The 110801-nt window shown below is 36.1% G+C and overlaps 3 protein-coding genes across 5 annotated transcripts; 1 reads left to right on the top strand and 2 right to left on the bottom strand.

Annotated features, from left to right (window-relative positions):
• Nucleotides 1-8480: 8480 nt before the first annotated feature.
• MS3_00008998 (uncharacterized protein) lies at nucleotides 8481-25194 on the top strand (the record flags this gene model as incomplete). The annotated part of the gene is made up of 10 exons (XM_035729584.2): nucleotides 8481-8548; nucleotides 12924-13129; nucleotides 14487-14717; nucleotides 16169-16554; nucleotides 18939-19032; nucleotides 19770-19905; nucleotides 22733-22860; nucleotides 23953-24161; nucleotides 24847-25059; nucleotides 25183-25194. Exons 1-10 carry the CDS (start codon nucleotides 8511-8513, stop codon nucleotides 25192-25194), a joined length of 1653 nt encoding a protein of 550 aa, XP_035586393.1. The 5' UTR covers nucleotides 8481-8510.
• A 1061-nt stretch (nucleotides 25195-26255) lies between these two features.
• Nucleotides 26256-51736, bottom strand: CLIP4_4 (CAP-Gly domain-containing linker protein 4). The gene is made up of 10 exons (XM_051217341.1): nucleotides 51297-51736; nucleotides 46089-46367; nucleotides 44596-44705; nucleotides 41802-42112; nucleotides 39009-39103; nucleotides 37175-37340; nucleotides 34147-34520; nucleotides 31453-31924; nucleotides 28296-28844; nucleotides 26256-27408 (listed from the first exon to the last, which is right to left on the bottom strand). Exons 2-10 carry the CDS (start codon nucleotides 46353-46355, stop codon nucleotides 27074-27076), a joined length of 2679 nt encoding a protein of 892 aa, XP_051064727.1. The 5' UTR covers nucleotides 46356-46367; nucleotides 51297-51736; the 3' UTR covers nucleotides 26256-27073.
• Nucleotides 51737-52782: 1046 nt separating this feature from the next.
• CLIP4_1 (CAP-Gly domain-containing linker protein 4) lies at nucleotides 52783-80128 on the bottom strand. 3 transcript variants are annotated; one of them, XM_051217339.1, is made up of 11 exons: nucleotides 79923-80128; nucleotides 79825-79889; nucleotides 79718-79789; nucleotides 79518-79684; nucleotides 77722-77822; nucleotides 70683-70780; nucleotides 65112-65266; nucleotides 62471-62614; nucleotides 61065-61189; nucleotides 58694-58836; nucleotides 52783-55160 (listed from the first exon to the last, which is right to left on the bottom strand). In XM_051217339.1, exons 1-11 carry the CDS (start codon nucleotides 80044-80046, stop codon nucleotides 55047-55049), a joined length of 1308 nt encoding a protein of 435 aa, XP_051064725.1. In that variant the 5' UTR covers nucleotides 80047-80128; the 3' UTR covers nucleotides 52783-55046. The 3 variants fall into 3 exon arrangements, with proteins under 3 accessions (XP_051064725.1, XP_051064724.1, XP_051064726.1); XM_051217338.1 differs by having other exon boundaries at nucleotides 65112-65263; XM_051217340.1 differs by lacking the exons at nucleotides 77722-77822; nucleotides 79518-79684; nucleotides 79718-79789; nucleotides 79825-79889; nucleotides 79923-80128 and having other exon boundaries at nucleotides 61065-65263; nucleotides 70683-73868.
• Nucleotides 80129-110801: the final 30673 nt, after the last annotated feature.

Genomic DNA, 110801 nt, shown 5'->3' with positions numbered 1-110801 from the left:
TGCATTGTATTTGAAATTTCAAAACAAGTAGTCATCAACTCATGAAGGAATCATTACTTCATACAAACACACTATATCTAACACAGCTTAAATTGGAGTCTAAGTTCCAGTAATCGATTGTATATATTTTCCACAATTTCATCCTATATCTGTCCGACAGTATATTGGATATAAAACTCTGCACTATCTAGAATGTACTCATTCGTATTACAATTAGCAACTGAAATTGGAACGGACTAATTGCGGTATTTTCATTATATACAATCACCATGTCAGTTGTGTGGTAAAACCACGGATATCTAGAATTCGAATCATAGATTTTACAACAGTATCCTCCCTCATGAAAGAATGTAGGGTACTTACGTCTCAATGTCATGACCAATTTGATGTTCTCAATTCTCATTATCATCTCATATCTCACGCTTTGATTGATTTATGTGAGTGTTTGGCGACACACACTAACATATAATTTGAAGCTTTCCATCATGTGAATTTGACTTGCATAAAAAATACGACAAATATTCCTTCTCCTTTTCACATTATGATATACATGAAAATATTTATTGATATGTGTGATTAACACATTTAATTCTTCTGAGCTTAATTCACCTGCAAAGCAATCAAAATGAAAAACATGTATCTGTCTCACACTTATTATATCTGTCTCTATTTTTCAGCGTAATGTGTTCTTCGGTCTTCCTCCTCTCCATTGGCCTTGAAAATTCCAAGTGAAGGCTTGCTTTGTGATACATTTGGGTGCTTTTCTTAATATATGACCTATACACCTCCAGCGTTTCTTCTTGATTTCTTCCTTCGCTGAAACCTTGTTTGTTCTCTCACACAGTAGGCTGTTGCTGATAATGTAATGCAAACGTGTCTGAAGTATTTTGCGTAGACAACTGTTAATCAACACTTGTATCTTCTGGATGATGGCTTACGTAGTTCTCCAGGTTTCCGCCCCATACAGTAGAACTGTTTTGACATTTGTATTGAAAACTTTGACCTTGGTGATGGTTGGCAGTTGTTTTGACTTCCAGATATTCTTCATTTGTAAATATGCTTCTCTTGCTTTGCCGATCCACGCCTTCACATCTGCATCAAATCCACCGTGTCCATCGATGATGCTGACCAGATTTGTGAAGGTATTTACACCTTTCAAAGCTTCTCCGTCAAGTGTGATGTGATTATTGCATGCTGAACATTTGATTTGACATCAGGATTTGATTCTTCTGAAATATTTTCTTCAAATCTAATAGGAATTTCATTGGTGGGTAATGGATCATTAGAAAAATCAGCGTTTGTCAAAACTGCGTAAGGATTTTGCTCATGATTAGATTCACTTGACATATATTCCTCAGATTTCTAGGAAATTTTAGCAGAAATATGTGGATCATTAGGACAAACTAAATCTGGTGCAATAACATGAGAAATTCGATAAGAAGTTGATTGATTGGGAACTTTTGTCTCACAATCATTCAGTGTCATTTAAGTCTGGATTGCTATATGACTATATATTGCTTCACGATATCATGTATAAAGATAATGCAGTGTCGGTTATTATGTTAGACCCTTATACCTTTTTCTAGCTTTCAGACAGACAATTCTATTCGTTCTACTTGAGTCACATTCTGACCTTGTTATTTATTCGCTTATCAATCTTGACTGTTTTTCCATGAGCGCGTAGTTGTGTGTACATTTCTTATCGCATTACTCATCACATGTCTGTAACTTACATTTTTGCATGTATAAATATTGATAAACGCTTGGTTAAATGTGAGTTGGCTTACCAGCCATTTCCAATCTGAGTCGTTAATCTTCTTCCTATTCCATTCGCTCTGTATACAAAATATATGCATTCACAAGTCTATTCTCTTTATTCGACATATTTAATTCTGTTACTGACGAACACGATTTAAGTCGATGATCATACACGAGGATAGGCGATAACAAACATTCACACGATAGGATTGAAGTAAGAAGACGGGCCAATAAAATAAACCATCATTAGAAATCATCAACTTAGTGGGATCAGAATTACTCAATTTAGTATTAGTTGCAGAATAATGAACAGTAGTACTACAAACTAACTTCATGTGTCCAATCTCACCATATTCAAGACATTTTAAATTACGAAATACACATGAATGATACGCGTGAAACTTCCCACAGAAAAAGCATTTACCAAACTTGTGCCTATCATTGTGAACTGTCTCACAAATCAATAAATTGTTATCTGAATAAGCTTGATTACGCACTGGACCAAAATGGCGTAATGTAGTGGGACTCCTAGTGTTCTGACGAATCATTTCAGGAAAACATCCGCTTTTAACGCATTGGAAATTTGTATACTTTATATGGTCTATTAACAGTTGCTTCAGAGTTGCATAACGAAGAGAAATCGACTTGTCAGGAGATGCCAATGTCTTTATTTAGCTGTATGCTTCTTTTCCGATGAATGAAAGGAAATGAGCCACAATATTACCATCCTCAACAACGTCCTTGGTTATGGCCCAGATTTCAAACCTTTCCATGTAATTCGCGAAAGCATCAAAGTCTGAGTGTATGTTCAACCGTTCCATCACAGGCTCCATCAGGACGTAAATGTGATAATTAGGAGTATTCAAATCATGGTACAAACTAGGAATCCCAGGAATAACGCAGTAAAACCAAGAACAGGTAGATGAGCACGAACGAAAGTATTGTATTCGGAATTCGAAATCAAGCAGTCAACAAGTACAAGGGAATCATTAGTTCATAATAACTAGTTACTCATAACTAGTAAAGGTAGGATACCTGATTGATGGAACTCCATCAGTATTTAATTACAGGACATCAGCAATTGTGCTTTGATCAATAAATATAGACATCTCTGTCCTACAATATGTCAGTTTTGTTGACAGTGACGTAGCAGTAAATTTTCATACTGCGAAATTGAAAGACATGAGTTTGAATTACACGAGGAGTATTGGTTTCTTCAAGATTGAGAGTATAACATACTGACTTGTACCAACTACTATGAAACCGGACTACACGATTTTCTGCCGACAGCCTACAAACATCGAACATTGTCAAGCTCAATTAAATTATCTCCTTAATAAAATCATTAAAGACGATGAGTCTGAAATTGGCAAGACAGTGCAAACCTGACATGCTATTTAAATATTCAACTGCGAATGCTTCATTCCAAAAGAGCGCATTTCAAATCTGTTGAAAAGTGGGGGCAAACTTCAGCACCAAATGACATGTCAAAATGTATTCAACCTCACGTAAAATTTGATCGCTCACATTGAACCATGATATGCAACCATAATCAATATTCAGTGAAAACATTCATTTGGTCAATAGTAAAATGTGTTTATTCAGAATATCGGATGAGGATGAGTTTATCCGTCACAGTGATTGATATAAATGGAACACAGAAGGTGATGTGGATTTTATCACCAATATACACAGGAAGTAATAACTAGACGAGTTTCAAAGAATCAGGATCATTAATGCACGATCCATAGATTGGTAAACTGAGCAAGTGAGAGCTTGATGATTCTGTGAGGAAACAACCACTAAACTCATCTGACATTAGACGGTGAATGGCTACAGTGTTCATTCATAGCTGGAGCAAGACCTTCTATGAATCGACAACCGAGAGATTTGTTTTCACTTCATTTTGTTTATAGGAAGTAGTAATCTATTGAAAAATGAGAATTTCACTCATCTTTTTTCTGTACGTGTGGCTAATTACCAGTCATTTAAACAAGTTATTATTAGAAATCGTTGTTTTTTGCTCTAAATAAGATTCATATTACGCCCACTATACATAATAGATGATATAGAATAATACCATATTATTTGATTAATGAGATGGCGTGAGGAAACTGACGACAACAAAGTATAATCACTGATATATCTGTCAACAACTGAGGTCAACAGAAATATGTTTTTGTTAATTAAATGGTCAGATATTTTACACTGAGATTAAATAAGTAATAATATATTTTACTTTAAATTTTTCACAGAATGTAACAGAAATGATAGAATTTGGTGAAATCTTCTAGTCGATCAAAGGAATCGGACAGAATTCCCAATTTTTGAAATCTTATTCCTAAATGCCCAGCATTCAAAAGCTATTGCATCACCAAGCGAATTAGAGGAAGTTGATCAAACGAGATACATCTCTAAGTTGGAAAATTTCATTTCCGAGTATGTGCAACCGTATGCGTAGTTCTACTTCGCAGTATATTTTTGCGTAATGTCGAGTTTTGTGGGATAAACACCACGCATCGTTTTCACTTTATTTGTTATCTCCGATCAATCCGTCACTGAACATCATTCTCCACTGTTGAATTATCTTACATTTCTCAATATTTATATGTAAAGAATGATATTGTCGGGCAGTGTAGTCCAGTACACGCGCATCATTTCTTTTGGGACTCGTCAGCTGGATGTACCTGCATCTCAAAGTTGATGTTCACTCTTGAACGGGACCCCAGTACTGTTCGCTTCAAACGCCATCGCGTTATTCACTTTGCTTCTGAGTCCACTTGCTTGTAAAATATAAAAAAATTAAATTTATTTTCTATTGCCTGTTTTAGACTTCTTAATAAGTGACTGATCAATAACAGTATCAAACATTAATGAAAAGAATCAAACGAACAATACAAAACGAATATTTATAATGGTAATTAAACAATTAAACAAATAGTTGAATTAACTACTTATTATTAAAGAAGACACTAAATGAAGTAACACAGAAAGCGCAAAAATTCGAATGTAGAATATTGAAATGAACAATCTATAATCCAGGAAATGATAACTGTGAGTTGGAAAGTGATAAAATATAGAATGAATAAATAAGCAAAATATTTAAATTAGAAAGTCGTTATTTCACTTCGTTGAAGTAGAGAGGAAACAATTTCAATATTTGACAGTGAGGAAATTGTACTACAAGTCATTAACCGGTGTATATTTTGATTTTCATTGTCATATGTGATCAGATAGTTATTCATGATAGAGGTGTATCATCAAGTATTATTTCTACTGCAGTCAAACAAGTGATGAGCATCCCACAGGACGTAGTCTGCTCACCAGATAGTAAACTCAAAGTTCTAAGTTCATTACTTATCAATATTTCCCACATTCCTCCAGGATGACTTGCGTGGGGAGCATTATAGTGCGTTCTATGTTCCGTCTGGTCATTTCTTTGGCCACTCTTATATTTTAAGTCCGACACCATAGAAGCACCCTTCCCATCAGCTCATACAGATCGCCACACACATACACTGGATAGCGTGACCATTAAAGAACTCGATGTCTTTGGGCTACTGAAGGAATTATCTAACTTCGTTGCGAACCCCTTAAGTATACGCTCTAACCTATCCGTAACTCAGGGTCGTTTACCCAAAGACTGGAAGAACGCCATAGTATGTCCTGTCATAAAAACAGCTACGAAACATAAACCTGAGGATTACCGGCCCGTTAGCCTAACTAGTGTGGTTGTTAAAATCTTAGAAAAGATTATTCGGAAAGAGCTGTTTAAGTACCTCGATGAAAACCGAATCCTTTTGGATAAGCAGCACGGTTTCAGAATAAATTATTCTTGTCTCACTAACTTATTAGTCGCTCGTGAATGTTGGTGCGCTCTTAAGGACCAAAAGTTACCCGTAGACGTAGCCTTCATTGATTTCAGCAAAGCTTTTGACAAAGTTCCGCACAACCGGCTGTTATATAAGCCAAGAAATGTCGGAAATGGAGACAATCTATTGATGTGGACAAAAGACTTCCTAGTTGAGCGCCAACAAAGGGTACGGGTGAACTCGAAGATATATAGCTGGGTTAATGATGACGCATACGTTTGCTATGGTTAAATCGAGAATTTTTAACTCTTTAGAACATAATACAATTGTGTAACGGCACAGTTAAATTTGCTTGGAATTGGAGGAATGCATGAACTACTGACTAGAAGCTCGTCGTTTGTAAATGTCTCCAACGTGTTATGTTAACCGAAAATTCATGTACTGTCTTACAAACTCACATTTATAAAATAACCGTACATCTTCCTCCGCACCAACAAGCTGAAGTGGTCAGTTATATGTGTCCAGTTAGTCTATTGTGAATTGGAGTCTGAGGGAATTAAGCTTTAGCTATGGCTTGACCTGAGAGAACGAACCACCGCCACTAAAACCTAGTTGTTATACCAGATGTCATAATGCAGCTGTTCTTAAACAACTGTTAGCGATTTCAATTTGATGTTGAATTTCAAACGGTTTAATTAGAGGAAGCATCTGCATCTTTCAAGAGAGCTTTTATGCTCAAGAAATTAAAAGTTCACCTGAGAATCCTAGCTCTATAGGGATAAGTTGAATAAATATCTTTACCTAAATCGTTTCTATAAAATAAGCTATGTCATAGTACTCACTATTCGTAAATCTTCAGCCAAATTAAGTAAATCTGATGCAGTTTTGCATAGTTATAAGAAGTTAATGACCTTCTGATCATATAGGTTTCGTTGTAGGTTAGCAACATACCTGTGTTATATTATTACGAGTAAGTCTGCTATAATAAACATATCTTTGGAAGACTTCTGGTTAACGGCCATAATTCTGCCTCCAGCAAAGAGTGCTTTTGAAATATCTATTCGGATAGTTTTGACTGTCTAAAGAAATATTCAGTGAACTCTACGAAAGGAATCCATATCGGGTACTGGTCCGTGATCTCATGAATTCCAATAGCTCCGTTCAAATGCGCTGCATTTAGGTAGTACTGAGGCGTATTAGGTAGGCACAAAAACTGTAAAATAGGTACTTCTTCGTTCAGTAAGAAGTGGTTCGTGTGATTTTCGGTGCACAACAATTTTCACAATCGGTTTACTTCACCGAAAGGAAACTAGGAATTTACCTGGAAACCAATTAGACAGTGGCATTAAAAATGAAAGTACATTCAGAAGAAAGCGTCTTCACTTTCACGACGAATAAACACTACAGGTAACATGATATCCAGTTTAAGAACCACCTGCTGACTGCGGTGGACAGATGGACAAGCATCCTCGATTGCAAGGGAAAGGTTGATGTCATTTACCTTGATTTCTCAAAAGCTTTTGATAAGGTTAACCACTTGTGTCTTATCAATAAGCTCAAACGACTAGGTATCAAACCACCTCTAATCGATTGACTTACTTCATACCTAAAACATCGACACTTTAAGGTTAGGGTTAATTTCACTTTATCTCAAGCTATGGAATATCCTAGTGGGGTCCCCCAGGGCTCAGTACTAGGGCCTCTTCTCTTCTTGATATACATAAATGATCTTCCTCAATAGGTAACGTCAGACTTATTACTTTTTGCCGACGACGTGAAACTTTGGAGAGAGATACGCAACCAAGACGATATACAGGCACTTCAGGAGGATGTGACTCGACTTCAAAGTTGGGCAGACGATAACGGACTTACCTCTAACACTTCAAAGTGTAAAGTAGTCCATCTGCGACATGTTGCAAACTGCAGTTACAACTTAGGAAACTCCTCTCTAGTAGTATCACAAGTCGAAAAAGATTTAGGAGTCCTGGTGCCCCATGATTTGAAGTCTTACGCTAACTGTGACAAAAACGCCTTCCGAGCAAACCTTGCACTGGTAACGTTGAGGCGCATTTTTGGCCAGTTTGACGGAAGAAATTTCCACACAATCTTCAATAGTTTCATCCGTCCCTATTTAGAGTACGGAAACATAGTACTCCCTCCCTCACTCCAAAAGGACAAGGTCACTCTGGAGCGTATCCAACGTCGAGCCACGAAATCAGTTCGAGGACTCAAATCTAAGCCTTACGAAGAACGCCTCCGTTCACTAGACCTTTACCCACTAGAATATAGGCGTCTTAGAGGTGATTTATTAATGGCTTATAGTATTCTTAACACTTCTGGACATCCTCTTAAACACCTACTTAAGCTTAGTTCGAATAATAACCTAAGGGGTAACACCCAGAAACTGGAAACACAACATAGCAAGACGGAATGTAGACACAACTTCTACTCCTTAAGAGTTGTCAAAAGCTGGGACTCGCTGCCGGCCGAGCTAGTCCAAGCGACTTCTCAGGAGTCCTTCAAGAGGCAACTTGACCTATTCTTAAGGACCAAGGACAGCATCACACTATGATTTACCAATTTCTTTTCCTCTTTTATTGTTAACATACCTAGGTTCCTGCCTGGAGGATTTGGTGATCCCCTGCTACTAGACACGGAAGCTTGTTAAGCGCAAGCTTCTTCTATTCCGTCCACAACCATTTGAACCATTTGAACCATTTCAAGTATACTAACGTAGTCCGGTTCAAAAGATTATATGATATTTATACGTTATTCAGTGAATATTTTTCACTTCATCTTAACTATACATAGAAATGCTAAAAATATACATTGTCACCATGTTGTAGGCTCACTATATCATATTCTCGAAAATTATTCAGTTTGTTTTAATGCGCCATAATCCTTGTTCTTACTAAATAGTATTTCAAATCGGTTTGTAGAATGCGTGATACAGTAGAAGACAGCAAACAAAATTTATGGTAAGCCTAACATATTTTATTAGTTTACTGATCCACAAAACCAGTGAGACTATAATTTATGGACGACCTTTGAGCGACGCTAGACTAACCTACTTACTAAGGCTAATTCAGGGTTATGAAGCAGTTTGAAGAATAGGCATTATGATTTGCAGTTGATGGCCAAAATTAGGAGCAAGGTTTAGGGTTTACATCACGAAATGTCATCAGCTATAATGCCAAAACTCCATTTAGCTAAATGAGTGAATCAATTTTACGCCGAAATCTAAGATCTAGCTGTTATCGTAAATTTGATAGGTTCGTCTCTAAATTATTGTCTCGCCGCGTCTCTCATTATATTGGAGATCTACGTTTTGATAAATTCTAATATAAATTCAAACATTTGTGGATGGCTACTACAAGAATGTTTGAAAATAAGATGGGAATGGCTCGCTTGAAAGGTGAACGTGAAATTATGTTCAGTGAGATTGTTGGACTTTTGAATAGTCAACAGCAGCCATATGTTTTTACATTGTACTCGAGTTACTGTGGCTTAACTTAGATTTGTTTTAGATTACCTCCGTCAATATTGTTATTACAATGGGAAACGTTTCTCTGATTGACGCATCCATAGTGCTGGACATTAAGCACAAATGCAAGAAGGGCTCTAAAACTGTTTTTAAATTCAAATGCACTGAAATAGATATTGACAAAGACATTTCAGTAGATTGTTCTGGGGGTTATTTTTAATGAATTACTGGACTGTGAAGTGAATAATAAGTTTTAATTAATAACTAGTTGGAACGAACGTTTCCCGGTAAATAAGATGCAGTTGTACTTGAAATCAAATTGTTTACGAATATTTGTAAACTTACATCATGATTTTACCCGTTTTTATCTATAAAATCCATGTTCACTTGTCGAAAGTTTTAGACACTTTGAAATTGTAGTGGAAAAGTACATTGAAATGTTAGAGCTAAGACAACACCCGAAGCTAGTCAAGTCATATTTCTTATTTACTTTAAACTGGGTAGTGAATAAGTTGTCAACAAAATGGATATATCTCTACTTTATATTTGACTTACAAAAAGTGTTGTGGTTTTATCAACCAATAATATGAGGGACTACTTAGACACGTATTAAACACTTTGACAAGCTAATGGCTTTTGGACCAAAACGTAAGCCATATGTATCCCAAAAGCAGCTGCAGAAGATGAATAAATTCAAAAGGCTACAATAGAGTCAGATAACACGGAAGCTCATGCAGTAGATGATTCCATCAATACATTATTTAGTTCTCGTAGACAAATAAAACACGTTTTGTTTGGTGTTGGAGCCAAGTTGTATGAATAGAAAGTGATCTTGTTTGCAACTATATTGTGGCTATTTACCTTTAATATTTGCATCCATAACATAACGTGAATAACCGAACAACACAGTTTCAATAGGTGTAAAGTATAGACGTTCATGACGAAAGATAGATAACTATCATCTAGTAGCCATTATTACTAATTCATCAGATTAGTATCCAATGATGTTTGTGCTACACATGTTAAGCTACGGTTTGTTAGTAAAACCGATAAGGTATATACTTCCCATACATAAACTGATAATATTCTTTTCACTTAAGCAACCATATTATTAAAGTAAAAGGTATTAAGATAAGAATAATATATCGCCTTCCTCCGGTTTCTGCATGTTTATTGAGAAATATCGTGGGTAAATTTTGACAGATTATTATTATTATTATTATTATTATTATTATTAATGGCTTTATTCAACATTATATTTTGGTACAATATAGAATTCTCAGCACAGGGTAATTCAACAAGTTACTTACTGAACAACAAAAAAAGACAGTAACAAATACACAAACAAGTAAAAAAAGGTTTAGAAAAAAAAAACCGAAAAACTGTACAAACTTTTAAAATTAAAGACATGTTAAGAATGCAGGCTATTGACTAAGTTAACTCTAACAACCTGTTCGTCACAGACTATATTTGCTAGGTAAGGTATTATAGAACTTTTATACTTTTCCTTGCGTGCATGAATTTTAATGTAATTACGTCTCGTTCTACCAGAAGATATACAAGGAGAAAGATAAGAGTGAAGGAGATGGCTAGTATCTGATAAAATAACACCTGCCAGGCGTTTGCATGATTTTAAATGTCTATCCACAACAATATTAATTATGACCTCGAAAGATTCACCACACATTTTGCTTGTCTAAAGTTTGTGATATTGTGGCTTATCATGCTATTTCTACAGAAGTTAAAAATACTTGCTAACACGAAAGTATTGAGTGCATGACTATTCTTCATAGCTTTCACATGTTCTCTAAAAAGCAGGATATTTGGTGTATACAAATAAATATACAGCAAATTTATCAGCGAAATTGAGTTTGTTGTGAAAAATTGCAACTTGATGTTTGATTTTCGTTAACAGTCTATTAGGAAACTCCTGGTATTGTTTATTTATCCAGTTCTAAGTTATCACAAATTATAATCTTGAGAAACAGTCGCTTATATTTATAATGCCAATATATAACTAACAAGTCGGTCACAATCTATCTTAGTCTAAACATTGTATTAAAGCTTCTGCTCTGGTTAACATTTGTGGATAATTCTCAGGTCTCTAGTTTACGGCTTATTGTCGATCGTCTTCAGCTATCTATGACCACAATAAATGACGATGATTTTGAGTTATGTACCCCACCATGTATTTGATCATTGTATACAAGCTTATTGGAATTATCAGTTCAGTCCCAGAAGAGATATTTCGATGTTAGGATAACCGATCGGAAACAAAAAGGGTTTCTGCTAGCACAGAGGAAAAGTGTAACTTAATTAATCAATTCTATGTGTTAGCTGTGGGAGTCTGCTGTGATTTTACACACAAATTATGGTCATATGGTGATTTATTGAAAAATTGGTGTCAAGTGATATATGGTGTGATTTATTTTGAAATTGAATGACATTCAGCGTAGACAAACCCAAAAAATTAATTGAATTCTGACAGATTTCTGATTTACCCCTGGTGTATAATAAACCTCTTGTCTTTGATTTTTTTCTTGTGCTGAGATTTTTCACTTCTGTTCAAGTCGAACGAGATCTGTCAAAAACCTTAAAAATTAAACTCTTCCGTTTAAGATCGAAAATTGTGCTCCTTCTCATAGTTTTAACCTATGCATTCAACAAAATATGACGCCATCAGTCTTCTAGATAACTCTATTTTGCAAAGATTTCAGCAGATTAATAGTGAGAAGTTTAAAAGTACAGAAATGAAAAATTTCTGGCTATCGATTAATTCATAACTATACATGGTTCCTCCTTTTATATAGGTAGAGTATGACCTGATTTTCATTCACAAACTATAAGCCGACCGATCGATAAACATAACAACATTATAAGCGTAAATTGAATAGTTAAAACGGTAATTTACAGAGACACTAGACTTGTTGACCGAATAAATCCAACCAAGAAGAAACTGATACAATTCTTCATCGATAATATTTTATGAGGTCGGTGCTTCCCTTAAATTTGGTCCACTGAGTTCTAAACCAATAACTGAACAGTATCCTTCTCATGGCAATAGTCGACAGTTACGAACTTGATCTCATTTGAGTCCGAGGGTGGGCTCGAAACGGAGTCCGGAAAGAAATTCACTTACTAATCATTTTTTGTTTAAACCGAGTTATTTTCAGCGGTAACTGTTATTTTTATTAAGAAACTTACTGCTTATCAAGATTATCATCTTAAGCGATGAAGCGAAGTATGAAGTTGATGAAATGGAACATCTTGCTGACTGATAATTTGTAGTTTTACTTTGAGAACCAACTTACTTAGTAGCCATAAGAAATTCAGGAATACTTACGTAGCACTTTTCTCTTAGTATATGATTTCTCGGTATATACCGATAATTGACTCCTATCGGTACTTTTTGCAGTCAAAGTAAACAACGGTGACCATTGCAGTTTGACAATTTCGGATGTGAGCGAATGGTCAGTATTAGCAAGGGGTGAGGTTGGTTTCATCACACAAATTAACTGGAGTTAATGATATAAGCCAGCGAATACCAGATAAACAGTTTAAAAGTTAAACGAACACTCCAAGACTTGAAGATCCTGCACACTGCTGACGACCGCGATACAAGAATCAAACAGTCATCCACTCCTCTCTGACTTTATAAAGTTCCCTTAAGAGACTAATCCTGTTATGTCAGTCTTGAAATCCAATGACCTTTACAACTTTCTGCTTTCTAATAACTTAAAAAGTTCAAAAAAGAATTTTGAACGAAAAGCACTAACAGTGGTACTAAATTTTCATTTCATAGTCTGAATTCAAACAATGTAATACGTATAAATATGTATGAATATTTATCTTTTTACCATACCCTTTAGGGTATCTTTACTTGATGAAGTTCAGTCGAATAGAAGAAACGCTTATGGAACACTTGAATCACCTGATAAACCCCAATTAATCATTTTCGGCAATGAATCGACCGACAAAACACGAATCATCGAATGTATAAATTCGAATACAGATATTCAATGTGGGATTGGCTTAGATTATCAATTTCTAAATCTTCATGAAGATGGAAGTGAAGGTTAGTAGTTTTTAAGGGTAAGGAGTCTTTCTTCATCAGTGATGGCGTTATCTATTCCTTCTACAAATCTCAGTTCTCTAAAATAGATGATTAATGTCTGGAGAAGTTAAGGCATCAAAAAACAATTAGTATATCGTCTTACTGAGTTGTATTCTTAAGAGATTTTCACTAGCGGAATCCATCTGTTAGATTATTTCATTCTCTTTAGTGAAAGCTGTAAGATATTCGTTACCACTGATCTCCAAGTTAATCAAGATGCCTACCAGTGACTCGATATTTATCTCTGTAAAAACAACTGATATATTTGTATGTCAGTTTAGTGATATAAAATTATTTTAAAGTAATACGTACATTAGTCGTTTTTAATGAAATCCAACCTGATTTCAAACTATGTTTTGAAAAATCACTATGAATGAGAACTAGAACTCATTCTTTTATTTGAGACTTGTCGATTGGATGAATCTGCACTGTAAAGTTCCTGATATCCGCTTTGCTCCTAGATCACGTTCTCGCTGTTATTGAGGAAGAATATTTAACAATCTCCTAAATATCGTTACTAGAATATGTTTAGGATATGAAGAAATAGTAAATTTAAGTAATACAAAGCAGTTCACTCTGAGGAATTCATATTACAAACAAACACTAACCAACTACAATCCTGAATATTGACAACGTAGGCATACACACCCATCAAATACACATCAATCTAATGGATTATTCATTAACTTCAAGTCTAAATGAAGAAGTTACAAAACAGAATTTAAATTAATCTCACTTAAAAGTTTCATAAAACATCAGAAGTGTTTATTAGATTTCTTTACTATCCATTATTCAAGATATAACCGTCTTAATAAATGCAATAATACTTATTATTATTATTAGCTTTATTCAATATTATATTTTTGGTACAATATAGAATTCTCAGCACACAAAGTATTTCAACAAGTTTCCGTTTCTTACTTCTTGGTCGGTCCTGGCGATAAATATTGAGTGATCGCCAGTTAGATGTTAACAGTCCAGTAAATGAACATCTGAATAATGTACATTTTTTTCGTTGTATATTACCAACAGCTACATTCTCTCTTATTGAGCTTTTTGTAACTTTGACAATGAAAGGTTGTACACTTTTTAGAAACGCAGCAGAATAGCTTATGCGATTAATAGACATAATGATATATTAAAACAAACAAAAATAGATAACTTGTTGAAATATTTAGATGGCAAGAACAGATAGACCAGATGCTCAAGAAGGCCGCCTTAGATGAGTATCCATTTTCACTGATTCACATTACTATCAATAATCTTAAATATTAATAATAGAAGAATATAAAAATATAAAATTATTCAATTATTTTAGACTCTTTACATATGGGTATATGGAGTTTAGATGGTGATCCACAACAAAGTAATTTATTAAAATTTGCTTTAAATAAATCAACTATATGGCATACAATGGGAATAATTTGTATTGATTACACTGAACCATGGTCATTAATTAATGATTTAGAATTATGGTTACAAATTATTGAACAACATATTCATTATTTAAAAATTGATTCAGAAGAAATTGAAAATTTAAAATCAAGTAGTAAGTGAAAAAAAGAAACATAATGAAATTGTTTTAATAGATAACAAATTTTAATCATATTTTTTCCCCGCCAAATTTAATTCCCATGAAAATATTCAAATAAAAAAAGTGAACAGTGATTGAAAGTGTTTAAATAACACCTAATAAATGAATAACGATTAAATTGAACAAAAGGTTATATCGCGAGGGACGGGATCGTGGATGCGCATTGCTGAGCAGTTCCATACTAGGACGAAACGGCCGTCTAGTGCTTTCAGGTTTTCCATGATGGTCTAGCTTCAATTGACTCAACCAGTGAAATTTCTAAAATCTTCACAAAACCCATTTTGATAAAACAAAAATAGTGTGACCATGACAAATGAATTACATCCATTACTTTGATTATGTATTCAATTATTAACTTATTACTTATAGTTGTATTAAGTGATGTTTATATTTAAACTTTCACTGTTTGAGTTTACTTATCAAGAAGTCCTCTACATGATTGTTTTAATGAAAAAAATTGTTTTTAGCCTTCAATAAATATCTATCTACAATGTTTTCTATGAGAATTAATGCTTTTCCGGAGAAGGAAAAATAGATCATTGATTGGTATATTGACCAACTACAATGTTTTATTAATCAAATCATAGTGTCTGACAATATTTTTCCATGAAACTCTTCTCTATACATTTAACTTTGTTTAATAAAATTACCAAAAATTAAGTTATTACTAGATCAAGTGAGTTAGCTTGAATGAATGAGATGAATTGGCATAAATACTAGAAAAAGTGAAAAAAATGGTCAATTTCGTTTTCAGGGATATACATTGTCATATTGTAATGTGATCATGATAGTTTCAAATAAATTAGGCATTGAGTAGAAACTTAAGTCAAGTTGTTGTATTCCAATGAGTACAAAAATTGTAATTCTGATGTTTCGTGACTTGATGTAAGACACTTCTTCAGAGTAAATAAATAAGGGAATTAAATTAAATGAAGTCACAAAACATCATTAGTAAAATTTTTTCTATTCATTGGAATATAAAATAATTATATTTATTATTACTATATGGTGTTGTTATAATTTTGCTTTATTATGACCAAGCTACTTCTATTGCTTAGTAATCTTAGACACTACTTCACTCGACAAGTCACCGAATCAGAACACAGTTAAACAGGAAGCTAATTAGGAATCACAATAAAAGAAACCTTAGTATATTCATAGTTTTTTACATGAGAAGATTCTGGACTGATCTTTATGTATCCATTAGCGCTGATTGGGATACGATATAACCAGTCAGCGTATCCCAACACAATCGTTCACAGAACATGTTTTAACCCAATATATATAACCCGTTAACAGATATTTATTACACTATTCACCTTATTGATCAGTAAAAGTATCTTTCGGTATTTTTATTCTGCAAAAAACATTCGAATTATTTTTAATTCCTTTACATTTTTGTCCAGTTGTCTACAATTTTAAAATGTTCACTGATTCATCAATAGTTAAAGATGACGGAACAAAATCTTCTATGAATTTACGACATCAATTAAGTCTTCAATCACAAAATATTGTTAAAGATCAATTTGAAAATACTAAATGGTCATATAGTCCATTACATCCGAAACCGATAGATACTTCTACTGTAATATCATACTCTCTAAAACCGAATCAATCAGTGCAAAATGATGAACAACAACAGAATGATCAAGATGATCAGTCAAATGAAAATTCAGTTGAACAGCAACAACGACAACAACAACAACAATCGAATAAATGGCTGAAAAAATTTATTACTGAAGGTGTAATGAATAAATTACTTCCTATCCCGATTATGATTGTTGTTACCAAAGTGAGCAGTTTCAGTCTGTAAAGTATTTTTCCTATCCATATCCATATCTATATCCACATCCATATCCGTTTCTATATCTATATCTGTCTATCTATCTATCTCTTAATTTTCATAGTTATTATTAGTTTATGACATGTAGTTAGCAACCCCATCTCGTAGAAAATAACCTAGGTATCGAGAATAAACTGTTTAAACCCTGACATGGGATTTAAAACATCTTTATTCAGGAGAATTATAACGCCTCAATGTGAGAGAAGAGATTCTTCCGTGGTCACAAGGCTAATGTACATGAAGTGTCCGCACAATGTGGGATACAAGAAGGACCAATCAATTAGCTACAGATATGAGAAGATACTAATTGGCGGTGCTCGGAATCAGAAAAACACATTGAGATTCGCAAGGGATGCTGGTGTACTGTGTTTACGAAGAAGAAAGCGCTCCGCATACCCAGGGTGGGAATCTCATGGATCCACAATCATGAAACCATCCTTCAAAACAAAGAAGGTGATCGCAGTGAATATTATCCAATGCTATGCACCCAACAATGATGGCAATGACGACGATAAAGATCAATTCTATGGGACGCCGCAGTTGACTGTAGAGAAAAGCCCAGGACAGGAACTAACCATCCTTATGGGAGTCTTATACGTCAAACTCGGAATGGACAACACTAGGTATGATTATATAACTGGACAAAATGGACCAATAGAAATGAACGTATTCGGCGGGAGTCTTACAAATTTATATGCATTCAGCAAAATTGTTATAGGTGGAACACTATTCCCCACAAACTCATATACTAGGCTACATGATCAAACGAAATAAAATGAATTTATGTTATTCTGTTAAACATTTTGTTCTTGTTCTCTTTAAGATGATAAATGGAAGTTTATATATGATAATTCAAAACAAGGAGTACAGACTATCGATTTTTATAATAATCTTTGAATAAACAAAAAAAACTATTTATGGTTGATGTAACTGAACAGTTATTCATATACATTTGTGCCCTTCAACATCACCTCCGACTTAAACTATGATTGTGACTTGAAATTTAAAGTTTCCTAGTGTATGTTACTATGCATAGATATACGTGTATATATCTATACAGGCAAGTACTGATTATGTTCATTTATTGATTAATTCACTAAAGTGACTTTTTCTTTTGTAATGAGATATTTTGTTTAAGTAGTTCGATTAATTTTTTTTTGGGCGGTTTTTCTTTCTTGTACAATAAAACACGAAGTGGTGAATTGAAATTTTGTCCTATTTATCGTCACAAGAATAAACACATGTCAATTAATTCAATTAAAATGAAATATTAACACAATATTATGCGTTAGTTAGTGTAGTTCAGTATATTAGAGTAGTTGAAAGAATGTATGGGATTATTCAATATGATTTGCTTTTACAATTTCTATAGCCCATATTATTTGCTAGAGCACTGTAATTAAATATTCTGAATTGCCATTTAGTCACATGTGCTCACTAGTGACTATGTTTGTGAGAAAATTCTCGGAGTTCTTGTGCGAAGCCATGATCAATCGAGTTAATCCGTGTCTGGTAGATGGTCGCACAATTTTGTGGATTGGTGGAAGTTAGACATTAACACTTTCGGATGCTGACTCAGTGGTCTGGAGGTTAAGCATTCGCGCGCAAGACTGAGGGCCTCGGGTTCGAACCCTTTGAAAGAGGTCGTGGATGCGCGCTGTTGAGGCGACCTGTACCAGGACGAAACGGCCGTCCAGTGTATCCAGATTTCCAATGGTGGTCTAACATCAATCAGTTCATGATCTCAATCAAATAATGTTTTTAACGTTGAGCAATGATATGTAATGGAATGTATGTTATGGATTCTGTTCTATTTAGGACTCGTTAGCAGGATGAACAATCATCTCGGTATTGACGTTCATACTGAGAACCAAATGAATCATATAATCACTTCAAACATCAATGCGTTATCCACTGAAATGGTGAATCTAGATAATCACTAGTTTATTCAACAGAAAATCTATTGACTTGTAAAGGTTTGTGTTTTCCAGTTTGGTTACATACAAGATTGCAAGTGATCAAAAATATTCACTCAAAATCCTAAGAAAACATAAATTTCTTAGAAACGATCATTTTAATAAATTTCATTAGTGTAACGAAGAAACGGACAGCCGTTTCATCCTGGTGTGGGACTCTTCAGCAGTTCACACCCACGATTCCGTACGAAAAGCACTTGAACTCAGGACCTATCGATCTCGTGCGTGAATGCTCATGAATTCAACTATTAGAATAATCAAAATTATCAGAAAGAATTTCATTCAAAAAGATTTTGGAATGACTAATTTGTTCCTTTTTTTTCGACTTTTCTTTATCTTTTTTGTGAACATTTGTAGACAGATATGACTGATATTCTTGAAAAGGAATTCGGTTTCACAGATGAAAAATTCGATTATATTCTATATCATCTACGTAAATTATGCCTTGAATGTATCCTTTTCAAAATGTTAAAATAATATTGATAAAAATAAATAAAATACGACTGATGAAATTAATGAAAAACATTGATTTTCGTGTGTTGATTTGAAATAGTCGACTGAGAAAAACGCCTTAGAAACAAGTTGTCTCGTAAGTATCATTCATCCGCAAAGTATTCCATCAATATTGAAGGGAATGTAGTTCTTCATTGGAATAACGACCTTGTCATTATGTTGGTTAGGTCTATACTGATCTATTCGATACTCATCCCATGATATTACGCGACATTGTGTCTAGGGCTTTCATATTTCATAGCATATATAATATTATTTATAAGTACAGTTCAAATTTAACGTTTCTCAATCAAAACTTCAGTTGATTTATATTATATGGATATTAACATGAAGAGTTTGTCTGAAGTTAGTTCAACTCACTGACATACTTGTCCGGGACAATAATAAAAACACAATGAGCACTGAACAAATGTCCTATTTTGTCATGAGATTGATAATCAATAAATAGCTATGATTCAGGTAAAGAATGGAATTTAGGTCTTGTGGGTCATGTGTAACCAAAAGACCTTCTAACCTCCCTACAGTAGGTTCATGATTGTAGATTGTAGAGAGAATTTAATATTAGGATAAAACAACTGATCATTACTTCTTGGTTCTCAGTATTTATTAGCATCAATGCTCTGCTGTATTACCTTAAATATTTATGCACGTAAACAAATCAAAACATTCGACAAGATGGAGCTGCTTTAATCTATTTGTCAATCAAAGAGGATATCAATACAAATACTTTGGTTAATTATATTAAACATCGTCTATTTGATCTACCATTGAAAAGTTCAGCTATGCTCGTTGATCCAAAAGCTATTTTTATGTAAGTTCTAATTATGTTGTTGATATTTCCTTTACAATGCAGTTTAGTTGGGTAGTAGTTCATATGGGCTGTTGAAGTTCCTAATCAGTCTCTACAATGTTTCAATGTCTACTTATAAGTCATATTCATTAAGATCATTACTAACTGGATATTATTTATGATCGACTTTTTAGGAAGACTAAAATCGCCCTGAAAATAATCAGTATTCTGATAAGTAATATATACATATATACTTTATTTGAATAGAAGAAAAGAGCTAAGGGAAATAATTATTTAACACTGTCAAACAGTTTTTAATGTTTATTTCATCCACTGAATTATGGGGAACTGACATTTCCACTGGGAACTATATTCTTCACGATTCTTCCGATTCTATTACAACTACTATCTGTTTACATTCATGTTTTCTTCAATTCGATCTTCTCAATCTACAGTTGCCAGGTTTTTAACTTCTTATTTGTGTCACACACTACTTATAATTGTCAACATAACTAGCATACACCACAGTATTACCTAAAGGCAAACAATTATTTATATCCCTCTCATTCTTAACACATACCTTTCTCAGTAAGACATTTTTTCGATGTCTAATGTGAATTCATAGATATAGGTGTGTATCATTCAATAAGATTCTGTAGTTTTGCGTTGTGGATGAAAAGGTTTACAACTGATCAGTCCCTGTTACTACACACCATGAGTGGTTTGTGTCAATAAAGCATTTAGTATATAGCTTGTAACAGAATACAGGAATCATGTTTCACTTTATTCCAGACTGGTTAGCTGTATTTACCTGCATTTCAGTACTGAAGTTACTGAACTTAAGTTTCGATACAAGCATTTGTTGAAGTACTTGATAAACAAGTTGGTAGTTAACGGAACTCATAATCTTAGTAGATAACGTATTAGATTTTGAAATGAATGATAATGGGTTCAAGTCTCTGTGTATTTGTTTGGTCAATTAAGTTGATTTGAATTAAGTATGTGAATAGCAGATAAAGTAATTGTTATATGGTTATTTTATACAAACATGCTTCTGAAAATAATTCTTGGACTAATGGAAACTTATTTTTAAAGAAATAAGTAAAGTTATACAAGCATCTAGAGAGTTAATCGGAACCACTTACTGTTATGTAATGTTAAAATCGATACCAGTTTTTGTTATTATATATTATTGAGCAAATTATTCACATCAAATATTTTGGTGGAGTTTTGTTCTCTGAGCTGGATGGTTTGGTCGTGGAGCTTTCATCGTCCTTCTGAACGACATCATCAGCACAAACTTTAAATCGAAGTCATTCATTCACTTCTACTGATTTATCTGGATCCTAGTCTTAATGTTCATATTTAAACTAAAAGCCAGTAGATTTCGTTTAAAACACTCAACTCATTATCAACTGAGATCAGATAGTTATTAGTATATTGAAGTGGTATGATGGTTATATCATTATTAGAAAAGGTTTTAAGCGAAATGTACTAGATTCAAGTCCCAATGTATACACCATCAAAGTTATTTATTTATTTGAACACATAAATATTGGTACAAGAGGGTACCAAATATATATGCGTCACACAAACCAATGAGAATTTGAAGAGAAGAAGGTAAAAAAAGAAAACGTAAGGAGCGTTAAAAAAAAAGAACAATAACGAACAGATTAGTGTAAGGTAGTGTAATAGTAATAATAATAATGGAGGAAAACAGAAACGTATAATCAGAAGAGATCTTTCAGTTAAGGAAGATACAACCACTTTTTATGAAGAAAGTAAAAGAAGGTTACAGCAGGATCACCACTGGCTCCTATTCTGAGCCATATCTGATAACGTCTCTAGCCACTGTGTCGCAACATCTCTCGGACCCCAGCCAGAGAGTCGTAAAGGACCAACAGAAGCCAGTCCTTTGCAGCTTTCTTTCATACCACGACACCATGTTATACATTGATCAACACTCCGTTTCTTCCAACCAGTCCCAGAGTCGGCAAATAATGCACAACGTGGAATTCTCTGGGACGACATTCGTAGAACTTGTCCAAGCCACCGAAGTAGGTGTTTCAAGATGGTGACACTAATTACATTATCGTCTCTGTGCCCAAACACACGATGCCGAACATGGTGTTGCCACTGGATGTGAGCAATCCTTCGGAGACAGCGATGATCGAACACAGAGAGTCGTCTAACATCCCCAACTCGGAGGCCAGGTTTTCTTAGGGGGCCACACCCCGAGCCTTTGACCTAAAGGTCTGACCCACAAGGCAGTGGAGCATCGTGAGGAGATGCAGTCCCATGGTAGCCGGTGACCAACAATTAGTTCATACGCCATGTGTTCCCGCAGGATACTGAGGCTCATGTGCACCATTGATTTGGGATCCGGTTAAAGCGCCGGACATTCGCTTTTCGTCCTCTCATTTTCATAAACAACACTCCCGCCACGAGAAGTCAGTGAGCAGAACTTCCCTGGCAGAGGCTGTATACGCGCGGCCGTGTGAGAGCATTTCGAGAGCGAGGGTGGGTCCACCCCACTCTCGGCCATACCAGGGCATTTAGGGAACACCATGAATGTGTGTATATACATTTAATAGGTATGCATTACATAGGATGAATTGGACATGTTGCATTACAAAATAGTTATAATGAATTAGTTCATATGGAGTTTGCATATTACCGGAAAAAAGATTGATCAAAATTCAATCCTGAATATTTACAATAGGACAATTCATTTTGATTATTAATGATATAATACGTCTTATTAGTTCCGTACTTTTCCCTCTTATAAAACATTACTGATTCATTTACGTTTTGTTATTCTATTTTACAATTTCTTTGATAAATAAAGACCTGCTGGTTGGGATAGTTTACATCGATTAGAATTATTTAAAAAAAATTTATCATCAAATTTAATTGATTGTAATTATAATCAGATTATTACGAAACCATCGAAATTAAGAAGAAAAACATCATGTGGTATGTTTTCTATTCATACTGTATTCATTAATCATGTAATTGATACTTGAGCACAGAAGTTATCCAGATTCATTTCCTCTACAATCCTCATTATTGTTAAACCACTTCAAAGTGATCACATTTTTTTCTTTAGTTTTCAATAGTACTATAACTAGTAATCGATCCACAGATGAAATTGGTCTAGTGGTTAAGTGCTCGCGCGCGAAACCAGTAGGTCCTGGGTTCGAGCCTCGCAGGGGGCGTGGTCGTGGATGCGCACTGCTGAGGAGTCCCACAATAGGACGAAACGGCCGTCCAGCGATTCCAGGTTTTCCATGGTGGTCTAGATTGAACTGACTCGTGATCTTAACCATTGAAATTACTATAATATCCACAAAACCCATCTGGTAAAAAAATATGTCGGAAAGCTGTTGAACTATGAAAAACCTCTAGACACTTATATCGTTTTTGAAGTTTAAATGGGTTATTTAGTCACAAATTTGAAGGTATAATGTTAAATGGATACACTAACATCTTAGGAAACAACAAATTTAGCCGATTTAGTCTTTTTCGTCTTAAAATCCTGTGAAGTAATTCGTAGACATTACAATACTTGTAAAAATGTTTCATGTTTATTAAGAGTCATTAGGTAATTCTGTTTCAAATCGGAAGGACATCTAATGATCGACATTAAGAAGTCTGGATCACGAAGTTATTTAGCCATTCGAAAAATATAAAATCCCTTGGACAGGTAGACATAACATTGGTCACTACTTCAAGATCATTCGATGTAAAATATACCAGTCGTACAGGAAATCACTTGTCAGTACCACATGTTCGAACCCTAATGGGAATTTTAGTTCGCTCGAGATTATAGACATATCTTGCCGATAAGCACCAATCAATACTAAATCTCAATCCAGAGACTCATACTGACTACCTTAAACTACATAACATCAGGATATATATAGACGCTTAATAACTGGAGACATCTTCAAGCTCATAAATGTATGCCAAACAGTTAGAAGGTAATTTAGAGATGTCCTATTACATAAAAAGTTATTTAAATAAAACAAATTTTAATGAAGTGACATCTTTATTCTTTTGATACAGTTACAAAAACAGGTGGAATAGATATCAATCCTTCAGAAGAAGTGAATATTTTACAAACTGTTGAAGATGATCAACACTTTTTAAAACGAATGCAAACAATATTAGCTAATATGCCTATGTCGACAGTTACAAGTTCATTACCAGGTAGTTTAAGTGGTACAACGACATCGATTAGTTCAACAATAAGTAATCAAACAAGAGAAACTCCAGTAAGTTACAATAACATTTTAACTATTCGATTCTATTGTATAAAAATATTCGGTTATTAGAATGATTTAACAAAAAATCCTGAGAATTGATTTAATGCCATAAGAGGGTGTTTATTAAGCTAATTAAACAGATCTTATTGTTATTTTATTCTTATAACCTTCATAAATTATCACTCTATTCTTATTTCCACTGAAATAATGAGCCTACCAATGTTAGACCACCATTCAAAACCTAGAAGCATTAGATGGCCGTTTCGTTCCAGCATGGGACTTCTGAGTAGTGCGAATCCACGATCACACAAGAAGGAATAAAACCCAAAACATTAGGTATTGACAGCGAACGCTTGAAATCCAGACCAATCAACTGACACACAACGATGAAACTCCAATACTGTACTGACAATTATCATGTGTTCACTAATGACTAGATTCCAGAGGGAATACTCAGAGTTCTAGTGAGAAGCCGTGACCAGTGTAATTGACCTGTGTCAGTGGTGAGGCAGTTACTCACTGAAGACAATGGAAGATGGTTGCGCAATATCGGTATCGTCGACGCTCACTGTCGGGGAGTACGATATTTGAATGAAATGGCAGTCTGGTGCTTCTAAGTTTTAAATGGTGGTCATGAATTCAGTATTACACAAAGATTTCAACAAGCATAAACTCATAATTATTCCCTTTTTAGTTATTAACTGAAAGTCTCTCATCCAATTTGCCTAATCAACCTAAACCTGGATCAACATCAGACAAAGAAGCCGTACTAAGTAGTTTTTTCAATTCTTTGCTTTCACGAAAAAGTTTAACTGAATCAAACCCAACTAAACCAATCCAATCGACAATGGGAATGACGTCGAATAAAATCAATACACTGAACACTTCATCACCACAAGATAGCGATGTAAGTTATTTTCCCACTTTTTTTCAAAACAACTAAATGTTCTACTGAATCATTCTCATAAATAGCTTCGACATTTTGATTAAACTTTCCCTTGGGTGTTTTATTTTGCTTTTTTTTTACCAGACGAAGTCATAGGACAGTGTTGAATAATTTTCGGAGAAAATGGGATAACTATGCGAATTTCATGTTAGGTCAACGGGGTTAAAAGGGTTATGGTTTCTTATTTTGGTTTCTATTATCAACTAAAAGTTACAATTGGCAATTGGATTTTAAAATACCATCGGCACATTTCAAGAAACTGTGATTTTTTTTGCGCACATAACCGTTTATTACATTGACCTTAATCTCGAAATCGTAATTAATTCATTTAATTCATAGTAATCTCATTATTGTTTTACCCATAAAATCTGTGCTTTTAGCATAAACCAAAGAATTGTCATGTTTTGGATACTGTAATTCAAAATTACAATAGAGACAAGGCATGTAAACATATTTCATAAGGAACAATAAAATTTATGCTACCATTTATGATTAAACCTCAACAGTTTTACTATTAATGGATGAGATTGTTTGATTCAATGGAATACTTTGAGTAGGGGTTGATCATCATGCTTACTTCTACACAATTCACATTTTACGTAGAGATAATTTAATCAAATTAAAGTGAATGCAATAAACCGTCTTATTCTGTGAAGGGGTAGACAAAGTCACCTTCTTAACAAGATTCATTCTGAACATACCAATACCATTTTAGGACCTACAGATATATGTTAAGGAATATTTGGAAACATCAGTGAAACATATATAAATAATGTTTATTGTATGAAGTTTCTCAATGTCAAGTAGAGTATGCTTGAAAAGAAATCCTGGAACGGCTTACAATCCAAAACGTTGAATAATTAACTGAAATGTTAAAAACATGGTGATTCAGATAACTTGGTTGAAATAGTTTGATTAAGTGACTTTGGATAAACAATACTTGAGCATTGATATTCAAACGTCGGCTGAATAAAATTACGTTTACAAAAATAACACCCCAATGATGATGATGATGATCGAAGCCATGTTTTTACTGATCATGATTGAGTATGTCACAAATCTAGTTTTAATGCACACACCAAACAATAAGCCGTTAGAACCGCAACAGTGTAAATATGTTTTCTTAAAATAAAATAAAAACAAGATCTATTTTATAACTGATGACTAGTGATTCAAAAAAGATTTAGATTAGGTCATGTTATTCTTCATGATGAAAATTCAATTTCAGTAACGTGTAGGCGCACATTTAAAAATCACATACAAGCAAATTATAAAGAATGAAAATGAACTTCAAAGTTTTTTTTAAACAAGAAAAATGAAAAGAAAATCAAATTATATTGAAACAAAATCAATATTATTTCGACGAATAAACGTTTACTACTTATATTATGATTAAGTAGTCTATTTTTATATTCAAAAAAGGAAGAAATTAAGTATTCTCAAGCGCTGAAAAAGAATGTAGGAATGTGTTAAATTTGCCTGTTAAAAATTAATAAATAAAACAACTAATGCTACCCACAACAACAACAGTGTCATGTAAAACACTGAAAGATATTAGATGAAAACGGAAGAAACAAGGCAAAAATAACCAAAGAAATCAAGTTAAAATAAAGCGTAAAAGCTTCAATAAAAAGTAATTTTTCTAGTCTCAATATTTAATGAAACATAATCAATGAATGTAACCAGTTCAAAGAAATGCTCCATCGTGAATAAATAAGAAAGTCGGCAAATTTATTTCTTTTCTCCTTCAGAAGAGTTCTATACTATTCGAATACAAAAACCGAAGATCGAAAAACAAAGAATATAAGCAGAGTAAATGCGTTTAACAAAGAAAAATGGGATAATTATGATCTATTTCATAATTGGGTGGTTTATAGTAAGGATGGAAAGAATCATTTTTGCAAAATGCCAACAAGAAAATGACACTTCAGGAAAATTCATTATGAAACATTTTTTTTCTCCTCTGTAATTTATTTTATACCGAAATCTTTGAAGATTGTTCATTATCAGAGTTAATTGAATTTGCTGAAGATACTCTACTACTACCACTATTACAACTGTTTGCTGACTCTTGACGCTTAATAGCTAGTTGACGTTCTAATTCGGCTAAAGCAGGTGGAAGAAGATTAACAGCATTTATACCATGACAAAACACACGAGCTGGTCGAACTAATAGACCATGACCAGGACGACATGTGAAATAACGTCGCCCAGCAACACATCCATCATGACGTCCACGTGGTTTACGCAATTCAATACCAAGCCAAATACCTTCAGCAAATGTAATTGGTCCAATGTATCGAACAATACCTATAAATTAAAGAGAATAAAAAGTTAGATGTTGTCCCTAAATAACCGGTAATCAACAATGAATTCATACGTCATTTGTTCCCGAGGCCCATATGAATGATTGGTTTGGAATTAGGGTTTTCCAACTCCCCCAGGTAGACCTTTCACACACACGAATGTGATTTAGGCGCAGGACATTCGATATTTCTCCTCTCGATTTCGTAAACAACACTCCCGACATGAGAAAGCAGTGGTTAGGACTTACCTGGCAATGACGATATAATCGTGGCCATATGAAAGGATTTCGAGAGGGAGAGTAAACACTCTCTATCCTGGTATTTAACATCCAATTTTCATATTATCACCAATGGACACAATAATATCATCTATATTAGTGAAATATGTTGAGGGATTTTCAAACAGCAAAATTAAGATTGAGAAGTTAATACTAGACATAGATATAGAATGTTGAGTGTAATTAACAATAAGCATAATATTCATGATTCTTACTGATTATTCTCTTGTCACAAACAACATCGAACTCGACTTATTTAAGTACTAGTTCACATTTTCGCACGATATTAGCACAGAAAGATTATACTATGAAAATGCATGGGAGAGTAGTAGTAGATGTAATGACAATATTAATGATAGTAGAAAACATTAAGCATAGACAATATGATTCAAGAAAAACAAGTGTGAATGTCTGGAATAAAAAACGTGAAAAAATTCTCAAAGTCAAGATTTAAGCTGAAGAATGAATGTATCTCATCACCGTCATGATCGATTCTAGACATACCATTATCTGTGTGAGTTTAAGACAGTATGTGATTATATCGCTCTTATTGCTTGGTACATCACTTCATTCAAAGAAGTTTTAAAAACAAATAAACAATAAATCAACTTACCAATTTCTCCAGCACATAAAACTTGCATTCCTTCTGTTAAATAAAACACTGGTTCTTCGACTGACTCAACTGGTACACGTCCAACAGCTTTCAATGCATTGACTAATTCTGTTGGTAGCGGTGGTCGACCAATTACAGCACGTCCAATCATTGGTGATGTGGTACTAGACCATGGTGTGCGACGACAACACCATGATTTACTTGCTACTCCATCAACTTGTTCTGAATGATATGATGTAGTCATCATTGTTGGATTATCCGATAGTTTATTTAAGTTTGGTGTATTTGGTCTTGTAGGCAATTTCTGTATACGACTAATCGGTGCAAATATTCCATGACCGACAGCACAATCAAAATAACGTATCCCATTGATAGAACCATTATTTTTACCAACAGCTTGTTCTAATTCAATACCATACCAGATACCTGGAGCAAATTGCGTTTGTCCGATAAAACGTAAAACACCTCTACGTTGACCAGCTACTAGTACACGATCTCCAATTTGAAAATGATGACTTCGACTGATATCCGGTGAACGAACTCGTAATCCTAAGATAATTATGAGATGTGATGGAAGAATTTAAGCAAATTATTACGATATTTACAATTTGAGAAACTGGAAAGAACAAACTAAAATGTTGTATTGTTTCGACTTGTACAGTTGAAGTGCGTGACAAGTTAAAAACTGCTATATTGATGTCTATATAATTGATAATCCAATCGGAGAACTACCACAACTATCATCAAAAAGGTAGAAGTATTTATAAACACTTTTCTACGTAAGATACTGAATGTCCATTGGCCGGATACCATCAACAACAGCCTACTGTGAGACAGAACAAGCCAACTTCTGGCAGAAGAGGAAATTAGGAAGTGGATAGGACACATTGAGGAAATAATCAAACTACATCATGAGACAAGTCCTAACTTGCAATCCTGAAGATAAACGAAGCTGTACAATCGCAAATATATAGACTTATTTTAACAGGATGGTAATAATACCGATAATAAACTTCTGTTAGACATGGTGACAGTGAGGTTAAATAAACAAAGGTATGAAAATATTTAAAACAAGGAAAGTTTAATAATCGTTTATTGTTATTGGCTTAAGTATTCATCAAAAAATAGATCGGGAAATTATCATTGGGAAAGGATGGCTCAGCATGATAAAATAAAATGTTGAAACAGAGATGAAATGTAATCGGAATGATCGGGGAAATAAAAAAAACCCAGTTGGGGGTAGGAGATTTAAAGGGAAGACGGAAGGTGAGGTAGATGGCTGTAAAGGAACAAGAGTATGAAAAATAGAAAAAAATTTTAATACATTAAGACCATGGTAGAAAAAGAGATTGTACCAGTCTCTTTTGCACACACAATTCTGGTTTTTCCAGATGTATGGCTATTGCTTCAGCAATGCAGTGAAGATACAGTCTAATCGTCTTAGGAAGACTTCCAATTACATTGTAGATGACTTTGAACGCAGAGTCTGTCTTGATTGAATGACCTGTGTTCACAAGGTGTTTGATTATAGAACTTCTTATTGAGCCGTTGCCTCCTCTTTTTAACCTTATTTTATCCAAAAGAATTCAAGAACATTGTTCGGTGTGGCTTCCTTGTTTTAAATATTTTAATACCTTTATTTATATAACCCCACTGTCACCATGTATAACAGAAGTTTATTATCAGTATTATTATTATCTTGTAAAAATTGGTATATATATATATATATATATATATATATATATATATATATATATATATATATATATATACGATTGTACAGCTTTGAAAATGAATTCGGCGAAAAAAGAGAGAACTCTTCACTGAACTAATCTTTCTTATTTAATGTCTTAATGGGTGTATTCGGTTGAAGCCTTTATTATCAGCAAAACAAGATAGTACAAAGCCTTATTGAAATGGGAAGATACAAGCAAAACAATACCAAGTGAATATTATAATTAGTTGTATAAATGAATCATCTTTATAAGAACAACAAGTACAAAAAAAGTATTTGGGCGTATCAAAGCGATTCACCGTTAAATTCTTTATGTAATGACAATGATGTTGATGGTTCCAAGAAACACACAAACAAACATACAAATATGCATAAATTGTAAACTGTACTAAATGAGGTGGTTATTACCAAACCTGATATGAAATATTTGACTATTTAATGTGTATTACATATATGGTACGAAGTAGAATAAATAGGTGAGTACCTATGCCATTCAATTTGTTAAATGAAAGAAAACTTTTTCATTCATTGTTTTGAATCCCGTCATATCAAAGCATGGGCTGTCGACCGGGAATCAACAAAACTACTCTGTCCCAAGCACTTCATTCCAATTATTGTCAAGTGTTATTCATTCTTTTGATGTCTATCTCCAATTCTTAGCGTAATATGTACTTTGATCTTTCTTTTCTCTCATTACCTTCTGGATTCTAAGTTAGGGTTTGCTATTTACTCATAAGTGGTAGTACAATTCGATCATGTAGGATTTAACACTCTTTAGTGGTGTCATAGTTATCTATCAATTAATAAATATATACTGAATTTAAACAGCTATGAAATACCTTCTAGTTGGTAATGGTTATTATGAGACTAAAACTAGTATATGTTGTGAATTATCATCAGGATGAGTTCTGTTATTGGAACTTTAATATTCAACCAGCTTCCAGCTGAAGAGGAAACTAGGAAAAGACGTTGGAAGTGGATAGAAAATACACTGCCATTTTGAACGGTCACATCGTAAAATGCCATTAATAGTACAATACATTAGAGACTAGGATTGAGATGAAAATTTCAGAGTTCTAGTTAGGAGTCGTGTTTAGTGGAGTCCAACCATGTTTAGTATGAGGAAGTCATCCACAAAAGACAATGGAAGAGAGTCATGTATTATTATGGATTGATAGATGTAAAACTTGTACACCATTGAATATCGGTTTGTTGGTCTATAGCCTAAGCATACGTACGTCAGATCGAAGATCCTCGGGCCCAACTTCCAGCTATGGTTATGAAGGCGTATTACTGAGTAGTATCATATGAGGAAAAATCGGATCACCAGCTCTTCATGGTTGTCAATGGTTGTTGTGATTTAAAATAAATATAATTAAGTAATGATACATAAAATTCATTTCTTATTAACTTTTCACTTACCAGTATCAATTTTTGCTGTAACATGTGAAAAATTACCAGGTGATTGTAAAGTTGACGGTGGTGTTGGTGTACGACTTAATTGTGATGGTACAGTTGTCGGATGTTTACGATGATCTATTAGTGAAGTATCTGTTGACACCGGTATTGATGTTATTGTTGTTGAACTAATCGTATAACTGGATCTTGATGAAGGTAAACGTTTTTTAGGTGTATTATTACCACTTGTACTACCACTACTATTACTACTACTACTATTACTACGATTGTCTTCTTTTAAATTATTCAACTTCTTAGAAGTAATTGATGTATTCAATGAATTATTAGAACGTCTATTAACAATAGTAGAATTAGTAGTATTGGTAGATGAAGTAACTGGATGCCAATTTTGTTTACCATCAATATTTACAGTTTTATAAACTCGTCCAATTGGAGCAAATATACCATGTTGATTAGGGCAAGAGAAATATTGAATCTATGTATAGTGAATTCAAGAAGGAAAAAGGAGAAAATTGATACAATTTTAGAACAAAACAAAATACGGAACTATGTGATTTGATTGAAATCATGAACCAATTCTAAGTTAGACCACCACCATTGAAAAACTGGAAGCACTGGTGGTTTAACTTAGATCGGTTTATTATTTCAATAAAATTAAATAATTTCCATAGACCTATATTGAATATGTAATTTGATTGGTTGACATCCGTTGGATGATAGGAATATCATTTACATTGAGTCTGTTGAAAGATCCCAATTACTGATAGTTTAGTTATTTTGTAAATATGTAACAGTAAATTAGTGATTAAAGAAAACATATACTATATTTATATGTGAAAACTGAGCTCAGGAACCAAGCTAATTATTATTATTATTAATATTTGAACACATAAATATTGGTACAAGAGGGCACCAAATATATATGCGCCACACAAAACAATGAGAATTTAAGGGGAAGGAAAAAAAAAGAGATTGATGTAAGGTGGTGTAATAATAATAATGGTAAAAGTGGAGGAACAGAAAGGTACAATCAGAAGAAATCTTTCAGTTAAGGAAGGCACAACCACTTTTTATGAAGAAAGTAAAAGAACGTTACAGCAGGATCGCCACTGGCTACTATTCTGAACCATATCTGATAAAATTAGATAGAGTCGAATTTCCACCAAAGAGGAGCTGCTGTATAAGTCGAAAAAATAAGTATAGACAGAGTAGGAATAAAAGAGGGTGAATAATGTCGTAGTAAATAATAATAATAATAATAATAATAATAATAATAATAATAATAATAATAATAATAATGATAATAATAATAACAAAAGTAATGATAATAATTTGAATCATTTGATTGTTATTCGAAGCGAGAAAAGTAGTTTCCATAGATATAGAGAGTTTATCGTTTGAGTGTGTGCTGTGATACTGCCCGGGTGCCCAGACCGAAGCAGGTGGTTATCTTAGGGGCCACACCCCGAGCCTTTGACCTAAAGGTCTGACACACAAGGCGAGAAGGCAGTGAGTAGGACTTCCCTGGCAGAGGCTGTATACGCGTGGCCGTGTGAGAGCATTTCGAGAGGGAGGGCGGACCCATCCCACTCTCGGCCGTACCAGGGCTCTTGGGGGCCAAGCTAAATTAGATAACCATTGAAGATCTGAAAGCACTTAATGATCATTGAGCATTCGTACAGAAATATGTGTAATTTTAAACAAAACAAGAATTGAGCTACACAGTTTATTAAATAGGAAAAAAATCAAATGAAAAATCAGCCAATTATATAGTACCTGCCCCCCCCCCCAAATGCCCTGGTACGGCTGAGAGTGGAAAGAGTCAACTCTCCCTATCGAAATGCTCTCATATGGACACGTGCATACAACTACTGCTTGTGAATTCCTACACACTGGCTTCTCGTGGAGGAGGTGTTGTTTCAAAATTGAAAGAACGAAAAGCGAATGCCCGGCGCTTTAACCGGGTTGGTGGACACGAAGAGTACACTTATGGGAGTTGGAAAACCCTCATTCCGAACCAATTGTGCACATGTGATCTAAGATTCTAAAGGAACAAATGACATATGAACCAATTATTAGTCACCGGCCACTATGGGAATGCATCTCATTACGTTTGCTCCACTGCCTTGTGGATCAGACCTTTAGGTCAAAGGCTCGAGGTGTGGCCCACTAAAGAAACCACCTGCTTCGAGTTGAGCACCCGGACAGTATTCTAGCCCTCACTTAAATCGAATGATTTATGTGGCGCATATCTATTTGGTGCCTTCTTCTACCTATGTTTGTGTTTAAGTAAGTAAATAAGTAATAATAACTGAATACACACTAGGTTTAGCTAAGTTAAACAAATTTTGATAGGTAGGATATTTGGCTCTTTTTGATCGAATTTACATTTCTAATTATAAACTGATCGCCAGGGAAGTAGCATTGATGCTTGGACCAGTTGGGAAAAGCGTAGACGTGGTCATTGTATGACATGGTGTCATAGTATGAAATAAATTTGTACAGGATTCACTTCTGTTGATCCTTCACGACTCCCTAGTTGTGATCTTAGAGATAGTGCAACACAGAGGCTTCAAAAACATTTTGATGTATATTTTTAAAAACAGAAACCAAGTGAACATTAGGAAAAAAAACCTAAATAAAAAATAGAAACATTTTTTGTTATTTAGAACAGGGAAAAAAGAAGAAAACACTCACTCCTGCTACACTACCATTATTTCTACCAACTGGTTCATCTAACTCCACACCAACCCATATACCGGAACCAAATGAAACTGATCCACAATAACGTAGTTTACCAATTCTACCAGAAACACCTGTCGTTGTTAACGGTGACTGATTCTTACCACTGATCGGTATAGCTGATGATGATGATGGTGTGGAATTACCTGGTGCAATACAAACACGATCGCCTAAAGCTAAACCCATAGATTGTAGAGTGACTTTTGCAGAGACGGTAAATTTCTTTGATTGACTTGTTGTAGGACTTTTCGTATCATTATTAATATTTGGTTGTTGTTGAATATTGGTTGGTGAACGTTTAGTACGAGGTGATAAAAAACCAGATTCAGCTGTGTGCATGGATTATAACCAATAAACAGGAAATATGATATCTCATTTCAAATAAATATTGTCAATCGTTTTATCATGAGAAACAAGATTTACATAAGCGGATTTTAACAAAATACCTTTGATTACTGCAATACGACTATTCATTAGAGACTGACTGGGATAGACTGGAATATTATAGGAAAACAATCCAGTGCAACATGGTTGTTGTTTCATTCTATTTTCCGACTCTTGAAAACAAAGTGGAGTCATAACGATTCCTCAAGTCTTAAAATAAAGACGGGACATTTATATCAGGTGCAGAAAAATAATTCTTAGACTGTTGTCTACTTCTTAAGATAGTAGAAATTATAGTTAGTTAAGTCGTAGTGTCAACTCAATTTTTTCGCAGACCATTCACTCTTGATAACAGAATACAACCTCGCTGAAATACGAGCAGGAGTGTATCTATGTACCTTTTTCAGTCAGTCAGAATCAGGAAAAAATCGAGTAACGTTTTGATCAAGTCGACTGTTCTCATTGTTCTTCTCTAAGCTTTCCAAACTATCAGGTCAATGATACAATAGTTTTTTCTCTGCCCCCAAGGTTGTTCAGTAATAATCGAACTCGCGTATTTGTCCGTCTCAAATCTAGATCAAATAGCCTACCGTACCAAAACCCCAAACTAAATTGAGACAATTTTTAGATGAAACTTGACAAATTTTCGTGTTAGTAAATCCAGTCATATCCTCAAAACCTTCTGAAGAAACACATCACCAAACAAACAAATTGCTAAGAAGGCATCATAACAACATTGGTTTCGTGAAGCACGCGAATTCTTGAAAATATACCCGTTTAAAAATGACAAGTGCCACCACCATCATGCGATTAGCCAAAATGGTCATTAACTATCAAAGACATACCAGCCAGATTTTAGCAGCGTTCACAAAACAAATCAAAAGTAACTCGTAAGGATTATTTTCAGAGTACTAGGAAGTATGTTGACATAAAAGTGAATGGAAAACTTGTTTGTCTTTAGTTAGATACACCATACGACATTAAAATGATTTCCAACCAACAAGTAGTGCTTGTTATGATGCCCAGACACTCAAATCATCCATGATGATATAAAACAGAAGGAAGAAAGTATTAATTGTTAGTATGAATTAGCAAGGTACCTTTTTAGCAAAAATACCTTTTTCCAACCAGATCGACAAGTAAATCTTCCTGTATTGGTAGTAGAAAAGCATGGTCTCTTAGAGAATTATTCAGACTAGTGAAGAAGTAAACACAGATGTGAACAGATAGTAGGACAAGCATTTACAGTTATCCCTATGTTATGTCTCTCAAATCGCGTTGATCTGATTAGAGGTTTTCTGATGTTACGTGAGAAATTTTGTTACAAAGGGATGTTTTTTCTTTGTAAACTAATTTGCAGTTTTCACGAACGACGAAGTACTTCATATTTTTTGGCTTTTTCTGTGAATGGGAAACTATTTACTTTTATCAAGAATGAACCTCTTTTCTAATATTACGACATCGGGGACGTATATTGCGTTTGAAGTGCTGTTGTTACATAGTATATGTAAGTAACTAATAGATACTTCGTTCACCGTCTAACCGACTATAGATAAGATACACTTAACGTATAAATAAGTAGAAATTTTTAGTCAGTGACTAGAAACTTTGACTCACTTAGTACAGGATAGTTCATAATGATCCACAACACTCTCACTTTTCATCTTACTCCCTCGATCTTCAGGTTCAGAATTCTTTCATAAACACTTTCCCGATACGTGTTTGGTTTTTCTAACAGTATTTTCTAAATTTAGTCTCACTTTTTATCATCGTTAATACATTTCTAATGTACATCTGTCCTAAGCTTTATTTTAAAGATCCCCGTTTGTCTGCAATTTCAGTAGAATTCACTGAATAGACGATAATTTACTATAATATAATATCATTAAATCTCCGAGACTGCAGCTTAGAGATTAACACACTGACGTTTGAAACAAAAGAAGTTGGATTCCAGACTGTGTCAACATCAATTCTGAGAAGTACATACTTTCAGATGGTAAGTTCCAAGTAAGACAAAACCAACATCCTGGATCCTTACTGAAAGCCATAATCCATCTATACTAAGAGAATATCTATAACAAAATGACTGTATAGAGGTGATCTGCATAAGATACATATATATGTCAGTGAAGTGAGATCGGAATTCAGTCTTGAATATCAACAACAGCATAATTTCAGCCATTACCAATTACGGTATGTATACAGGTTCTGTAGAGATTTACTATAATTTAACAATAATATCAACAAGAAAAATGTCAAAGATTTATCATAACGAAACAGGTATTGAATTGTAGTTTCATACTTAACAGTACAATGTGTATTCTTACAATCCACACATGAAATCAAACACAGGATATTCAACTTACAAAAACAGAATTCAAAACTAGGTGGCGTTTAAGAGAAACCATTTCTAACATTTTTCTCTTTTCCTATCATGATTATATTCGTTAGATTTCTTTCCATTAAAACCATAATAATATTTTCTTAAAACAATCAAATGTTATTCATGTCAGTACCATCTCTTCTTTCGGTGGGGGGGGGAAAGGGAAGAAAGATGATATGGGAATTGTTTCTTATTATATTAAAGCAAAATACTTACCAACTAACCAATCAACTCCACTACATGTAGATTGTTGTGAATGAGAATTCTCAGTTGGTAAAGTTTGATTATTCACATAATTGTTAGTAATATGTTCATTTCGATAATTTGTTGAATAATCATTTGAAGTGGCTTGAATAATTCTTTTTTCAATGTCAATATCTTCCTAAAACAATAATAATAACAACAAGAACGAGGTCAATAATCTTAGATACTGTGTAGACATTAATTGAAATGTTTCATTATTGAACGTTATCTTATGAATTATACTTTGATGATTATTGTTCGCTGGTTTAAAATTAGGTGGTAAGAAAGTCAAATATGGTCAAATCAAGATAAGTATCAGAAGGGGTTTCTTGGAGATTGTAGTGATTTCAATAGTTGAGATCGTGAGTCAATTGAAACTAGACCAACATGGAAAACCTGGAAGCACTGGACGGCCGTTTCTTTCCATCATGGGACTCCTCAGAAGTGCGCATCCACGAGGAATCCCACAATAGGACGAAACGGCTGTCCAGTGCTTCCAGGTTTTCCATGGTTGTCTAGCTTCAATTGACTCATGATCTCAACTGTTGAAATCAAGATAAAGCATCAATTCATAACGTTATCGGATGATTAATCTGAAATAGATTGATGAATCCAGACTAACTATTTGAGATCTGAACACGATATAAAATCATTTACAACGGTATAAATGTATCCAATTTTTACCTTGCTATTCATCATAAATTTTTAATGACCTCTTTTGGAGATAGCAGATCCCCAGAAATCACTTGGTAAATATCTTATTTTTGTAATTTTATTTTAAAGTTTTAAATTCCCTATTTTTGCTAGAAAAAAAGCGCCCATTTTTACCTTCAGATTGTATTTTCCACTTGGAAGGACCTTCCTCTTTTAATACGCTATTTTGTGACGTTTCCCAAGGACATTTTCATACTATATGTATACGCATGAGTTGTGTGCTTGTTTATTCATGCGTCCGGGGTGATTTTGGAATATACATTTCCCTCCGCTAAATCTGGTCATCTCCCTCTAGTTAGCAAAGTTAAGAAGTAGTGGAATAATTTAGCTTGTTCTGTTTTTGAGTTGCTGACCTTGGTTCCATTCGCCGGTTTTAGGTGATATCGTAATTTCTTCAAACGTAGCATCATTACATACATGCCTTCTCATTTAATCATTTTGATTAATGTGCGCAATGTTTAATCATTATCATTGATAATAAGTCATTTTGATGATGCTTCGGTTTGGGCACCCGAGCAGTATTACAGCCGTCACACATATCGAATGATATGTGTGGCGCATATGTATTTGGTGCCTCCTTGTACCAATATCTATGTGTTAAAATAATAATAATATAATAATAGTCATTTTGATCTGTCTTGGAATTCAGCTTCTTTTATTTATTTTATTGTTCCAATTTACTACAATAAAGTTAAGCTGATAACTATACACCTTATTTCAGGTTCTAAGTTATTGATTACGGAATGATTGATTATAAATTATACGTATTAAGTCTATAATCAAATGGTTACATCACAAGAGAACGTTTCATATCTTATTTACTTACAATGAGTTAAGTGTATTTTACACCACATTTTTTAATTACCTCATATAAATAAATAATAAACATGATAATGACTAGTCGGTATAAGTAAACATTATGTTTTTATTATGTACGTAAAAGATCATGAGAATAATGTTCTGACTTGAGAACAATCCAGTCTTAATTGATTAGAAGAGAAGTAACGTGAACATGTAGTATATATATATATATATATATATATATATATATATATATATATATATATATATATATAAATGTATACTAACGTACAGTTTGTTGTGGAGATGTTGGACGAAGTAATTCAGCCAATAAATCTCGTAGTGTACACAAAGGTTCTGGAAGTTGACCTGAAGGCGGTAGACATTCTGAAATAATAATGATAATAATAATCGACATGGTGTGTGTTTTCCATAATGTGAATTAGAACAAACATATATTAGCGAACAATATTAAATTAGATCGTCATCAGGCTTTATTCTAATGCACAATGGCTCTTTCAGCCAGATGAAGCCGATAGGCTCTTCTGGATAAAAGGCTTACATAGATAAACGACACAAATACAAGGGTTCAATAGTTGTTTTTGCACATTTTTCTTGTCTTTGGTTTTATTACCTGTTTAGTGATTGCTGACCACCGGTGTACCACCTAGCAGTGAATGATTATTCGTTTCCTCGTAGGTAGGATTATTTATTTATTTATATTAACATATACAAGGAGGCACCAAATACATATGCGCCACACAAATCTCATTCGATATGAGTGAGGGCTGCGATACTCGACGTAAGGAGATGCAGTTCCATGGTAGCCGGTGATCAATGATTGGTTCATACGCCATTTGTTGCTTTAGGATACTGGAGCCCATGTGCACAATTGGTTTGGAATGACGGTTTTCCATCTCCCCTAGGTGAACTCTCCATGTCTACCAACTCTGTTGAAGCGCCGGACATTCGCTTTCATCTTCTCAATTTCGTAAAAAGCACCCCTACCACGAGAATGCAGTGTGTAGTGTTATATCCGAGTGGAGATTAAATTACAGGTAACTTTCGAGGACTATTCATGGACTAATATTCTATAAATATTCTTATTGTATAACTATTCAACAATTACATTATGTATATTTATACCCCTCTTATGACAAGCTTTATTTTGGCCTATAATTTATTATTGTACGATTTACGGTTCTTAAGTTATGTTCAGTTTATTAACTACTGCCTCCCACATTCACAGCCACTTCTTGGGCTTATTTGTGTACAAATATTATTTCCTATTTTATGGTACGTTGCGGTCTGTGTGATTGATATATAAACCAAGTATGCCTGAAATAAACGATCTGCTCTGATTCGGAAGCTGGTATTGTGTTCTGGACTCAAGTGGAAGGGCTCGTAGGACATAGGACCAATAAGGACGCTAAACTGCCCACACCGGTTGAACGTCATTAGTTGGCCTAGTGTGAAGATTCGTATAAGTCGTATTCGGATTGGTAGATAAATCGTGTGATAGAAAAACCATACATTCAAGGTCATAACATGTAGGACTTCCCTGGCAGAGGCTATTTACGCGTGGCCACATGAGAGCATTTCGAGAGGGAGAGAGAACTCTCCCCACTCTCGACCGTACCAGGGCATTTGGGGGCAGGTAGGATCTTTTAGCACAGTAATATTTATATTCATACAAGAAATTACTAAACCAATTAAGGCAGTTGATAAGTCAGTGACAACAGTGGAATAGATTACATAAATAAACATAATTAGTAAAGAGTACAAATCGGTAGTGTGAGATGACAGGTGTACCAGTTGTGATAAGAATAATAAAAGCTTGAATTCATGCTTCGTAATAGGAAATAGGTCAATGACTTGAAAAATATAGATCTTGAAAGAACATTCATAAAATCCATGATTGGACAATAAAGCATGTACTTATGAAAAAAAGTATGGGAAGGGGTAAAGAAAAATAAATGAACAAAGAGTATGGAAAATAAAATCGATTTGGCCAAGTAAAAGATAAAGGTGTAACGAATTGCTTATGAATACAAAAATTTGGATAATTAGCTCGAATTTCCATAGCTTCTGCTATATGTAAGAGACGATATTGGACTCCATAAGGAGAACCAGTAGGAATACGACAAATCACTTTAAATGACCTATTTATGTCTACTACATGATCGCTATCGATCAAATATGATATAATAGAGCTATGTATTATTTTGACGATACCCTTTCCCAACTACGAAGGAAGGCGTTCACTAATTCGTTGGCTCAGTTATCTGGTTGAGTGCTGAATATTAGCTTTCTTCACATGAGCAGCTGAATTCGTAGATATGCATAAGCGACTGAAGGATGTCAGTTGGATAAGTTAATCACTATCCAATCAATAAAGTTTCGACTGTTAGATTTAATGTCTTGGTGATTATATCAAGATCTGATTTAGAATATTACCTCTGACAGAACAGAAAGAAACATGAGTAATAACTAAAGTTGAACAGTAACGAGTTCGTATAAGAAGGCAAATTCATCAATGAAGTTGTGTAATTTCACTGATATAAGTAGCTGGATTACGTAGTCTCCGAAACAATTCAAGCTAAAATCATTATTCTCCTTTCGTTGAGATTACTAATCGTTAGTTGGAACAGTTACAAGAGTTTCAAATTAATATGCAAAACCTGTGTCAAAAATTCCGTTTTTCCTTCTCAGCTAAGATTAATTCATTGAAAAAAACACTATTTAAAAGTGAATTATCCTAAAATGTTAGGTAACTGGGAAGCAGCTAGTCACACGCATGGATTCCTCTGAAGATTGTAGTTACCACACACTAACAGTGGTAAATAGCAAGAAACCTGGATCCAGTGCTTCCCACCAATTAATTTTACTGAGTTATCCTTTAAAAATAATAACATTACTTGACTGATTATTACAAGCAAAGATGGATGGTGACCAGCAGTGGGATTCAGGATACGCTTTTCGTCCTATCTAGGACTCGTCAGTTGGATGTACCTGCACCCAACAGTTGTTCACTCAAATAATTATAAAAAAATTGTATAAATAAAGAAAGCCACAATTATCTCACCATATGGTGTACGTCCATAACCATCTTTTGCATCTTTAGCATCATATCGTTGTCCAGTTTTTGTAACAGAAAAATCAGCTGCTTGTATTAATATACGTGCAGTACCTAATGATAATTGACTAGCAGCTAAATGTAACGGTGTAGAATGATCAATCAAACATGTTCTAGCTGATATACATGCACCACGATTTATTAATAAATCAGCTAATAATGGACAATCAAAATAAGCTGCATAATGTAACGGTGTCATATCAGTCCATTTACAACGAGCTTCGAGATTAGCACCTTCGTCTAATAAATAATTAGCAATACTTCAAAAGGAAACAAATAAATAGATAAAATTACAAGTAAACAAAAAAGAGAAAAAACTATAGAGATAATGAAGATAATATCATACTATCTGAATTAGACCAATACGTAGCTTTATCGACCGAACACAGATAACATCACAAAACCTGGAGGTCTTGGTTTCAATTCTTAGTAAAGTCATGGATTTACACAGCTGAATCAATCTGTAACGAATAAAATCTTCAATCTTAATTGCTTGAAATGAGAACCAACCAGGCTCGATGAACAAAGTGATTCGAGAAGATTAAATAGTTTTGGATAACGTAAGCTTTGACAGAAACAAGCATTTATTGAAGTTACCCAATTTTACATTAGTGCATCTCAATTGTAGCTACTAACTTGACGCGGTAATCGGTCTTGCATATCGCAGTGATTCAATAAGGTAGTATGGGCTAGGACGTTTGCTTTTTAGGACCTATCATCCAAGGCAGATCATCTGAAGAATAGTGAGGCCAGAAGGAGTAGCTTAAGGTCCAAAGAAGTCATACTGCCGAATTGACTAGAGTGTGACAGTAGATAACCAGTAACTGCAGCGACACTGCCTTCCCGCAACCAGAAGGGAAAGTTAAAAGTTCGAACCTGAAAATGCCGCACTCCACCATGCCTCACGGATTCTCATAGCATAAAATAAGATCCTAAATGTATGGAGATAACACATCAAAAACTGCTCTGAGTACCCAACTTTGGGCAGTTGTTACTTCGACAGTGTAGTCATGCTTACGGTTTGGCGAGACCATTACTACTAATCCAGTTTGTTTTTCATGACGCACAAAAGTAAATATCCTTCCCAATTTTGTGTAAAATGAATGAATAAAGGAATTACAACTAAGATAGAAAAGACATCAACAATACATGATAATAGTATTAATATAGTTCATATCGATTAACATAAAGAAAATAGGTCGCTTATCGATTTTTCAACAAATCAGCTTACATTCATTAGTTTGTTTGGATTTAAGGAGTTTTAAGGGTATGTAGTTTATTCTTGGCCTTCGTTTATCTATTACAATGTGTACATACAAACTGATACTTTGGTAATTGAATTAAATTATTTATCTCTATGAGTATTCAATATCATAATCATTGAAAAAGTAGTTTTATTGATAAACGGTTAAGTCTTATGATGACTTAACAGTTGCTCTAAAATTCAATCGCAGTCAGAGAAGAATATGATGAAAAGTTTGAAGTGGAATAGCAGATCGTAGATGATGGACTGTGAGACAAACTTAGGGATGTGGAAACCAGTCATTTTTTTGTCAAATAATAAAGATCGAGGTCCCATTATAAATCGTTTTAATTACTCGAGAATAAACCACACTCTCTTCACATAAGATATAATACTAATGTTAACGTATCGAAGCCAAAATAATTTGTAGGATTTGGATTTGTGATCGTGTTGTTGAAAATTGAAAGACTTCAGCAAGAACCGATTGCTTTGATCAAATTAAATAACAGTAATGTATTATATGGTTAATGGAAATTATCAAGAAGCTCTGGATATATCATTTGCATTAGTTGGTACTCATCAATAAGAAAGATTTACAATCTAAAAGGAATAGATGTTCCCGTAGGATAGGAACCTATGTGAGTACTAAGGAATACGCAAACATGATATTAGTTGTTACACAGATGTTAGTCAACATAAACATATGAAACCTAAAGGAAATTAGCAACGGTTGAAATAACTGCGTGGTCAAATCTCTGACTGTGCACGAGTTCGAACACATCAGTCCTCCGAAGATACGTCTTATGGACAAGCGCCAAGTCCAGTTGTCTCCAATGTTCACCTAACATGGAGACAAACGGTACACATGATGTTGAATCACTTCGATTGGAGAACAACTTGTTCTGTCTAATCTGATTGAACATAAAGACGAGACTAATATATTTTTAGGTTGCATTCGTCACAGATCGATCTCAGTTGAGATACCAACGAAAACCCGGGAGCATTGAATAAATGTTTGATCCAAATAGTGGACTACTTTGCAGTACGCGTCCACGACGTTACCAAGCATTGGACTTAGAACCTGCATGTTTCATGTCGAAAGCTTAAACATTAAAACCACTGTATTAGTGTCTAATAGCAGACTTACAGCTTTAATTACGTTGCAATATATTGCGACAATCATCTAATACCATTGATGATAATTGTCTCGCCCCTGACGTCTGAACATCAGTAGTGACGATATTTAAAGAGGTTCCGAGGGTACCCATTCTCAAGCAGTCACATACTAAAACGAAACAGACACTCAGTCTTCCCTTCATTTTAATGACAAGTCCACTGAGACTGATATGTAACGAATAATACTTATAAATTGAACTAATTCCCACAACAACCATTCAATTAAAATATAATGTTTGAGGATATTGGATGACATAATCAGTCCATTAATAACATAATATAAACAGGATTTACGTATCTTTTCAATGACACATAAAAACTTACCGACACGAAGCCTGTTCATCGCCTAATGCACCGGATTTTGCAGTAAAATGTAATAAAGTCATGTCACTTAAACCGTCACGATCATCAACATGAGCACCACGTCTAAATATCTGTTGATCGAATTAAATAAAATTGAGTAAAGAAAAGAGACAAATATAGATGTGTGTGTGTGAAAGATACAAATAATCAAGACTGATTTATTTTATATTCATGACAAAATTATTTGATTACACAATACCATAACGGCTGACAGTGTGGATGAACAACAAAAAAGAAATGAGATAGTGATTCTGCAAAAAGATGATAGATCATATGCGTAAAATTGACTGCATTAGTACTTTGCAAATTTATATTTACGCAATGGTTTTCGCCACTATTTGATTGACTGTTCTCACATTCAGTTTGCAATTTGCCCAAAGAACATGATTTGCTGCTAATACATACAAGAGTTATTCCTACTTGAAATTTAATATATTGACTATCAAGCTTTTTGGATTCCCGGATTGCTATGTCTTTTATCGTATTCGTTATTATTATTACAGTGTTATGTGGCAAACCCTTAACCAGGTACACATAATTACAATTGACTTTCAGTCAGGGAGTCAGTCATAAGTGATGGGAAATGTGGACTTAAAGCCAAACTGTTAGTGTGAGAGCCAATGATATTACGCAATCCCCTGTATCAAAACAAATGGACCTACAGTTCGAAAAAATAGGAAACTCTGAACATGAGAAGAACTATTTGTCAGAGAAACTTATCCAAGAAAAATATTTATTGAACTCAAATACAAGATGTAAATAGCGTATATTTGGGACCGCCAAATAAGTGATTCCTGCGTTAACGATAAGATGCTAGGTAGGGATGAAGAACCAACTGATGAAGAGAAAAATCTTCATCAACTACGGTGGTTGAGACATGCGTTACGTATGGCAAACTATCGCCTACCTGAACGGGCCATGTTGTCTGATATAGGAGTAGACTAAAGGAAAACTAAGAACGGTCAAACCAACACATCCACGAAAACATTGACTATCGAAATGAGCTGTTTAGGAAGATGAAGACAGCCGAGTTGTGGTCCGCAAGATTATTGTAACCACTGGTAAGAGGCTCTGAATGACATGGCTAAAAATCGTTTGTAATGGCGCAGGTGCATTCACTCTATATCTTTCCCCGCACTCTGGGCTTCTGAATTCCTCAATTTTTTTAATTCCACTAGTATTCTTGAACCGCATCCTTGATACACACTATTTTCTGTTACTACCGATACTCATTACATCCGTTACTTTGGAATTTGCCCTGATAATTTCATTTTTCCGTGTTAATGGGGTATAGTGACTTGAAATGATGTTTCCAAGTATAGGTTCTACGTTGAAACTGACTGAAAAACAAATTTTATAGTCACTTATATATAATGAACGAAATTTATATATCAAGAAAACAGTAATCAATTTATCAACTTCACGTCCCTTCCCAACCAATCAATAAAACATACCTCTTCAACTATTGTAATTAATTGTAACTGTGCATAAGGTGTCCATTGTCGTAAAATAGCAAACAATTGTGATATAGTTAAATTACTTGATGTCACTGACTCTTGACAATCTTCACACCACCATGGACCAACAGGCATTCGCATAACCCATGATCTTGATTCTTCTTCATCATCATGAATCATTTCTTCAGGTAGATGATTATTATTATCATTATTTACAGGTGATCCAGTCACTGAATCATATTCTTTTGACATTTCTTCATCCATAGCACGACAATTCTTTAACAATTAAAATGAACAAAGATAGGGATAGGAAAATTGACTGCAATTCAATGACAAGCATAAGGAGTTTGTGAAGATTGCTGAATATTACAGAAAACCAGAAGCACTGAAAAGCTTTCTTATTCTAGTATGGGACCCTGTAGTGTCGGTTATTATGTTAAGCCCATATACCTTATTCTAGCTTTCGGACAGACCATTCTACTTGAAGTACATTTTGACCTTGTTAATTATTCGCTTATCAACCTTGACTGTTTTTATATGAACCACATATGTGTGTAACCTTATCCCATTCATCACGTATCTGAAGCTAAATTTCGTGTTGATTAAGGCTTGGTTAAATGGAGTTGGCTCACATATCCTCTCCGCTTCGCTCTTTCCTCTTCGGTTCTCTGATATTTTGTCTGGATCAAAGATTGTATTAAATATAGGTATTCGTAATTCATTCTCGTATTTGACTTATTAAATTGCGTTGTTGACTAACGCCATTTAAGTAGTTTATTATATACGAGAATATGCGACATATATATTTCGACATTCATACGATCTACTTGGAGTCAGATCCCAGGCCACTAAACTCTACATCTGTGCAAATTTACAACTACATCAAAAATTGAAACCAGCACCTCTAGGTTTCGTAACGAGAGATTACATTTTAGGCCATTCAACAAAGCATTTTGTTCCCGTTAATGACTCAGAAATAGGATGTTTACGTATGCTATTGTGTTTGTATGTATGACTTTGTTCTCATAGAAATTACAAATAGGATATAACTAAGAGATAATTACAAACTTTTTAGTTCTGAAAATAGAACTATCTAATAGCATGTTGTGATATGAATAATAGATCAATGATAACAAACTCTGACACTAAGAGATTCGAATACGAAGGAGGAGATTAGCTATTCACCTAAGCTTGTAAATATGCCGTGTTCATGAGTGAGAACTAGTGTGAAACCTATGACTAAGATTTCCTGTCGACTGGTATTATTAGCAGGGTAGAATCGGAAATGTTTCATGCGCAGATCAGGCACAAATCACAATAGACTGATTAGTTAGCTTTAAAACAATTAATGTTAGTGTACGAACTGAAAAGATGATAAATTATCTAGTAAAAGCATACTTTAGGGATGAATCAATCAGAATCAAGAACGCTACCTTTGGGATTTTGTGAAAAACGTTCAGAATCAGAGCAAAAAATCATTTTTTGCAACCATAGAGTAAAGATGATAGTGTTAGATGTATCAAATGCTTTATTTTGTCCTTTTCGATTGTACATAACAAATGAATTGAAAGTATCCTTAAATCCAAACCTTTGATCCTGAAACAAACGTAAACCTAGTGGCACTAGATACAATGAACGAACCAATGATATGGTCATTTAAGTTTTCCATCTATACTAGATTACTACATTGTGGCTGATGTTAGTTAGTGATGAAAATTTTAACCCTAAATTCGTAATCCCAACCATAACAAAAAAACAATGTGGAGATGCTGAAATATTTGTTTGAGCATTTTTGAGGATTCCAGAACATATGGGCAATCTACATCTATCTGTTACATTTAGAACATCAACAACGTACAAATTGAATCCTCCAAGCTGCAAGTTAGAAGACAGAAACGTGTCAATCTATTCTCAACTAATCTATCAGTCAATTGTAACACACAGATTCTTACATTATTCAAAGTGATGATTTAAATACAGTTACCGTACGAAGAGTTTAAACACATCCTACGTCTACTAAATCTGAACATGGAAAGACAATATTATCGGTCAAATATGAACGTGTAAGTTCATGAATTGAACTGTTGTATTCCAAATAGTAAATCATCATAATAACTTAATGTTTAATTTTGTTTTATCTCTTTTCTCATCTAAATAGGAAACTTCAATATATATTATTTATCAAATATTAATTTCTATGTTTTGATGTAAGAAGATTTTTGTGTTATCACGTAGCTGCCATAATAAATAATATGGGATTCGAACCAGAAATCTACCAGTTAAACATCACCTGCTTCAAAACGGGTACAAAGTAAGGATATCAAATTAATTGAAGTAGTGATACTTCGTCAGTTGAGATGGCTGGGACACGTGTTACACATGCCCAAACACCGACTGCTCCCACGTGAGATGTTTCATGGTGTAGGATTAAGTTGGAAGAAAGCTAGAGGCGACAAGACAAAAACATGGCACAAATAAATGAAGTCACTGACAAGTCGACTGAGCCATGTTGGTAGGTGTACACTACCTGGTTGGGATCCACAAGACGACAGCAAACGATGGTTAGAGACCTTGGATGACATGGCTCAAAATCGTTTGTACTGGAGCAGGTGCATACACGTTGCGTTCTCCCAAATTCTAATTTTCTGAATTCTTTATGTCCCATTCTCTTTTTCTCTTCCCAAATTCATTTCACTGGATTATATTTCTGAATAACATCTTCAAACCCTAATCTTTACGATTACTGCTTATACCCTTACTAGCCCTACCACTACGGTATTTGAATTGACAATTTTATCTCTGTTCTAATGCGGTATGGTGACTCGAACTGATGCACGTACGTACAAAGTTCTACATTGTTGACTGACTGATTGCTTCAAAACCGTATAGGCACAGAACAATATGAATGTTATGTAACTTTCGGTTTTTTTCCTCTTGTCTTTTTTCTCTACTGCTTTGCAAAACAATCATATCGTTTATATTATCAAGAAAATAAAAAATCATTATTACATATTACAGTTTTAAATTTCATTGATTCAGTGCTGAACAGACATAAAATCTAATAATAAGCGGAGATGATGGTGGCTAGCAGTGGAATCTAAAACACGCGTTCTGTCCTATCTGGGACTCGTCAGCTGGATGTACCTTCACCCCAGAGTTGTTCACTCTGAAACTCTAGCCCAGTACCGTCCGCTTCAAAAGCCATCGGGTTATTTACTTAGCTACTGAGTCCACAGAGCCACTAGCTTGTATAATGGGGGGGGTGAGGTTTAAATCATGGAATGCAGGTACAACTAGCTGACCAGTCCCAAATAAAATGAAACGCACATCCTAGATTCCACTGGTAGCCACCATCCATTTCTGTTTAGAATACCTGAGACTTAAGGCAATATCGAGACAATCCACACAGAATACACATATGCCAATAAGAAACTGATCAATTTCACTTTTAAACATCAATGGGAAGACTCAAACAACCAATACATAAATGAATAAAGTGAAATTTTCAAGGAGAAAAAAATACATCACCATCTATATAGAAGGATTCATAACTAATCGTGAATTAACTTATTCATTCATTTACACTTAAATAAATACACAATTAACACTGTAAACGTTGCATATACATGACAACTTGATCAATCTGTTTTATTCATCAGTCAGTCAGTTACAACGTAGAACTTCGTACGTACGTACATCAGTTCGAGTTGCCACACCACCTTATTCATACAAGTTTTAAATATAGATTAGTAGAGTATTTGACTAAAACGGACTGAATTATTGAATGGGTAATGTATGCATACGGATATGGTCAATTATTAATGTAGAATTTAAATGTTTAGACACATATAATATATAAACTAGTAAAAACTGTAGACAATGTTTATATTGACAGTGATATAGTAAAGGTGAGGAGAAGAAAAAAAAGAAGGTCGATAACAGCAAGCAATTTAATGTTAAAGTCAAATTGGTTAACTAGTCGATGAAAACACCAAAGCAAAAAATAAAGTAATTTAAATTATGGATTGGGAAATAGTTGAAAATAAGAGAGAGATAAAGTACCTGGAAACTATTTCGTGGCAACATACCATATTAGTAATACTAAGATTCAGCAATGTGTATTTGAAGGTGGTGACGATTATTCAAATGGTGTTATCGTCTTTAAACATCGGCTTTGGCAGCTTGTATATATCTAAAAAATGTCAGATTAGACGCTTCCATTTTGTGCATGAATCGTTGATGCTAAGACTTGGTGGGAAAAGTGGAGAGATGAAAGATAGCTGTATAGGACTAGAACCTATCAGTCCACCATGATTTCCTATTTAAGGTTCTAGAAATTATGCAAATTAGTGGCTTCAGACTTTACCAGACATAGGACAGAATGGAGTCTTTCATATTCTACATAGAAGGTGACAGAAACTTAACTAATAGACATTCTTTTTGGTCATATCTTTATACTGTACAGTAAACCAGTCCACACTTTTTAAATGTACTCCCTATCCTAGCTTTATTTGTTTGGCGCAAACTTTCTTGGTAGCCAACTGTGTGCAGTAAGATAAAAATTAAAACACAGTCGTACCATTCAGGATCTAATTACTCGTGTGTAATCACCCATGATGGAGTCGAATGCAAAACTGACCTAAAAGCAGTGGACAGCTATTTCTTTCTAATATGGACCTCCTCAAAAGTGTTTATTCACGACCCTACTATACGACGTCGAACCAAAGACCTCAGGTTTGGAGTGCGAATGTCAACTAAAGGAACAGTACCTGTTAGTACTTGATTAATTAGAGTAAAATATGTGCGTCGTATTCTTTATCATTGTCTCCGCATTATTTCAGTGCTAGAAACTTATGTACAGACTGTTTCTCCATATTTAAATCTTTCGCAACCAGCCATAGAGTCACTGAGAAAGAATAAGAAAATACATGCATTTGAGTTCTCAATATTACAAATAGAATGTTGTTTCGCATTTATCTTATCCTTGTAGCCCATATGATCTTAACTGAAACATCGAGTTAAACTGATAAGAGATCATTTTTCTAATTGGTGATATCTATAAAGGGCCTGTAACAATGAAGTAGTTTCTTTGGATGCTTTTTTTCAGGTTTCATTACAAATTTGGTGTAACTCAATCAGTGTATCTATTAAACACAGTAATATATATATATATATATATATATATATATGTAAACTATCACTCACTTCACAAAATGGTATTTCACTTGCTGGATGTACAACTGGTTGACTACGACGAGGTTTGTAAAATAATCTATCGAATCCCTCATCTGACGAATTGATTCCAGCACTATTATTGGAACCATTTGCATGATATCGATTATATGTATTCCTACCGCCTTTTCTTAATAACGACGATGATGATGAACGAGCAACTGTACGTGGTGAAGGGGCACAACTGGTGGATAAGCCAGTAAGACGATTTTGATACTCAAGCTAAAATGAGAATTACAAACAAAATATGTTGTGAGTAATAATAATAATAATAACTGAAGTTCGACAATGAAGTAAGCAATCAGATTGCATTATGGCATGTTGTACTGTGATGGGTGATTGTTAGAAGATAATTACCAGAAATTAACGGGTTTACATTTAGAGTTTGGTGAAATTCATTTCACTAAATAAACATTCTACAAATTGGAATATTTAATATTAATCGCCAACCTAATGCACGATGTTACGAATGAGATGGTGAAGTATGGAGTAATCTTATGTAAAGATGACAAGATAATTTTATTAACAACGTTTGTGGTGTAGCCAATAAGTTATGAGACTCAACAAAGTGATGTACCATAAAACATAGGAGAGTTCGTAAAAGGATAACAGCCAGTCAGTCAGTTACAACGTAGGACCAGACACATGCATCGGTCCAATTTACCACACCTCATTAGCACAGAAAGATGAACACCGGATTCGTAGAGGACGTTAACTCAATGGTGTATTATATAAAGAAAAGATTTTATGTAAGGATATAGTACAGAAAGAAAGAATTAGTTCGTTGAAAGAAAGATATGAAGTGATTTTAATCTCATAGTTTAAGGGAAGACAAAGAGTGTATACACCGACGCCATTGAGATCGATTCTCAGCCATGTCACCAAGAATCTCCAACTATTGATTACGATAGTTGCATGGACTCCAACCAAGTGTTTGTATCTACCAACATGGCTCAGACCAGTAGTTAGTGACTTCAAGCACTAATGCCACGTTTTGGTTTGGCCGTCCCTAACTTTCTTCCAACCATCTCCAACATTGGCCGGTATTGCGCATCGTCGTAATTAGTGTTCGGGCATACGTAACACGTGGCCTAACCATCTCAATCGATGAAGATTTACAACCATATCGACTGATTTACGATCATTTCCTAATACCCTGCCTCTAACCTCACTATTACTTACCCGATGATCCCAGCAGATACGAGCAATATTTTTAAGACACCTGTGGTCAAATATTAGTAGCTTATGAGTATCTTCTACTACAAATGGCCACGTTTCGCAGCCGTAAAGTAAAACAGAACGAACTGCCGCGCAGTATACTCATCCTTTAATTGACAGACAATCTATGGCTTGAAGTTGATAATATTTAAATGAATAAGGAGTTAACACTATAACTTCTTATATATCCTTTATTTGTTTAATAAATTTTTTTATGCAGTCAAGTATTGTATTCATGTCGAACCAATTAAATTTAATTGGAATATGAAGGTATTTGTAGAGAATGTTGAAACCTGGAAATTCTTTATATGGTCATCCGAATGAACTATTTAGGAAGAGACGGCTGTATAATTATCTTTGGTTAAAATAATTCAGTAGATTGTTATTAATAACTAAAAATATATTATATCTGACCATTCAATTAAACGTACTAACTGATTAGTGAAGAGATAGATCAACATGAACAATTAATTTTAAAACACTTATGAAAACAAAGACAGAACTTTCAATGATGTAGATGATCATCATTTCCTTCTATACTTGGAAAAAGAAATACTGAAAATAAACCTAACGTGTAATACCAGTTAGTTAATATACATGATCGTTTGAACTGATGAACAAATCAAACGAATTTAGTTAATATAATTTCAGTAATCACCTCAAAATGGACTTTTGGTGTATGCTACTTATGTCGATAGATATAAGTAGTATGTAACACTTATCAGAAGTGAAATGCATGGCAGTAAAAGATTGAGTAGATTGAAATAAAGAGAAGAGAGGAGAAAACTGAAAGCAATCAAGATAACAACAAGAATGAAGCAACAATGAAGCTTTTAAGAGACAATTCAAAGAAGATATGCAAATGATGTATGATTTTCACATTATAATAAACCATTGCGTGATTATGCATTGAACAATAAATTGGTCTTCCCAACCTGTGTTCGTTCATTACACACTAAGCTCATAATTTCTAATGTGATCACAAAATACTATGATATTTTCAGTCATATTGTAATAATAAGTACTATCCTCAACTAAGGCCATCAGTAAATTACTATGACACATAGGTTAAATACATGAAGCAGTAACTCAGTGATTAAGAGTCTAAACTTTTAGTCACTAAGTGATATAAACAAACTCCACTTCTCTTAACATCCGGTTTGAGCAACCGAATAGTATCAATATCACACATGTAAAATGTACCTCAAAGATAAGTACACCAACCTGTATCTAGTAGGATCATTAATACAACTTCACGAATCAAGACATTTTGTTACAATTTCAAGAAGACTTACTTTAAAACTGGTGAAATAATTCGAACAATTTTCAACATATGCCTTTTAATTAATAAATAGATTGTAGTTTAAAACACTGTTACACTTATTCTGCAGATTAGACAAACCGAGTAATATATGCGATAACTTTATTATGTAATAAAAGCCGATAAGTGGGTTGCATACATCCAAAAATTGATCTTAGTTGTAGTAACACTGAAAACTAGTGGACACTGAACAGCTGTTGTTTCATTATAGTACAGAACATATCAACAGTGTACATATATGACCTTAGTAATCGAACCTTGTCGAAGAAAGTCTTGCGTTGAACACATTAAAACATACGTGCTAAAGTAAAATGACCACGTGTATGCAATTACTGTCAGGGAAGTCTTACTCATTACCTTCTCGAGGATGGAGTGTTTTACAATATTCACCGGGTTGGTGGATATAGAAAATCTATCTAAGGGACTTGGAATACTCGGATTCCAAACCAATGGTGGCACATGGGATCCAGGATCTTGAGGGAACCAATCATTGGTCACCGGATACCATGGGACTGTATCTTCTAACGCCTTATGGATTAAACCTCTAGATCAAAGCTTCGGGGAGTAGTAGCCCTCTAAGAAAATCATCTTCGATTTAGGCGCCCTAGCAGTATCTCACCCCTCACACAAATAGAATGACGTAGTGTGACCCAAATATATTTGGTGCCCCCCCTTGTACCACTCTATTTATGTGTTTAAATAAAAATAAATAAACAAAATTGACAAAATATTAAACGAAATAATAAATCTCACACATACACACACACACAAACACACATTCATACACTACTATTATTACTGTTGACAAGAATACAAAACATTGAGATGATTTTTTTCCAAATACATATATTGTTAAAATGATTATCACATAAATTTGTATTACAGGCACATTTACATAGTTTAATGATGTAACCTACTACACAAGCAACATCATATATATAACAACAATAAAAACAAAAAAACGATTATTTTCAATAAAATTGCCAAAAAAATAAATGAGAATTAAATGAAAATTGTGAGGGAAATATTAGTTTATAGGGGGGAGGGGAAACTCTCCTTTCCCACCCCCACCTCCCTCCTTTATATTCATGAATTATTTTCTTCTTGTGGTACTTTTAGTTTTGACACTTTGATTTTTTGTTACTTTTTTCTCAAAAAGAAGAAAAAAAATTTTTTTTTCCTTTTTATTCTTGAACTAATTTTAACTTTTCACCAGTACTCAATCGAAGGTTGGAACCATAACGTAAAAAAAATTCATATTTTCCATAGGCATTTAATAAATCTGTAATAAGGACAACCTGAAGTGTTTGAACAAAAAAAAACAAAAAAAATGGCGGGAAAAATCTAAAAGTCATTTATAATAGTAAAAAAAATAAGTTATGGTTAGCAGTAGAATATAAAATGTGCATTTTATCTTATTTGAGAAATGTTTATACATTGCAGTGTTTATAACTACATTGGGACTTGAACCCAATTATCTTTCAATTATCTTTCAGCGTATTTGCTTGCGTCTTACTGGACGTAGGAAAGATCCTGCAAGGAAACCTCTTGGGGCTATATTAATGATAGTCAAGCTAAGAGTATATTTCAGGAACAACAAGGAAAACAGCTAGGCAGCCATGTATGTGATGCCCACCCCGATGCAGCATGGAATGATATCCGAAAAGCTGTGGAAACAGCAGTGATATCTGCTAGTAAGGTGAACCAGAAGGTTAGGGAGCAACACTGGATCTCACAAGCATCTATCTCACTGATAGATGCTCGGAAACTCATTAAACCTGGCTCTGAACATAATGAAGAGCGGAGTCAGCTTAAGCGCAAGCTGACAAGAAGTCTACGCAATGATCGCGAACAGTGGTGAGTAGCGAAAGCAAGAGAGATGGAAAAGGCAGCGGCAATAGGTAATAGCAGACAACTGTTTAGACTCGTTAAGGAAACCGGAATTAGGAACCCGACTGTTAGCGAAACAATCTCAGAGAAAGATGGACATATCATACATTCTCAATCCAGGAGATTGGATCGATGGGCAGAACACTTTAAGTATCAGTTCAACTGGCCTTCAGCCACACTTCGGTTTCCCACGATCTCCAGTCAACCTGAATGGCAAGTTAATGTAAGTCCTCCGTCCCTTTACGAAGTTGAAAAAGCCATAGGAAATCTGAAGCGAGGGAGAGCAGCAGGCCCTGACAGGTTTACTCCTGAGATTTTTAAGGATGGTGGTTCAGTATTAGCAGTGAGATTAACTGAGGTCTTAGGTAGAATTTGGGAACTGGACGTAATCCCATCTGACTGGTCTCAATCACTGATTGTGCTAGTCTATAAGAAAGGGCAAAAGTCCTCTTGTGACAATCACAGAGGAATCAGTTTGACTAATATAGTGTCTAAAATATTAGCTTCAATAATACTTCGACGTCTAACCCAAGCTGGTGAAGAGCAAACTAGAGAAAACCAGGCTGGTTTTCGACCTGGACGTGGTTGTATAGATCAGATATTCACACTACGTCAGGTTCTAGAACACAGACACACATTCAGACGCCCCACAATGGTAGTATTTCTCGACCTTAAGGCGGCATTCGACTCTATTGATCGTGAGGTTCTATGGCAGTGTTTGTCACTGAAAGGAGTACCAAAGAAGTACATTAACCTTATAAAGGCTCTCTACTCGAACACAACTGGTAGAGTGAGTGCTTATGGCGAACTGTCATCAGAATTGATCACCTCAAGTGGTGCTCGTCAGGGCTGTCCACTCTCCCCATTCTTGTTCAACTTTGTCATTGACGTACTTTTAGAGATGACACTCTCCTCATCTAAATATACAGGGGTTGAACTTCTACCAGGAGGTTAATGACTTAGAATATGCTGATGACATAGTTTTATTTGGTGAAGACGCTGAAAAAATGCAGAGTCTTCTGACCACTCTAAGCAACAATGCAAGCATGTTCGGGATGCGATTCTCTCCCTCGAAATGCAAAATGTTGCTTCAGGATTGGGTTACATCGACACCCGAACTAGTGATAGGGAGTGAAGTAGTTGAGTGTGTCGACCGCTTCACTTATCTTGGAAGTCTCATCAACCCTTGTGGTCTGGTGTGTGACGGAATCTCAGCACGGATACAGAAGGCTCGACTAGCTTTTGCCAACTTGCGTCATTTATGGCGTAGGTGAGATATCCGTCTATCAACCAAAGGACGGGTTTACTGTGCAGCAGTTCGTTCCGTCCTACTTTATGGCAGTGAAACATGGCCGGTAAGAGTAGAGGATATCCGTAGGTTACTAGTATTTGATCATAGGTGTCTTCGAAACATTGCTCGTATATCATGGGACCATGGAGTAAGTAACGCAGTTGTTAGGAAACGGGTACTAGATAAGGATGGCAAATCAATTGATGAAGTAGTGAAACTTCATCAGTTGAGATGGCTGGGACACGTGTTACGTATGGCCAACGACCGACTGCCTCGACGTGCTATGTTCAGTGGTATAGGAGTAGGTTGGAAGAAATCTAGGGGCGGCCAAACCAAAACATGGCACAAGTCCATGAAGTCACTGACAAGTGAACTGAGTCATGTTGGTAGGTGTAGACTACCTGGTTGGGGACCGCGAGATGACAGCAACCGATGGTTAGAGACCCTGAATGACATGGCTCAAAATCGTTTGCAATGGCGCAGGTACATACACACTTTGTGTTCTCCCAAATTCTAATCTTCTGAATTCTTCATGTCCCTTTCTTTTTTCCTCTTTCCAAATTTCTTTCACTGGATTATACTCTTTAAATAACATCTCCAAACCCTAATCTTCCTGATTACTGCTTATACTCTTATTACCTCTACCACTACGGGATTTGAATCGACAAGTGCATCTCTGTGCTAATGTGGTGTGGCAACTCGAACTGATGTACGTACGTACGAAGTTCTACGTTGTTACTGACTGACTGACTGTCAAATGTCCAACGTATATATCCATTAAGCTACTGGATCCATTGAGTTAATAACATATTTAATGAATATGATATTTATATCATAAATACTAAGAGTTTCATTTATCCAGTTATAAGTATTCTCCATTGAATTTTAATCAGTCATTGTGTTTGAATCCCAATGTTAACATTAATATTACAATCCAGTAAAGTTCATGAAATTGACGAATTCGAAACAGGACAATAAGCGTGTCTTGGTTTCTACAACTAGCCTTAATCTATTGATTTCACATACCGGTTGAGTAGGTCAATTTCTGATAAGTTCAGATTTGACTATAACATCTAACCTAGCCAAGTTCTTCAACTTAATATATGTGCATTTGACATGTCAGATTATGCGTTAAAATTTCTTTGTAGATTTTCGTGCCATCTTTCTGTGAATTCTTCATCGCTATAAAGTATAAACCGATTGTGTTAATGTTGGATTCATATCATTTTCACTTTTCTGTTTTGTACAGAATTAATGTATGGACATTAGGTCTTAGGGAGTCAGGATGAAAGCCTGAAAGTAGGTAACACGCTAGTTGATCCTCATCAGAAGAGCTCATTAGTAGTCTTGGGAAAACTGATGGTCCTTGCGAGATTCGAACTGGCACCGAACAGCTTTACAGTACTGAGCCATTAGGGACCCAATTAACTTCCACTAGCATTGAGATATTTACAACTGATCGATTACTCAATAGTGCTCAACGTCAAATTTGTGTGGTTCATTAGTGCCAACTGGATTTTGCCGATACAGTTGCAATACAGCTACTCGTCAAACTGACGCAACTAGCACTAAACGGCTAGAGAAACATGATATTGTTTAATATTAGCTGATCAGTTAAGTTTGAAATGATCTGATTGGTTTTTCACTTACCTGTCCAAATGCATGCACCAACGATGCAGCGAAATAGAAATTCGCATTTCCAGTACCCGGTTGCAACCAAATATAATGAAATAATGGACTAAGAAACAATGCAGTCAACAAGCAACACGCCGAAATAAACATCATTCGAGTTTCTGTATAAGAAAAATATAGTAAGCAAAGAAGGAGAAAGTGGTGAAAACAGAGAATGACAAACGTGTCTGAAGATAATACAAGTTGAAATGTTAGTTGGTCCTTAAAGGGAAACTGTATTTTAACTAGGCTTCGTATCAGTTGGAGCTCATCAATAAGATGTATCTGCGGGATTCAAATCCGCGTTTCGTACATCTTGAACATTGTCTTTAATCACATAGCTCTGACGCCTCGATCGTGGGAAACAGTTTATCAATTCAACTGTAACTTTTGACAACAGACTTCTAGGTGCACCGATATAGCGGACGATGATGAGTCAGCTGGATGTAGTGTTTTGCATATATTCAGCTTTTGATTATATAGTAAACAATCGCTAGATCGTTAAGGAATACTGTTTTATTCGTTTCTTCCGGAATAATTTAGTTGGATTCGGAAAACGTTTGGAATATCATTTTTATTGTATCGAGTCGCAAAAGCCTTGCTTTCTATACTGGCCATTTTGCTACATTTAAATAACAGTTGAAACACATAACACTCAGCCCACTATTTATTTTATTATTTTTTCCTGAGTGCAATCATTCAGGGTTTTAAATACTTCCACTAACTTCACATGAAACATTTAGTCCACTTAAGCAAAGTTACTAAAGAATGAAAATTATTAGGTACTATCATTACTCTTTTTTTCCGCCTAATGCATCTCAGGTATGTGGCATTCTATCAACAATCTAACACTTTCAGGTTCAACTTTTGCGAAGGCCACAACCTGTAAGAGGCATCATGACGCCATAGGAAGTGTTGTTGAACCTATTCTACGTGGTGTACCGAATCCTTCGACCCTTCGTCCTAATTGAGGACGTAGAGTCTACAGAATGAAATTTCATGTTAACCACTTTACAAGTGAGTGACCATTGACCAACTAATGTCGTCCCTGATAGCCCTATTGTCAGACTACAGGATTATGATAATCCGCATTAAATTACTTTTTCATAATACAAGAATCCATATTATCACAGCTGGTCAGATTTATATTGACACGTAGTTTGTATCTGGTGTCAGCTAAACTAGACCGTCTTTTTACAAACCTCGTCAAGTCACTGAACAAAGCGTTTTAACCATCATAAATAATTTCACAAGCTACATTTTCCCACTCCCATTGCATTTTCACAGAATATTTAATTAGGTCTTCAATGGTCCTCAAACATTAGGAAAATTTAACAACAGGCTAGAAGGTTATATATTTGTTCAACATCTCTGGCTAAAAATTCTGGTCATTTTACTATAGTCTGTTTTCGGCTTTAACAAGGTGGTGAGATAGGTGATGTCAAGGATTGTTTCGCTGTTACATTACTCCATTTAATATTTTAACCTAACTTTGATTCGAACGAATTCATTATACATACATACTTTGAAATTCCTTATAAAATTCCTAGTGAGGCATAGGATTATCAGCAACACTTTTTGAATATTCTTTATTGAAAATGGAAAATTTTCGATATCATATTCTCCTTTTATCAAATATGGTTGAGTAAAACCTTCTCTCTTATGGTGACGCAATTTTTCAATCTCAACTTTCTTTAATTAAGTTACATGTAGCTTGGCTAACTTTAAATATATTACTGAATTATTTTTACATTATATCCCTTTCGAATTACTATTCACTGTATGACTTTGAAGGATAAGGTGACAGCTCTGGAATTTCATCAACATTATAATATTTCTTAGAAGTAATCTTAGTTACAGATATGTTGTCTACTCAATAAGAATAAATTAATATTCGAACCTATGTAGAACAGTATTTGCTGACAGATACAGTTTTCTTGCTGATATAGTCTACTTATTATGACTATGGGCACGCCAAGGCTGTGTTTGGCAGTTGAGGGAATTGCTTAGAAAATCTATATTTAGGTGAGTTTAATGCACACATCAGAGATAAAAGAGATAAATATGGTAAAATTTGGGGTTATAAATGAGATTGTTTACACGGAAACCTCTAACACTCATCTACTACGTAATCTAAAACATAACTGCGTACTATTTAAACTTGGATTAATTTTAATTTGGTTATTTATTCTCTGAAGAAGTGACTTACATTAAGTCACGAAACGTCAGAAAATCTAATTTTCTACTCATTGGGATATTACAAATATATTATTTATTTATAACTGGGTACGCTACACTTAGTGAACATTGAATATGTTTGTGTAAATTTCAGCTTGTATGGAAAACTCACGATTTAACAGATGACTCCACATTGGTAGGATAGATATTAAGAGGCCAAGTTCTCCAATATTGTGATATGGTTGTAATACATTGATAACAAATGATATAACAAGGCATGTATATAATGGATTTCGACTAATTAGCATAAATAGAGATATAAAGAATGGGAGCATATGAACAATAATTACGAAAATTGATTTCAGATAAAATCAAATAGTCTTAATAAACATTAATTAAATTTGACAGTAGTATGTCTTGACCGTAAACTGAAAAATTCATGAGTATATATTGTCAAAAACAGGAAAACTACAGCTTTCCACTATCCCTATTTAATATTTTAGTGCTTTTTATAACAACTGAAGCTGGTACTTGAAAAGTGTTTTTCTTCGAGATATTGAAAAACCATTTTATTTAGGTCCAGTTATATGATATTTGACAGTTGAATTGCGACAAACATAGATTCTTGTTAATGAAAATCCGACGTTGGTCCTCATAGATGGCTTTTAATGGATCTGCAACTGATCTTAATCAATGTCCCATTGTGACAAATATTTTTTTTAAAAATTTGAGTCGTTTTCAAATTCCTTTATCAAGCACAAGTTAATACATTCCACTTAAAGCCAGTCATACTTTTCTTGTGTGAACGCCTAGTAATACTACTTGATTGTTCATATAGTATTCTGATTGATAATTGAATACAACCAGGTGATGCTTGGAATAAGTAAAACACATCGGAGCAAAGCTGGACAGAAAAGATTAACTTCGGGAGACGTCCTATTGCATTTTAGTAATGGAAATATCTATAAATGCGAGTGGTTGTCCTGATCCTCTGCAAAGACGCACGAAAAGCGCCAATGGTATATGAATCTCATGCACCGAAGACCATCAAACAATCCTTCACAAAAAAGGATAGGACCACAATGAATGTTATGCACTGCTGTGAGTCGACCAATAAAAGAAGTGGAGATCATGAACATCAGTTTTATGAGAGGCTGTAGTCGATCATAGAAAAATGTTCAACTACTTAGCGTTCACCGAACCACTCACTGTATGACTAATTAACAATCAATGTCGTTGAATGACACCGGCGAGAATTTTTCATGCTGATTGCTCGAAATAATTACACTGAATTTTGTCCAATTACAGGCTGACCTTGATTCGTTAATTTGAAGATTGAAGGTTCAGAATTTTTTTCACCCCGTCGCCACACATAACAAGTAATGAATCAAACATTTAACGAAACCACGTTTATCATAACTTGGTTGTCAATACAATTAGATTTTATTTACTAGTAAGAAAGCAACGATTGGATTATGGGCCGAAATAGGAAAACTCTTTTATAAAATTATAACAACAAGATATTACAGATTCATTACGATTATTATTGTTATTTCAAAACGAAATATATTCACCTACTTGAATTTAATTGTCAAGCCAACTACTATGCTGAAAATAAGTAGTTGGAAAACCCATGTGAAAAACTCACTGAAATGATCAAACATTTCAACAAACATGTACCAAAAGATACCCATTTGAGGTGTACAATCAGCTACAATGATACTAAAAAGAAAGTGGAATATCAGCTAACAATGAATTTACATCATTAATAACATGATTTAACAAGTCAACGATAATTCGTTATGATGCGCGGTGTCCAACGATTTATACTGATATAGGAACGTTCAAAATGCTAGCCCCTCAAGATTATCTTGACTGTTGATTAGAGGTAATAGCCCGATTGTCACTTCTTAGTTTTCCACACCGTAGAAGGAAATTTCTTCTTAAGGAACCTTCTGAGGATACTGAGGTAGTGGTGGTCTTGGTGACTTGGAAGTTTGACTGCAGAGCCCTAGGGACAACTGCTTAAGACTATACACAACTTCATGATCTTGAATCCCCAATCAGAATAAAAATAATGATCGTTGAAAGATCTGACCGTCCAGGACGGATATCAGCGGGGTAAGGTGAGATGTGACATGCTTTCATTCGATCTTTTCTAACCCCTTTGTGATATGAGAGCATAGCTGTAAATGCTAGTTGCTCAAGTAGAACGCCTTTCTACTATCACACCACAGTTCAGTCAGTAGTACGACTTCTCCGTCGGACATTAGGTTGGTGCTTTTAGCCTTACTGTTCTCCAAACGACCTATCTAGAATGGTTCAACCTAAAGGTACACGTATTCTACCTAATATAGTTCGTTTGAGTCATCATGACAGGCAAGTACGACGACCACATCAAGTTAGTAGCTACAGTCCAGATACCTACAGTTCCTTGATCTTCAATCAACAATCAGAACACAAGTAATGATCGTTGTAAGATATTTTTATCTGTTCTTGTGTATATGAGAGAGCGGGAGTATCATATAGTTTTAATGAGCGTTAGCTTGATGGTCAAGGTACGTAACTATCAGCCACTAGACTACAGCTTTGAAGCTTGGGTCATCTAATTCGGCTTGGGTAATTTGGTAGTACTGTGGTGAGTGCTAGTTGTGACTGGTGGTCGACTGTTGACTGCATCGCCAATTGTTATTTCGGAATCGCTTATTATTCTACTTGCAAAACGAGGAACCATTGCAATTCTCACGACGCAAAGTAAGAACTCTAAGACTGGTACAAGTTAGGATTTATTACCACCAAAACACGACGACGATCCTAGTCGAAAGTATACTCAATAGATATATATCCATTGTAAACTCATTTGGTTATTAATTAGGATGAAATTACTTACATGAAAAGTACTTAGCGTTATAACAAATAATATGTTGCATGTCATGCTGAGCCTAGTTCATGTTAATTTAATAAAACAATATCGTATATTATACAGAATAAAATATCATACGGGAAAAAAAACACTACACTAGGTTATCACATTTAATGCAAACGGAAGTACTGTTGAACAAAAATCATGATGAGTAGAACAATCTAATTTTGACTTTTTATTGGATCATATCAGTGCTAAATATGTCGACAGAAATAAGTAGTATGTAACACCAATCGGACGTGGAATGCCTGTCAAAACAAGGTTAAGAAGATTGAACCGGAGAAAATAGGGAGGGAAATATAAAGGAATCGACAATTGGAAAAATCATGAAGGATGTAAACAACAACTGATGGGAGATTCGCAAATGAAGTATTTTATGTACGGTTTTCACATTTTACGAAAGAACTCTGTAATTTTGCCCCAAGCAATCAATTGGTTGTCTCCATTTGAGTTCTTTTTCACCATAGAATTACTAACATTCAATGTAGGATAAAAGTTATCCAAAGGTCTGCACTTGGTTACTGAATTACATATAAAGAAGTTAAAAACGGAACATTTAGCTGGTGTATGAAACATCTGGTACTAAGACGCTTACCAATAATTTCCTAACTGCTTATCAACCCCATAAAACTCCTAAACCTGAGCCCTGAATAAAATATAGAGACCTGAAGTATAAAAAGAAGCTTAACTTCCAATGTTAGTTTGGGCCACAGAAAACAAGGATATTGACAAGCTTATGTGTGACCTTGATATCCTAGGAGCTTCTGAACACATATTAAAATTAACAATAAAATAGGTAATTGCTCAACTAGGGTATACAAATCGTTTTCTAAAACTTTCTACAAAGTTTCCATAGAATATTGACTGGTTGGAATATTTCTACTCTTTTCCTAGTTTATGAGAGAATTCTCGAGGGCTCCGAACAGTATATATAACAAATACGGTAAGAAAAAAAATATCTTGAAACAGTCTTTGATATAATTTCTAGTCGTTGATTGCATTGAAATTAGTATATGCACTTGTCCTACTTAGAACTCATCAACCAAATGTACCTACATTTAAGTATTAACGGTCACAGTCCAATTCACCTCAAATACCAACACATTATCCCTCAAAAATATATATATGTAAATCTTGTGCAGTAGAAATATATCCTCATAGGATAGATATAAATTAACAAAAATTGACTATCATAACCATTTACCGAAAGGTTGACAACAGAACAATATAAAATCTATTCAAACCCCAATATGTTTGTGAATAATCAAAAGAAATTATACAGAATTTAATACTTACGTATTCCAATAAACTGATGTTAAAAAACTCCAATCATGATTTTCTACAATATAACTAATCCATAATAAAATTGAATAACTTCCAATGAAAGTAACCAATAATGGGAGGAGATTAGATAGACGAGAAATTATTCCTTTCGATTTACTTGGAAACTGCTTTTAACAATAAAAGATATGTATATAAAGAAAAAGTGAAATGTATAGAAGAGGTTTTTCATTGCATAAGGGATTTGATCAACAATAGGGACAAGCCAATCAGAAGCGTTTCAATTATTAGCCAATCAGAAGACAGTTAGCATAAAGTAAAAATATATGATAAGAAACTAATGAATTATAGTGGATATTCTTCTTTTACATGATCTAAAAACTTGTTAATGCTTGATAAAGGTTAAGAGGATCTGAATTCATAATGCATACGATATAGAAACTCGTCCATAGGGTTAGGGCTATGGTTTAGGTTAGGGCGGCGAGACCCTAATTTAGGGATGAGTCAATCAGAAGCGTTTGAGCAATTTCAAGGTCACGGGGCCAAGTCCAACACGTGATGCTAACATACGATCGGTTCACAGCGGATTTTAGAGAAGAGGTGATTACTGAGAGACTAGAACCCTAAACCTAAACCTAACCCTATGGACGAGTTTCTATACCGTATGCATTATGAATTCAGAACCTCTGAAACTTTATCAAACACTAACAAGTTTTTAGATCATGTAAAAGAAGAATATACACTGTAATTCATTAGTTTCTTATAATATATTTTTACTTTATGCTAACTGTCTTCTGATTGGCTCGTCCCTAAGTTATAGTCTCTCCGATCAATCCGATTCACTTAAACGGGAATAATCAAAACTATAAGATAACTGTTATATCCTAATAAGGAATAAAATGAATGAGTACTGCTACGAATTATTTATGGACTATTATTACATATATTCCTACGGGATAACCACTACGTAACTACTGGATTATACATATATATCCATACTTCTTTTATCATAAGCTTTCATTCAACCTATTAGCTAGTGCAATGCGATTTACCATTCTCAACTTATTTTCACATTGTTAGTTACAGCATACCACACTCATAGCCACTTTTGACTTGATCTTGTATAATTTATTTTCCATTTTATGGTGTGATGAGGCCTGATCTGTATGTATGTAAACTACATATGTCTGAAGTATACAATACATAAAGTGGCGGCCGGTATTGGTGTTCTAGACTCAAAGGGGAAGCCTTCGCGAAAAGCTACTGTACTGAGGACCAAAAAGGATTCAGAGTCGACGCAACGCTACTAGTACCGTAACGTTATTCCTGGTCTGCTGAAACCACGCTCCAAACTGCACATAGAAGCTTTTAACGCCTGAACACTGTGCCAAATAGGACAACAGGCTTCCTTAGGTAGGACTTTCGGATCTCGCACATCGATGTGTGCTGCGTCTCCGAAACGTGCATACAGGATCCGAGTAGTGTCATTCACTTGACCCCATCATGTCAAAATAAAGAATCAACTCGATTCACACTTCGTGTATCTGCAAGCCCTGATGTTGCTTCCCGTGGCCTCGCTGGCGTAGGTATAGCATTGAGTCCTAGGGCAGAACTAGCTCTCTTAGACCGGATCCCAGTAGACAGTCGTTTGTGCGCTAGCCGACTAAACGGAACAACAAGGACACTCGTCATTGCCTTTTCGTCGTCTCTGCCTACTCTCCCACTGACTGCAGCTCAGATGATGTGAAAGATGAGTTTTACAGAAAGCTTTCCGACTTTCCCCAAAAAGCTGGGCGCTATGATGTAGTAATAGTGGCCGGTGACTTAAATGCTCAATTAGGTAAAATAAGCGGAAAGGAAAGACACCTGGGTGGATCTTATGGTGGCTCAAAGAACAGATAATGGCGACCAACTGTTGCAGCTATGCTCAGATAGCCACCTGTTTCTTTCAAACACCAACTTTCAGCATAAGGAAAAACATTTTTTTGACATGGTAACCCCAGGATTCGTAAAGATGTTGGACCCAAATAAATCACATCGCTATCAGCCACAGATGGGAGGGCTCGATAGAAGACTGTCGCTCATTCTGGAGCACAGGCGCTCTAGTGCCAGTGCGTATTTGTCTGAGTCTTACTGGACGTAGGAAGGATGCTGCAAGGAAACCCCTTAGGGTTCTATTTATTGATAGTCAAGCTAAGAATATATTTCGGGAACAACTAGGAAAACAGTCAGGCAGCCATGTAAATGATGCCCACCCCGAGGCAGCATGAAATGACATCCGAAAAGCTGTGGAAAGAGCAGTAATATCTACTAGTAAGGTAAACCATAAGATTAGGGAGAAATACTGGATCACAGCAGCATCTATCTCACTGATAGATGCTCTAAAACTCATCCCATCTGGCTCTGAACATAACAAAGAGCGGAGTCAGTCTAAGCACAGGCTGATAAGAAGCCTACGCAATGATCGTGAACAGTGGTGGGTAGCGAAAACAAGAGAGATGGAAAAGGCAGCGGCAATAAGTAACAGTAGACAGCTGTTCAGAATCGCTAAGGAAACCGGTATTACGAACCCAATTTTCAGCGAAACTATCTTAGAAAAAGATGGATATATTATTCATTCTTAATCCAGGAGACTGGATCGATGGGCAGAACACTTTAAGTATCAGTTCAACTGGCCTCCAGCCACACTTCGGTTTCCTACGATCTTCAGTCGGCCTGAATGGCAAGTTAATGTAGGTCCTCCGTCTCTTTACGAAGTTGAAAAAGCCATAGGAAATCTGAAGCGAGGGAGAGCAGCAGGCCCTGACAGGCTTACTCCTGAGATTTTTAAGGATGGTGGTTCAGTATTAGCAGTGAGATTAACTGAGGTCTTAGGTAGAATTTGGGAACTGGACGTAATCCCATCTGACTGGTCTCAATCACTGATTGTGCCAGTCTATAAGAAAGGGCAAAAGTCCTCTTGTGACAATCACAGAGGAATCAGTTTGACTAATATAGTGTCTAAAATATTAGCTTCAATAATACTTCGACGTCTAACCCAAGCTGGTGAAGAGCAGACTAGAGAAAACCAGGCTGGTTTTCGACCTGGACGTGGTTGTATAGACCACATATTCAAACTACGTCAGGTCCTAGAACAAAGACACACATTCAGACGCCCCACAATCGTAGTATTTCTCGACCTTAATACATTTAATGCATTTTACTCTGTTGATTATGAGGTTCTGTGGCAGTGTTTATCACTGATAGGAGTGCCAAAGAAGTACATTACCCAATATAAAAGCTCTTTAACCGGACACAACTGGTCGAGTGAGAGCTTATGGCGAACTGTCATCAGAATTGATTGCCTCAAGTGGTGTTCGTCAGGGCTGTCCACTCACGAGGTCGTTGGATTGGTGTCGTTGTGGTGGGTTTGCTGCCCGACTGATGCTGAGATGACCTAATTTGACTATTTAGAGGAAGTAAAATCCGTAACAAGGTTTCCGTGGGTGAACCTGTGGATCATTATCATAACCCAAAAATATATAGTGATGCATGCACCTGTTTTCGTGCTGGACTGCATGTACCCTGGCTTAGTGGTATTTACCCTAGGCTTCAGCGGTAATGATCGTAGACGTGCTTTTAGAAATAACACTTTCCTCATCTAAATTTCCATGAGTTGAACATTTACCGGGAGATTCACTTGTTGACTTAGAATATGCCGATGACATAGTTCTATTTGGTAAAGACGAGGACAAAATGCAGAATCTTCTGCCTAATCTAAGCAACAATGCAAGCGTGTTCGGCAATCGATTCTCCCCCTCCAAATGGAAAATGTTGCTTCAGGATTGGGTTACATCGACACCCGAACTAATGATAGGGAGTCAAGTAGTTGAGCATTTCGACCTCTTCATTTATTTTGGAGTCTCATCAGCCCATGTGGTCTGGTGTGTGACGAAATCTCAGCACGGATACAGAAGGCTCGACTAGCTTTTGCCAACTTGCGTCATTTATGGCATAGGCGAAATATCCGTCTACCAACCAAAGAACGGGTTTACTGTGCAGCAGTTCGTTCCGTCCTACTTTATGGCAGTGAAACATGGCCGGTAAGAGTAGATGATATTCGTAGGTTGCTAGTATTTGATCATAGGTGTCTCCGAAACACTGCTCGAATATCCTGGGAACACCGAGTAAGTAATGCAGGTGTTAGGAAACGGGTACTAGGTAAGGATGGCAAATCAATTGATGAAGTAGTGATACTTCATCAGTTGAGATGGCTGGGACACTTGTTACACATGCCCAAACACCGACTGCTCCCACGTGAGATGTTTCATGGTGTAGGATTAGGTTGGAAGAAAGCTAGAGGCGACAAGACAAAAACATGGCACAAATAAATGAAGTCACTGACAAGTCGACTGAGCCATGTTGGTAGGTGTACACTACCTGGTTGGGGACCACGAGATGATAGCCACCGATGGTTAGAGACCTTGGATGGCATGGCTCAAAATCGTTTGTACTGGAGCAGGTGCATACACGTTGCGTTCTCCCAAATTCTAATCTTCTGAATTCTTCATGTTCCATTCTTTTTTTCTCTTTTCAAATTTATTACACTGGATTATACTCCCTGAATAACATCTGCGAACCCTAATCTTTCCGACTACTGCTTATACTTTTACCACCTCTACCACTACGAGATTCAAATCGACAATCGCTAATGTGGTATGGCAATTCGAACTGACGTACGTACGTACGAAGTTCCACGTTGTTACTGACTGATTGCGGTCATAGTTACACTAAATAAAAAATGAAATTTAAAATGAATAGTGTTCGTTTAATCGTTAATGCTAATCGAGGTGCAATGTGACCACCTGTATAAGTGATTCGACTTTGTGTGAGATGGTTATAGGTAATTGACAGGAAGCCCAGTAAAGCCAAAGTTTTGTGCTAATTCAGCACTTGACATATCTGTGATCTTGAGGGAACTGGTGCCTTCTAGCGGATTCGAAACCCTGGTTGACAGCTTTTAGAACCAGATATAATCTTTTAGCATTTCGGTTCACAACTAACCTGTTCTCTGTTCAGTACCTCTGACCAATTAAAAATTCAATATACCACGGGGCCGTAGCATTTTATCTCTAAAGCTCAAATCTTTACAATTGTAAGCCCCGATCTCTCAAAAAGTAGATTCGTGGCTATCTAACAGCAATCGGTTAGTGGATAACCTATTAGCGTTTGGAAAGAAAGATACTGGCTTCGTGCCCCTATGTGAACATTAACACGATTCAGGTACATCAAGCTGAAGAGTTCAAAACAGGACGAAAGGCCCGTGTTGAATGACACTGATAGCCATGATTTATCTATTTTACTTTTAAAACATGGTGAAAGATTATTTCAAGTGAAATTGAAATACACAAGACAAAACTAGGCAATGAGATGAAAACATCGACTAAACTACACAGAAATGTGCATAGTTTCTTTCTTATTAGTAATAATAGAAATTTAGTTGTTTTGATGAAAGATTCAATCTGAAGCCTTACATAACTATTATCACAGATCAAAGTATTTGGAAATCATCGTTTTCTAAACAAAACAGTGAGATAAATATCTTACATTGTAAGCAGCAGCTAAAACTGGAAACATTAAATATCCTGGATATATACGAATGTAACATCCAACAGCGCAAAAAGCAGCAGCCGATAACAAGTGACCTAAACAAAAATTTAGGAAAAAATATTCGCTAATTGTTAATTATTAACTGATAACGACCAAATAAAAATATGGCATCGATCCATGAACTTACCAGTTGCTCATTTAAGCCATATCATTAAGTGTAAAATTGTGTGGTTGATGTTCACGGTTGTAATAATGTCTTATGATTGCGAATATTGGGTGACAACCTAGAGTCAGTTGAACAAGCCACAGTTGCAATCACGAAGAGGTAGTTTACTGGTTAGAGTTTGATTTTCAGTCGCTCAGTCTCAGATTTAAATACAGCTTTTATTACTTCAATTTGGGCAATCAGGTATTACCACTTGCCTTCACACTTAGAACGTGTCGCTCAAAGACCAAGTACACGAATGTGTGTCTGGCAAGTGCCAATGACCTTGTTTTTATTGCTCTGTTTAAATTTTTCAAGGGATCTGGTTGTATGATAATGAGAGTTGCAATCATTATTTATAGCTTTGAATGTTGAGATAAGGATAATTCAAGTCATCCCATTTATTGCTCCTATTTTTTTCTGGAAAGAAGGACACCTCATCAAAGTAACAATGAACGATCCCAGCAACAGTGAGAACTACAGAGGCAACACACTACTATCAGTTTAAAGGAAAGTGAACGCCCAAATTCGAAATAAATATGTTGGTTTTCGAAAGGATCGGTCGTATACCGACAAAACCGCGACACTATAGATAATTGTTGGCATCAATACCAAGGTTCAACTTGATAGTTTCAAATAAATTGAGCAGTGAGTATAGAGTTAATAATAAATATATTTTTGCTATATCTCAATGAGTAGAAAAATTGTATTTCTGACGTTTCGTGAGCTAATATAAACCACTTCTTCAGAGTAAACAAATAAACGACATTAAATCAACACAAGACAATTAAATGAATCCAACTCATCACTAAATCAACTCTCTCGACTATGTGAAATCATTTGATAGAGTTGAAAGTAGAACTTTATGAAACCTTCTACGATATCATTGTGTTTCTGAGATAATCGTCATCATCATACAGAGCTTCTATGAGACTAAACTCATTACAGAGCTCACAGATGCATTTCAAGCAAAGACTAGTGTCAGACAAGGTTGCGCACTCTCGTCTTTTCTGTTTCTTCTGATAGTTGACTGGATTATGAACACCTCCACGTCTCAGGGAAAGCACGCAATACAGTGGACAGTTTGGATCCAGTTACACAATTTGGACTTTGCGGATGACCTAACTATTCTATACCACACAGAGCCAAAACGTAGGTGAAGACAGTGAGTGGGCGGAAATCATCAAACTACATCACAAGGAATCCCTAACTTGGAGCTCTCAAGCAAAAAGAAAAAATGGGGAGACCGAAGAATAGAGTCAGTCAGCTACAACGTGGGACCGTTGTTTCTACTTTTACGTGGTGGTCGGGCTTGCCTATCGTGATGAACCAACCGAGCTATACTGGCTGGAACAACCGTTCCTCAAGGTCTTACCATGGCAGACAGGTCGATTGAAGAGCGGTAAGACTAAAAGCAACAAACCCAAGGTCCGAAGGCGAAGTCGTACTGCTGACTGTACAGAGGTGTGACAGCAGTAAGGTGTTTCCTTCAGACAACCAGCATGACAGCGGTGCTGTCTCCTCACGAGGGTGGTGGGGTTGGAAAAGGCCGACTCTAAAAATGCACACCTCGCCTTATCCCACAGATATCCGTCTCCGGTGGTAAGGTCTCAACAAGTACGGAGCTAACACAAAAATTACGCATAAAAAGTCGTGTAACCGACCTCAAGCAGTTGTCCCTTGGGCACTGCGGTCGCGCTCTCAGGTCACTTAGACCACCTCTAATCCGATTTCCTCTTCAGGTACCTCCAGAAGAACCCTTCTACGGTGTGGGCAACCGGGAAGTGATAACCGTCCTCATACCTCTAACACGACTCAAGACCACTGTATTCATATTCAACCGAAGAATACAATGCACTGGAAATCGGGAGCAGAAATAGTGAGTAGCACGTGACAACAACAGGAAAAAAGAACTCAGGACAAAGTTGGTAACAGGCATCAGTAAGTCCTTTTTTATTTTGTACTGTTTTTTTATGTTTGTATTTCCACTACAGTTTACATTATCTCCTTTCCTTTGGTTGCCATATATAACTGATTTCGCCTCTATGTACTGATGTAATATTTATTTATTTATTTCAACACATAAGCATTGGTACAAAAAGGCAATGAACAGATATACGCCACGGAAATCATTTCATTTGTGTGAGGGCTGGGATACAGCCCGGGTGCCCGAACCGAACCAGATGGTTTTCTTAAATGGCCACACCCGGAACTTTTGACCTGAAGGTCTGATCCACAAGGCAGTGGAGCAAAGTCAGGAGATGCAGTCCCATAGTAGTTGGTGACCAATAATAAGTTCATACTCCATTTGTTTCCTTAGGATTCTGGAGCCCATGTGCACCAATGGTTTAGAATCAGGGTTTTCCAACTCCCATAGATGGATTCGCCATATACACCAACCAGGTTAAAGCGCCAGACATTCATTTATCGTCCTCTCAATTTCGTAAACGACACCCCGCCGTGGCAAAGTAGTGACTAGGGCTTCCTTGGAAGTGGTTGTAAACACGTGGCCACGTGATAGCATTTCGAGAGGGAAAGCGGACTCTCCTCACTCTATGCCGTATCCGAGCATTTAGGAGCTGAGGTAATAACAACTTATACCGCGACACCGTTGCCACAATCTACATTGACAATAGATATTACTATGTAAAGAATGAATACGACTGCACTTGCTCAAATGAAGAGTAACTCGAATAATAATTGAGATTTCAGTGATTAAACCAACCAGCCATAATTCCTCAATTATCATATAAATGTGACGAAATCGTTCGTTACACCAAATCGTTTCAACCAAAGCAGATCTTAGTGAACTAACGAAAACATCACAGGGAACTTATTAAACAGATTATATATAATTTGTAAAAACCACTGGTTAAATTGATCACTGGTTCGGATATGAAGTCGCATCTATCAATGTCATATATCCTTGAACTGTATGATCTCAATAACTCCGCCTGTAGCTCTTCTAGAGTTACTGCCGGTCCCAAGCCCGGGTAAAGGAGGAGGGTTGGGCATGGGGTTAGCGTCCCCATCCCGTAGAAAACTAACTCGCTAAAAAAAACGCTTGCCAGAAAAAATAATTCAAACCATTTTAACTCTGCCCTGAGAGTTAGAAGGTCTTCATTTAGAAGAATTATGACGCTTCATGGTGAAAGCCGAGTTCCTTCGGAAGCCACGAGGCCGATGCCCCTTCTAACAACCAGAGCAAAAATTTTTATAGGTACATGGAACGTTCGAACAATGTGGGAAACCGGGAAGACCAGCCAAATAGCAACGGAAATGAGGAGATACAACTTGGCAGTACTGGGAATCAGCGAAACCCACTGGACCCAAGCTGGACAGAAAAGGCTAGCTACGGGAGAGATGCTGCTATACTCCGGTCACGAAGAGGAAAATGCTCCACACACTCAGGGAGTTGCTCTAATGCTGTCCAAAGTAGCACGAAATGCACTTGTAGGATGGGAATCCCACGGATCCAGAATCATCAAAGCATCATTCAAAACAAAGAAGGAGGGGATCTTAATGAATATTATCCAATGTTATGCACCCACCAATGATAGCAACGACGACATTAAAGATCAATTCTACGAGCGGCTGCAGTCAGTGATAGAGAAATGCCCAAGAAAGGACCTCACCATTCTAATGGGAGATCTAAATGCCAAGGTCGGAATAGACAACACTGGATATGAAGATATTATGGGACGACATGGACTGGGAGAAAGAAACGAAAATGGAGAAAGATTTGCAAATTTGTGTGCATTCAACAAATTAGTCATAGGAGGCACAATATTTCCACACAAGCGTATACACAAGGCTACATGGATCTCACCGGACCACACTACAGAGAACCAGATAGATCATATTTGCATCAACAAAAATTCCGAAGGACAATGGAAGATGTGAGAACCAGGAGAGGTGCTGACGTAGCTTCAGATCACCACCTAGTTGTAGCCAATTTAAAATTGAAGCTAAAAAAGAACTGGACAAGTGGACAAACAGCACTACAAAGGTTCAATACAGCCCTCCTTCGAGATACTGTCAAACTCAATGAATTCAAGATAGCTCTCAACAACAGGTTCCAAGCCTTTCAAGATCTACTGAAGGAAGAAGAAACTACCATGGAGGACAACTGGAAAGGCATCAAAGAAACATTGACTTCAACGTGTCAAGAGGTTCTGGGCCTAAAGAAACACCATCATAAGGAATGGATCTCTATAGAAACACTGGATAAGATCAAAGAAAGGAAGAACAAGAAGACAGCAATTAACAACAGCCGAACACGAGCAGAGAAAGTCCAAGCACAAGCTGAATACATAGAAGCAAACAAGCAAGTGAAGAGGAGCATTAGAGCCGACAGGAAGAAATACGTGGAAGAATTAGCAACGACGGCAGAAAAAGCTGCTAGAGAAGGAAATATGAAACAGCTCTACGATACAACGAAGAAACTATCAGGGAAATACAGTAAACCAGAGAGGCCGGTCAAAGACAAAGAAGGCAAGCCAATCACTGAAATTCAACAACAGCGAAACAGATGGGTAGAATACTTCGAGGAACTCCTGAATAGGCCGGCTCCAATGAATCCACCGAACATCGAAGCAGCACACACAGATCTTCCTATAGATGTCAACCCACCAACGACGGAAGAAATTAGAATGGCCGTCAGACAAATCAAGAACGGGAAAGCAGCAGGACCCGACAACATACCAGCTGAAGCACTGAAATCAGACGTCGAAGTAACCACAAGCATGCTTTACCCTCTATTCAAAAAGATTTGGGAGGAGGAACAAGTGCCGATGGACTGGAAAGAAGGACACCTCATCAAGATTCCAAAGAAAGGAGATCTGAGCAAATGTGAAAACTACAGAGGCATTACACTACTGTCAATACCAGGGAAAGTCTTCAACAGAGTGTTGCTGAACCGGATGAAGGATGCAGTAGATGCCCAACTTCGAGATCAACAAGCTGGATTCCGAAAGGATCGGTCGTGCACAGACCAAATCGCAACACTACGGATCATCGTCGAACAATCAGTTGAGTGGAACTCGTCACTATACATCAACTTCATTGATTATGAAAAGGCATTCGACAGTGTAGATAGGAGGACATTATGGAAACTTCTTCGACACTACGGAGTTCCTGAGAAGATTGTCAATATTATCCGGAACTCATACGACGGACTACAGTGCAAAGTAGTGCATGGAGGACAGCTGACGGATGCATTCCAAGTAAGGACCGGAGTCAGACAAGGCTGTTTACTCTCTCCCTTCCTCTTTCTTCTGGTGGTCGACTGGATTATGAAGACCTCAACATCTGAAGGAAAACACGGAATACAATGGACAGCTCAGAATCAATTAGACGATCTGGACTTCGCAGATGACATAGCCCTCCTATCACGTACACACGAACAGATGCAGATGAAAACAGCCAGTGTAGCAGCAGTCTCTGCATCAGTAGGCCTCAGTATACACAAAGGGAAAACCAAGGTCCTCAAATTCAAAGCGGAGAACAGCAATCCAATCACCCTTGATGGCGAAACTCTGGAAGATGTAGAATCCTTCACATACCTGGGAAGCATCATCGATGAACAAGGAGGTTCGGATGCAGACGTAAAGGCGAGGATTGGCAAAGCAAGGGCCGCATTCCTACAATTGAAGAACATATGGAACCCAAAACAACTTTCAACCAATATCAAAGTGAGAATCTTCAATACGAATGTCAAGGCAATTCTACTGTATGGAGCTGAAACTTGGAGAACTACAACAACCACAATCAAGAAAGTACAAGTATTTATAAACAGCTGTCTACGCAAGATACTCAACACTCATTGGCCGGATACCATCAGCAATAGCTTTCTGTGGGAGAGAACAAACCAACTTCCAGCTGAAGAGGAAATTAGGAAAAGACGATGGAAATGGATAGGACATACATTACGCAAATCGTCAAACTGCATCACGAGGCAAGCTCTAACTTGGAATCCTGAAGGGAAGCGGAAAAGAGGAAGGCCAAAGAACACATTACGTCGGATAATAGAAGCAGATATGAAAAGGATGAATTACAACTGGAAGGAGCTGGAAAGGATTGCCCAGGACAGGGTTGGATGGAGAATGCTGGTGAGCGACCTATGCTCCTTCACGAGGAGTAACAGGTGTAAGTAAGTAAGTAAGTATGATCTCAATGAAAGTTACAAATGTAAGAAACGGATACTATGCTGAAAAGGTTGTTTATTCTACAACATTTCCTAGTAGTACTAGGGTAAACAAATAATATTAAGAATCGATATTAATGAAGTATCACATATGAAACATGTTCAAGTGAATGAGAGCAATTCTGTCATTAAAACCTTCCTTATCGAATAACGATGCTCACATTACTCAAACAGGTGTCCTTAGGTACTGACTACTTAGTGTTTACTTACAAAATTGGTTAGTTGATTTTCCCAACAAACGACAAGTGCATACGAATAGGTAACTTATTCGACCTCAGAAGTGAAATTCAACGTTGTCAATCGAAAGGTCTTGTGGCAGTAATTTTGCATGAGAATTTCTCACCATATTATCCACAGAAATAACAATTGATTCGCACAACTGTGTAAATGTCTAACTAAAACTGTAACGTGAATTAATGGTAAGGATTGGTTTCTTTGAAGGATGTTCACTGGATGTATATTAGTAAAGTTTGTAACTGACGTCACTTTCCATTCCTGATAACACGTGGAAAAAAGAAATAGGCATTTTGAGTCCTCGTATGTACACGAAAACTAGGGCATACAATACAAGAAACCACAATAAACCTGTCACTACGTAAAAGCACTTTCAACGGAATGAAACTAACCTCTACAGACAGATATATTGATCCATAAAAAGACAACATTGTACACAACAGCTGTCGACTGAGCAGCTGAAATCAGTATTGAGTAAGGATTAAGAGCGTACCTGTGAGGAAAAATAAGTTCAACAAAAGTCAAATTTAAGAACTTAAATATGGTATTCCCTCTGAGTGAAGTATAAAACAGGACACAGATGTGTTTCCTTTTCACCTAATCAAGGGAACTTTTGGTGGTATATAACGTCTATCTACTAACCAATCTTCCTAGCATAGTAGGATTTAAAAGAACGTGCGTTTTAACCAACACAACTTGATTGGGACATTACAACACACAAACTGAAGTCGTTTTAAGCTAAACCACCATTGAAAACCTGGAAGCACAGGACGACTGCCTCGCCCCAGAATGAGACTTGAGCAGTGAGCACCCACGATCTCGCACCAAAGGGGCTCAAACCCATGGCCTTCACTCTCGCGCGCGAGCGCTTAACCTCTAGACTACTGAGCTGGCATCCAACAGTGTTACTGTCTAACTTCAATATATCCATGAAATGAAGTACAACAAGGAAGCAGCAAACATCACGTACTGACTCTATTTGCAAAACGCCTTGAGAATGATGACTGATACTTTCATAGCTTTAGACAAGGTCTTGCTTATAAATATCAAGTCCCCAAAGTCTACTTACAGCCTTTTGGTATAGTGCAGTTTATCATGACATCGTTGACAACAATGCGCTCATGTTTCCCAGTCTACGTAAAGACCTACCAATCCAGTTTTCACAACATACTATGGAGATCGAAGAAGCAGCATTATTTAATATTTACTGATGACATACTAGATTACCAAAACTGCTGCTGGTGACTACAGATGCCTTAGAAATATTGCTCGTATTTGCTGAGATCATCGGGTGAGTAATAGTGAAGTAAGACACAGGGCATTACAGAATGGTGGAAAATCAGTCGATAAGGTTGTAAATCCTCATCGACTGAGATGGTTGGGTCACGTGTTACGTATGTTTAACCACAGATTACTATGAAGCCAATACTGACTAGTGTTGAGGATGCATGGAAGAACGTTAGGGGCGGCCAAACCAAAATATGGCACCAGTCTGTAAAGTCGCTAACTCCCGGTCTGAGCCACGTTGGTATATGCGGACTACTTGGTTGGGGTCCGCGTGACTATCGTAATCAATGGTTGGATACTGTGTGATTGGAGTGGGTGGAGACTCTGGGTGACATGGCTCAGAATCGATCACAATGGCGTAAGTGTAAACACTATCTATCTTCCCTTAAGCTATGAAACTAAAATTATTTCATATCTTTCTTTCTACGAATTAATTCTTTCTTTCTGTACTATATCCTTACATAAAATCTTTCCTTCATATATAACACCATTGAATTAACTGCTTATATGAATCCGGTGTTCGTCTTGCTAGGCTAATAAGGTGTGGCAAATTGGACCGATGCACGTGCCTGGTCCTACGTTGTAACTGACTGACTGACTGCTAGTGAAACTATAAATAAAAACCTCAAACTAAATTGATTTGAATTAAAATACAGTGGGCAGTTTAATGTGGTTCATACTAGATTTGCTTTACGAACGACGAAACGTTAAGCCAGTTTTAAAAGTCAAGCCAGTATAAATGAAAAATATCGTTTTACTGATAATTGGTCACAGTGGAAGAAAAGAGTAACTCACAATGACAATGATACGAAATAACATGAAAGAAACCCTTAACATTAAAACTCATAATACACCAATTTTTCTATAGGTTTTGATATGTATTAAGGCCAAGCACGCTTACCATATCACTGAAAGTGCTTGAAGCTTTCTGAAATCTATTTCTTTCAATAAGAGGTGCTTCGATGAATCATGTACAAAAGACTTGTAGCGATGTTGAATCGAGAGAAAATAATTAAACCCTGTTCCGCAAAATATGAACAAGGAAGTCAGCAAGATGAATTCAAGAGCCTAGAACAGTAAATAATCAACTTAACTACAAACCAAATGATAAAAAGTCCCATCTCCATCAGTCAACTTTAATAAGTAAGACCACATTAAAAGCAACAAAGGAGGCTATCAATCCAAATGTGATTTTAATCTATTCTAACCTGATGTACTACATCACCATCATACGCAGAAATCCCATGCTTTTGTAAATAAATCCCTTCACTAACTGTGCCAATTAAATACTTTATTCCGAACATACCAGAGTCCCACTGATCTAATGATGAATATGTAAGACTATCCAAAAAGTTTTTGGATGCATATGTCTTGACCAAATTCCTAAGGATTAGTCCAAAAACTACAGACAATAAACAATCCCAGGTCATTTGCGAAACCAGCTGTTAGGTCGCAAGTGAACTCAGGTGAAGAAGATAAACAACTCTAAAACTAACAGACTGTCGATATTTTGTAGTACACACATGAATATACAAAAACAAATAGAAAACAGAGGAGACGTCTTTGATAAACGATCAGATGATATGCTGATTCATCAATAAAATTTGGCATGCGACTTGTTTTGCTTGTGATGTGCTAGATTTCGGCTACATTTACTGTACCAGAAGTTCGATTTAAGCTCAAACTTAACTCTTTTTGCTCTATTTTGGTTTCTGAATTGCTATTCATACATTTTTCTTCCTCAGTTTCTACTAGTTGAAGTTTTTCTGTTGGTGCGTATCTGAAATGTTCAAGTGGTTGTATGCTTTTGGACGAAATAGAAGAATTTGTCGCGTGACGCGCCTCCGTACCTAGTGGCAGTAGTTTACCGATGCCTCCAGCTGGGAACCTAGATATTTAATAAGTGTAAAAAAGACGGTGTCGGTAAATTGTAACGATATACTGTCCTTAGTCCTTAAGAATATGTCACGTGTTACCTTAAAGGACTCTCGACAAGTCTCTCGGACAAGCTCAGCCGGCAGCGAATTCCAGCATTTGACTACTCCCAAGTGGTAGAAGATGTGTCTACAGTCCGTTCACCTGTGTTGTCTCCAGTTTCTGGGTGTTACCGCTATGTTTTGTGTTATGACTAAGCCTCAGAAGGTGACTAAGGGGATGCTCAGAGGTGCTATGGGTGTTGCAAGTCAGTAGAATGTCAGCTCTAAGACGCCCGTATCCCACTGAGTGAAGATTCACTGATTGGAGGCGCTCTTCATAAGACTTGAATTTCAGTCCCCGAACTGATTTCGTGGCTTGCCATTGGATATGCTGCAGAGTGTCTTTAATCTTTTTAAATGAGGGAATAACTACTATGTTTACGTACTCTAAATGGGGACGAATAAAACTGTTAAAGATTAAGTGGAAAGTTCTTCCTTTGAACTGGTAGAAAATGCGTGTAGTGGTAAATAAATCCCCAAAATCAATAGCTCCGTAAGTCTTCGATATTTGATGCTGACCACATTAGTTTTAATGGAATCACCTAGCTGAAGGCACTCGGTCATGCATCCACAGCAGATCACGAGTGGGAACGCCCTGCTCAACTTCCGTTGCAGTGGTTAGCCAGTTTGGATCAGTCGAGTCTCGATATATTGATAGCTTATCAAATAAATCTTTGAACCTCTTCGCTTCTGACCTTCGATTCCACTAGGTGGACACGATTTATAGCAGAAAGTGATGCTGGTCAAAGCGTTATCAAACTCCAAATACTTTTAACATTTTCATGCAGGGTTATTTTGGAGGGCACTTTGCAGCTATTAATATAAGACTTCAGATCATAGGGTACCAACATTTCTACATCTTTTTCAGCTTGGGATGCCTTTACAATAGAGTTACTTAAGTTCAAATGGTTCAGATGGTTCAAATGGTTGTGGACGGAATAGAAGAAGCTTTCGCTTAACAGGCTTCCGTGTCTAGTAGCAGGGGATCACGAAATCCTCCAGGCAGGAACCTAGGTATGTTAACAAAAAAAGAGGAAAAGAAATTGGTAAATCATAGTGTGATGCTGTCCTTGGTCCTTAAGAATAGGTCAAGTTGCCTCTTGAAAGACTCCTGAGAAGTCGCTTGGACTAGCTCGGCCGGCAGCGAATTCCAGCTTTTGACAACTCTTAAGGAGTAGAAGTTGTGTCTACATTCCGTCTTGCTATGTTGTGTTTCCAGTTTCTGGGTGTTACCCCTTAGGTTATTATTCGAACTAAGCTTAAGTAGGTGTTTAAGAGGATGTCCAGAAGTGTTAAGAATACTATAAGCCATTAATAAATCACCTCTAAGACGCCTATACTCTAATGGGTAAAGGTCTAGTGAATGGAGGCGTTCTTCGTAAGGTTTAGATTTGAGTCCTCGAACTGATTTCGTGGCTCGACGTTGGATACGCTCCAAAGTAACCTTGTCCTTTTGGAGTGAGGGGGCGAGTACAATGTTTCCGTACTCTAAATGGGGACGAATGAAACTATTGTAGATTGTATGGAAAGTTCGTCCGTCAAACTGTCCAAAAATGCGCTTCAACGTTACCAGTGCAAGGTTTGCTCGGAAGGCATTTTTGTCACAGTTAGCGTAAGACTTTAGGTCATGGGGCACCAGGACTCCTAAATCTTTTTCGACTTGGGATACTACTAGAGAGGAGTTTCCTAAGTTGTAACTGTAGTTTGCGACATGTCGCAGATGGACTACTTTACACTTTGAAGTGTTAAAGGTAAGTCCGTTATCGTCTGCCCAACTTTGAAGTCGAGTCACATCCTCCTGAAGTGCCTGTATATCGTCTTGGTTGCGTATCTCTCTCCAAAGTTTCACGTCGTCGGCAAAAAGTAATACGTCTGACGTTACCTGTTGAGGGAGATCATTTATGTAGATCAAGAAGAGAAGAGGCCCTAGTACTGAGCCCTGGGGGGACCCCACTAGGACATTCCATAGCCTGAGATAAAGTGAAATTAACCATAACCCTAAAGTGTCGATTTTTTAGGTATGAAGTAAGCCAATCGATTACGGTGGTTTGATACCTAGTCGTTTGAGCTTATTGATAAGACACAAGTGGTTAACCTTATCAAAAGCTTTTGAGAAATCAAGGTAAATGATATCAACCTTTCCCTTGTGATCGAGGATGCTTGTCCATCTGTCCACCGCAGTCAGCAGGTTGGTTATACAAGAGTAACCCTTCCTGAAACCATGCTGTTGGGGTGAGAAGAAATTTATGGACAGTAGATAGTCGTTTAAGCCGTCGCATATCAGGGACTCCATGAGTTTTGAAGGTAATAACAGAAGAGCCACCGGCCGATAACTTGAAGGTTCATTGCGTCGACCTCCTTTGAAAATTGGTGTGATGTGAGCCAACTTCCAATTTTCCGGTAATTTGCCTCAGCTTAGCGAGTGTGAAAACATCACGCTATGCAGCGTAGCCAGGATTGAGGCTGCCTCCCTCAGTATGGCAGGATGAACCATATCCGGGACAGGAGAAGTATCTAATCTTAAGTCCTGCAATTTCCGGAACACCAAGTCAGCGCTTGGGTCTACTTCGGAAAGTCCTGTGGAATTGCAAATGAAACTGTCATCAGTAAAGTTGATGTCAGCCGGTTGAAATGTTTGAGAGTAATGTGCCGCCAGAAGGTCAGCGGCGTCGCCATCGTTGTTGGTCGGGCCGTTGAGACCTAGCAGTTGGGAAACTTCAGTTTTGGCTTGACGAAGAGAGGCTGCATAGCGCAATAGGCTTCTAGGGTTAGTGGCAAATTTGTCCATAAGCTTTGTCTGGTATTGAAACCTGTCTTCTCTTATAGCCTTCGTGCATATGTTCCTTATATGTTTATATTGCCTATACGCTCGGTCGTTATCGGTTCGTTTATATTCTGTGGTTTTAATCTGTAACATGTCTCTGATGGACTACTTAACTCTTTGAAGTGTTAAATCTAAGTCTGTTGTCATCTGCTCAACTTTGAGGTCGAGTCAGATTTACCTGTGTCACTTCTGTAAGTCCTGTATAGTTGCAAGTGAATCTTTCATCAGTGAAGTTGGTGTGGGTCGGTTGATGAGGTCGAGAGTACTGTTTTGCTAGAAGTTGAGCGGCATCACCTTTGCTGTTAGACGAACCATTAGGACCTAGAAGTTGCAAAACTCTGGTTTCGGCTTGTTGAAAAGAATCTGAACGACCTATTAAGCTTTTCAGATTGCAGGCGAATTTATCGATAAGCTTTATCTTGTATCGACCCCTGCGTTCTTCTATTCCCTTTGTAAGTTTGTTGAGTACTTGTCTGAATTGCCCAAATTCTCTGTTGTTTCTAGTTCCTTTGTACTCCGACCAGTATTTCTTTATGCGGCTAAGAAAATGTGGTGTGCGGTTTTCGATCACTGTGGGTTTCTTGTAGATTTCGGAGACCCTTAGCGGAATAGACTGTTTTGTAGCACATAAGAAATTCCGATGAGTATTCACATCAAGCTGAGGGTGAACTTCATAGTCCACCTGCTGGAAATTATCCTGTAAAGCTGACGCATCCAACCGTTTGAAATTCCAGCACCTGTTGTCGATAGGATGAGCTAGCCCAATTTTGCTGATAAAACTGAGGGCCAAGACAGACTGATCGCTTTTCTTCAGGAGAGCCAGAATTAAGAGGTCGCCAATGAAGAATCCCTCGTTTGTTAATACACACCATACAGATTCATCAAGATTGATAAACACTTGGTTGTGCAGTTGATGCAACTACAGGTAATATCGCAAACACAAGGCTATTCCGCCCCACATTCCTGTTTGTCTGTCAATGCGAAACAAAGTCATCTCGAGTATTGCTAGCTTCTGCTCCGTAAATTGAGAAGAAATCTGTATTTCAAATATTCCTATCAGATGAGTATTACCAGCTCATGAATTTCGTTCTATAAACTCGAGGCGTTCATGTCCAAGAAGTTTACGCTTTCAGTTTAGAACGCATGAGCTTCCCCATCCTGTTTGTCTGTGTTAACCACATGTGAACGGGCAAGTGACCTTTATACACAGGGTTTTCCAACTATTTTACGTTTATTCCATGGTCTTGGTAGTCCACAAGTGGAATAGTTAGCTCCAATTTGCTTTTATGCTTGATCTTGGCTACATGTAGCTTATCCGGTTGCATGTGGATTTGTAGGATTATGGTCTACTATGATATTAGTACTGCTCTAATAATAGACCTAATCCTAAATTTGTAGATTTGTCATGATATAACTGCCTAATCTATACGATCTTACGTGGAAGTCACACCATCGACTACACCAACTCACTGTATCGTATCAATTACCAATACATGATGTAGAACAAGGTTAGGCTAGAGAAAGAACAATATATTTAATATGAATAGAAGATATAAAGTAACATTGAGATGGACCACGCCTGCATGGTCGAGCCATGCCACTCGATCAACTCCAGTCCATTCAATTCATTCTCCGCGCCTTCTCCATTGTTAGGTATTTCCCCGAGTTAAATATTGAATATCTATTTTCTGAGTAATCTCGTGTTCACAGCTTTGTGGATTGTGTGGCTATTGTCCAATGCCACTACACTACTCTCCCACCAGAATCAACGTGATGTTGGTTCGATACCGAATTGGATGGGATCGTCGCGCGCCGGAGGTTACCAAGGATAATAAGGATCCTCCGGGTATTGATAAGCTGAAAGATAAATCAAAAAGACGGCAGCATCTGGTCGGGAAATACATGTAATAATCTTAAAATATCTGCTTTCATGAAAATTTGGTTGAAGATTATTTGAACTATAAAAAATGGGATTACAATAATAATAATAATAAAACGATGCGTGTTAATAACTTAAATTATAGGCAGTAATTATTTTGTGTTTAGAAATATTAAAATAATGAATATTGTAGAAATGTTAATATTGGTATTAGTTTTGGTTTAAATTATGAAATCAGATAACGATTATGCCGGTAAGTTGTCCATAAGAGTTGAATTCTAATTGCATCTGTATTAGTAGGCTAACTGAAGGAACAAAAGTATACCGTGAAGAAGAATTCCAACTAGTGTTCCAGTTAGTTTGATACGGTTTACTTAGTTACGGGGAGATTTTCTCAACCTCATTTTTACTTGACCGTGATAGAATTTAGTAATACTACTAATACACATGAATGGTTATCAAAATAAAATTTAAATACATGAGTAATAATTATATGGATTTTGGACAGATAGCTAGGAACAAATCGTTAAACATGAGCGTATTCGTAAGAGACATGCTCTAGACTCAATGTTCTGATCTGTGGCAGACTATTTATACATATCTATACTTGCCGGCTGATGGGCATACAAGTTAGTTGCACGTATGCGGGCAGAATACGATTTAAATGAGATATGGTGATTATAAGTTACTGAAATCAGTTAAGCCTGTGTCACATTACTAAGTGATGTGGTGCTGTAAGATGTACTCGGCCAAATACGTTTTTACAAGATGATTAACCGTGAGTGATGCTCATGTGATTATCAGGGAGTACATAAGTTGTAACCAAGGGGAGTACACTCCCAACTCATGTCTATGATAATGGCTTGAACCTTAGTCAGTGTTGGGGTAAATTCGACATTATTGTTTTCAGTTTGCAGGAGATTTGCTCGACTGCTTATACTGATTATTTGCATGCATGATTGTGTCGCTAAACCATCAATTAGACTGACAAGGTTTTGAGATATTTACTGAATGAGCAACTGATAGAGAAACATACTGTAATCATCTGTGATGGATGAAGATACCAAGAAAACAACACCATTTAATGGTAATTATAGGTCAATTTGTTGACCGATTTCGTTATTAGTTTCATTAATTTTATAAGTCATATTACGTGATTGTCAAGTTATGACAATGCTTTATGACGATATCCTGAAACTATTAAATTTAACTAGTTATAGTGTTGACTGAGGATTAGTCAGTGGAAAAATAGGTATTGTTGCTTTAGGTGATTCGAACTCATGAAAAACTTATAACGTTAAACAATCCGAGACGTCGGATTTAATTATAAATTTCAATTCAGAAAGATTCGTTTAGTGTTAATTCTAGTAGGCTACGCAGTTTTGATTTTAAACGTTTGTTTAGCCAACAGCTACCTAAATTTTTAATCTTATTATCTAAACTATGTTCGCATTTTAGGCTGCTAATATGATAAACCAATCCATAAACCCAAATACGATTAGCAACAACGACTATGATGGGTTTATTGATAAATGTTAAAGGCGATTCAGATGATTTCTAAATTTAGAAGACATGGAGATATAGTGTAACGTATGTATGGGCCAGGTTAACATGCAGGTTGTTGACGTATATGACGATTTAAAAATAATGAACATGACCAGAAAATAATTTTAAAGTTTAGACTGCTTGTGAAACTTCAGGCAGGAATATGATGCGTTATAAACATTCCATAATGAGTTACTGCATTTAGCCTAGGAACAATTACAAATATATAGCAAAAGGAACCGGAAAACATATACATGTTAAGTAAAAAATCATTAAGTAAAATAGTTGAACTCGCTTGGGTTATTTTTGAAAATTAGATTATTCAGTGGACGACATATATAACGCCATTCGTGAGGAGTAGTAATGATCCAAAAGTATCCAGAATAAAACATGCAGTATGGCAATTAATCCCAGGGTGCTTGATGCTGTTGACGTTTTTGCCACTCGCTCGGATTAGAACAACCGAATGAATTCAGATAATTGTGCGGTCACCATTAAACGATTCTATCTAAAATGACCTTATGATTGCAGAAAACTTATGGCTGAAACTCACCGTATGTTTTTAGAGAAGTGTCATCCTTGTTGTTTGGCAATGGAACTCGAGAATATGAAATTAGGCAGGCAGTGGTCGGAAGAAAAGATATTACAAGATAGTGCATCGTTTAAAAAAGGATGAGGTGTTAAGTGTAGGAACACTGAGAATTAGATCCAGATAACTATTTAGTCCTTGGTCGCATTGTTAGTCAATGTATATTTACGCTATTTACAGGTTATATTTGCTAGAGCTTGATGTTTAAACAAGACTATGTCGCTGAAGCATGTAAATGCTATTACAGCTTGTTAACAAACCATCAAAGCTAATTAGTTAATATAGACGACCAGTTTTTATTATCGATTAAGCTAGTTTGTTATGAGGACTAATCAATATAACATTACGATAATACATGTGAGCATTAATTAGAGGACTATTAGAATATAGGGTTAACATAAATATGAAATCGATCGAGAAAGTTGAAGTGGAAATAAGGATTAATAATAATAGGTTGCGTTTCTTTAGTTGGGCTCATCAATGTAGAATTATGGTCTACTATGATATTAGTACTGCTCTAATAATAGACCTAATCCTAAATTTGTAGATTTGTCATGATATAACTGCCTAATCTATACGATCTTACGTGGAAGTCACACCATCGACTACACCAACTCACTGTATCGTATCAATTACCAATACATGATGTAGAACAAGGTTAGGCTAGAGAAAGAACAATATATTTAATATGAATAGAAGATATAAAGTAACATTGAGATGGACCACGCCTGCATGGTCGAGCCATGCCACTCGATCAACTCCAGTCCATTCAATTCATTCTCCGCGCCTTCTCCATTGTTAGGTATTTCCCCGAGTTAAATATTGAATATCTATTTTCTGAGTAATCTCGTGTTCACAGCTTTGTGGATTGTGTGGCTATTGTCCAATGCCACTACAGATTCCAGTTGTCGATCGTTGTCTTTCGGCACGAAATGCTTCGAGAATTGCATATGGTACGCTGAGATATGGTACGATGGGATGGGAACGTAATATTCACCTTTTTACTCATTAAGATTGTCCCCTCGTATTTGTCCCAGATTTGAGTATTCTAATCTTTCCGTCGCTTGTTGATCCGACTACTACGGATAAAGGTATGTTATTGGCACATTTTCATGGTTACCGTAGTAACTTTACGATTTTCGACATTTTGTGATTTTATGTCAGAAAGTTTTCTACCAACATCATACTGGTTATTAACGTCATTCAAAGTCCTCGACGTGGTCGATAATTTCACCACTTCCCTGTCGGAGATGGTTTACGGTGTGACAGGTGCAAGAGATGATTTCACAAATTGTGTCCCAATCTGTCACCGATCGCGTACAAGCGTTGCTGTAGGTGGGCACCACCACAGTTATGTGAAGAATGTTGCCTTACTATAGCTATTCTTCTAGACGAAAACCTAGAGCTTCTAAATCCGTTGAAGAAGATTCCGAGTGACATTGCCCGCCCAGCATCAATTGTCGACACACTCAAAGATGGTACAAGCTATATTCAAATCGCCGTCATGCACAATATCAATAAACTGCACAATTTCAGGACACAGCATACCATACGTCGGGAGTGCATTTATTCCTGACATTACCGACGAGCGAAATGTGAATATGAGATGTGATGAGAGCGAAACCGTCTCACAAGAAAAATTGAGTAGTATAATAGTGTGGATTAGTCAGAAAGGTGAACCCAAAGGAACCTCTAGGGAAATGCTTCGGGTAGTAAGTGAAGCCGAAACACAATCGTGAGCAATGAACACGATTTTCAGAAAAATGGAAATTTGTTCCCGGCTTGGTTATTTGGAATTAGGATAAGTCAAAATAAAATGACACACGGCATGCATGCAGTCTAGAGTTGGTGGAATCTTTTTCCATAAAATTACTCCAAGAAGAGAGTTCAGGCAAACACAACACTAAGCTAAGAAGACTCGATAAGAAGGCTATGGATGATGCTTAGTTGAAAAAGATCTTTAAGTAAATACTCGGTAGTTAAGAGGAAACGTTTTTGTGCTGAATAATGCATTCTAAAGTCATAGTTCGAATATTTGTATTCGACCAGATTTGTCACCTGAGGGTCATTTCGGTTATTCTTTAACTTACGTTTACTTACTTACCCCTGTTACTCTCAATAGAGCATAGGCCGACGACCAGCATCCTCCAAACCACTCTACCCTGAGCCTTACTTTCTATATCTATCCAGTTCTTGTTTATTCTTCTCACATGTGTCCCTATTTCTCAGCATCATGTGTTATTCGGTCTCCCTCTTTTTGCGAATACAACTGTTGGTAAACGCTTGCATGTCTTGGATGAAAGTTGTGATAGTTCTGCAAGTTTTCGCCCTATACAATAGAACTTTCTTGACATTTGTATTGAAAATTCTGACATTGGTGTTAGTTGACAGTTGTTTTGAGTTTCAGATGGTCTTCAATTGAAGATATACTGCTCTTGCTTTGCAGATCCGTGCCTTTACATGTGCATCAGATCCATCGTGCTCATCAATGATGCTGCCCAGATATGTAAAGTTTTTTACACCCTCCAAGTCTTCTCTATCAATTGTGATTGGATTGTTGCATGTCGTGTTTTATCGGATAATCTTTCCAATCAGAACGCCGGCTTATACGACCACTGCACTATGCCAAATAGATGAAGCGCCAAGCAGTAAAAGCAGCTTAAGATTGACTTCTATTCCATATTCATTCTCGGCCTGTAACTCACTAAAAAAACCCTAACCAGAAACAAATAATTCAAACCATTTAAACTCTATCCTGGGATTTGTAAGGTCTTCATTTAGAAGAGTTATAACTCCTCTTAGTGAACGCCGAGTTCTTTCAGAATTCACGAGTTCAGTGCCGCTTCTAACAACCATGGATACAATTTTTATATGTACATGCGAACTCCGGACAATGTGTGAAACTGGGAAGACCAGTGAGATAGGAACGGGAATGAGGAGATACAACATGTTGGTGTTCGGAATCGGTGAAACTCATTGGACTTAAGCTAAACAGCAAAGACTAGATACCGAAGAGATGCTTCTGTACTACGGTCACGAAGAGGAAAATGCTTCACACACTCAAGGAGTTGTTCTAATGCTGTCTAAAGAAGCCAGAAGTGCATTTGCATGATGGGAATCTCATGAACCGAGAATCATCAAAGCATCTTTCAAAACAAAGAAAGAGTGATGACAATGAATGTTATGCAATATTATGCAGCTTTAGATCTTCATCTGGAGATGGTCAAGATGAAACTGAAGCTTAGAAAACACTGGACGACTGGGGGAACAGCATTAAAAACGTTCAGAACAGCCTTCCTTCAAGATACCAACAAACTCAAAGAATTCAAGATAGCTCTCAACAATAGGTTCTAAGCCTTAAAGGATCTACCAAAGGAAGAAGAAACTTTTATGGTGGACAGTTGGAAAGGTATCAAAGGAACATTAACTTAAATTTATCAGGAGGTCCTGGGCCGCATGAATCATCATCACAAGGAATGAAGCTCTATAGAAACACTGGACAAAATCAGAGGAAGAAAGAACAAGAAAATAGCAATTAACGACTGCCAAACACGAGCAAAGAAGATCAAAGCACTATCTGAGTGCACAGAAACAAACAAGCAAGTGAAGAAAAGCATTAAAGCTGACAGGCAGAACTAGTGACGACGGCTGAATAAGCTGCAAGAGAAGGAAATTTGAATCAGCTATCTGACAAAACAAAGAAACTAGCAGGGAGATATGGTAAACCAGAGAGACCGGTCAAGATAAACCAGACGGGCCAATCACCTCAATTCAAGAACAAAGGAACAGATGGGTAGAGTACTTTGAGGAACTCTTGAATACGCCGGCTTCATTGAATCCCCTCGACATCGAAGCAACACACTCGGACCTTCCTATGGATGTAACCTCACCAACGATCGAAGAAATCAGGGTGGCCGTCAGATAAATCATGTTCGGGAAAGCAGCAGGACCTGACAATATATCAACTGAAACACTGAAGTCAGACATCGAAGTAACTACAAACATGCTTCAATTTCTATCCAAGAAGATTTGGGAGGAGAAACAAGTGGCGATGGACTGGAAAGAAGGACACCTCATCAAGATACCTAAGAAAGGAGATTCGAGAATATGTGAATACTACGGTAGCACCACACTAATAGCAGTATCAGTGAAGATTTTCAAGAGTGTTGTTGAACCAGATGAAAGACGCAGTAGACTCTCAACTTTGGGGCTAACAAGCTAGATTCCGTAAGGATCAGTCGTGCACAGACCAAAGTGTGAGACTACGGATCATTGTCAAGCAATCGATTGAGTGGAACTCGTCACCAATCACCAACTTCATGGGCTATGAGGTGTTTGACAGTGTAGATAGAAGAACAATATAGAAACTTCTTCGACACTATGGAGTTCTTGAGAAGACTGAATGCACTGGAATCAGTCAAGGTGGTCTACTCCCCCTTCTTCTTTCTTCTAGTGATTGACTGCATTATAAAGACCTCGACATTTAGAGGAAAACATGGAAAACAATGAACAGCTTAGAACCAAGTAGACAATTTGGAATAAGCAGATGACCTGGCTCACTTATCCCATACACACCAACAAATGCAAATGAAGAAAACTAGTGTAGCAACAGCCTGTGAACCAGAAAGCCTCAAAATACACGAATCAAAAACAAGATCTTTAAATACAGCATGGAGAACACCAACACAATCACACTTAATGGCAAAACTCTGGAAGATGTGGAATCTTTCAAGTACATGGGAAGCATCATCGATGAACTGTAGCGGAAAAGAAAGCCAAAGAACACGTTAAATCGAGAAATGGAAGTAGATATGAAAAGGACGTATAACAACTGGAAAGATCTGGAGAGGATTACTCAGGACAGAGTTGGAAGAAGTGTACTGGTGGGCAGCCTAAGCTCCTCCATGAAGAGTAACATGCGTATTCAAGTAAATTGGTGAGTTTTGAAGATTTCGGTCCGACACCCAAACTCAGCTACACAGTACAAACCATGCGCATCAGACACACGCAGGTTAGATGCACGCAAACCAGACAGTATCAAAACAAGATTTAAAACAAGAAGGACAAACATCAAGTAGAAAGTGAAAAGGTGTGTGAGTGATGAAAATGATAAATTATAAAGGACTTAAAAAAGAAGTCAATTGATAAAAGTAAAAAGACCAAGCATATTTAACAGGTTGAATATTCACACACATGTTCAATAGTAGGTGATTTTTCACTTCTGTCAATTCACGATAATTTACGTTTAATCTCTTGAAAATTACGGTCTACTCCACTCAACTGTTATAAACAACCTCAATCAGTATTCAGTGAAGACACTCATTTGGTCAGCAGTAAAATGTATCTACTCAGAATATTGAGTAACGATAAGTTTACTTATCGCTGTGTGATAATCAGTGACACGAAAAGAAGAAATGCATGACAAAAAACATTAATGAATGCGTTCACAACGGCAAAGCGATATCGACAAGTGAATACTTCTGGATACACAAAACTGGTTTAAGTGATTTAACGCCAGTTTTTACTGCAAGTTGTAGTAAATTTGACGCTCCGTTCCTACAAATATATTGGTGGTGTGTACATTCATATCATGCTTTTTTGTTATGATACAAGTGTTTAATATTCTAACTTGGAATTACCTCGTTATATCTATAGAATTAAGCTCAGAAACGGCGATCGTTCTAATGAGGTTTTTTTGATCATTTGTTCTGTTTCAATGAAATCTTCTTTAGTTAAAATTTATTACGACATAAATAAGTATCTGCTTTAATAATTCGAATACGTTGACGAACGTACCTTACAATAATGCAAATTTCAAGTACACTGATCGTCATTTAATATTAACTTAATTTCCACTAGCTGAAGTACTGCCTTGAGGAGGTTTAAATGTAGTACGAAAGGATTTTGAAACCGGGAAATATGGTGAGTTCATGATGTTCTGCCACGCTTATTGTCCTTACTCGAGTAACATGTATAAATGGGGAAGGTCGGATGAAACCTCTGAACATTGCCAGATAAGAATGTCTATCTGAAATTGTCTCAACACGTCATTTTGATCAGAAACGTAAAAATAACTAGTTACCAATAATTAGTGAAGTTAGAATACTCGGTTGACAGAATTCCATGAGTGTTGAATGACTAGACAATCAGAACATCAACAACTGTGTCTTGACCAATAAATATAAACATCTCGGTCCTAAAAGGTATCAGTTGTGGTCACAGTAACGTGGCAGTTAATTTTGAAACTGCGAAATTGAATGATAGAAGTTCGGATAACACGAGAGTGCATTATACTGACTTGTACCAACTACCGTGAAACCTGACTTCACGGTTTTCTGATAACGGCCTGCAAACACTGAACATTATCCAGCTCAATTAACACATCTCTAAATAAAATCATCTAAAAATATGAATTTGAAACAGTCGAGACAAGACATACCTGATATGCTGTTTAATTATTCAACTGTGACTGTTTCTTTCCAATGAACGCACTTCAGTTCTATTGATTAATGAGGACACACTTCAATACCAAATGATATATCAAAATGTATTCAACCTCACGACAAATTCGATCTCATCCACTCAACCAGGATATACAACCATAATCAATATTCAGTGAAAACATACATTTGGTTAACAGTGAAATGTGTTTATCCGGAATATCGGGTGAGGATGAGTTTGTCAGCCACAGTGACTGGAATAAAACGGTACACAGAAGGTGATGTGGATTATGTCATCAGAATGATTGACCACAGTCTCATAGACCGATACACACAGAAATTAATGAGTAGTTGAGTGTCGAACAATCGGGAATATTAATGGGCGTTCCATAGTATGATTAATTAAGGAAGTGAGAGCTAGATGATTTTATGAGAAACCGATCACTGAACTGATTTGAAATTAAATGGTGGGTGGTTACAATGTTTTTTCATAGCTGCAGCAAGACCTTCTATGAACTGACAGCCAAAAGATTTACTTTCACTTCATTTTGTTTATAGAAAAGTAGTAATCTATTGTAAAATGAGAATTTCACCGATCTTTTTCTGTACCTGTAGGTGATCATCAGTCAAATAAAGAACTTACTATTAGAAAGTTATGTTTTCTATTCTAACTGCGATTCATACTACACCCATTATACATAATAGAGAATAAAGTACACTATAATAATTAATTCATGAGATGGAATGAAGTGAGATTTTTGTAAACAACTGAGGTCAACAAATACATGCTTTAGTGAAGTAAATGGTCAGATAAAGTACACTGAGATTAAAGAAGTAATAACTTTTACTTTGGAAATTTTACAGGATGTAACAGAAATGATAGAACTTGGTGTAATGTTATAGTCAATCCAGGGAATCGGACAGAATTCCAAATTTTTCGAATCCTATTCCTAAATGCACACAGTTAATATGGCTTTGCATAATCAGGTGAATGAGAGGCAGTCGATGGAACAGAATACACGTTCCCGTTGGAACATTTCATCGCCAAGTGTGTGCAATCGTCTTCATGGTTGTGCTTAAGTGGCTCGTTATTAATATGACTACAACCGTTTACATAGAATACGAGTATAATGATTTGAAAAACACTCGCTTGAAAAACAATTATAATTGCTCGTCAAAGAAAGCGGATGCTTACTATCTATAAGACGACGTGGTTTGATCTATTTACTCATTTATTTCTTCCATATATCTGATTCATCAAGCGTACGATAAGCTGTTCTGTGTGGACTGACATATTTTCCACTAACCACCAAATAGCCACTACCTACCGTTTTCCCATAGTTGATATCTTCGAACAATCCGTCGCTCAGCATTATTCATTTTTGATGACTTTGTTGGATCACCTAACATTTCTCAATCTCATTGTCGACTACTGTGTGCAATTGAATAATTTAACTAAGTTTCAATACACAAACAGACTGATCTTAAAATAAATCAATCAACTGAAATTTCAATGAATATTTGAGTTTGAATAGAGCAAGAAGAACAAATTTGGATTGGTATTACGAATCTCGATTCACCAACAAGATTCATATTGATGATAGTGTGGGAATTTCCAAGCATATTTAACAGGTTGAATATTCACACACATGTTCAATAGTAGGTGATTTTTCACTTCTGTCAATTTACGATAATTTACGTTTAATCTCTTGAAAATTACGGTCTACTCCACTCAACTGTTATAAACAACCTCAATCAGTATTCAGTGAAGACACTCATTTGGTCAGCAGTAAAATGTATCTACTCAGAATATTGAGTAACGATAAGTTTACTTATCGCTGTGTGATAATCAGTGACACGAAAAGAAGAAATGCATGACAAAAACATTAATGAATGCGTTCACAACGGCAAAGCGATATCGACAACTGAATACTTCTGGATACACAAAACTGGTTTAAGTGATTTAACGCCAGTTGCTACGGCAAACTACAGTAAATTCGACGTTCGTTGTTCAACAATTATTGTGAAAGACTTTGAGATACGGACACAATAGCCACTGTCAAATAGATGACGAGTCACTCAATATCATGATGTAAAGTTGTAATGAGCTGACGAGAAACCGGGAAATATGGTGAGTTCATGATGTTCTGCCACGCTTATTGTCCTTACTCGAGTAACATGTATAAATGGGGAAGGCCGGATGAAACCTCTGAACATTGTCAGATGGGAATGTCTATCTGAAATTGTCTCAACACGTCATTTTGATCAGAAAAGTAATAGTAACTAGTTACCAATAATTAGTGAAGTTAGAATACTCGGTTGACAGAATTCCATAAGTGTTTAATGACTGGACAAACAGAACATCAACAACTGTGCCTTGACCAATAAATATAAACATCTCGGTCCTAAAAGGTATCAGTTGTGGTCACAGTAACGTGGCAGTTAATTTTGAAACTGCGAAATTGAATGATATGAGTTCGGATAACACGAGAGTGCATTATACTGACTTGTACCAACTACCGTGAAACCTGACTTCACGGTTTTCTGATAACGGCCTGCAAACACTGAACATTATCCAGCTCAATTAACACATCTCTAAATAAAATCATCTAAAAATATGAATTTGAAACAGTCGAGACAAGACATACCTGATATGCTGTTTAATTATTCAACTGTGACTGTTTCTTTCCAATGAACGCACTTCAGTTCTATTGATTAATGAGGACACACTTCAATACCAAATGATATATCAAAATGTATTCAACCTCACGACAAATTCGATCTCATCCACTCAACCAGGATATACAACCATAATCAATATTCAGTGAAAACATACATTTGGTTAACAGTGAAATGTGTTTATCCGGAATATCGGGTGAGGATGAGTTTGTCAGCCACAGTGACTGGAATAAAACGGTACACAGAAGGTGATGTGGATTATGTCATCAGAATGATTGACCACAGTCTCATAGACCGATACACACAGAAATTAATGAGTAGTTGAGTGTCGAACAATCGGGAATATTAATGGGCGTTCCATAGTATGATTAATTAAGGAAGTGAGAGCTAGATGATTTTATGAGAAACCGATCACTGAACTGATTTGAAATTAAATGGTGGGTGGTTACAATGTTTTTTCATAGCTGCAGCAAGACCTTCTATGAACTGACAGCCAAAAGATTTACTTTCACTTCATTTTGTTTATAGAAAAGTAGTAATCTATTGTAAAATGAGAATTTCACCGATCTTTTTCTGTACCTGTAGGTGATCATCAGTCAAATAAAGAACTTACTATTAGAAAGTTATGTTTTCTATTCTAACTGCGATTCATACTACACCCATTATACATAATAGAGAATAAAGTACACTATAATAATTAATTCATGAGATGGAATGAAGTGAGATTTTTGTAAACAACTGAGGTCAACAAATACATGCTTTAGTGAAGTAAATGGTCAGATAAAGTACACTGAGATTAAAGAAGTAATAACTTTTACTTTGGAAATTTTACAGGATGTAACAGAAATGATAGAACTTGGTGTAATGTTATAGTCAATCCAGGGAATCGGACAGAATTCCAAATTTTTCGAATCCTATTCCTAAATGCACACAGTTAATATGGCTTTGCATAATCAGGTGAATGAGAGGCAGTCGATGGAACAGAATACACGTTCCCGTTGGAACATTTCATCGCCAAGTGTGTGCAATCGTCTTCATGGTTGTGCTTAAGTGGCTCGTTATTAATATGACTACAACCGTTTACATAGAATACGAGTATAATGATTTGAAAAACACTCGCTTGAAAAACAATTATAATTGCTCGTCAAAGAAAGCGGATGCTTACTATCTATAAGACGACGTGGTTTGATCTATTTACTCATTTATTTCTTCCATATATCTGATTCATCAAGCGTACGATAAGCTGTTCTGTGTGGACTGACATATTTTCCACTAACCACCAAATAGCCACTACCTACCGTTTTCCCATAGTTGATATCTTCGAACAATCCGTCGCTCAGCATTATTCATTTTTTGATGACTTTGTTGGATCACCTAACATTTCTCAATCTCATTGTCGACTACTGTGTGCAATTGAATAATTTAACTAAGTTTCAATACACAAACAGACTGATCTTAAAATAAATCAATCAACTGAAATTTCAATGAATATTTGAGTTTGAATAGAGCAAGAAGAACAAATTTGGATTGGTATTACGAATCTCGATTCACCAACAAGATTCATATTGATGATAGTGTGGGAATTTCCAAGCATATTTAACAGGTTGAATATTCACACACATGTTCAATAGTAGGTGATTTTTCACTTCTGTCAATTTACGATAATTTACGTTTAATCTCTTGAAAATTACGGTCTACTCCACTCAACTGTTATAAACAACCTCAATCAGTATTCAGTGAAGACACTCATTTGGTCAGCAGTAAAATGTATCTACTCAGAATATTGAGTAACGATAAGTTTACTTATCGCTGTGTGATAATCAGTGACACGAAAAGAAGAAATGCATGACAAAAACATTAATGAATGCGTTCACAACGGCAAAGCGATATCGACAACTGAATACTTCTGGATACACAAAACTGGTTTAAGTGATTTAACGCCAGTTGCTACGGCAAACTACAGTAAATTCGACGTTCGTTGTTCAACAATTATTGTGAAAGACTTTGAGATACGGACACAATAGCCACTGTCAAATAGATGACGAGTCACTCAATATCATGATGTAAAGTTGTAATGAGCTGACGAGAAACCGGGAAATATGGTGAGTTCATGATGTTCTGCCACGCTTATTGTCCTTACTCGAGTAACATGTATAAATGGGGAAGGCCGGATGAAACCTCTGAACATTGTCAGATGGGAATGTCTATCTGAAATTGTCTCAACACGTCATTTTGATCAGAAAAGTAATAGTAACTAGTTACCAATAATTAGTGAAGTTAGAATACTCGGTTGACAGAATTCCATGAGTGTTTAATGACTAGACAAACAGAACATCAACAACTGTGCCTTGACCAATAAATATAAACATCTCGGTCCTAAAAGGTATCAGTTGTGGTCACAGTAACGTGGCAGTTAATTTTGAAACTGCGAAATTGAATGATATGAGTTCGGATAACACGAGAGTGCATTATACTGACTTGTACCAACTACCGTGAAACCTGACTTCACGGTTTTCTGATAACGGCCTGCAAACACTGAACATTATCCAGCTCAATTAACACATCTCTAAATAAAATCATCTAAAAATATGAATTTGAAACAGTCGAGACAAGACATACCTGATATGCTGTTTAATTATTCAACTGTGACTGTTTCTTTCCAATGAACGCACTTCAGTTCTATTGATTAATGAGGACACACTTCAATACCAAATGATATATCAAAATGTATTCAACCTCACGACAAATTCGATCTCATCCACTCAACCAGGATATACAACCATAATCAATATTCAGTGAAAACATACATTTGGTTAACAGTGAAATGTGTTTATCCGGAATATCGGGTGAGGATGAGTTTGTCAGCCACAGTGACTGGAATAAAACGGTACACAGAAGGTGATGTGGATTATGTCATCAGAATGATTGACCACAGTCTCATAGACCGATACACACAGAAATTAATGAGTAGTTGAGTGTCGAACAATCGGGAATATTAATGGGCGTTCCATAGTATGATTAATTAAGGAAGTGAGAGCTAGATGATTTTATGAGAAACCGATCACTGAACTGATTTGAAATTAAATGGTGGGTGGTTACAATGTTTTTTCATAGCTGCAGCAAGACCTTCTATGAACTGACAGCCAAAAGATTTACTTTCACTTCATTTTGTTTATAGAAAAGTAGTAATCTATTGTAAAATGAGAATTTCACCGATCTTTTTCTGTACCTGTAGGTGATCATCAGTCAAATAAAGAACTTACTATTAGAAAGTTATGTTTTCTATTCTAACTGCGATTCATACTACACCCATTATACATAATAGAGAATAAAGTACACTATAATAATTAATTCATGAGATGGAATGAAGTGAGATTTTTGTAAACAACTGAGGTCAACAAATACATGCTTTAGTGAAGTAAATGGTCAGATAAAGTACACTGAGATTAAAGAAGTAATAACTTTTACTTTGGAAATTTTACAGGATGTAACAGAAATGATAGAACTTGGTGTAATGTTATAGTCAATCCAGGGAATCGGACAGAATTCCAAATTTTTCGAATCCTATTCCTAAATGCACACAGTTAATATGGCTTTGCATAATCAGGTGAATGAGAGGCAGTCGATGGAACAGAATACACGTTCCCGTTGGAACATTTCATCGCCAAGTGTGTGCAATCGTCTTCATGGTTGTGCTTAAGTGGCTCGTTATTAATATGACTACAACCGTTTACATAGAATACGAGTATAATGATTTGAAAAACACTCGCTTGAAAAACAATTATAATTGCTCGTCAAAGAAAGCGGATGCTTACTATCTATAAGACGACGTGGTTTGATCTATTTACTCATTTATTTCTTCCATATATCTGATTCATCAAGCGTACGATAAGCTGTTCTGTGTGGACTGACATATTTTCCACTAACCACCAAATAGCCACTACCTACCGTTTTCCCATAGTTGATATCTTCGAACAATCCGTCGCTCAGCATTATTCATTTTTTGATGACTTTGTTGGATCACCTAACATTTCTCAATCTCATTGTCGACTACTGTGTGCAATTGAATAATTTAACTAAGTTTCAATACACAAACAGACTGATCTTAAAATAAATCAATCAACTGAAATTTCAATGAATATTTGAGTTTGAATAGAGCAAGAAGAACAAATTTGGATTGGTATTACGAATCTCGATTCACCAACAAGATTCATATTGATGATAGTGTGGGAATTTCCAAGCATATTTAACAGGTTGAATATTCACACACATGTTCAATAGTAGGTGATTTTTCACTTCTGTCAATTTACGATAATTTACGTTTAATCTCTTGAAAATTACGGTCTACTCCACTCAACTGTTATAAACAACCTCAATCAGTATTCAGTGAAGACACTCATTTGGTCAGCAGTAAAATGTATCTACTCAGAATATTGAGTAACGATAAGTTTACTTATCGCTGTGTGATAATCAGTGACACGAAAAGAAGAAATGCATGACAAAAAACATTAATGAATGCGTTCACAACGGCAAAGCGATATCGACAACTGAATACTTCTGGATACACAAAACTGGTTTAAGTGATTTAACGCCAGTTGCTACGGCAAACTACAGTAAATTCGACGTTCGTTGTTCAACAATTATTGTGAAAGACTTTGAGATACGGACACAATAGCCACTGTCAAATAGATGACGAGTCACTCAATATCATGATGTAAAGTTGTAATGAGCTGACGAGAAACCGGGAAATATGGTGAGTTCATGATGTTCTGCCACGCTTATTGTCCTTACTCGAGTAACATGTATAAATGGGGAAGGCCGGATGAAACCTCTGAACATTGTCAGATGGGAATGTCTATCTGAAATTGTCTCAACACGTCATTTTGATCAGAAAAGTAATAGTAACTAGTTACCAATAATTAGTGAAGTTAGAATACTCGGTTGACAGAATTCCATAAGTGTTTAATGACTAGACAAACAGAACATCAACAACTGTGCCTTGACCAATAAATATAAACATCTCGGTCCTAAAAGGTATCAGTTGTGGTCACAGTAACGTGGCAGTTAATTTTGAAACTGCGAAATTGAATGATATGAGTTCGGATAACACGAGAGTGCATTATACTGACTTGTACCAACTACCGTGAAACCTGACTTCACGGTTTTCTGATAACGGCCTGCAAACACTGAACATTATCCAGCTCAATTAACACATCTCTAAATAAAATCATCTAAAAATATGAATTTGAAACAGTCGAGACAAGACATACCTGATATGCTGTTTAATTATTCAACTGTGACTGTTTCTTTCCAATGAACGCACTTCAGTTCTATTGATTAATGAGGACACACTTCAATACCAAATGATATATCAAAATGTATTCAACCTCACGACAAATTCGATCTCATCCACTCAACCAGGATATACAACCATAATCAATATTCAGTGAAAACATACATTTGGTTAACAGTGAAATGTGTTTATCCGGAATATCGGGTGAGGATGAGTTTGTCAGCCACAGTGACTGGAATAAAACGGTACACAGAAGGTGATGTGGATTATGTCATCAGAATGATTGACCACAGTCTCATAGACCGATACACACAGAAATTAATGAGTAGTTGAGTGTCGAACAATCGGGAATATTAATGGGCGTTCCATAGTATGATTAATTAAGGAAGTGAGAGCTAGATGATTTTATGAGAAACCGATCACTGAACTGATTTGAAATTAAATGGTGGGTGGTTACAATGTTTTTTCATAGCTGCAGCAAGACCTTCTATGAACTGACAGCCAAAAGATTTACTTTCACTTCATTTTGTTTATAGAAAAGTAGTAATCTATTGTAAAATGAGAATTTCACCGATCTTTTTCTGTACCTGTAGGTGATCATCAGTCAAATAAAGAACTTACTATTAGAAAGTTATGTTTTCTATTCTAACTGCGATTCATACTACACCCATTATACATAATAGAGAATAAAGTACACTATAATAATTAATTCATGAGATGGAATGAAGTGAGATTTTTGTAAACAACTGAGGTCAACAAATACATGCTTTAGTGAAGTAAATGGTCAGATAAAGTACACTGAGATTAAAGAAGTAATAACTTTTACTTTGGAAATTTTACAGGATGTAACAGAAATGATAGAACTTGGTGTAATGTTATAGTCAATCCAGGGAATCGGACAGAATTCCAAATTTTTCGAATCCTATTCCTAAATGCACACAGTTAATATGGCTTTGCATAATCAGGTGAATGAGAGGCAGTCGATGGAACAGAATACACGTTCCCGTTGGAACATTTCATCGCCAAGTGTGTGCAATCGTCTTCATGGTTGTGCTTAAGTGGCTCGTTATTAATATGACTACAACCGTTTACATAGAATACGAGTATAATGATTTGAAAAACACTCGCTTGAAAAACAATTATAATTGCTCGTGAAAGAAAGCGGATGCTTACTATCTATAAGACGACGTGGTTTGATCTATTTACTCATTTATTTCTTCCATATATCTGATTCATCAAGCGTACGATAAGCTGTTCTGTGTGGACTGACATATTTTCCACTAACCACCAAATAGCCACTACCTACCGTTTTCCCATAGTTGATATCTTCGAACAATCCGTCGCTCAGCATTATTCATTTTTGATGACTTTGTTGGATCACCTAACATTTCTCAATCTCATTGTCGACTACTGTGTGCAATTGAATAATTTAACTAAGTTTCAATACACAAACAGACTGATCTTAAAATAAATCAATCAACTGAAATTTCAATGAATATTTGAGTTTGAATAGAGCAAGAAGAACAAATTTGGATTGGTATTACGAATCTCGATTCACCAACAAGATTCATATTGATGATAGTGTGGGAATTTCCAAGCATATTTAACAGGTTGAATATTCACACACATGTTCAATAGTAGGTGATTTTTCACTTCTGTCAATTTACGATAATTTACGTTTAATCTCTTGAAAATTACGGTCTACTCCACTCAACTGTTATAAACAACCTCAATCAGTATTCAGTGAAGACACTCATTTGGTCAGCAGTAAAATGTATCTACTCAGAATATTGAGTAACGATAAGTTTACTTATCGCTGTGTGATAATCAGTGACACGAAAAGAAGAAATGCATGACAAAAAACATTAATGAATGCGTTCACAACGGCAAAGCGATATCGACAACTGAATACTTCTGGATACACAAAACTGGTTTAAGTGATTTAACGCCAGTTGCTACGGCAAACTACAGTAAATTCGACGTTCGTTGTTCAACAATTATTGTGAAAGACTTTGAGATACGGACACAATAGCCACTGTCAAATAGATGACGAGTCACTCAATATCATGATGTAAAGTTGTAATGAGCTGACGAGAAACCGGGAAATATGGTGAGTTCATGATGTTCTGCCACGCTTATTGTCCTTACTCGAGTAACATGTATAAATGGGGAAGGCCGGATGAAACCTCTGAACATTGTCAGATGGGAATGTCTATCTGAAATTGTCTCAACACGTCATTTTGATCAGAAAAGTAATAGTAACTAGTTACCAATAATTAGTGAAGTTAGAATACTCGGTTGACAGAATTCCATAAGTGTTTAATGACTAGACAAACAGAACATCAACAACTGTGCCTTGACCAATAAATATAAACATCTCGGTCCTAAAAGGTATCAGTTGTGGTCACAGTAACGTGGCAGTTAATTTTGAAACTGCGAAATTGAATGATATGAGTTCGGATAACACGAGAGTGCATTATACTGACTTGTACCAACTACCGTGAAACCTGACTTCACGGTTTTCTGATAACGGCCTGCAAACACTGAACATTATCCAGCTCAATTAACACATCTCTAAATAAAATCATCTAAAAATATGAATTTGAAACAGTCGAGACAAGACATACCTGATATGCTGTTTAATTATTCAACTGTGACTGTTTCTTTCCAATGAACGCACTTCAGTTCTATTGATTAATGAGGACACACTTCAATACCAAATGATATATCAAAATGTATTCAACCTCACGACAAATTCGATCTCATCCACTCAACCAGGATATACAACCATAATCAATATTCAGTGAAAACATACATTTGGTTAACAGTGAAATGTGTTTATCCGGAATATCGGGTGAGGATGAGTTTGTCAGCCACAGTGACTGGAATAAAACGGTACACAGAAGGTGATGTGGATTATGTCATCAGAATGATTGACCACAGTCTCATAGACCGATACACACAGAAATTAATGAGTAGTTGAGTGTCGAACAATCGGGAATATTAATGGGCGTTCCATAGTATGATTAATTAAGGAAGTGAGAGCTAGATGATTTTATGAGAAACCGATCACTGAACTGATTTGAAATTAAATGGTGGGTGGTTACAATGTTTTTTCATAGCTGCAGCAAGACCTTCTATGAACTGACAGCCAAAAGATTTACTTTCACTTCATTTTGTTTATAGAAAAGTAGTAATCTATTGTAAAATGAGAATTTCACCGATCTTTTTTCTGTACCTGTAGGTGATCATCAGTCAAATAAAGAACTTACTATTAGAAAGTTATGTTTTCTATTCTAACTGCGATTCATACTACACCCATTATACATAATAGAGAATAAAGTACACTATAATAATTAATTCATGAGATGGAATGAAGTGAGATTTTTGTAAACAACTGAGGTCAACAAATACATGCTTTAGTGAAGTAAATGGTCAGATAAAGTACACTGAGATTAAAGAAGTAATAACTTTTACTTTGGAAATTTTACAGGATGTAACAGAAATGATGGAACTTGGTGTAATGTTATAGTCAATCCAGGGAATCGGACAGAATTCCAAATTTTTCGAATCCTATTCCTAAATGCACACAGTTAATATGGCTTTGCATTGTAGTAAATTTGATCATCCTTTCTTAGTTATTTATCCCTGGTATCCACATTACCATCATGCCTTGCTGTAGTGTAACCATTCTTTAGTATTTTACCTTGGAATTACTGCGTTATATCTCTAGAATTATGCTCAGAAACGGCGATCGTTTTACTGAGGTTTTTGTGATGATTTGTTCTTTTTCAATGAAATTTTCTTAAATTAAAATTTAGTACGACATAAATAGATATCTGCTTAAATAATTCGAATACTTTGACGAACGTACCTTACAATTATGCAGATTTCAAGTACACTGATCCTCATGAAATATTAACTTTATTTCCACTGCCTGACGAACAGCGTTGAGGAGGTTTAAATGTAGCACGAAAGGATTTTGAAAAGTTGTTGAACTTAAGGATTTCAAGGATTTTTAGAAGCCTGTGAGTGTCTTCACTGCAAATAATCATGTGAAAAAGTGCAGTAATTAGGTATTGTGGGGACGCTATAGCTCTTAACAAGCATACAATGGTTGATAGATATTCAAGTAACTTCAAGAATATGGCATCTTAACCGACATTGGTAGTTATGGTTTGGGAAAGTAGTTTTTGGAATTCCTTGATAACAAAGTTGGTTTTCACGGTATCAAACAGTTCCAGGAGAAGTTTCTGCTATCCACGACTATCTGCCAGCTGAATCCTGAAGGAATTTGCTGCGATTTCTGAGATAAATGAATTTCTATGAACGATTTATTCCGAAGTGTGTGACAATATAACAGCCTCTAACGAACGCTTTGCCAAAAGATTTTCGAACATTTCACCTGTGAGTAGTGGCTTATATATGATTTCAGAACGTTAGACAATCGCCAAACATAAATTCGGTTTACTTTGATGAGATGGAAATTCCGCCTTATCCATCACACTCGAGGTACCGAACATAGCACTAAGGGCCGTATTGCAGCTGAGAGTAAATGACCACGTTCATTTTTCTCATAGATGTTGGATCCTACTCAGTTGATGTACAGTATGCTCAGAAGAAAATTGCTAGAAAGTCAAGTAGCAGTAAAATTCATCTCTCTTCCAATTTGTGATTTTAGATATTATTCTTATGGCCATATGTGGTGTTTGAATGAACTAATGATACCTTTGTACTTTTTGAATGTTTGATTTCGAATTCCAAATACAGTACATTCGTTCGTAATTGTCTAGTACTTCTTGATTCGATGACGTTATTTCTCTGATTCTTAGTTCATACTATAATTCAAATACTTATAAACATCACGTTGGCTTCGCGATCGAGCTGTGATGGAACTTTCGGATATACATTCAGACCTTGAAGCTTTTGAGGATTACTTTGGAAGGTTCGAAATTTGGGCTATGACCGTGGAGGTTGATGAGGATGCTAATATTGTAGCAAATTTCCTCACATTCATCGAAAAATAAGCACATAGCTTATTAAAAACTCTGGCTTTATCGGAAGAGCCAATTTCGCTTCCATATACAACTCTCAAGGAACTACTGCTTGACTATCTTAAGTATACAAATTTCGAATGCGGTGAGGGGAGATTTCGTAAAATGATTCATGAGGATATAAAAATTTCCACTACGTTACGTCATCCCATTCCAGTGCATACTGAAGGTTATGTAGATAATTCGTTGAGGAGTTGCGATGCAGTTCTCGAAGATGGGCACAAGTTTGGTCAATGTTTGTCCTGCGGCAAGTTCCATTCTTATAATTCATGTAAATTTCCTAATTCTGTGTGCTTTATATGTGGTGATATTGCACATATTCAGTCAGAGTGTAATACTACTGTTCATCTTGCAGCAACGAACATTGAGTCTTGTAATTCTGATTCTATTAAGTCCAGTGTTCCTAATGATCATTTATCTTTATCAACGATTTCAAAAGACAGTGTGCAGTCATATAGCAGTTCAGAGTTAAATGAAACTCAGAATTCTTGCGAGACAGCAGTTTCTAACCAATTGATTCATCAGATTTCTCATCTTATTGTACCAAATATAGCTTTTTCTAATGATTCACATATTCCTGATGAAATTCCTTGCAAATATGAAGAAAATATGTTGAGGGAATATAATTATGATCGAAAAACTGATATAGTTTTGATAGATGCCAATTTTTCTAATGATCCATTACTCTGCAATGACATTCTTTATAAATTTCATGAAAATATTACAGAAGAATCAAATCCTGATGTCATATCATGTATTTCCTATCCTCATAATGCATTTGCTCCTTGTGAAAAACTTGTTCAATGCGAAGCACGAGTACCAAATGACCTCGATTTTGATTGCAATTCGGATGATTTCATATCAACTGTTGTTTATCCTCATCATAAAGTTACTCCGAATGTATACTCTGTTCAACGTGAGAAACATGTTTTAAATGAAGCCACATCATTCATAAATTGGGGATATGAAGATCCAACATTATTTCATGGGAGAGCATAGTCTAAAGTTTATGGTTCAAATTCTAGATAGCAGCGGTTTCAGTACACGACCAACATGCTGATTACACAATCCTAGGTTGCAGATAATACAGAGTCCTTATCCACTACACTATCCAACAGACACAGGATGAACTTGAGAAGAAGATTTACAGTTGATTACAGATAATTTTACTCTTATTTAGGCTGTGGTGGGTGTGGTGTTTGAATGAACTAATGATAACTTTGTACTTGTTAAATGTTTGTTTTTGAATTCCAAATACAGAAGATTCGTTCGTGCTTATCTAGTATTTTTTTTATCCAATTACGTCATTTCTGGGATTCTTAGTTCATACTATAATTCAAATACTCCTGAATATTACACTATAACAATGTTTTCATTTTCATTTGCCCTGTAATTGAAGTTCTACACTCTCGATTTCTATGACTTTTTAAAGCTTTAACTAATAGTAGGAATCAGCTTTAAATGGTCCTAGATGTTTATCGGGGATAGCTGTTCCTGTAATGGGAATGAGTTTGATTTCAGATAATGTCTTACGTTGAGCACGTCTTTTAGGTAACAACATGAAGTGCATGAAATTGTTCGTTTAGTCGGCAACTGTAACTAGAATTGAAAGGTTACAATCTGACAAAATTTACAGCTTTTATACTGTCAGATGTTGAACAGAAACATGGACAGGTTAATTCATATTACCTAGCAAATAGTCTTCTAGTGTACGAAATAATGCTCCGATGATCGGATTGCCAGGTGCCACATTTAATCGATAGGTAGAAAACCCGTTACTACTCACTAAATAAGAGTGATCAAGCACGTTCCAATCAAATGTTCACTTTCATAAGCAAAACAATTCCGTTTTCGTGAAGGCGATGCACAAACCATGGAACCGCAACCATGGGAATGAGACATTGTGTACCTAGATATGTCATGAGGACCAATTGGTCATAAACAAAACAGTCATCGGAATGCGTTGTATTCCGGACGAGGAATGTGTCCTGACCGGCAACAAAGAGACAGATAAAAGCTCGTTTTAAAGCCACACACAAATAAATTTGAATGTTACAGTGTTGTTTTGCTTAGTTCGTGGTGTTGTACTTAGGAACAGATCGCTACTGGTGCATAAATAGTATTGCAAACATTTTATAGCAAATTTACGTTAACTGGTTTCATACTTTTGCATAAGTTCAGTTTCGTACTTAATAATATGAATTTCAAATGATCGGTAGTTTTATAATCGACCAACATTTGTAAGTTATCCATCCATATCAGGCAGTTGTTCCAAAAGCAGAACTCAATTTATCATGATAAATAATTGTAATAAATGTGAAATGATATAGTAAGCACATCAAAACCTACATATTAATATTCCACCTAGTGGTCGATTTCAGTTTATCAAGGTATTAGGACGACTCTGCCTGAAGTCCTTCTTTGGTTACTGCAGATCCAAAACTCGGATAAAGTAGAATTGTTATTCATGCGATTACCAACTCCATCCCTGAGAAACCGACGTTTTCAAAAAATGATGACCAAAAAATATTGTTCGCATGATAATAATTCAGCCTTGTGAGTCATCCAAGGTCTTCTTTGAGAAGAATGATGATTCGTCATGGTGAAAGCCGAGATATTCTGGAAGTCTCGAGGTGTACGTCCCAGGTGTTGCTGAAATGCAAACAATTAACATGGCAGTTTTCGTAGCAAGTGAGGCCTATTGAATGCATCCTGTACAATGAAAGATTAGGATCGTGAAATATGCTATTTTAATCTAGTCATGCGTGGAAGGTAAACAATACTTTAAGTTCTGTCATTACTGACGCTTGTGTGTTCGCATATACGCTATTATATTTTTGCATACACCGATATGCATTATTTTTTATCATAATAAACGTGCTCATGTTGATTCTGAATTAAAGTAGTAATCTTTATAGTCTTTATTACTGAGCATGCTCAAAACATTCATACACAAAACAATTCACATAATAGTTATTTACGTGTTCTTCAACCTTGAAATGTTTGCTAAACCTGCTCGTACAAAGAACATCACTTGTCAATTGAAGCTGGGCCACGATGGAAAACCTGGACGCACTGGATGTCGTGTTCGTCGTACTGTGAGAATCCTCAGCATTGTGAATCCACGACGCTGCCTCGCGAGATTTTAACCCACGTCTCGCACGCGAACGATTCACTTTCATACTACTGAGACGGCCGGTATCAAACGGTGTCAATGTTCAATTTCAACTAATCCATTAAATTGAGTGACATATCCATCACTGTCTTCATTGAGTTAACATCTCACAACGAACCCGTTTGAAATCAACTGATCGCTGCTTCTCACTAGAACTCCGGGAAATACCTCTTGAAGCCAGTCACTAGTGAGCATATTTCCATTATGGATATTTTAGCAATTTCATTAGTTGAGAATAAGAGTCAGTGATCCAGAGGTTAAGCGTTTGAGAGCAAGGCCGATAGAACCTGAGTTCGAATCCCGCTAAAAGAGATCGTGGTTGTGGAGTACTGATGAACTCCACAATAGGACAAAATAGCCCACCAGAACTTATTTTGCTGGGTTCGTCAAAACACTGCACCATCGATAACCATTTCGCAGATTATTACAAACAAACAAAATGTTTGTTCGTGAAGACATGAGCACACATTTTGAACTACAAATAATCCAATCACTTGGTTTAAAGTGTAGCTTATTATATCGAGAATAATTTTCATCACTACGGGTCAGCAATTTCAACCAACGACGGATGAATCTCAGCCTATATACCACAAAAGCTAGAAAAATAATGCATAACGATGAATTCATCCACCATAATGATTGGCTAACAATGATCATATGATTTTATGAAATTTGACCGTCTTAATGGTCAACTTGAATCACCAAATCAGACAAAAGCAAACAAACACTTC

Source organism: Schistosoma haematobium, chromosome 5 (genome assembly GCF_000699445.3).
Source record: "Schistosoma haematobium chromosome 5, whole genome shotgun sequence".
Classification (NCBI taxonomy): Eukaryota; Metazoa; Platyhelminthes; class Trematoda; order Strigeidida; family Schistosomatidae; genus Schistosoma; species Schistosoma haematobium.
This window is presented reverse-complemented; position numbering and strand designations above follow the sequence as displayed.

Bases quoted from the DNA above. Each gene is read 5' to 3' on its own strand.
- CLIP4_4 (XM_051217341.1), bottom strand. From the start codon at position 46,355: ATGGATGAAGAAATGTCAAAAGAATATGATTCAGTGACTGGATCACCT. The intron at 34,521-37,174 runs GTAAGTATTTTG...CCATGCACACAG, and splicing joins TGGAGTTGATTGGTTAGTTG to CTGAATCTGGTTTTTTATCA. The intron at 28,845-31,452 runs GTAAGTGAAAAG...TAATTATCTTAG, and splicing joins TACAGCAAAAATTGATACTG to GATTACGAGTTCGTTCACCG.
- CLIP4_1 (XM_051217339.1), bottom strand. From the start codon at position 80,046: ATGACCTGGGATTGTTTATTGTCTGTAGTTTTTGGACTAATCCTTAGG. The intron at 70,781-77,721 runs GTTAGTTTCATT...ATTTTTGTTTAG, and splicing joins CAATATATCTGTCTGTAGAG to GTCACTTGTTATCGGCTGCT. The intron at 58,837-61,064 runs GTGAGTTTTCCA...TTTCTTATACAG, and splicing joins GTGGAGTCATCTGTTAAATC to AAACTCGAATGATGTTTATT.